At 32.9% G+C, this 131,910-nt stretch overlaps 15 protein-coding genes and 1 non-coding gene across 27 annotated transcripts; 6 read left to right on the top strand and 10 right to left on the bottom strand.

The window, feature by feature from the left end:
• Nucleotides 1-1,053: 1,053 nt before the first annotated feature.
• Nucleotides 1,054-11,295, bottom strand: LOC133688689 (cycloartenol synthase-like). The gene is made up of 19 exons (XM_062108264.1): nt 11,137-11,295; nt 10,648-10,877; nt 10,282-10,467; nt 7,881-7,970; nt 7,241-7,435; nt 7,058-7,142; nt 6,407-6,573; nt 6,136-6,324; nt 5,745-5,858; nt 3,744-3,866; nt 3,514-3,640; nt 3,132-3,226; nt 2,687-2,743; nt 2,548-2,594; nt 2,242-2,385; nt 1,910-2,087; nt 1,596-1,676; nt 1,400-1,483; nt 1,054-1,317 (listed from the first exon to the last, which is right to left on the bottom strand). The coding sequence occupies exons 2-19, from the start codon at nt 10,843-10,845 to the stop codon at nt 1,207-1,209; spliced, it is 2,271 nt and encodes a 756-aa protein (XP_061964248.1). The 5' UTR covers nt 10,846-10,877; nt 11,137-11,295; the 3' UTR covers nt 1,054-1,206.
• Nucleotides 11,296-13,542: 2,247 nt separating this feature from the next.
• LOC133688695 (cycloartenol synthase-like) lies at nt 13,543-23,792 on the bottom strand. The gene is made up of 19 exons (XM_062108270.1): nt 23,642-23,792; nt 23,142-23,371; nt 22,776-22,961; nt 20,380-20,469; nt 19,740-19,934; nt 19,557-19,641; nt 18,906-19,072; nt 18,635-18,823; nt 18,244-18,357; nt 16,243-16,365; nt 16,013-16,139; nt 15,631-15,725; nt 15,186-15,242; nt 15,047-15,093; nt 14,731-14,874; nt 14,399-14,576; nt 14,085-14,165; nt 13,889-13,972; nt 13,543-13,806 (listed from the first exon to the last, which is right to left on the bottom strand). The coding sequence occupies exons 2-19, from the start codon at nt 23,337-23,339 to the stop codon at nt 13,696-13,698; spliced, it is 2,271 nt and encodes a 756-aa protein (XP_061964254.1). The 5' UTR covers nt 23,340-23,371; nt 23,642-23,792; the 3' UTR covers nt 13,543-13,695.
• A 2,255-nt stretch (nt 23,793-26,047) lies between these two features.
• On the bottom strand, nt 26,048-36,271 carry LOC133688438 (cycloartenol synthase-like). The gene is made up of 19 exons (XM_062107921.1): nt 36,104-36,271; nt 35,615-35,844; nt 35,249-35,434; nt 32,851-32,940; nt 32,211-32,405; nt 32,028-32,112; nt 31,376-31,542; nt 31,105-31,293; nt 30,718-30,831; nt 28,720-28,842; nt 28,490-28,616; nt 28,108-28,202; nt 27,663-27,719; nt 27,524-27,570; nt 27,236-27,379; nt 26,904-27,081; nt 26,590-26,670; nt 26,394-26,477; nt 26,048-26,311 (listed from the first exon to the last, which is right to left on the bottom strand). Exons 2-19 carry the CDS (start codon nt 35,810-35,812, stop codon nt 26,201-26,203), a joined length of 2,271 nt encoding a protein of 756 aa, XP_061963905.1. The 5' UTR covers nt 35,813-35,844; nt 36,104-36,271; the 3' UTR covers nt 26,048-26,200.
• Nucleotides 36,272-37,886: 1,615 nt separating this feature from the next.
• Nucleotides 37,887-46,888, top strand: LOC133688803 (cycloartenol synthase). 2 transcript variants are annotated; one of them, XM_062108417.1, is made up of 19 exons: nt 37,887-38,024; nt 38,207-38,416; nt 38,505-38,690; nt 38,797-38,886; nt 38,981-39,175; nt 39,271-39,355; nt 39,494-39,660; nt 40,155-40,343; nt 40,756-40,869; nt 43,079-43,201; nt 43,312-43,434; nt 43,507-43,605; nt 44,397-44,453; nt 45,060-45,106; nt 45,199-45,342; nt 45,547-45,724; nt 45,893-45,973; nt 46,303-46,386; nt 46,563-46,888. In XM_062108417.1, exons 2-19 carry the CDS (start codon nt 38,216-38,218, stop codon nt 46,680-46,682), a joined length of 2,283 nt encoding a protein of 760 aa, XP_061964401.1. In that variant the 5' UTR covers nt 37,887-38,024; nt 38,207-38,215; the 3' UTR covers nt 46,683-46,888. The 2 variants fall into 2 exon arrangements, with proteins under 2 accessions (XP_061964401.1, XP_061964402.1); XM_062108418.1 differs by lacking the exon at nt 43,079-43,201.
• Nucleotides 46,889-58,411: 11,523 nt separating this feature from the next.
• Nucleotides 58,412-63,954, top strand: LOC133688090 (TORTIFOLIA1-like protein 2). Its single transcript, XM_062107480.1, has 7 exons — nt 58,412-59,679; nt 59,793-59,987; nt 60,073-60,175; nt 61,213-61,871; nt 62,233-62,937; nt 63,049-63,214; nt 63,740-63,954. Exons 1-7 carry the CDS (start codon nt 59,026-59,028, stop codon nt 63,751-63,753), a joined length of 2,496 nt encoding a protein of 831 aa, XP_061963464.1. The 5' UTR covers nt 58,412-59,025; the 3' UTR covers nt 63,754-63,954.
• A 2,239-nt stretch (nt 63,955-66,193) lies between these two features.
• On the bottom strand, nt 66,194-70,813 carry LOC133688221 (probable serine/threonine-protein kinase PBL17). Of its 4 annotated transcripts, none has more exons than XM_062107636.1 (7): nt 70,676-70,813; nt 70,413-70,541; nt 69,611-69,939; nt 68,898-69,033; nt 68,001-68,137; nt 67,538-67,661; nt 66,194-67,082 (listed from the first exon to the last, which is right to left on the bottom strand). In XM_062107636.1, exons 2-7 carry the CDS (start codon nt 70,528-70,530, stop codon nt 66,400-66,402), a joined length of 1,527 nt encoding a protein of 508 aa, XP_061963620.1. In that variant the 5' UTR covers nt 70,531-70,541; nt 70,676-70,813; the 3' UTR covers nt 66,194-66,399. The 4 variants fall into 4 exon arrangements, with proteins under 4 accessions (XP_061963620.1, XP_061963622.1, XP_061963619.1 ...); XM_062107638.1 differs by having other exon boundaries at nt 69,611-69,933; XM_062107635.1 differs by having other exon boundaries at nt 70,413-70,813.
• Nucleotides 70,814-76,656: 5,843 nt separating this feature from the next.
• LOC133688823 (prefoldin subunit 1) lies at nt 76,657-79,218 on the top strand. Its single transcript, XM_062108438.1, has 6 exons — nt 76,657-76,789; nt 76,964-77,017; nt 77,482-77,587; nt 77,797-77,803; nt 77,903-77,987; nt 78,878-79,218. The coding sequence occupies exons 1-6, from the start codon at nt 76,766-76,768 to the stop codon at nt 78,989-78,991; spliced, it is 390 nt and encodes a 129-aa protein (XP_061964422.1). The 5' UTR covers nt 76,657-76,765; the 3' UTR covers nt 78,992-79,218.
• Nucleotides 79,219-83,269: 4,051 nt separating this feature from the next.
• On the bottom strand, nt 83,270-88,110 carry LOC133689448 (uncharacterized). The gene is made up of 10 exons (XM_062109305.1): nt 87,952-88,110; nt 87,769-87,872; nt 87,332-87,428; nt 86,913-87,183; nt 85,765-86,441; nt 85,519-85,657; nt 84,350-84,402; nt 84,126-84,232; nt 83,943-84,030; nt 83,270-83,329 (listed from the first exon to the last, which is right to left on the bottom strand). The coding sequence occupies exons 1-10, from the start codon at nt 88,108-88,110 to the stop codon at nt 83,270-83,272; spliced, it is 1,755 nt and encodes a 584-aa protein (XP_061965289.1).
• Nucleotides 88,111-89,503: 1,393 nt separating this feature from the next.
• Nucleotides 89,504-95,143, bottom strand: LOC133689675 (YTH domain-containing protein ECT1-like). 4 transcript variants are annotated; one of them, XM_062109645.1, is made up of 9 exons: nt 95,051-95,075; nt 94,799-94,872; nt 94,422-94,462; nt 94,130-94,316; nt 93,923-93,999; nt 93,438-93,827; nt 92,524-93,060; nt 91,578-91,790; nt 89,504-90,605 (listed from the first exon to the last, which is right to left on the bottom strand). In XM_062109645.1, exons 2-9 carry the CDS (start codon nt 94,842-94,844, stop codon nt 90,180-90,182), a joined length of 1,917 nt encoding a protein of 638 aa, XP_061965629.1. In that variant the 5' UTR covers nt 94,845-94,872; nt 95,051-95,075; the 3' UTR covers nt 89,504-90,179. The 4 variants fall into 4 exon arrangements, with proteins under 4 accessions (XP_061965629.1, XP_061965631.1, XP_061965630.1 ...); XM_062109647.1 differs by lacking the exons at nt 94,799-94,872; nt 95,051-95,075 and adding an exon at nt 95,079-95,143; XM_062109646.1 differs by lacking the exon at nt 94,799-94,872 and having other exon boundaries at nt 95,051-95,137.
• Nucleotides 95,144-96,855: 1,712 nt separating this feature from the next.
• Nucleotides 96,856-96,929, bottom strand: TRNAI-UAU (transfer RNA isoleucine (anticodon UAU)). The gene has a single exon. It is a non-coding gene; the product is annotated as a tRNA-Ile (tRNA).
• Nucleotides 96,930-102,553: 5,624 nt separating this feature from the next.
• Nucleotides 102,554-107,742, bottom strand: LOC133689633 (chloroplast envelope membrane protein-like). Its single transcript, XM_062109579.1, has 7 exons — nt 106,740-107,742; nt 106,002-106,087; nt 105,653-105,826; nt 105,170-105,284; nt 104,580-104,677; nt 104,008-104,143; nt 102,554-102,956 (listed from the first exon to the last, which is right to left on the bottom strand). Exons 1-7 carry the CDS (start codon nt 107,391-107,393, stop codon nt 102,888-102,890), a joined length of 1,332 nt encoding a protein of 443 aa, XP_061965563.1. The 5' UTR covers nt 107,394-107,742; the 3' UTR covers nt 102,554-102,887.
• Nucleotides 107,743-111,570: 3,828 nt separating this feature from the next.
• Nucleotides 111,571-113,589, top strand: LOC133688471 (uncharacterized). Of its 3 annotated transcripts, none has more exons than XM_062107964.1 (3): nt 111,571-111,834; nt 112,013-112,174; nt 113,424-113,589. In XM_062107964.1, exons 1-2 carry the CDS (start codon nt 111,673-111,675, stop codon nt 112,166-112,168), a joined length of 318 nt encoding a protein of 105 aa, XP_061963948.1. In that variant the 5' UTR covers nt 111,571-111,672; the 3' UTR covers nt 112,169-112,174; nt 113,424-113,589. The 3 variants fall into 3 exon arrangements, with proteins under 3 accessions (XP_061963948.1, XP_061963946.1, XP_061963947.1); XM_062107962.1 differs by lacking the exon at nt 113,424-113,589 and adding an exon at nt 113,049-113,330; XM_062107963.1 differs by lacking the exon at nt 113,424-113,589 and adding an exon at nt 112,489-112,976.
• A 117-nt stretch (nt 113,590-113,706) lies between these two features.
• LOC133688470 (ethylene-responsive transcription factor ERF015) lies at nt 113,707-114,370 on the top strand. The gene has a single exon (XM_062107961.1). The coding sequence runs from the start codon at nt 113,713-113,715 to the stop codon at nt 114,244-114,246; it is 534 nt and encodes a 177-aa protein (XP_061963945.1). The 5' UTR covers nt 113,707-113,712; the 3' UTR covers nt 114,247-114,370.
• Nucleotides 114,371-116,328: 1,958 nt separating this feature from the next.
• On the top strand, nt 116,329-118,277 carry LOC133688068 (3-ketoacyl-CoA synthase 15). The gene is made up of 3 exons (XM_062107455.1): nt 116,329-116,793; nt 116,950-117,534; nt 117,700-118,277. Exons 1-3 carry the CDS (start codon nt 116,398-116,400, stop codon nt 118,246-118,248), a joined length of 1,530 nt encoding a protein of 509 aa, XP_061963439.1. The 5' UTR covers nt 116,329-116,397; the 3' UTR covers nt 118,249-118,277.
• Nucleotides 118,278-118,567: 290 nt separating this feature from the next.
• On the bottom strand, nt 118,568-120,164 carry LOC133690172 (serine/threonine-protein kinase Aurora-3). The gene is made up of 5 exons (XM_062110389.1): nt 119,701-120,164; nt 119,530-119,625; nt 119,111-119,325; nt 118,946-119,018; nt 118,568-118,838 (listed from the first exon to the last, which is right to left on the bottom strand). Exons 1-5 carry the CDS (start codon nt 120,064-120,066, stop codon nt 118,737-118,739), a joined length of 852 nt encoding a protein of 283 aa, XP_061966373.1. The 5' UTR covers nt 120,067-120,164; the 3' UTR covers nt 118,568-118,736.
• A 2,676-nt stretch (nt 120,165-122,840) lies between these two features.
• LOC133689681 (glucan endo-1,3-beta-glucosidase 6-like) lies at nt 122,841-127,836 on the bottom strand. Of its 3 annotated transcripts, none has more exons than XM_062109656.1 (3): nt 127,697-127,836; nt 126,426-127,598; nt 122,841-124,140 (listed from the first exon to the last, which is right to left on the bottom strand). In XM_062109656.1, the coding sequence occupies exons 2-3, from the start codon at nt 126,755-126,757 to the stop codon at nt 123,021-123,023; spliced, it is 1,452 nt and encodes a 483-aa protein (XP_061965640.1). In that variant the 5' UTR covers nt 126,758-127,598; nt 127,697-127,836; the 3' UTR covers nt 122,841-123,020. The 3 variants fall into 3 exon arrangements, with proteins under 3 accessions (XP_061965640.1, XP_061965641.1, XP_061965639.1); XM_062109657.1 differs by lacking the exon at nt 127,697-127,836 and having other exon boundaries at nt 126,426-126,794; nt 127,423-127,690; XM_062109655.1 differs by lacking the exon at nt 127,697-127,836 and having other exon boundaries at nt 126,426-127,690.
• Nucleotides 127,837-131,910: the final 4,074 nt, after the last annotated feature.

Here is a 131,910-nt window from a genome sequence, read left to right as displayed (position 1 = left end):
TATAAAAATATATTTTTCATAAAATATTTTATACAAAACAAATGTATTCTTAATTAATTGATTTAATGGTAAGTGTGCAACCATAGATTTTGTCATATATATTGTTCGGGTGCTATTAGTCTCACGCTCGCAGAATTTGTTTTTAACCTTTCTCAGCTCAAAGAAATTGACTTCTTAGTGTAGCGTTATTATTATTATAAACAATTATTTATTTTGTTACTATTTTTAAAGTTCATGAAATTCTCATGTTTTTTACCATGTACCAAAGTAGACGGTGAAAACCTCCAAATCCAAGTATCCTTAATTAAACCGTTTCTTGATTTAAAATTATGATAATTCTGATAGCTAAAGATTTAAAAATAAAAAATGAGTTTTCAAAAAACAAGCAAAATACAAATAATATAAACATTAAATAATCACAAAAATTAAATAATTTAACGATCAAAAATACAAAAACTATGCAAACAAGTTTAAAAATTAAATCAACGGCGTGACCTAGGTTACACTATTAACTTTAAAATAAATGTATCTAGCAACCTTAAAAATTTAGAACTCATAAAACTAGATATACAAATTAAATAAAAAATATATATTAAATTATTTAATTTGAAGGAATATATTACATACATGAATATATAAAATAATTTTTTCTCTTGACTAAAGTATTTTTTTTATAAAAACCGAACTTAAAATCTAAATTTAAAGAAAAAAAAAGCTTAAAATAGAGTTAAAATTAGAAGAGAAAACATTGAAAGTTGAGGTAAAGAGTTTCTTTTCCTAGGTGAGATAAATTTTTTTATAGGGTTTTTAGAGTTTTTGAAGATTAATTTTTTATTTATTTATAATTTATTTTAATTATATCAATATTTTACGTTAAAGAACTTTTATTAAAAAATAAGTTAAAAAGTTTTAATCCTGAATTCCATTTTTAATTTGACTTTCAAGCGTGTTTTAAAACAAATTTCCAACAAAAATTTTTATACAAGCTTGGACCTTACCATGCATGATACCAGAATTCGGTGAGCTTTCAACGTTGACTCATGGAAACCAAAATGGGAAAATGTGATTTTCAAATTAAGAACTTGTCATATATACTACAATCAGCTAATGCTATTTTACGAAATTTAGCACAGGATAGTTTCTTCTGCGGCAATTGACACATTCCATTATTGCTTGTTTTACAGGAGCATTTACACACACCAGTTTTTACTGCAGCAACACGCGATTGCGATACTCTCCGAGGGCCCAAATAGGGAAGATGTTTCTGTAGGCAGAGTAACTAATCATACAGTTCATGTTGAAGACTCCCATGATTTCCTACAAGACATAGCTAGAGTCAGCATATGCTAGTTCCATTAATGATAATGAAACAATGGGGCACTAAAACCAGAAGATTTACTTGCTGTGGGAACTCTCCAGTTTCCATTGCTGAATTAATCAACAACTTGGCTGCACGATGCAACGGGCTCGGATCTCTTTCGGCCTGGTACAGCACAAGGTAACAACAATGAATGTTAACATTAAACTTCACCATGATTTTCCTTCTATACGGTTATTTTCTGATTAAAGAGATGATCTCAAACCATGTTCTTCACCTGTCCAGCTTCAATAAGAGCCAGCATCGCCCATGCAGTGTTTACAAGATGTGATTTACCACCACCTAAATTTGTGTACACCTATGTATTCACACATAAAAGGGAAGTTATGACAGAAAATAAGTTAAGAAACCATTAGATCTTCATTGTTTAGTACCGAGGGATCGATGGATGGCAACTTAAGACCTTAATTTCAATTGTGCTTTATTTTACTTGGAATCAAATTCACTTCTTAACAAGAGAGAAGATAAAATAAAAATAGAGTGCTTGCACAATGGAAGAATTTTGAGCACATAATGTTAAAAAGGAGCTACCTTATCTTGACTTGAAAGATAGCTCTCACCCCAACCACCTGAAACAAGCTGTTTCGATAGCAAGAATTCACAGGCTATCCGAATACTGTTGCTTTTTTGATAGGTCCTTCCACCAGCTACAAGCCCCTTTATTCCAAACCATGTTCCATACGTGAAGCAGACTCCCCAAGATCCATACCTGTGTGAAGCACACTACTTTAGAATCATTGCCTGGACCCCTTTTTTCTATTTTGTTTTACAGAGTTTCAAAGTTTTTACAGCTTCCTGTGGTTCTAGGCCTCAGCCTGAAAACAAGTTATTTATGCAGAAGGAACTTTCAGCAGAAAACATACCATGAACCATCAGGTTGTTGTGTGCGCTCAATGAAGTCAATTGCCTTCTCCATACATGCTTCTATTTCTTTCTTTCGATGTCCTGGGTAAGATTTCTTGAAGGATTTGAGTCCTTGAATTACTGCAGAAGTGCATTCCACATACCTAAACATATATATATATATATATATATATATATATATATATATATATATATATATATAGCCGAGAGCCATAGTAAGGTCACCAAGACATTCACAGTCGTACCCTACTAACTGTAACAGAGAGAATATTCTAAGTAAGAACAACGAGAATCTATTATCTTACTGATAGTCAATCATGATGTTTCCAAATGTCTCAGCTGGATTGAGCATCTGCAATTTAAGAAAAGTGCGCTAAAACTTTTATAGAATATTCACAATTCAGCCATTGTAAACGAAATGGAAGAGAAAGATCAATGCTTTACCTCTAACCATGCGTATGATCTTGTCAGCTCGTACGATGCAAAACCTCCATTATTATTCTGAAATGTCAATGTACATTGATAAGGTTTATAATATGCAGATTTAATTGCTTAATAAAATAAGAGAACTATTCAGCAAATATCCCTGTCAAAAAAATCAAACACTCATCTTTTATTTAGCGTGTTTGGTGATAAAGCGCAGATATTTTTGTAAAAATGCGCTTAGATTTAGAAAGACATCAGTCCAAGAACACTATGAAATTCAGTTTCAGACGGATTAACAAACAGATATCCAAGATTTCCCCGCCTCTCTATATGTAAGGTGAGATCTCATTTGTGTTGGTAAGAATCCCTGCAACCTAAGATAATTGTACGTGTATGGGTGGTTCATGCTTGGATATGTAAATGTATATATCTATATTATATATATTAAGCCTAAAAGTGATACCTGCAGAGATAAAATCACGTTAACAGCATCATAGAACCCATCTGCTGGTATCGCTTCTCCCACCATATCTGGTGGCAACCGAGATAATAAGATTCCTGCCTGCAAACCATTTTGTTCATAAATATTAGCATTCTAGGTAGGTAAAGATCATATATATAATGTTGGATCACCAATTGTTAGAAGAAAAAAAGTGCAGAGACTTGTTCTGGACAGTAATGCTGAATTGCAAAACTAAAGAATAAGAAGAGATTAATTATACTCTTGAAATTAATTTTTGATGATTTCTAATTTGTGTTCTTAGGTCCTATTTCTTTTTCTTAAGTTGTTCTAGGATTTTAACAGGAAATGTAATCTTGCTTTATGGATCAACTCAAAATATTACTTGCCTTTAAGCCCTCTGCAGTACAATCGGATACTGGCCAACCGTTGTCGGGGGTGGAGAACGGCCATGCTCCCTTAGAAATGTGCCGATACCAATCGTTAAAATCATCAGAGCTGTTTGTCCTCACCTTCACACCAAGATGGATTTAAATTAAAGAAATCCAATGTTAAGCAGCAACTGCGATTTGCTTGGTTATACATATTGACACAAGAATCTTGGATCGGTGGTACCTGTGTGTTTTTCATGAAATTGTGTGCTTTCTTAAGCATTGGAGCAAATTCATCAGCAAAACTGGTAGCAAGGATTGCTTGAACAGCAAATGAAACATCCCACAATTGAGAACCATTATAGCCCTGTTAACAAGATTTGACACCCAAGTTAGTATCTCATATTTCTCAAGAATGACAAGGTTTCGTGAATACAGTGAAGCAGAGAACATAGCATATCCAGTCAACTTGGCCTTGTAAAATATCAAAATATTATCAATATCATTTATAAAATGATAGAATTATTATAGTAAAATCAACCCTCAACGGGAAAATTGAACGAAGAATTTGACAAAAAAGTGTTAATCAAAAATTCAAAACATGCACAGTTGTTTTTCAAAGTGCTTTTTATTTAGAAATGTATTAAAATAATATTTTTTTTATTTTTAAAAATTATTTTTAAGTATCAAAATAATTTAAAAACACCAAGAAATATTAATTTAAAAAAAATAAAAAAAAATTTAATTTTTTTTCAAAAACACTTTTGAAACAAAAAAATAAACAGGACAGACTATATAGCACACCTTGAAACTAGAACATGTTCGGGCCCAAAATGAGCTCAATCATGAGAACTAAAATTGTAAAAAAAGAAAGCAAGTGATCTTTATCGTTTGAGTTCACATAAAAAGCTGAACAATTCAAAACATTATGTTCACTAGTTAGCTGTGTGAATCTAATAGTTTTTACTAGGAAAAGTTCAAAGTTAAAAGCTACCTTGTTTAATACAAAGATTTTTTATTGCTACTCTTTTTTTTTATTCTACTTTATATTTTATTTTGATCGTATAATTTTTATTCATGCAGGAGATTATTGAAAAAATAGAAAGTTGTCTTTTAAAAAACAGTTGTGATGGTGTTTCTTTTACATATTAATTTATAGGGCAGAGCATTTTCGGTTCAATTCGGTTTTGGATCAAAATAAATAATCAAATCAAATTTATTTTTTTTTTTTAACCGAACCAAAAATCGGTTCAAACCGATCAGTTTCAGTTCAATTCAATTTTTTTCCCTTCTATACAGGTCGATTCGGTTCGCTAGCTTGGAAATCTAGGAAATGATGCAGTTTCTTCATAAGCAACTCCTAGGTTTCAAAACAGGGGTTTGCTTTTAACAACTCAATCCTTATCAAGAAGACCTGTTTCGGTGCTTGTGAGCGTCTTTTCATGGGAAACAGATACAATGCTATAAATTGAGTTCCTTAACACATCAGCTAGCCATGGCACAAGCTTTTACATGTAAAGGATTGCCTCGTTTTTTTTTGTTGTCGCACCATCTCTTCTTGTTGTGCTTGGAGTATTCCATTTAATAACTAACTAACCCCATCAACTTTTGAGGTTACAAGCTTGTCTTCTTCCTCATAAAAGTTTCAATAGCAACTGAAAAAGCTTCCTATAAGTGAGTCATAACTCGTTCGAGTTGAAAATTTAGCGTGTTCGAGTTCGACGAAAAAAAAGAAAAAGTTGAGGAGGAGTCTGCGAGATTCATCAAGTAGGTGTTTGTGTATGCATACTAGTTTAGATCCAGAGAAGAAGAGATGCAGAGAGCAAAGGGAGAGGCAGCGGCTGTTTTTGTTTTTAGAGAATGCTACTTTAGGTTTAGGGTTAGAAAAAACATCCTATTTATACTTGTTTTTTTAAAGTATTGGTCTGGTTGAACCGGTTCGGTTCGGTTCGGTTCAATCGGTTTCAGACTTTGAAAATCAAAACCGAACCGGAATTTTTTTGTGATTTTTTAATCAGTTAATTCAAATTTTTTTTCGATTTGGTTTTTTTGATTATTTGTTTTTGTTTTCTCAATTTAATTGATTTTTTTCTCACCCCTCTTAATTTATATGTGAGGTATGTTCTATATAAACAAGATCATTAGAGCAAAGTTCAGTAACAACACGTATCGTTTAGCCACATTCTAAATATTAACCTAAAACATTATATTTATATATTCAAATTGAACGTTGATATTAAGGTACCTGCATTTTCATGCCATCCTCTGCTACCCACAAATAATCTTTAATTCTGGCAAGGTGGCACTTGTATGCTTCTGAATTTGGATCCTCCACCCAACAGCAAAGCATGTTTAATACCTGCTCTCCATTGACAGCAAGTTGTGCGAACAGTCTCAAACTTTTAAAATCTCAAACATTAGCATCAAAAGTCATGTTTCTTCTTTCTTTTTCTATCAGTCATGCTAAATTGAGATTGCACAAGAATAACAAATGCATTAGCTTGCATGTCACTGCTTACTCATGAATCCACCTGTATCTGCACCTTCCTGCGGGTCTTAAATTGCTTATAACACGACGAGAATGATGAGAAATTACTGGTTCTTTCTATCAAAAACAAGAAGCACCATTAGCATACCTTGTTTACAGGTCCAAGGCAAACATATTGAGTCGTTTCATCCTCATAATGGACACGTTGCATTACAGAGTCTAGAGCCCTTTGTCTAAGCTTAGAGAATGGCCATCTTGTAAGAAGAGGCTCCACAGCCTTGTGAATGCAAGCCCATACAATGTCTTGCAACAGGGGATGGGGGTAGTACAAGTCTTCCTACGAGACAGTGCTGTGATGTTAGCGAATATGAAAACAAAACAGTGCAAAATCGATTTTCTTGATGCTTCAAAGATTATACCTTGGCACAGAGATTCCTGGTCTGGTCCCAATCAATCTGGTGATAGGGAATGGTATAAATCTCTCTTCTAATCGATAGAACAAGGGAGGTAGTCGAACACACGAACTTCTTTCCATATAAATATGACATGGGGAGATATACCATCCGAGAGTGACACCATAACCTTCCTGCAATTTCATTTCTATCATCTTATTTCATGCATAAATAGGTTTTTCTCAAAGTTATTAAATTGAAGCAGGAAAAACCAGCTCAAGGCGCAAGCCATGAGTCGGGTAAATAACATGAGTTAACGTGATCATTTAAAATGATATTTTTTAAAAAAAATTTAAATAAAATAAAATGATATTATTTTAAAAAAAGTTAAATTGAGTTTTTCAGCGGTGAGGTCATATTATCGTTTACTTTTTAATGAAAAAATAAAATAAAATAAAATATAATGACATATTTATTTTTTTATTTTTTACTGAAAAATAAATTTATCCAATCCGATCAAATAGGTAGCATGAAGAATTAATGAGTGAATGTGTTATATATGGACGCAATATGCCATGGTGGGTGTTTAGAATAGCCTATTTAATTAGCTCGTATTTTAATAATTAAAAGAAATCTTATATTGGTGATAATTTTTGTACATAAAGCATAAAAAGGGACCTGGGTGTGCCGGAAAAAGGTAAGGAAGAAGCCATAACTCCGGCAGTAATGGATTGTTCCCACTCCATTCATATACTCCAAGCACCTGCAGATTTTATTTATTCAGGCATGTTAACACACGACAAGGTGATAAATATATATAATCCTTGCTAATCAAGGAGAAGAACTGCATGGAATTCTTACTGAAAGCCACATCTTTCCCCATGATGGAATGTGAGTAGCTCCGCCATGGTCAAGAACCCATTTCCTAGCTTTCTCCATGCTACCATCCCCGCCATCCATTTCCTCCCCCAGCAATCTGAGGGTGACATAAGAGAGAACTGTGCAAAACATTGTGCTTGAACCTTCTATATGCAATCCCCACCCTCCATCCACGTTCTGTCCTCAATTATCAACGAATTAAGATCAAATACAACTACTATTTATTAAATTATCTATATTTAATATGTATTGATATTTTAAAATTCATAAAAATACGAAACATATACTTAATTTCAAGAAACCATATGATCAGACATGTCCATCTTTCAACAGAAAAAAATACACTAATATTACTACGTATTTATACCTAGTTCTATACTTAACAATATTTTCATTTAATTCTTCATAATTGATGGACCAATTCACATGCTTAATAACAATAAGAATGAAATCAAGTTCATTAATTATTTATTAAATTATCAATCATTGTATTGTATCAGTTAGCTAGAAGTGAATAATAATAGTCATTGTTTTATTATATATAAATACTATATATGATACTAATTAAAGCAGAATAATAATAATAATAAGAAGAAGAAGACGAAGAGATAGCGATGCATACCTGATGGTTATAGAGATAACGACACATCTCTTGTCGATGCTGATTATGCAGAATTGTATTCAAGGCACCCGTCACGTATAAACATATCACCTGTACACATACATACATGGGTTTTAATATATATATATATATATATATACACGGATGTTATAGCGAGTTTCAATAAATTATTACTAGTTAATTATTAATTAGGTCTTGTTATTATACTTGAAAGGAACATACTCAGTCAGTTTTTTATTTATTTATTATATATATGTTCAATTAACATCTTTCAGCCTAATAATGTTAATTTTGTTCTAATTAAAAAAAGTACTGTCGTTGTTGTTTAAGTTTACTTAATGATTTCCAAATATTAATTTAGTTTTCTCTTGTCCCTAAAAAATGTTTCAAGTTGCTAAGTGATTGTTTGTTTGTGTTGCAATATGCTTTTTGCTTTGAAAAGCATCAAATTGATATCTTTTTTAGTTTTTTAAAAAGATTTAAGTCAAATACAGAAAAAAATCTATATAAATCTTATTGTAATATATTTTTATTAAAAAAATACTTTTAAAAAGCACATTACATCACAATACCAAACACACATTCAAAATATTTCAAGTTGGCTCAGTGATTGTTTATTTGTGTTGCAATATGCTTTTCGCTTTGAAAAGCATCAAATTGATATCTTTTTTAGTTTTTTAAAAAGATTTAAGTCAAATACAGAAAAAAATCTATATAAATCTTATTGTAATATATTTTTATTAAAAAAATACTTTTAAAAAGCACATTACATCACAATACCAAACACACATTCAAAATGTTTCAAGTTGGCTCAGTGATTGTTTGTTTGTGTTGCAATATGCTTTTCGCTTGAAAAGCATCAAATTGATATCTTTTTTAGGTTTTTTAAAAAGATTTATGTCAAATATAGGAAAAAAAATCTATATAAGCTTTATTTTAATATATTTTTATTAAAAAATACTTTTAAAAAGCACATTACATCACAATACCAAACACACATTTAAAATATTTCAAGTTGGTTGAGTGGTTGTTTGTTTGTGTTGCAATATGCTTTTCACTTGAAAAGCATCAAATTAATATCTTTTTTAGATTTTTTAAAAAGATTTATGTCAAATACAGAAAAAAAAATCTATATAAATTTTATTTTAATATATTTTTATTAAAAAATACTTTTAAAATGCACATTACATCACAATACCAAACACACATTCAAAATGTTTCAAGTTGGCTTAGTGATTGTTTGTTTGTGTTGCAATATGCTTTTCATTTGAAAAGCATCAAATTGATATTTTTTAAAATTTTTAAAAAAAATTTATGCCAAATACAAAAAAAAATCTATATAAACTTTATTCTAATATATTTTTTTATTAAAAAAATACTTTTTAAAAATACATTACATCACAATATCAAACACACAATCTATTTATACCGCAATTCAAGACAAGATTGATAAAAAAAAGTTTTTTTTATATAAATAAGCCGGTAATATGAATTAAGCATGGCAAACATGAAAAAATACTAATTAATTTTTTTTTCAAAACGAAAAAGACAAATTTATAATTTTGTTTGTTAAACTAATTAGGATTTAAAAATTTTAAATCCCAAAGAGATCGCCCATGCAATAATATTTGTGAAGGGCTGGGGAGAGAGGAAAAAGTTTAATGTAACAACCAAGGAAATGAAGACAAGAACAGTGCAAGCTTTGTTTTATTCATAATAATTATTAGACGTTCACGGGTCGTCTCCCTTGCAAGACAAAGCCGGAACAAAAGCATAACATCATATCAACCATAAATTTTTTTTTAATATAATTATTCAACCAATTTATATACACTTTAACTAATCATAATAATTTTAAAATTAACTACTATATAATATAAAATTTGTGAAACTCAAATTAATAATTTCTAAAAAATAAATCTATAACTTAACCAAATAAATTATAATCCTTGAGATTAAACATAAAACACTATGTGTTAAAAGGATGTAGAGACATTAATATATTAATCAGTATTAAAATAGAAAATTATACTATTTCATATTTCAACTAGATGTTAATTATCTATGTTTGGTATTAATTAAGTCTCCATCAGCAGGGAGATTACAATGGAATTAAAGTTAAAAAAGTGATTTACTTTTGAGCATGCTAGCTGGTGCAATCAGCATTAAACACTCTAACCACCCACTAAGTTGATGAAATGAAATCGTAATTATTTATTGCAAAATCATTTATTTCAATTTACCTAATATGATAAATATCTTCTCTGTTAATTCATTAGCTGAACTAGGAAGAAAGATTAGTTAATATTGCTTATTCTATTTATGTTCGAGTTTATATTTTGCGAGAAAAGAAAAAAAAAACATTTTTACAGAGATGAGTGGATGTTGAAGAAGAACCTACCAAGCCTGGTAGAAGAAACATAGGGCCACCATAATCACCAGGCCAGAATCCATCCTCGGCCTGTAGAGTTGAATAGAATCTCAAGCTTCTTCTCAATGTGCTATCCACCACTTCCTTTGTGATTTCTTCTTCACTTCTTACTTTCGCCATAGGCAGCTTCATCTCACATGGATTTTCCCTCGCAAACTTTCACAAATGCATTTTGGTGTCCATACCAGGATTAATAAGAGTGAAACAAAAGAAATACTTCAACATGAGACCAGCTTGTGCGCGTAGCATTGTAAAAGAAGCTGAAAACAAGGTAATTGAGCATCCAGTGGATACAAAATCTAATCGTATTTAATTAATTAGCTGAATATATGTCACCTGAAATCTCATCAGAAGATCAGAACTGTGTTTCGTTAGGAAACGGTTTTTCGTAAACTCGTTTCGATAATTTTCAACTTGAGCTCGCTCTTCTGGAGTTCCAAGATGAGGATCAAACTCCCAAAATTGTCTACCAACATGATTATTCACACTTTTAAGCCATGGATCATTGCCTTCCGAAAGCTTGAGTTTCCACATTCTTCTTCGAGCTCAAAACCCCTCCAAACAACCTGCATGTGTACCGATACGAACCTTTAATAGATATTTTCCAGCTCTCTCTCTCAAATTGCGAGAGAATAAAAGAAAACAGTTATAGTTCTCTATATTTTTCAAGGGGAATGTAATGGAATGATTCAATTATGTATTTCTGATGCATAGTATGATAAATGAGGTTTTTCAAGAAAAGAAAACGAAGTTGAATGATTCAATCGTGGCCACAGGAGTGCATATGTGCGAATTGTGATGATGATATTGTGCAAATAACTGTACCTGTGCTCTGTGTTCTGAGTGATGAAAAACTATCGAGAGAACAGGATTGTAGCTGTAGCCGGCAGGAGAAAATTAAGAAATTGCAAGAGCTGTTCTTTGGAACGTACCGAAGGTAGCAGGTTCATCAAGTTCTTAAATAAACGTAAAGAAAGCAACTATTCAGAATCATGTCTTGCTGTCATTTAATATTATTGTGCTTATGAAATTAATACGGTTGTTCGTACCTTGTAAGATTCTCTTACTCTTACTTGGAAGGTTCCCTGCTGAAACATTTTGATGCTTGATTGCTATCGTGACTTGAAAATCACCATCAGTCGTTTGGTTCAATATTGGCGGCAACCTCATGCTCTAACATGCTTGCATGAACTGAGTTCATGTTCATCTTTTGAATCTAAATTAAGGAATTGTTTAACATGCATGCAATAGATGCTGCAAGATCGAAAATGTATTAAGAAAAAAAGAAGAAGATCACTGTCTTATCTAATTTGATTCCCTTCCTTTTACTTGGCAAGTTCCCTGATATTAAACTTACCAAAATGGATTTCACGTTCCTAACTTCTACAACCACATGTGATATTATATAAATACAGCCAGAATTTGAGAAAATGAATTACTGTAACACTGTAATATTCTGTAAAAAACCATTCTCATGCTAGGATGATTTTCAATCATTTTATGCTAGCGTGACTTCAATTACCTATACATAGACTTGCAAATAAATAAATAAATTGTTTCCGATATATAGCATTTTAATCTAGCCAGTGATTATAGCAACCTCTCATACATACATTATGGATGACTTAGGTCTGTTTGTTTAACGTAAAATACTTTATGAATGTTAAATATTTTACATATAAAATATTTTTTAATATTTTTCGGTTTGAAACATGTAAATATTTATCAATAATAATAATAATAAAGTAATGATGAGATAATGGTGATGTTAGCAAAGAAAGAGATGGTGGTGGTTAGATGACAGCAATGAGGTGACGGTGATGATAATAACAGCGATATGATAATGATAAAGAAAATGGTGTGGCTATATGATGATTATGAAAGAAATAGTGGTGAAGTGGTTATAATAATGGTGAAAAGAAAGATAATGAAAAGATGATGATAATGATAACGAGATGAAAGTGACGATAATTGAATTATATTGTAAATATATTATTATTTATAAAATATTGTATAGAATTTCATGAGTTAAAAATATTTTCCAGTAAATAAACAAAGTTTAAAGATTGATTGTAAAATATTTTGCATTGACCAATTTTTCTATAAAATATTTCATGGAAAACAAATATGAATTTTTTTAAAAAAAAAAATTATTTCTCAGAAAATAAACATAAAAAATATAAAAATATATTTTTCATAAAATATTTTATACAAAACAAATGTATTCTTAATTAATTGATTTAATGGTAAGTGTGCAACCATAGATTTTGTCATATATATTGTTCGGGTGCTATTAGTCTCACGCTCGCAGAATTTGTTTTTAACCTTTCTCAGCTCAAAGAAATTGACTTCTTAGTGTAGCGTTATTATTATTATAAACAATTATTTATTTTGTTACTATTTTTAAAGTTCATGAAATTCTCATGTTTTTTACCATGTACCAAAGTAGACGGTGAAAACCTCCAAATCCAAGTATCCTTAATTAAACCGTTTCTTGATTTAAAATTATGATAATTCTGATAGCTAAAGATTTAAAAATAAAAAATGAGTTTTCAAAAAACAAGCAAAATACAAATAATATAAACATTAAATAATCACAAAAATTAAATAATTTAACGATCAAAAATACAAAAACTATGCAAACAAGTTTAAAAATTAAATCAACGGCGTGACCTAGGTTACACTATTAACTTTAAAATAAATGTATCTAGCAACCTTAAAAATTTAGAACTCATAAAACTAGATATACAAATTAAATAAAAAATATATATTAAATTATTTAATTTGAAGGAATATATTACATACATGAATATATAAAATAATTTTTTCTCTTGACTAAAGTATTTTTTTTATAAAAACCGAACTTAAAATCTAAATTTAAAGAAAAAAAAAGCTTAAAATAGAGTTAAAATTAGAAGAGAAAACATTGAAAGTTGAGGTAAAGAGTTTCTTTTCCTAGGTGAGATAAATTTTTTTATAGGGTTTTTAGAGTTTTTGAAGATTAATTTTTTATTTATTTATAATTTATTTTAATTATATCAATATTTTACGTTAAAGAACTTTTATTAAAAAATAAGTTAAAAAGTTTTAATCCTGAATTCCATTTTTAATTTGACTTTCAAGCGTGTTTTAAAACAAATTTCCAACAAAAATTTTTATACAAGCTTGGACCTTACCATGCATGATACCAGAATTCGGTGAGCTTTCAACGTTGACTCATGGAAACCAAAATGGGAAAATGTGATTTTCAAATTAAGAACTTGTCATATATACTACAATCAGCTAATGCTATTTTACGAAATTTAGCACAGGATAGTTTCTTCTGCGGCAATTGACACATTCCATTATTGCTTGTTTTACAGGAGCATTTACACACACCAGTTTTTACTGCAGCAACACGCGATTGCGATACTCTCCGAGGGCCCAAATAGGGAAGATGTTTCTGTAGGCAGAGTAACTAATCATACAGTTCATGTTGAAGACTCCCATGATTTCCTACAAGACATAGCTAGAGTCAGCATATGCTAGTTCCATTAATGATAATGAAACAATGGGGCACTAAAACCAGAAGATTTACTTGCTGTGGGAACTCTCCAGTTTCCATTGCTGAATTAATCAACAACTTGGCTGCACGATGCAACGGGCTCGGATCTCTTTCGGCCTGGTACAGCACAAGGTAACAACAATGAATGTTAACATTAAACTTCACCATGATTTTCCTTCTATACGGTTATTTTCTGATTAAAGAGATGATCTCAAACCATGTTCTTCACCTGTCCAGCTTCAATAAGAGCCAGCATCGCCCATGCAGTGTTTACAAGATGTGATTTACCACCACCTAAATTTGTGTACACCTATGTATTCACACATAAAAGGGAAGTTATGACAGAAAATAAGTTAAGAAACCATTAGATCTTCATTGTTTAGTACCGAGGGATCGATGGATGGCAACTTAAGACCTTAATTTCAATTGTGCTTTATTTTACTTGGAATCAAATTCACTTCTTAACAAGAGAGAAGATAAAATAAAAATAGAGTGCTTGCACAATGGAAGAATTTTGAGCACATAATGTTAAAAAGGAGCTACCTTATCTTGACTTGAAAGATAGCTCTCACCCCAACCACCTGAAACAAGCTGTTTCGATAGCAAGAATTCACAGGCTATCCGAATACTGTTGCTTTTTTGATAGGTCCTTCCACCAGCTACAAGCCCCTTTATTCCAAACCATGTTCCATACGTGAAGCAGACTCCCCAAGATCCATACCTGTGTGAAGCACACTACTTTAGAATCATTGCCTGGACCCCTTTTTTCTATTTTGTTTTACAGAGTTTCAAAGTTTTTACAGCTTCCTGTGGTTCTAGGCCTCAGCCTGAAAACAAGTTATTTATGCAGAAGGAACTTTCAGCAGAAAACATACCATGAACCATCAGGTTGTTGTGTGCGCTCAATGAAGTCAATTGCCTTCTCCATACATGCTTCTATTTCTTTCTTTCGATGTCCTGGGTAAGATTTCTTGAAGGATTTGAGTCCTTGAATTACTGCAGAAGTGCATTCCACATACCTAAACATATATATATATATATATATATATATATATATATATATATATATATATATATATATATATATAGCCGAGAGCCATAGTAAGGTCACCAAGACATTCACAGTCGTACCCTACTAACTGTAACAGAGAGAATATTCTAAGTAAGAACAACGAGAATCTATTATCTTACTGATAGTCAATCATGATGTTTCCAAATGTCTCAGCTGGATTGAGCATCTGCAATTTAAGAAAAGTGCGCTAAAACTTTTATAGAATATTCACAATTCAGCCATTGTAAACGAAATGGAAGAGAAAGATCAATGCTTTACCTCTAACCATGCGTATGATCTTGTCAGCTCGTACGATGCAAAACCTCCATTATTATTCTGAAATGTCAATGTACATTGATAAGGTTTATAATATGCAGATTTAATTGCTTAATAAAATAAGAGAACTATTCAGCAAATATCCCTGTCAAAAAAATCAAACACTCATCTTTTATTTAGCGTGTTTGGTGATAAAGCGCAGATATTTTTGTAAAAATGCGCTTAGATTTAGAAAGACATCAGTCCAAGAACACTATGAAATTCAGTTTCAGACGGATTAACAAACAGATATCCAAGATTTCCCCGCCTCTCTATATGTAAGGTGAGATCTCATTTGTGTTGGTAAGAATCCCTGCAACCTAAGATAATTGTACGTGTATGGGTGGTTCATGCTTGGATATGTAAATGTATATATCTATATTATATATATTAAGCCTAAAAGTGATACCTGCAGAGATAAAATCACGTTAACAGCATCATAGAACCCATCTGCTGGTATCGCTTCTCCCACCATATCTGGTGGCAACCGAGATAATAAGATTCCTGCCTGCAAACCATTTTGTTCATAAATATTAGCATTCTAGGTAGGTAAAGATCATATATATAATGTTGGATCACCAATTGTTAGAAGAAAAAAAGTGCAGAGACTTGTTCTGGACAGTAATGCTGAATTGCAAAACTAAAGAATAAGAAGAGATTAATTATACTCTTGAAATTAATTTTTGATGATTTCTAATTTGTGTTCTTAGGTCCTATTTCTTTTTCTTAAGTTGTTCTAGGATTTTAACAGGAAATGTAATCTTGCTTTATGGATCAACTCAAAATATTACTTGCCTTTAAGCCCTCTGCAGTACAATCGGATACTGGCCAACCGTTGTCGGGGGTGGAGAACGGCCATGCTCCCTTAGAAATGTGCCGATACCAATCGTTAAAATCATCAGAGCTGTTTGTCCTCACCTTCACACCAAGATGGATTTAAATTAAAGAAATCCAATGTTAAGCAGCAACTGCGATTTGCTTGGTTATACATATTGACACAAGAATCTTGGATCGGTGGTACCTGTGTGTTTTTCATGAAATTGTGTGCTTTCTTAAGCATTGGAGCAAATTCATCAGCAAAACTGGTAGCAAGGATTGCTTGAACAGCAAATGAAACATCCCACAATTGAGAACCATTATAGCCCTGTTAACAAGATTTGACACCCAAGTTAGTATCTCATATTTCTCAAGAATGACAAGGTTTCGTGAATACAGTGAAGCAGAGAACATAGCATATCCAGTCAACTTGGCCTTGTAAAATATCAAAATATTATCAATATCATTTATAAAATGATAGAATTATTATAGTAAAATCAACCCTCAACGGGAAAATTGAACGAAGAATTTGACAAAAAAGTGTTAATCAAAAATTCAAAACATGCACAGTTGTTTTTCAAAGTGCTTTTTATTTAGAAATGTATTAAAATAATATTTTTTTTATTTTTAAAAATTATTTTTAAGTATCAAAATAATTTAAAAACACCAAGAAATATTAATTTAAAAAAAATAAAAAAAAATTTAATTTTTTTTCAAAAACACTTTTGAAACAAAAAAATAAACAGGACAGACTATATAGCACACCTTGAAACTAGAACATGTTCGGGCCCAAAATGAGCTCAATCATGAGAACTAAAATTGTAAAAAAAGAAAGCAAGTGATCTTTATCGTTTGAGTTCACATAAAAAGCTGAACAATTCAAAACATTATGTTCACTAGTTAGCTGTGTGAATCTAATAGTTTTTACTAGGAAAAGTTCAAAGTTAAAAGCTACCTTGTTTAATACAAAGATTTTTTATTGCTACTCTTTTTTTTTATTCTACTTTATATTTTATTTTGATCGTATAATTTTTATTCATGCAGGAGATTATTGAAAAAATAGAAAGTTGTCTTTTAAAAAACAGTTGTGATGGTGTTTCTTTTACATATTAATTTATAGGGCAGAGCATTTTCGGTTCAATTCGGTTTTGGATCAAAATAAATAATCAAATCAAATTTATTTTTTTTTTTTAACCGAACCAAAAATCGGTTCAAACCGATCAGTTTCAGTTCAATTCAATTTTTTTCCCTTCTATACAGGTCGATTCGGTTCGCTAGCTTGGAAATCTAGGAAATGATGCAGTTTCTTCATAAGCAACTCCTAGGTTTCAAAACAGGGGTTTGCTTTTAACAACTCAATCCTTATCAAGAAGACCTGTTTCGGTGCTTGTGAGCGTCTTTTCATGGGAAACAGATACAATGCTATAAATTGAGTTCCTTAACACATCAGCTAGCCATGGCACAAGCTTTTACATGTAAAGGATTGCCTCGTTTTTTTTTGTTGTCGCACCATCTCTTCTTGTTGTGCTTGGAGTATTCCATTTAATAACTAACTAACCCCATCAACTTTTGAGGTTACAAGCTTGTCTTCTTCCTCATAAAAGTTTCAATAGCAACTGAAAAAGCTTCCTATAAGTGAGTCATAACTCGTTCGAGTTGAAAATTTAGCGTGTTCGAGTTCGACGAAAAAAAAGAAAAAGTTGAGGAGGAGTCTGCGAGATTCATCAAGTAGGTGTTTGTGTATGCATACTAGTTTAGATCCAGAGAAGAAGAGATGCAGAGAGCAAAGGGAGAGGCAGCGGCTGTTTTTGTTTTTAGAGAATGCTACTTTAGGTTTAGGGTTAGAAAAAACATCCTATTTATACTTGTTTTTTTAAAGTATTGGTCTGGTTGAACCGGTTCGGTTCGGTTCGGTTCAATCGGTTTCAGACTTTGAAAATCAAAACCGAACCGGAATTTTTTTGTGATTTTTTAATCAGTTAATTCAAATTTTTTTTCGATTTGGTTTTTTTGATTATTTGTTTTTGTTTTCTCAATTTAATTGATTTTTTTCTCACCCCTCTTAATTTATATGTGAGGTATGTTCTATATAAACAAGATCATTAGAGCAAAGTTCAGTAACAACACGTATCGTTTAGCCACATTCTAAATATTAACCTAAAACATTATATTTATATATTCAAATTGAACGTTGATATTAAGGTACCTGCATTTTCATGCCATCCTCTGCTACCCACAAATAATCTTTAATTCTGGCAAGGTGGCACTTGTATGCTTCTGAATTTGGATCCTCCACCCAACAGCAAAGCATGTTTAATACCTGCTCTCCATTGACAGCAAGTTGTGCGAACAGTCTCAAACTTTTAAAATCTCAAACATTAGCATCAAAAGTCATGTTTCTTCTTTCTTTTTCTATCAGTCATGCTAAATTGAGATTGCACAAGAATAACAAATGCATTAGCTTGCATGTCACTGCTTACTCATGAATCCACCTGTATCTGCACCTTCCTGCGGGTCTTAAATTGCTTATAACACGACGAGAATGATGAGAAATTACTGGTTCTTTCTATCAAAAACAAGAAGCACCATTAGCATACCTTGTTTACAGGTCCAAGGCAAACATATTGAGTCGTTTCATCCTCATAATGGACACGTTGCATTACAGAGTCTAGAGCCCTTTGTCTAAGCTTAGAGAATGGCCATCTTGTAAGAAGAGGCTCCACAGCCTTGTGAATGCAAGCCCATACAATGTCTTGCAACAGGGGATGGGGGTAGTACAAGTCTTCCTACGAGACAGTGCTGTGATGTTAGCGAATATGAAAACAAAACAGTGCAAAATCGATTTTCTTGATGCTTCAAAGATTATACCTTGGCACAGAGATTCCTGGTCTGGTCCCAATCAATCTGGTGATAGGGAATGGTATAAATCTCTCTTCTAATCGATAGAACAAGGGAGGTAGTCGAACACACGAACTTCTTTCCATATAAATATGACATGGGGAGATATACCATCCGAGAGTGACACCATAACCTTCCTGCAATTTCATTTCTATCATCTTATTTCATGCATAAATAGGTTTTTCTCAAAGTTATTAAATTGAAGCAGGAAAAACCAGCTCAAGGCGCAAGCCATGAGTCGGGTAAATAACATGAGTTAACGTGATCATTTAAAATGATATTTTTTAAAAAAAATTTAAATAAAATAAAATGATATTATTTTAAAAAAAGTTAAATTGAGTTTTTCAGCGGTGAGGTCATATTATTGTTTACTTTTTAATGAAAAAATAAAATAAAATAAAATATAATGACATATTTATTTTTTTATTTTTTACTGAAAAATAAATTTATCCAATCCGATCAAATAGGTAGCATGAAGAATTAATGAGTGAATGTGTTATATATGGACGCAATATGCCATGGTGGGTGTTTAGAATAGCCTATTTAATTAGCTCGTATTTTAATAATTAAAAGAAATCTTATATTGGTGATAATTTTTGTACATAAAGCATAAAAAGGGACCTGGGTGTGCCGGAAAAAGGTAAGGAAGAAGCCATAACTCCGGCAGTAATGGATTGTTCCCACTCCATTCATATACTCCAAGCACCTGCAGATTTTATTTATTCAGGCATGTTAACACACGACAAGGTGATAAATATATATAATCCTTGCTAATCAAGGAGAAGAACTGCATGGAATTCTTACTGAAAGCCACATCTTTCCCCATGATGGAATGTGAGTAGCTCCGCCATGGTCAAGAACCCATTTCCTAGCTTTCTCCATGCTACCATCCCCGCCATCCATTTCCTCCCCCAGCAATCTGAGGGTGACATAAGAGAGAACTGTGCAAAACATTGTGCTTGAACCTTCTATATGCAATCCCCACCCTCCATCCACGTTCTGTCCTCAATTATCAACGAATTAAGATCAAATACAACTACTATTTATTAAATTATCTATATTTAATATGTATTGATATTTTAAAATTCATAAAAATACGAAACATATACTTAATTTCAAGAAACCATATGATCAGACATGTCCATCTTTCAACAGAAAAAAATACACTAATATTACTACGTATTTATACCTAGTTCTATACTTAACAATATTTTCATTTAATTCTTCATAATTGATGGACCAATTCACATGCTTAATAACAATAAGAATGAAATCAAGTTCATTAATTATTTATTAAATTATCAATCATTGTATTGTATCAGTTAGCTAGAAGTGAATAATAATAGTCATTGTTTTATTATATATAAATACTATATATGATACTAATTAAAGCAGAATAATAATAATAAGAAGAAGAAGAAGACGAAGAGATAGCGATGCATACCTGATGGTTATAGAGATAACGACACATCTCTTGTCGATGCTGATTATGCAGAATTGTATTCAAGGCACCCGTCACGTATAAACATATCACCTGTACACATACATACATGGGTTTTAATATATATATATATATATATATACACGGATGTTATAGCGAGTTTCAATAAATTATTACTAGTTAATTATTAATTAGGTCTTGTTATTATACTTGAAAGGAACATACTCAGTCAGTTTTTTATTTATTTATTATATATATGTTCAATTAACATCTTTCAGCCTAATAATGTTAATTTTGTTCTAATTAAAAAAAGTACCGTCGTTGTTGTTTAAGTTTACTTAATGATTTCCAAATATTAATTTAGTTTTCTCTTGTCCCTAAAAAATGTTTCAAGTTGCTAAGTGATTGTTTGTTTGTGTTGCAATATGCTTTTTGCTTTGAAAAGCATCAAATTGATATCTTTTTTAGTTTTTTAAAAAGATTTAAGTCAAATACAGAAAAAAATCTATATAAATCTTATTGTAATATATTTTTATTAAAAAAATACTTTTAAAAAGCACATTACATCACAATACCAAACACACATTCAAAATATTTCAAGTTGGCTCAGTGATTGTTTATTTGTGTTGCAATATGCTTTTCGCTTTGAAAAGCATCAAATTGATATCTTTTTTAGTTTTTTAAAAAGATTTAAGTCAAATACAGAAAAAAATCTATATAAATTGTAATATATTTTTATTAAAAAAATACTTTTAAAAAGCACATTACATCACAATACCAAACACACATTCAAAATGTTTCAAGTTGGCTCAGTGATTGTTTGTTTGTGTTGCAATATGCTTTTCGCTTGAAAAGCATCAAATTGATATCTTTTTTAGGTTTTTTAAAAAGATTTATGTCAAATATAGGAAAAAAAATCTATATAAGCTTTATTTTAATATATTTTTATTAAAAAATACTTTTAAAAAGCACATTACATCACAATACCAAACACACATTTAAAATATTTCAAGTTGGTTGAGTGGTTGTTTGTTTGTGTTGCAATATGCTTTTCACTTGAAAAGCATCAAATTAATATCTTTTTTAGATTTTTTAAAAAGATTTATGTCAAATACAGAAAAAAAAATCTATATAAATTTTATTTTAATATATTTTTATTAAAAAATACTTTTAAAATGCACATTACATCACAATACCAAACACACATTCAAAATGTTTCAAGTTGGCTTAGTGATTGTTTGTTTGTGTTGCAATATGCTTTTCATTTGAAAAGCATCAAATTGATATTTTTTAAAATTTTTAAAAAAAATTTATGCCAAATACAAAAAAAAATCTATATAAACTTTATTCTAATATATTTTTTTATTAAAAAAATACTTTTTAAAAATACATTACATCACAATATCAAACACACAATCTATTTATACCGCAATTCAAGACAAGATTGATAAAAAAAAGTTTTTTTTATATAAATAAGCCGGTAATATGAATTAAGCATGGCAAACATGAAAAAATACTAATTAATTTTTTTTTCAAAACGAAAAAGACAAATTTATAATTTTGTTTGTTAAACTAATTAGGATTTAAAAATTTTAAATCCCAAAGAGATCGCCCATGCAATAATATTTGTGAAGGGCTGGGGAGAGAGGAAAAAGTTTAATGTAACAACCAAGGAAATGAAGACAAGAACAGTGCAAGCTTTGTTTTATTCATAATAATTATTAGACGTTCACGGGTCGTCTCCCTTGCAAGACAAAGCCGGAACAAAAGCATAACATCATATCAACCATAAATTTTTTTTTAATATAATTATTCAACCAATTTATATACACTTTAACTAATCATAATAATTTTAAAATTAACTACTATATAATATAAAATTTGTGAAACTCAAATTAATAATTTCTAAAAAATAAATCTATAACTTAACCAAATAAATTATAATCCTTGAGATTAAACATAAAACACTATGTGTTAAAAGGATGTAGAGACATTAATATATTAATCAGTATTAAAATAGAAAATTATACTATTTCATATTTCAACTAGATGTTAATTATCTATGTTTGGTATTAATTAAGTCTCCATCAGCAGGGAGATTACAATGGAATTAAAGTTAAAAAAGTGATTTACTTTTGAGCATGCTAGCTGGTGCAATCAGCATTAAACACTCTAACCACCCACTAAGTTGATGAAATGAAATCGTAATTATTTATTGCAAAATCATTTATTTCAATTTACCTAATATGATAAATATCTTCTCTGTTAATTCATTAGCTGAACTAGGAAGAAAGATTAGTTAATATTGCTTATTCTATTTATGTTCGAGTTTATATTTTGCGAGAAAAGAAAAAAAAAACATTTTTACAGAGATGAGTGGATGTTGAAGAAGAACCTACCAAGCCTGGTAGAAGAAACATAGGGCCACCATAATCACCAGGCCAGAATCCATCCTCGGCCTGTAGAGTTGAATAGAATCTCAAGCTTCTTCTCAATGTGCTATCCACCACTTCCTTTGTGATTTCTTCTTCACTTCTTACTTTCGCCATAGGCAGCTTCATCTCACATGGATTTTCCCTCGCAAACTTTCACAAATGCATTTTGGTGTCCATACCAGGATTAATAAGAGTGAAACAAAAGAAATACTTCAACATGAGACCAGCTTGTGCGCGTAGCATTGTAAAAGAAGCTGAAAACAAGGTAATTGAGCATCCAGTGGATACAAAATCTAATCGTATTTAATTAATTAGCTGAATATATGTCACCTGAAATCTCATCAGAAGATCAGAACTGTGTTTCGTTAGGAAACGGTTTTTCGTAAACTCGTTTCGATAATTTTCAACTTGAGCTCGCTCTTCTGGAGTTCCAAGATGAGGATCAAACTCCCAAAATTGTCTACCAACATGATTATTCACACTTTTAAGCCATGGATCATTGCCTTCCGAAAGCTTGAGTTTCCACATTCTTCTTCGAGCTCAAAACCCCTCCAAACAACCTGCATGTGTACCGATACGAACCTTTAATAGATATTTTCCAGCTCTCTCTCTCAAATTGCGAGAGAATAAAAGAAAACAGTTATAGTTCTCTATATTTTTCAAGGGGAATGTAATGGAATGATTCAATTATGTATTTCTGATGCATAGTATGATAAATGAGGTTTTTCAAGAAAAGAAAACGAAGTTGAATGATTCAATCGTGGCCATGAATACATGACAGGAGTGCATATGTGCGAATTGTGATGATGATATTGTGCAAATAACTGTACCTGTGCTCTGTGTTCTGAGTGATGAAAAACTATCGAGAGAACAGGATTGTAGCTGTAGCCGGCAGGAGAAAATTAAGAAATTGCAAGAGCTATTCTTTGGTATGTACCGAAGGTAGCAGGTTCATCAAGTTCTTAAATAAACGTAAAGAAAGCAACTATTCAGAATCATGTCTTGCTGTCATTTAATATTATTGTGCTTATGAAATTAATACGGTTGTTCGTACCTTGTAAGATTCTCTTACTCTTACTTGGAAGGTTCCCTGCTGAAACATTTTGATGCTTGATTGCTATCGTGACTTGAAAATCACCATCAGTCGTTTGGTTCAATATTGGCGGCAACCTCATGCTCTAACATGCTTGCATGAACTGAGTTCATGTTCATCTTTTGAATCTAAATTAAGGAATTGTTTAACATGCATGCAATAGATGCTGCAAGATCGAAAATGTATTAAGAAAAAAAGAAGAAGATCACTGTCTTATCTAATTTGATTCCCTTCCTTTTACTTGGCAAGTTCCCTGATATTAAACTTACCAAAATGGATTTCACGTTCCTAACTTCTACAACCACATGTGATATTATATAAATACAGCCAGAATTTGAGAAAATGAATTACTGTAACACTGTAATATTCTGTAAAAAACCATTCTCATGCTAGGATGATTTTCAATCATTTTATGCTAGCGTGACTTCAATTACCTATACATAGACTTGCAAATAAATAAATAAATTGTTTCCGATATATAGCATTTTAATCTAGCCAGTGATTATAGCAACCTCTCATACATACATTATGGATGACTTAGGTCTGTTTGTTTAACGTAAAATACTTTATGAATGTTAAATATTTTACATATAAAATATTTTTTAATATTTTTCGGTTTGAAACATGTAAATATTTATCAATAATAATAATAATAAAGTAATGATGAGATAATGGTGATGTTAGCAAAGAAAGAGATGGTGGTGGTTAGATGACAGCAATGAGGTGACGGTGATGATAATAACAGCGATATGATAATGATAAAGAAAATGGTGTGGCTATATGATGATTATGAAAGAAATAGTGGTGAAGTGGTTATAATAATGGTGAAAAGAAAGATAATGAAAAGATGATGATAATGATAACGAGATGAAAGTGACGATAATTGAATTATATTGTAAATATATTATTATTTATAAAATATTGTATAGAATTTCATGAGTTAAAAATATTTTCCAGTAAATAAACAAAGTTTAAAGATTGATTGTAAAATATTTTGCATTGACCAATTTTTCTATAAAATATTTCATGGAAAACAAATATGAATTTTTTTAAAAAAAAAAATTATTTCTCAGAAAATAAACATAAAAAATATAAAAATATATTTTTCATAAAATATTTTATACAAAACAAATGTATTCTTAATTAATTGATTTAATGGTAAGTGTGCAACCATAGATTTTGTCATATATATTGTTCGGGTGCTATTAGTCTCACGCTCGCAGAATTTGTTTTTAACCTTTCTCAGCTCAAAGAAATTGACTTCTTAGTGTAGCGTTATTATTATTATAAACAATTATTTATTTTGTTACTATTTTTAAAGTTCATGAAATTCTCATGTTTTTTACCATGTACCAAAGTAGACGGTGAAAACCTCCAAATCCAAGTATCCTTAATTAAACCGTTTCTTGATTTAAAATTATGATAATTCTGATAGCTAAAGATTTAAAAATAAAAAATGAGTTTTCAAAAAACAAGCAAAATACAAATAATATAAACATTAAATAATCACAAAAATTAAATAATTTAACGATCAAAAATACAAAAACTATGCAAACAAGTTTAAAAATTAAATCAACGGCGTGACCTAGGTTACACTATTAACTTTAAAATAAATGTATCTAGCAACCTTAAAAATTTAGAACTCATAAAACTAGATATACAAATTAAATAAAAAATATATATTAAATTATTTAATTTGAAGGAATATATTACATACATGAATATATAAAATAATTTTTTCTCTTGACTAAAGTATTTTTTTTATAAAAACCGAACTTAAAATCTAAATTTAAAGAAAAAAAAAGCTTAAAATAGAGTTAAAATTAGAAGAGAAAACATTGAAAGTTGAGGTAAAGAGTTTCTTTTCCTAGGTGAGATAAATTTTTTTATAGGGTTTTTAGAGTTTTTGAAGATTAATTTTTTATTTATTTATAATTTATTTTAATTATATCAATATTTTACGTTAAAGAACTTTTATTAAAAAATAAGTTAAAAAGTTTTAATCCTGAATTCCATTTTTAATTTGACTTTCAAGCGTGTTTTAAAACAAATTTCCAACAAAAATTTTTATACAAGCTTGGACCTTACCATGCATGATACCAGAATTCGGTGAGCTTTCAACGTTGACTCATGGAAACCAAAATGGGAAAATGTGATTTTCAAATTAAGAACTTGTCATATATACTACAATCAGCTAATGCTATTTTACGAAATTTAGCACAGGATAGTTTCTTCTGCGGCAATTGACACATTCCATTATTGCTTGTTTTACAGGAGCATTTACACACACCAGTTTTTACTGCAGCAACACGCGATTGCGATACTCTCCGAGGGCCCAAATAGGGAAGATGTTTCTGTAGGCAGAGTAACTAATCATACAGTTCATGTTGAAGACTCCCATGATTTCCTACAAGACATAGCTAGAGTCAGCATATGCTAGTTCCATTAATGATAATGAAACAATGGGGCACTAAAACCAGAAGATTTACTTGCTGTGGGAACTCTCCAGTTTCCATTGCTGAATTAATCAACAACTTGGCTGCACGATGCAACGGGCTCGGATCTCTTTCGGCCTGGTACAGCACAAGGTAACAACAATGAATGTTAACATTAAACTTCACCATGATTTTCCTTCTATACGGTTATTTTCTGATTAAAGAGATGATCTCAAACCATGTTCTTCACCTGTCCAGCTTCAATAAGAGCCAGCATCGCCCATGCAGTGTTTACAAGATGTGATTTACCACCACCTAAATTTGTGTACACCTATGTATTCACACATAAAAGGGAAGTTATGACAGAAAATAAGTTAAGAAACCATTAGATCTTCATTGTTTAGTACCGAGGGATCGATGGATGGCAACTTAAGACCTTAATTTCAATTGTGCTTTATTTTACTTGGAATCAAATTCACTTCTTAACAAGAGAGAAGATAAAATAAAAATAGAGTGCTTGCACAATGGAAGAATTTTGAGCACATAATGTTAAAAAGGAGCTACCTTATCTTGACTTGAAAGATAGCTCTCACCCCAACCACCTGAAACAAGCTGTTTCGATAGCAAGAATTCACAGGCTATCCGAATACTGTTGCTGTTTTGATAGGTCCTTCCACCAGCTACAAGCCCCTTTATTCCAAACCATGTTCCATACGTGAAGCAGACTCCCCAAGATCCATACCTGTGTGAAGCACACTACTTTAGAATCATTGCCTGGACCCCTTTTTTCTATTTTGTTTTACAGAGTTTCAAAGTTTTTACAGCTTCCTGTGGTTCTAGGCCTCAGCCTGAAAACAAGTTATTTATGCAGAAGGAACTTTCAGCAGAAAACATACCATGAACCATCAGGTTGTTGTGTGCGCTCAATGAAGTCAATTGCCTTCTCCATACATGCTTCTATTTCTTTCTTTCGATGTCCTGGGTAAGATTTCTTGAAGGATTTGAGTCCTTGAATTACTGCAGAAGTGCATTCCACATACCTAAACATATATATATATATATATATATATATATATATATAGCCGAGAGCCATAGTAAGGTCACCAAGACATTCACAGTCGTACCCTACTAACTGTAACAGAGAGAATATTCTAAGTAAGAACAACGAGAATCTATTATCTTACTGATAGTCAATCATGATGTTTCCAAATGTCTCAGCTGGATTGAGCATCTGCAATTTAAGAAAAGTGCGCTAAAACTTTTATAGAATATTCACAATTCAGCCATTGTAAACGAAATGGAAGAGAAAGATCAATGCTTTACCTCTAACCATGCGTATGATCTTGTCAGCTCGTACGATGCAAAACCTCCATTATTATTCTGAAATGTCAATGTACATTGATAAGGTTTATAATATGCAGATTTAATTGCTTGATAAAATAAGAGAACTCTTCAGCAAATATCCCTGTCAAAAAAATCAAACACTCATCTTTTATTTAGCGTGTTTGGTGATAAAGCGCAGATATTTTTGTAAAAATGCGCTTAGATTTAGAAAGACATCAGTCCAAGAACACTATGAAATTCAGTTTCAGACGGATTAACAAACAGATATCCAAGATTTCCCCGCCTCTCTATATGTGGGGTGAGATCTCATTTGTGTTGGTAAGAATCCCTGCAACCTAAGATAATTGTACGTGTATGGGTGGTTCATGCTTGGATATGTAAATGTATATATCTATATTATATATATTAAGCCTAAAAGTGATACCTGCAGAGATAAAATCACGTTAACAGCATCATAGAACCCATCTGCTGGTATCGCTTCTCCCACCATATCTGGTGGCAACCGAGATAATAAGATTCCTGCCTGCAAACCATTTTGTTCATAAATATTAGCATTCTAGGTAGGTAAAGATCATATATATAATGTTGGATCACCAATTGTTAGAAGAAAAAAAGTGCAGAGACTTGTTCTGGACAGTAATGCTGAATTGCAAAACTAAAGAATAAGAAGAGATTAATTATACTCTTGAAATTAATTTTTGATGATTTCTAATTTGTGTTCTTAGGTCCTATTTCTTTTTCTTAAGTTGTTTTAGGATTTTAACAGGAAATGTAATCTTGCTTTATGGATCAACTCAAAATATTACTTGCCTTTAAGCCCTCTGCAGTACAATCGGATACTGGCCAACCGTTGTCGGGGGTGGAGAACGGCCATGCTCCCTTAGAAATGTGCCGATACCAATCGTTAAAATCATCAGAGCTGTTTGTCCTCACCTTCACACCAAGATGGATTTAAATTAAAGAAATCCAATGTTAAGCAGCAACTGCGATTTGCTTGGTTATACATATTGACACAAGAATCTTGGATCGGTGGTACCTGTGTGTTTTTCATGAAATTGTGTGCTTTCTTAAGCATTGGAGCAAATTCATCAGCAAAACTGGTAGCAAGGATTGCTTGAACAGCAAATGAAACATCCCACAATTGAGAACCATTATAGCCCTGTTAACAAGATTTGACACCCAAGTTAGTATCTCATATTTCTCAAGAATGACAAGGTTTCGTGAATACAGTGAAGCAGAGAACATAGCATATCCAGTCAACTCGGCCTTGTAAAATATCAAAATATTATCAATATCATTTATAAAATGATAGAATTATTATAGTGAAATCAACCCTCAACGGGAAAATTGAACGAAGAATTTGACAAAAAAGTGTTAATCAAAAATTCAAAACATGCACAGTTGTTTTTCAAAGTGCTTTTTATTTAGAAATGTATTAAACAATATTTTTTTTTATTTTTAAAAATTATTTTTAAATATCAAAATAATTTAAAAACACCAAGAAATATTAATTTAAAAAAAATAAAAAAAATTTAATTTTTTTTCAAAAACACTTTTGAAACAAAAAAATAAACAGGACAGACTATATAGCACACCTTGAAACTAGAACATGTTCGGGCCCAAAATGAGCTCAATCATGAGAACTAAAATTGTAAAAAAAGAAAGCAAGTGATCTTTATCGTTTGAGTTCACATAAAAAGCTGAACAATTCAAAACATTATGTTCACTAGTTAGCTGTGTGAATCTAATAGTTTTTACTAGGAAAAGTTCAAAGTTAAAAGCTACCTTGTTTAATACAAAGATTTTTTATTGCTACTCTTTTTTTTTATTCTACTTTATATTTTATTTTGATCGTATAATTTTTATTCATGCAGGAGATTATTGAAAAAATAGAAAGTTGTCTTTTAAAAAACAGTTGTGATGGTGTTTCTTTTACATATTAATTTATAGGGCAGAGCATTTTCGGTTCAATTCGGTTTTGGATCAAAATAAATAATCAAATCAAATTTATTTTTTTTTTAACCGAACCAAAAATCGGTTCAAATCGATCAGTTTCAGTTCAATTCAATTTTTTTCCCTTCTATACAGGTCGATTCGGTTCGCTAGCTTGGAAATCTAGGAAATGATGCAGTTTCTTCATAAGCAACTCCTAGGTTTCAAAACAGGGGTTTGCTTTTAACAACTCAATCCTTATCAAGAAGACCTGTTTCGGTGCTTGTGAGCGTCTTTTCATGGGAAACAGATACAATGCTATAAATTGAGTTCCTTAACACATCAGCTAGCCATGGCACAAGCTTTTACATGTAAAGGATTGCCTCGTTTTTTTTTGTTGTCGCACCATCTCTTCTTGTTGTGCTTGGAGTATTCCATTTAATAACTAACTAACCCCATCAACTTTTGAGGTTACAAGCTTGTCTTCTTCCTCATAAAAGTTTCAATAGCAACTGAAAAAGCTTCCTATAAGTGAGTCATAACTCGTTCGAGTTGAAAATTTAGCGTGTTCGAGTTCGACGAAAAAAAAGAAAAAGTTGAGGAGGAGTCTGCGAGATTCATCAAGTAGGTGTTTGTGTATGCATACTAGTTTAGATCCAGAGAAGAAGAGATGCAGAGAGCAAAGGGAGAGGCAGCGGCTGTTTTTGTTTTTAGAGAATGCTACTTTAGGTTTAGGGTTAGAAAAAACATCCTATTTATACTTGTTTTTTTAAAGTATTGGTCTGGTTGAACCGGTTCGGTTCGGTTCGGTTCAATCGGTTTCAGACTTTGAAAATCAAAACCGAACCGGAATTTTTTTGTGATTTTTTAATCAGTTAATTCAAATTTTTTTTCGATTTGGTTTTTTTGATTATTTGTTTTTGTTTTCTCAATTTAATTGATTTTTTTCTCACCCCTCTTAATTTATATGTGAGGTATGTTCTATATAAACAAGATCATTAGAGCAAAGTTCAGTAACAACACGTATCGTTTAGCCACATTCTAAATATTAACCTAAAACATTATATTTATATATTCAAATTGAACGTTGATATTAAGGTACCTGCATTTTCATGCCATCCTCTGCTACCCACAAATAATCTTTAATTCTGGCAAGGTGGCACTTGTATGCTTCTGAATTTGGATCCTCCACCCAACAGCAAAGCATGTTTAATACCTGCTCTCCATTGACAACAAGTTGTGCGAACAGTCTCAAACTTTTAAAATCTCAACATTAGCATCAAAAGTCATGTTTCTTCTTTCTTTCTCTATCAGTCATGCTAAATTGAGATTACACAAGAATAACAAATGCATTAGCGTGCATGTCACTGCTTACTGAATCCATCTGTATCTGCACCTTCTTGCGGGTCTTAAATTGCTTATAACACGACGAGAATGATGAGAAATTACTGGTTCTTTCTATCAAAAACAAGAAGCACCATTAGCATACCTTGTTTACAGGTCCAAGGCAAACATATTGAGTCGTTTCATCCTCATAATGGACACGTTGCATTACAGAGTCTAGAGCCCTTTGTCTAAGCTTAGAGAATGGCCATCTTGTAAGCAGAGGCTCCACAGCCTTGTGAATGCAAGCCCATACAATGTCTTGCAATAGGGGATGGGGGTAGTACAAGTCTTCCTACGAGACAGTGCTGTGATGTTAGCGAATATGAAAACAAAACAGTGCAAAATCGATTTTCTTGATGCTTCAAAGATTATACCTTGGCACAGAGATTCCTGGTCTGGTCCCAATCAATCTGGTGATAGGGAATGGTATAAATCTCTCTTCTAATCGATAGAACAAGGGAGGTAGTCGAACACACGAACTTCTTTCCATATAAATATGACATGGGGAGATATACCATCCGAGAGTGACACCATAACCTTCCTGCAATTTCATTTCTATCATCTTATTTCATGCATAAATAGGTTTTTCTCAAAGTTATTAAATTGAAGCAGGAAAAACCAGCTCAAGGCGCAAGCCATGAGTTGGGTAAATAACATGAGTTAAGGTGATCATTTAAAATGATATCTTTTAAAAAAAATTTAAATAAAATAAAATGATATTATTTTAAAAAAAGTTAAATTGGGTTTTTCAGTGGTGAGGTCGTATTATCATTTACTTTTTAATGAAAAAATAAAATAAAATAAAATAAAATGGCATATTTATTTTTTTATTTTTTACTGAAAAATAAATTTATCCAATCCGATCAAATAGGTAGCATGAAGAATTAATGAGTGAATGTGTTATATATGGACGCAATATGCCATGGTGGGTGTTTAGAATAGCCTATTTAATTAGCTCGTATTTTAATAATTAAAAGAAATCTTATATTGGTGATAATTTTTGTACACAAAGCATAAAAAGGGAACCTGGGTGTGCCGGAAAAAGGTAAGGAAGAAGCCATAACTCCGGCAGTAATGGATTGTTCCCACTCCATTCATATACTCCAAGCACCTGCAGATTTTATTTATTCAGGCATGTTAACACACGACAAGGTGATAAATATATATAATCCTTGCTAATCAAAGAGAAGAACTGCATGGAATTCTTACTGAAAGCCACATCTTTCCCCATGATGGAATGTGAGTAGCTCCGCCATGGTCAAGAACCCATTTCCTAGCTTTCTCCATACTACCATCCCCGCCATCCATTTCCTCCCCAAGCAATCTGAGGGTGACATAAGAGAGAACTGTGCAAAACATTGTGCTTGAACCTTCTATATGCAATCCCCACCCTCCATCCACGTTCTGTCCTCAATTATCAACGAATTAAGATCAAATACAACTACTATTTATTAAATTATCTATATTTAATATGTATTGATATTTTAAAATTCATAAAAATACGAAACATATACTTAATTTCAAGAAACCATATGATCAGACATGTCCATCTTTCAACAGAAAAAAATACACTAATATTACTACGTATTTATACCTAGTTCTATACTTAACAATATTTTCATTTAATTCTTCATAATTGATGGACCAATTCACATGCTTAATAACAATAAGAATGAAATCAAGTTCATTAATTATTTATTAAATTATCAATCATTGTATTGTATCAGTTAGCTAGAAGTGAATAATAATAGTCATTGTTTTATTATATATAAATACTATATATGATACTAATTAAAGCAGAATAATAATAATAAGAAGAAGAAGAAGACGAAGAGATAGCGATGCATACCTGATGGTTATAGAGATAACGACACATCTCTTGTCGATGCTGATTATGCAGAATTGTATTCAAGGCACCCGTCACGTATAAACATATCACCTGTACACATACATACATGGGTTTTAATATATATATATATATATATATATACACGGATGTTATAGCGAGTTTCAATAAATTATTACTAGTTAATTATTAATTAGGTCTTGTTATTATACTTGAAAGGAACATACTCAGTCAGTTTTTTATTTATTTATTATATATATGTTCAATTAACATCTTTCAGCCTAATAATGTTAATTTTGTTCTAATTAAAAAAAGTACCGTCGTTGTTGTTTAAGTTTACTTAATGATTTCCAAATATTAATTTAGTTTTCTCTTGTCCCTAAAAAATGTTTCAAGTTGCTAAGTGATTGTTTGTTTGTGTTGCAATATGCTTTTTGCTTTGAAAAGCATCAAATTGATATCTTTTTTAGTTTTTTAAAAAGATTTAAGTCAAATACAGAAAAAAATCTATATAAATCTTATTGTAATATATTTTTATTAAAAAAATACTTTTAAAAAGCACATTACATCACAATACCAAACACACATTCAAAATATTTCAAGTTGGCTCAGTGATTGTTTATTTGTGTTGCAATATGCTTTTCGCTTTGAAAAGCATCAAATTGATATCTTTTTTAGTTTTTTAAAAAGATTTAAGTCAAATACAGAAAAAAATCTATATAAATTGTAATATATTTTTATTAAAAAAATACTTTTAAAAAGCACATTACATCACAATACCAAACACACATTCAAAATGTTTCAAGTTGGCTCAGTGATTGTTTGTTTGTGTTGCAATATGCTTTTCGCTTGAAAAGCATCAAATTGATATCTTTTTTAGGTTTTTTAAAAAGATTTATGTCAAATATAGGAAAAAAAATCTATATAAGCTTTATTTTAATATATTTTTATTAAAAAATACTTTTAAAAAGCACATTACATCACAATACCAAACACACATTTAAAATATTTCAAGTTGGTTGAGTGGTTGTTTGTTTGTGTTGCAATATGCTTTTCACTTGAAAAGCATCAAATTAATATCTTTTTTAGATTTTTTAAAAAGATTTATGTCAAATACAGAAAAAAAAATCTATATAAATTTTATTTTAATATATTTTTATTAAAAAATACTTTTAAAATGCACATTACATCACAATACCAAACACACATTCAAAATGTTTCAAGTTGGCTTAGTGATTGTTTGTTTGTGTTGCAATATGCTTTTCATTTGAAAAGCATCAAATTGATATTTTTTAAAATTTTTAAAAAAAATTTATGCCAAATACAAAAAAAAATCTATATAAACTTTATTCTAATATATTTTTTTATTAAAAAAATACTTTTTAAAAATACATTACATCACAATATCAAACACACAATCTATTTATACCGCAATTCAAGACAAGATTGATAAAAAAAAGTTTTTTTTATATAAATAAGCCGGTAATATGAATTAAGCATGGCAAACATGAAAAAATACTAATTAATTTTTTTTTCAAAACGAAAAAGACAAATTTATAATTTTGTTTGTTAAACTAATTAGGATTTAAAAATTTTAAATCCCAAAGAGATCGCCCATGCAATAATATTTGTGAAGGGCTGGGGAGAGAGGAAAAAGTTTAATGTAACAACCAAGGAAATGAAGACAAGAACAGTGCAAGCTTTGTTTTATTCATAATAATTATTAGACGTTCACGGGTCGTCTCCCTTGCAAGACAAAGCCGGAACAAAAGCATAACATCATATCAACCATAAATTTTTTTTTAATATAATTATTCAACCAATTTATATACACTTTAACTAATCATAATAATTTTAAAATTAACTACTATATAATATAAAATTTGTGAAACTCAAATTAATAATTTCTAAAAAATAAATCTATAACTTAACCAAATAAATTATAATCCTTGAGATTAAACATAAAACACTATGTGTTAAAAGGATGTAGAGACATTAATATATTAATCAGTATTAAAATAGAAAATTATACTATTTCATATTTCAACTAGATGTTAATTATCTATGTTTGGTATTAATTAAGTCTCCATCAGCAGGGAGATTACAATGGAATTAAAGTTAAAAAAGTGATTTACTTTTGAGCATGCTAGCTGGTGCAATCAGCATTAAACACTCTAACCACCCACTAAGTTGATGAAATGAAATCGTAATTATTTATTGCAAAATCATTTATTTCAATTTACCTAATATGATAAATATCTTCTCTGTTAATTCATTAGCTGAACTAGGAAGAAAGATTAGTTAATATTGCTTATTCTATTTATGTTCGAGTTTATATTTTGCGAGAAAAGAAAAAAAAAACATTTTTACAGAGATGAGTGGATGTTGAAGAAGAACCTACCAAGCCTGGTAGAAGAAACATAGGGCCACCATAATCACCAGGCCAGAATCCATCCTCGGCCTGTAGAGTTGAATAGAATCTCAAGCTTCTTCTCAATGTGCTATCCACCACTTCCTTTGTGATTTCTTCTTCACTTCTTACTTTCGCCATAGGCAGCTTCATCTCACATGGATTTTCCCTCGCAAACTTTCACAAATGCATTTTGGTGTCCATACCAGGATTAATAAGAGTGAAACAAAAGAAATACTTCAACATGAGACCAGCTTGTGCGCGTAGCATTGTAAAAGAAGCTGAAAACAAGGTAATTGAGCATCCAGTGGATACAAAATCTAATCGTATTTAATTAATTAGCTGAATATATGTCACCTGAAATCTCATCAGAAGATCAGAACTGTGTTTCGTTAGGAAACGGTTTTTCGTAAACTCGTTTCGATAATTTTCAACTTGAGCTCGCTCTTCTGGAGTTCCAAGATGAGGATCAAACTCCCAAAATTGTCTACCAACATGATTATTCACACTTTTAAGCCATGGATCATTGCCTTCCGAAAGCTTGAGTTTCCACATTCTTCTTCGAGCTCAAAACCCCTCCAAACAACCTGCATGTGTACCGATACGAACCTTTAATAGATATTTTCCAGCTCTCTCTCTCAAATTGCGAGAGAATAAAAGAAAACAGTTATAGTTCTCTATATTTTTCAAGGGGAATGTAATGGAATGATTCAATTATGTATTTCTGATGCATAGTATGATAAATGAGGTTTTTCAAGAAAAGAAAACGAAGTTGAATGATTCAATCGTGGCCACAGGAGTGCATATGTGCGAATTGTGATGATGATATTGTGCAAATAACTGTACCTGTGCTCTGTGTTCTGAGTGATGAAAAACTATCGAGAGAACAGGATTGTAGCTGTAGCCGGCAGGAGAAAATTAAGAAATTGCAAGAGCTATTCTTTGGTATGTACCGAAGGTAGCAGGTTCATCGAGTTCTTAAATAAATGTAAAGAAAGCAGCACATTACGAAAGTGTCCATGCAATTATTCAGACTCATTTCTTGCTATCAGAATTTAGAGGAGTATTTGGGCCCAGGTTAGTGGAGAAATCAAGTACCAAAGACAAGGCTTTAACCAGAAAAACCAAATCATCGGAGGAATGTAATGGATCATACGGGCCCAAGTGGTTTGCCAAGTGCAAGCAAGGATATCGAAAATGGGCGTAGGCCCAATAATAAATTTCAGCACAGTCCACCTGGCAAGCCCGTTTCCATATTCCAGCCCGTCTCCCGCATCCGGAAGAGTAGTTTCTCATCTGACCCAGCAGCTAATAATTCTCCGGCGTGTATGGAAGCTCGGGAAAGTACTATGATGGATGCTATAGGAGCTGATTTGGGAGATGGAAAACGTCTAATGGAGCTCAAGTAGATCAGTAACAATCTCCAGCTAGCCCGCCCTCCAGATATCGGTATGGCCAGTGACCGGTTGGAAGTAGAAACAGCAGATATTGGCGGTGAGTGAAAAAGCCGGGTATACCAGTGGAGCAGATGGTGACGCCAGTATGGGTGATGTGGAAAAGAGGGCGAGCTAGTGGATTGCTGCCTGTTATTTTTCTTTATTTCTCACGATGACTGGAATTGTAGAGGAGCCAATAGCAATGAATTTTTCTCAGCCATGCATAATTTTAGAAGAATTGTATAGGTTTAACATCTTGACTATTGTTGAGCCTAGGGTCTCAAGTAAAGGATCAGATACAGTTATATAACAGCTGAAGTTTGATTCTAGTTTTAGAGTCGAAGCTCAGGGTAGATACCGTTGATATAAAGACCTTACTGGGAAGGCAATTGCCAGTGATGGGAGTGGGGAGCCCTGGCTCTGTACGGTGGGGTTTATGTCCATCCTAGTAAGAGAGAATGCTTTGAGCAACTCAGAACCCTACCCCATTCAGTCTCCTCTCCTCGGAGTGTCATGGGAGATTTCATTGAGATCCTCGATCTCAAAGTCTGAGAAAATTGATATTGGTGTTCCTGTGGATATTAGACGATGCATTCGGTTTGGAAGATGGGTTCAGTATTGTGGTTGATGGATTTATGCAGGAGCTTGGGGTCGAAATTCACATGGAAAGGTCGGATCGAGAGAGGATATGGAAGAGAGTTGAATTTGGGTTTCTGAGCTGGTTTTTGAGTTATTTGCATAGTGCTGTATATTGTATTTTTTTAGTGCTTTGAATTCGAGTTGAAAATAAAATGTTTTGGCAAAAAAAACCATGACTTTTAATGAACTTCTGATCACTTAAACTATGTCGGCAAATGTTATATTTTTAAAAAAATAATGGATGGATGACGTGTTTCTTATCTTTTAATATAAAATAATAAGCTTCTTTTGTTTTCTTTGCTTGTTTTTGTTTTTTTATGTTTCCATACATCTTACACGATTGAAAAATAATGTTATTTATTAATGACTTTCTTTTTCACTCCTTTGTTTTTATTCATTATTATTAGAATGATAATTTTTAATTTGATTTGATTTTTATTAAAAAAATAATTAAATTAAATTTTTTATAAAAATCAAAATTAATTTAAACCGATCTATTTCAATTCAGTTTAATTTTTAAAATAAAAACTAATTTAAACTAATTTAATTCTAAATCTTTTTTAATTTAATTTGAATTCTATAATTTAGCTCAATTTTTTTTTTAATTTGGCTTAGTTTTCTTATAATCAAATGCTTAACATGCAACCACCCGTTTTCTCTCTCCTCCGGCGTCCTTCCAGCACACAAAAAAGGTATATACTTTTTCTCTCATTTTCTTATGAACTTTTTCCCGAGAATCGAACAGAATCTCCAGCACTCTCACTTCCGTGTCTCACTTGCTTAGCTTATTATACAATCGTATCGCATTTTCTCTTCCGCTTCTGATTTCTGGAAGTAGAAATCAAACACTAATAATTGTTTGCGTCTTTGATAGAGATTGAAAATGTGGAGGTTAAAGATAGCAGCAGGAGGAAATCCATGGCTAAGAACAAATAATGATCATATTGGAAGACAGATTTGGGAATTCGATCCGAAACTAACTCCATCTCCCGAAGAGATCTCAGAGATCGAAAATGCGCGTCAGAACTTTACTAAAAATCGGTTTCAATTCAAGCATAGTGCAGATCTAATCATGCGCATGCAGGTAAATTAAATTTAAATAAACAATAAATAATAATAATTATTATTATTATTATAACGAGTGGCATTGTGGTAATATTGTTGTTGTGAAGTTTGAGAAGGAGAATCCGGTGTCGGAAGTGTTGCCGCAGGTGAAATTGAAGGAGAGTGAGAAAGTTACGGAGGAGGCGGTTACTACTACGTTGAAGAGAGGTTTGGATTATTATTCGAGTGTTCAAGCTCATGATGGACACTGGCCTGGTGATTATGGTGGTCCTATGTTTCTTATGCCAGGACTGGTAATCCATAATTTAATTTAATTTAATTTAACTTTTCTTAAAGAGTTTTGAGTTATTTATTTGTTTAATTGGTTTTATTTTTGTTTGTTAATTGACGGGTTATTAGGTGATTACTTTGTCAATTACTGGAGCACTACATGCAGTGTTATCAGATGAACATAAAAAGGAGATAATTCGGTACCTTTACAATCATCAGGCATGTGATTGTTTTTTAAAAAAACAAATTAGCATTATTAGAATTTAGTAAGATTTTTCAAAATTTTGAATGTGGAGATGTGTGGAATTTGCAGAACAGAGATGGGGGATGGGGTTTGCATATTGAGGGACCGAGTACGATGTTTGGTTCGGTCTTGAATTATGTTACTTTAAGGTTGCTTGGAGAAGGACCGAATGATGGAGAAGGTGCGATGGAGAAAGGCCGTGATTGGATTTTGAATCATGGTGGTGCGACTATGATAACATCATGGGGGAAAATGTGGCTTTCAGTTCAGTAATAAAACCCTGTTTCTAGTTGGTTTTGAGTTTTAGTTTTGTTTAGGGGTCTTCGTTTGATGTTTTAAGTATTGATTGATGGCAATAGGTACTTGGAGTGTTTGAGTGGTCTGGAAATAATCCAATGCCCCCTGAGATGTGGCTTCTTCCTTATTTGCTCCCAGTTCATCCAGGTTCTTGCCAGTTTACATGTCCTTTTTGTATTGATTTTCTATGTATTTCACAATATATAGATCTGAGTATCATGAAAGTGTGCTTTTATGCATGTTCATATGAGTGGAAATTGAAACAATAGTATTTCCCCTCTGCAGGAAGGATGTGGTGTCACTGCCGGATGGTCTATCTGCCTATGTCCTACTTATATGGGAAGAGGTTTGTTGGCCCAATCACACCAACAATTTTATCTTTGCGAAAGGAGCTGTTCACTGTCCCATATCATGAAATAGAATGGAATAAAGCGCGCACCCTATGTGCAAAGGTTGGTAAAATTGGTTTCTTAAAGTTTTAAAGTACTTAATTTACATTTTGATTTCTTACACCATTAACATCATCTGAAGATTTTTAGTGAATCTTTAGGACATGCCTCTGAGATGAGCAAACATCTTAATTGGTGTTTCTGTTTGACATATGGTAAAGCCTGTCATAAATATGCATAAGATGTGTGGTACAGGATACTGTGATTTATTAGTCAAATGAGATGAAAAATTTTACTAGTATACAAATATTATATGCAAATAATCCTTCCATCCATGACATGCTAAATCCCATGATGCTTTATCCTGGAAAAAATGCAACAAAAAGTGATTAATTTTGGTAGATGATGACATTATCAATACCAACTTTTTGTTCTGCTATGGTGCGACTCCAGGACTTGTAATGATTAATATAAGAGCTGTTATGCTCCTTATTTCTCCTGGATTTTTTTGGGGTGGAATTTCACCTTGTGTTGCTTAACATAGTTATCTTTTGCAGGAGGACTTATATTACCCTCACCCTCTGGTGCAAGATGTGCTTTGGGCATTGCTTGACAAGGCTGCTGAACCTGTTCTAATGCATTGGCCTGGAAAGAAGTTGAGAGAAAAGGCACTTTGTACTGCAATGGAACACATACACTATGAAGATGAAAATACTCGTTATCTTTGCATAGGACCTGTAAATAAGGTATACATTTCAATTCTGTTAATGCTTTCAAAAGTTGATACTTAATTTGAAATTGTGGAGGGACCTGTAAATACAGTATACATTTCAATTCTGTTTTTGTTTTCAAAAGTTGATGCTTCATATGAAATTGTGAAGGGAAAATGATCATTTAAAGTTAATATGTTCTATTCTTTTCAAGATCCACAACAAAATTGATCCATTTAGTGCTTGTTTAGATGTCTCTTTGAGCTGATTTTATTCACTTTTCTGTGATTCCTTTCATTTACTTAATTTGAAATTGTGGAGTGACCTGTATATGGCTTGTTTTGCTAGTATTTAGCAGTAGCTCCATGCGCATAGGGCAATGCCATCAGTAGGGGACAGTGGGTGTCTTTCTTTGCTTTTCTAACCTGTTTGTTTTTTTGATATACAGGTGTTAAATATGCTTTGTTGTTGGGTGGAAGACCCTAACTCAGAAGCATTCAAGTTGCATATTCCTAGAATACAAGATTACCTCTGGCTTGCTGAAGATGGAATGAAAATGCAGGTCATAATCCTAATTTCCACATTCTTTGTCTCAAGTTCTTTTTTTCTAGTCGGTGCTTTTGCAACCTGTGGGTGGGAGTTCAAAACGGGGAAAAGTCACCCACACAAGTTGTAGCTTGCAAAAATTTGCAATATAATGAGTTGGCTTTTTGACACGGACATAAACAACACAAGAAAGACAACAAGCACAAAGAAAGACAATTTTGCCTAAAACAGTCTCAACCACAAGAAACCTAATTCAAAATTTTATTACTCAATATTTTCTCTAATCAAAACTGAATATTACAGCTCTTCTAGGCTGCTTTCTTAGTTAAATAAGAAAAGAATCCTAAATTAACTGGAAAAATATAACAAATCTTGAATAGTAACTTCTAGGCTAAATTGGTGGGTCTTAACGACCTCAAATGGCTGCCAAAACCAAACCTAATAGGGAATATGGCCCCTAGAATCTCCTAGCAAAATTTCATATTGATCCAACTGTTGGATCGGGATTTAAGCTTGTTATCATAAGGTTGCGTGTTTGACCAACATCTCCTGTATTAGTCTTCTCATGTTGGAAAGATTTATCCTCGAGTTCGAGTTCAAAATATTTCTGCCTTGATCTTGTGTATGTCCAATTAAAGCTCTTCAACTCCTATTCTTTCTACGCTCAAGGTGTACAACAATTCTAGATATCAACTTCAATCTTTCATCAATAAGTATTGTATCAATATAATCTTTGAACAAATCTATCATATAATAGTAAATATGTAATCAAAGGGATTAACATACCCTAAATCAATAAAAAAAATTGTTGAGTACATTCCATGTTCTCTGTGCACTTAATCTCTAACTTATTAACAAGGATATCATCGATGACATTATCGCTTCCATTACTATAATTGTCTATGCTATTATTATCATTATAATCATTATTAAAATAACTATTATAAATTGAGGGAGAGTAACTATTCACATTTATCTCGACATAAATGGAATCACCAGAAGCCCTCCATTTTTTAAATCATTCAATCAATCGATAAACTCCTCTGCCTACACAAACTCGAAGAGTTTTTTTTTTTGAAACCTTATTTCTTCGTGATATTCATTCAAATCAAGAGACTGCCTTATCTGCCCTTGCCTCTAAAAGAGGACGGAGAGCAGGACGTTCTCATGTAGGAGTTGAGGAGGTTTCCCATCAAGAAAAAGACATTTAGGAACTGGTGATAGAAGAAATGCAGAAACAAATTACATAATGTACCCATTAGTTAGTGAAGGTGAGGAACCTAAGAAATCACGAAGAGAGTGATCACATATCCATGACCAACTTTTAAAACCCATTTAAAGTTATGGTTGTTCTAGCACATAGCACTAACCAAATCGTTGGGCTTTGATATCAATTAACGCTGATAGAAATAACACAAGAATGACAACAAGCACAAAAATATAAAATTTTGCCGAAAAGAATCTCAACCATGAAAACCCTAATTTGAATTTTTATTACTTAATATTTATCTTATCAAAATTGAATATTAAAGCTCTTTTAGGTTGCTTATATACTAGGAAAAACGTTTTAAACAATGCTGGAAAAATAATAAAAGAGTTCTAAACTAAATAAGAAAAAGAATCCTAAATCAATTGGGAAAATATAGCAAATTCCAAATGGTAACTTCTAGGCCAAATTTGGGAGTTTTAATGACCTTAAATGACTATAAAAATCAGACCCTATAAAAAAAAGTTATTAAACTCGGCCTAGCACATGACTCGACCCAGGCTAGGGTTACGAGTTGGGTGGGTTGACCCAGGTCAATCAAAACGACATTTCAATTTTTTTTCTTTTAAAAAAGTTAAAGTGGCGTCGTTTTGGATCAACTTCGTGTTGACCTTTTTTTGCAACCTAGCTTGGGCCAGTGGTTGGGACGACCGGGTCCCAGGCTGGGTTTAATATGCAATAGGAAACATAGCCTCCGGAACCTTCCAGTAAAATGTCATCCCAATTCAACCATCGGATCAAAATTTATGTTTGTTACCAAAAGGATGTGTGTTTGACCAAAATATCTGGCATCACTTTTTAACACATTTTGTTTGCTGTCCTTGCAATGTGTGGGTGCTATGTCATCAAAAACTCGTGAGGTTCCATGGGCAATAGCTTTGGGTTCTTATGTTTTGTTATATTGTGTGTTATGAGGCTGAAATTACCAGCTACAGTAGACATGATAATTTTGTTCCAGGGTTACAATGGAAGTCAATTGTGGGACACTGCTTTTGCTGTTCAAGCAATTATTTCAACTAATCTTGTTGAGGAATACAGTCCAACTTTAAAAAAAGCACATGCATTCGTTAAAAATTCACAGGTGTGGTTTTTTCTTAATTTATTGGTGTTTCTTGTGGGAGAGCTTTTATTATGTTGTCTCTTAACTAATCTAACTCCATCCTTGTTAATCCATCTTTCTTTGCTTTGAAGGTTTTGGAAGATTGCCCTGGAGATCTTCATTTCTGGTATCGCCATATTTCCAAAGGTGCATGGCCTTTCTCAACTGCAGATCATGGATGGCCCATCTCAGATTGCACAGCAGAGGGACTAAAAGTAATGGCTTGATCAAATTAAAAGTGCTCATTATGCTTGTTTTATTTTTGTAATATATCCAATCTTTCACAGGCTGCTCTCTTATTATCAAAAATTCCATCTGAGATTGTTGGGGAACCGTTAGTTGCAAACCGATTTTATGATGCAGTAAATGTCATCCTCTCATTACAGGTAATTGATGACTTTATGATCTTGGGAGTGAATGTATCTCGAAGTCTGCATTAATGGGACAACAGAGTTATTCATACTTTGTAACAAATATGCTGTGTGTGTGTTTAAACATGCCAAAAGATATAAAATTCCAATATTACAACTATACCAAGGGCCATCACATTGACTTTATGATCTGGAAGGAAGAATTTGGAAAGAGCCCTATCTTTTAGGATATTTATATGAAAGGATTGCCCTTTAGACTCAAACCAGCAACCGCAAGTTTTCTTGGCCAAGACTTTTAACCATTATTTTCTCTGTTTTTTTTTTTTTTTTTGTCCAATCCTTTTTTTATTATTAACATGGAATGTATTCAAAATATAATTTTTCTCAATGTTACATGATTATTACTAGTATTCTTCAGAAAGGGACTGGGAAAATTATTGAAGGAGATGTATCTCCTTTAATGAACTTTTGCTGATTTGAGGACTTAAAAAGTCTCCTGATTGATTAGCATGTGTTCTTTTTTTTTTAGGGTGGTGGCATACTGTCATAAATTGTTATGGAATTTCTTTTTTCTTTTTACTTGAATTTTGATACTATGCAGAAGAAAGTGGTTCTTGGATATGCAATTGCTATGACTGACTGTTGGGCACTTTGCAGGAGTAGGGATTAGGGAAACATCTACTGTTATGAAACAAAGTGACAGGCATTTGGAATTATTATTTTTTCAGAGATAGCTCTTAACAGCACTCTATTCAAGGGACAACTTTTTTTTATGCAACTGAATGCTCTTTTCCCGCTTTCTGTAGAATGGGGATGGTGGTTTTGCAACATATGAGCTCACGAGATCTTACAGCTGGTTAGAGGTAGTCACCTTGACAATTGCATTTATTGCTATTTCACAACTCTGTATTTAATGAAGATAATTTTGGCATGGGATTAGTACAAAGTATGTTCTTTTATAATCTCTACCCTCATGTCATGCTAAATGTTTTAATATACATACCATGATCACTAGGCCGTGTTTTCAAGCTTCTTATGCAGGTAGAGGTTGTTTTGATGCCTTTGTTATCCAAAGAGAAAATCTCCTGCCCATAAATTGGTTCATTTGAATTTGCTTACTATGTTTTCTCTATCATTTGTGGCTGATAATGAAAACCACGTTCATATGGGCGCATAATGTGAGCCCTTGCTAAACTAAATCCTAACAGAAATTTTTGGTGTTTCACCTCTGGCATAAAGCTCTCTGAATTTATGTTTGATGTCAATGATTACAAGTGAGCATGGGCAGTATTTGAGTCATCAGTTTGTAGATTCGCTGGAAGAAATCATCTGTTGCACAGTGCATGCTATACAGTGAATCACAACGCGGCCATTTTTTTTTCTTTGAACTAGAAATGAACTTCTTAACTCTAATCTATTGGATTATATATCTAATCGCTTCTCTTTTTTTTTCACATTGCCATTGTCAGTTGATCAACCCAGCTGAAACTTTTGGTGACATTGTTATTGATTACCCGTAAGATATCAGGAAGTTGAGTTAAATTGGCTGCGATATTTTTTGGTCCATTTCACGACTTCATTTAAATGCTAACTATGGAATTTCTATAGATATGTTGAATGTACTTCAGCTGCAATTCAAGCTTTGACATCGTTTAAGAAATTATATCCTGGACACCGGTCAGAAGAAATAGAAAGTTGTATCAGAAAGGCGACTATGTTCATTGAAAGTATCCAGGAGAAGGATGGCTCATGGTTTGTCCTCTTCCATTAAAAACCTGTCTTTGGAGGACTAATTGATTATGGAGTCATTAATATGCATCACTGCTTTCTTATTTTCTATCAATCACTTGTAAAGATAGCCCATTCAACAATTTCTTCAAGTGCCTAAGATACATAGTTTCATTAAATTCAACTGAAGAAATAAGTAGTCCTTTAATATCTATAATTGCTCAACAGGTATGGCTCATGGGGTGTTTGCTTCACCTATGGCATATGGTTTGGCATAAAGGGGCTGGTGGCTGCTGGAAAAAACTTCAATAATAGCTCTAGCATTCGTAAAGCCTGTGATTTTCTGCTGTCCAAACAGTGTTCTTCTGGTGGTTGGGGAGAGAGTTATCTTTCATGTCAAAACAAGGTTAGATGTTTTTACTGTCAAGTATTTGTTTCTTTTTCTCCCACCCCTGATGCACGTCATTTGTTATCATTAATGCTTCTCACGTTCTTATGTTATAATCATATTATTTTGTTCAATTCAAGATTTTTATTGCACATAGCTCTTGTTTCAATATTTTCTTTTGTACAGATATATTCAAATATTGAAGGGAACAGAGCTCATGTGGTAAATACAGCATGGGCTATGTTGTCTCTCATTGAAGCTGGGCAGGTATAGTGAATCTCACTGCTTTGACATTGAATAATAGCGAATCTTATTACCACTTCATTGATACATGGAGTGAAATATTACCTGAAGTTTTTAAAATTGACTGGTATCAAGCTAGAAGCCGTCAGGATTTGGAAGGGAAAAAAAAAAGGAATGCCATCTCTATTGTAATAATGTTGAAACACAATGACTTCATTCATAATCTAACTATACATGATCAATTATGTGGGGTATTTGATATCATAATAGCATACCATGGTATTCATTTGCTAGAAACTTCTATTTTTTCTTGCGCGCATGCAATTTTATTGGATATCCTATTAAATATGCAGGCTGAGAGAGAGCCAGAACCATTGCACCGTGCAGCAAGATATTTGATAAATTCCCAGATGGAAAATGGAGACTTTCCGCAGCAGGTTATTCTATACCTGCTATTTAAACACTTCTTTATCCTAATCATCATTGTGGCGGAGTTTGATTATTTACTTCATATGGTCATGTGCTTTTGCTCGTATCCCCTATCGTTGAAGGTCCTTGTTCTCCAATGCTATCCATATACTTGAAACTTTTTCTTTTCTTTTCCTCGTCGCAGGAAATCATGGGAGTTTTCAATAGGAATTGTATGATAACATATGCTGCCTACAGGGACATTTTCCCCATTTGGGCATTGGGAGAATACCGGTGTCGGGTGTTGCAGGCCAAGGCTTCATAGGAGTACCTTGCCCATTTCCTTCTATTGAAATCACGGTTCATCTTTGTTTTTGTTCGAAACAATACCATTTTCAATGTTTTGTAGCTCCTTGTTTGTTCTTTCAGGCTGTTTGCATCTTTCAGATATTATGAGGAACGAGCAATCAACCAAAACTTCTTCCAAAAACTGGGATGAAGAAAATAAAATCCATAAACTTCAAAAACCCATCTCATCCATCTCGTGTCTAATTCATGCATTTTGTCCTTTGTAATGCAATCCATCCATTCCGATTACATCCTCAGTAAAATATACTGCTGCTCTGATCTAAACTTCGCTGGTAAATAATGGTATGTCTTGTTGATTAAACTGTTGAATAGCTGATGGCTAGTTTGCTTTTCAATTGAAATTAAACTTCTCTCTGGACGATTTTAAGAGTGCCCTTTTCATATCAACCCGGTGACATGTAAAAACTCGAGACTTGACCCGGATTAGCTCAATGAAGAAACCTAGTTTTTTCTTACTTGTTTGAGGGCTTTTTTTTATTAAAAAAAGAAAAAAAAAAAGAGAGTTAAAATGTTTGGATCTGATCTGACCGGGACCTTGGACTGGGTGTGCCCTCGGTCAGGTCTCGTATTTATGCTTCACATCGATTTGGAGCGTTAAGACTGATAGCTTTTATGTTTTATCATGGTTTCAAGTTTCAACTCTCTAGCGTGTAGGTATTGCGGTGCACACCACATTCAGTTTTACCATCGGTAGCCGGTCACGGCCACCGAACCGTAACTAAAGTATCGGCGCTATGTGCGCGTTGCATCCAATTGATGTCAAAGAAAGAAAATGCATCAATTTGCAAATAATCAATTACATAATGAACACTTGAAACTAAATTCGTCTTCAAGTAGTTCGACACAGAAAGATTCATTAAAAATACTCCCTCCAGTCAAGGCATCATGTGCTTCAGACACGAAAGTCCAGGCTCAAGACCTTGCCAGGAAATCAAACCCCTCAATGTCGTGGGGTCAAGTGGAAGATTGATCTTGTCTTCCTAGTTTCCTTCATTTTGTTTATCATGCCAACCATCCATCGGCCCCGGAGATTGGCTGCCCCAAGACGACAGAAAATTTAAAAAAAAAACAATTTTCATATCCAATGGTACATACAATAACACAACAATGGCTGGTGAGAAGCCCTACTCATCACTATCATTACAGCCTTACGGTAGTAAATACCAAGTTAATTAATCTACCAACTTAAAAAGGCTGGCCCAATAAACGCCCATTGACTTCTAAATTGTTTCTTAAAAAATGAAACGTAAGCACTAAGCATCGAACATTCAAATGGTTTGTCTAGGTGAAGAGACTTTAAGGTGCTTCCTGCGATTATCAATATTTATGACATTAAAAAAAGACCATATCTAGTACGATCTGTAAGTGTTGGTAATGATAACTTCATCATCGTCAAATTTTTCGGTTTAGGGACAACCACCTCAATATGGTAGTATTATATGTGTGGTTAATATCACTTGTGAAGGCGTTTTCTGTGAAAGAATTTATTGAATTTAATAGGGTATAATTTATATTATTTTTTGATATATTATTTTAAGTAAAAAAGTTTTGAGCTTAAAATTTGTACAGAGTTATATTATTTTATGTTTATTTTTTATCAAATAAATAAAAATAGTAAAATTTAAATCCATCATCGCTTGGTTATCAAGGTTTTCATATCATATCAAAGAATTAATTTAATTTAATAGCTTAAATTATTAGATAAAGTTTCAAAATATTATTTATATTATTTTTTAATATTTTTAAATTTATTGTGAATATTATAGATTATGATATTTCTTAATTTATTGGTAGAACTACTTTTACATCTAATTTTTTACTCGAGAAATGTGAATGAAAAAGAGAGTAAATTATAAATTGGTGTTTTAAGTTTTGCAAAATGAATTAAATAGTTTCTTTAGTTTACTTATTACTATTTACTTATCATTTTCTCTTCAATCTTTCCTTGCTATTCACTTCTTTTTTTTATTTCTAAAAGTTGAAAAAGAAAATAAAATGGATGAAGGAGACTAACTAATTAGTTTTTGTAATTAAAATATATATTATTTATTTTATTTTATAAAATTAAAGTAACTAATTTATCCATTTTAGGGCTTGCATGATGAAAGAATCCGTATATTGGGTTGTATTTCTCTCTTTCTTGTTTCTTTTTTTAGGGCTTGCATGATGATAATGTAACAAGATTTGCAAATGTTAATTAATGTGAAAAAATAATGAATTAACAGTGATAGCATTTGGAAATTCACTAGAAAAAAGAAAAAAAATGTTAATTATATTCTGTTAATTTAATATTATTGTTGTTCCATTCTTTTTTCCAATTTCGACAGCCTGTTCAATGCAATATATATTATTATATAGAAGATGATAGTCTGGAGAGGCGCACTCTCTTTTAAACAATTTTTGCAGTTACCAATTAAAAAAACAAGAAATAATTAAGGCCAAAGTCAAAACTTGATTATTCCACCAAGTAATTGCATTTTTAATCCATATCATATATAATTGATATTTAAGCCAATTTGATATCATGCTAACGATAGTTATATATTATCAATTTAAGTTGAGTATTTTTTATTTTTTTTCTTGTATTAATTTGGTTAGTTTATGAAGATAAAAAAACAAATGCAGAAGAGACAAAAATATATTTAATTGAAAAGAAAATAAATATATATATATATATATATATATATATATCTCAAAATAGTGTTAGATTGAATTTTTATACTTAAAAAATAAATGCATCTTTTCTATTCCAAAATAATTACCGAACACTACCTGGACTCTAGCATCATGCACTGTTTTCCTCAACATGCATGCATATATATATATATATAGACTAGACATTTGTGGTTGTATATTGACCTGGGATTTACTTAATATCCAATATTCTTTTAAATATGATTTTTATATAAAAAAAATACGAGAGACTATCAATTTCAATAGTGAGGTAAGCCATTTGGAGGCCTATAAAAGGGTTCATTTTTGTATCCATCTAGCAGGGATACATACCAGTTCAAATTACATACAGTGCTAGCTAGCAATTCATTCCTTGTGCCACCATGAAGGTACGTATCACAACCACAAGCAAACTTCAGCTGTAATATTTATACATTCGAGCTAGCATGCAATATTTGCAGCTCTTGATCTCTTAATAATATTGCCACCTCAACCATATGTTTTTTTATATATTACATCTTTTGCAGAAAACAGTGTTGAAGGTTAATATCAACTGCATGAGGTGCAAGAAGGAGTTGATGAAAACAGTTGGCAAAATCGAAGGTCTTAATTTATAACAATATTATTGATCAAAAGCCATATATATACATGTCGCTAGCTATAAGAGATCACCGCCCGTTTTTTGACCGCATATGCGAGCGTCTTCTTCATGGATTCTGCAACCGCGCATATGCTGTCGCAAATTAATCGTGTCTCTGTGTGTGTGTGTGTGATTGCAATGCCAACAATTTTCTATAAAAGATATATTTTGCCGGGGGATTTTCCAAAGGCATTCCATCCGCATGTATGAAAAGTGTTAGTAAACACTAATATTAATTACAGGTTTATTTTGGAATTTGATTGCAGGAATTGACCAGATTGCCATAAATAGTGTAAAGGGAACACTGACAGTGGTTGGAATCGTAGACCCAGTGGTGCTGGCTAATAGACTCAGAAAAGCTGGAAAGGTGGCAGAGTTCATTAGCGTTGGCCCGTATAAGAAAGAAGACTTGGAAACTGAAAAACTAAAACTTCATCCTAATTTCCCCAGTTGCTGTAAGCAGTGTGAGGTAGTTGCCATTGGGTTCCCATCCTATTATAAGGGCCATCATGACCCGTGCTCCATTCTATGAGGATATTCAACACCTTATGTTGCTGTCAATTTAATGATGGAATTTTTGGTGTATTTTCATGAAATAACTATGCGATTATTCTTTTCTTTTTTCCTTTTTCATTCGGCGTTCTTGTATTCAAACTAGATGCATGGTGGGAATTTTCATAATTGCACAAATACTACGTGCCTTCGCTGTGAAAATATTTCAATGCAATATATTGTTAGTTCTAGCTAGGATGTTTTCATTTGCTTATAACATGATATGTTCTTATAATACTTTGACCAATAAAAGATGCACATGTGTCTAATTAAGTGAATCTCTGGATAAATTAAAACCCTATATATCATGTTCAACAATTCAGCCTGTGAACCGAATAGTTATCACACTGAAACACCATCTTTATGTTGGCTTAAGGCCTAAAATGCTCGGCACCCTTTACATTAAGAGGGACAAATTTGAGCTGTGAAATGTTTATCTCAGTTCAAGATTTCTATTGATTCAGAGATACGAAAAAAAAAATTCTGAAAACCGATTAAATCAAGAAAATTAAAAATACTTGTCCAAAAAAACAACTAAATTAATCAATTTAGTAATTTTAATTTGATTTGGTAATTCAGTTTCAATTTTAAAAGTGTAAAGCCAAATGAATTGTATCCAACAAAACCAGTTCAATATTAAGCAAAGCAGTTTCCAAAGAGAAACCAGTTTCCCAAGAATTAATCGCACTTTCTGTACGTATTCTGAATTGGCAAACAGTAATATTTTCCTTTTCGTTGGAAAATTTTCAATAAGCAAAGCATGCCCTAGCTAGCTATGATTTCTCCATACTCGATCCATTTTATCTTCCAATTAAGTTCCTCGGCATGAGTTGCAATTTGTTTAAAACAGTATTTTTCTTAATCTTAATCACATTTCATCAGGGAAATTAATTAGCTAGTTAATTCGGTTCTCTACTTTTCTTATCTGTCCGCCAGTGCGACCGATGTGCTGTTGCATCTAAAAACCTTCGTCTTCTTTTCCTTGTCACAGGAAATCATGGAAGTTTTCAACATATATAGGAATTAATTGTGTGATGATAACTTGTATGTGCTGCCTACGCCAGCTTGTGCTGTCTTGGATGAGCTACATATGATATATGCCCTAGCTCGATCGATCTTGCATGTAATAGCAAGGTTAGGTGAGGTACTAGAATGTATCCTTAAATGGTAATTAGTGATGAGGTGTCATCTTAATTATAATTAAATATATATTCAGGATCAACAATTTATTTATAAGAAGTCGGTGGTCAAAACCTATTTCCTTTTTCTTTTTCTTTTTCTTTTTCTTTTTCTTTTTCTGACAAGAAGCTTTTCTTTTCTTCTGTTTCCATGTTGCCTGCGTTCCCAGCTCTCTTGCTGTCTTGAGCTTGCAAAAAATGACTTTCCTAGCTTAATGGTAAAATAAATGTTATTTATATTTTATTTATTTCACCCAATTACAAGATTTATAGAATATCAGAGAATATATATATATATATATATATATATATATATATATATATCTTTCAAAAAGTCAAGAGCACCTCATTTTCACAAGTCATGAATTTATAAGTGAGGGCAAATCCCTAGCTAGGAAGCTACCAAGAATATCATGATCCTTGATCAAATGTTGAAAGGGTCCATATGGACCGCTGCTACCGATGTTATCCTTTCTAATTAATTAATTATTTAATTAACTGTTAATTATGTCACATGTATATTTATTGACTTGGAGCAGTTAGTTCAATGTTCTTCTCTTTTTTAAAAAAAAATGAAGGTGACGCAGCTAGAAACTGCAGATATCAATAATCAAACAACTTTTTATAAGCGAAAAGAATTATGGATTTTAACTTTAAATTTACAAGTTTATTTTTTAAAAAATAATAATGACTTATTATTATAAAACTCTTAAATAGGCCGGAAATTTTATCTTAACTATTACAAAAAAAAAACATAAAATCTAAAAATAATAAAGGAAATCATAAAAAATGTTAAAAGTGGGATGTCAATAAGATTTTTGATATTTAAAAATTAACCTAACCTTGAAAAATCCTATAAAAATTCAAGGATGATTCAACAACGAAATTGAAAATTATAATTTTTTTTTTAATTGTTATTATAGGTTGACCCAGCTAGATGTTTTCTTTAGCTTCGGCCAATCTTATTTGTTCATAAATAAATTTATTAAATTATCTATATAATTTAACTAGAACAAATTATCTTTTAGTTGTAACATATCTACACTTAAGAAGAGGGAAAGGGCAAGGGAATTATAGTCGCGGCGACTAGGGATTTTCTGGTCCCCTTCTGTACACTGGCCAACTGGGATTTAATGTCCATTCTTTTTAAGCCGACAAGAGGGAAGCCCGAAGTCAAGTGTTGTTATCTTTTTAAATTGACCAATTTGTGGTGTCTCTATATATATATCAATGATAATTTCAATATATATATATATAAACACAAATATATATATATATATATATATATATCAATGATAATTTCAATATATATATATACACAGTAACATGGTTTCTTGTGCCACGATGAAGGTATAAACCATATATGTCATAACAGCAATGACTCTTGCATGCCTAATGATGCCTCTACATATGATATGATCTGCTAAACTTACGTAGAAATTAAACATTCACATTTGCTGCATCTTCCCACTTCATCGTTTTCTTTTTTGTGCAGGAAACTGTGCTTAAAGTAAAATATTGACTGCATCAAGTGCAAGACGGACGGACGGACGGACGGACGGACGGACGGACGGGGGTGCTGAAAACTGTCAGCAAGCTTGAAGGACGTGACTTACCATGCTAACAAATAAACTAGAAGGAAGGGTGTGTTTAATGCCATGATCTTGTTCATTGATTAGGGTTTTCTGCACTGTAAATGAGCATCTCGATTTTCTTCTTTACCTTCTCTTTGTTACAGTGCATTTTAATGGGCCGACGTTATAGGTCGTTATCCAATTGGAACCAGATTGGACCAATAACCGTACAAGCCCACATCGGTTATTTTCAGCCCACTCCGAGCGTCGGCATTCCATATCGCTACTGAACCGTACAAGCCCAAATCGGTTATATTCAGCCCACTCCGAGCTTCGGCATTCCATATGGCTATTGGACCAATAACCGTAAAAGCCCACATCGGTTATATTAAGCCCACTCCGAGCTTCGGCATTCCATATCGCTATTGGACCAATAACCGTACAAGCCCACATCGGTTATTTTCAGCCCACTCCGAGCGTCGGCATTCCATATCGCCATGGGACCAAAATTCAGCAAAAACCCATTTACCAGGATCTCAGCTTACGTCATCTTGCTTTAAATTTAATTTAATTTAGTATGTTGTTCCTCACAAAAAGGGTGCTCTGTCATTTTCCCTTCGATTCCCTTCGCCAAGGTCTGGTCTCCTTTACTACAATGTTGAAGCTGATAAAAGGTCTCATAATTCAATTTTTATCTCTTTTTTCAAAAAAAAATATGAAAGAAAATATTTTTTATATATTTTCACTTTCAACATCTTTTTTAAAAAATTAAAATTCAAAAATGTACTTTCAATCCGTCCAACTAATAATATATTTATTTCAAAAATTTAAATTAATTTTCTCATTAATTTAATATTGATGTTGTCTTATTAAAAAAAATATAGAAAAATTAAAAAATAGACCCAGAGGCATAAAAAAAAATTAGGAACCAAAATAAATTTAAATTGCTTGGGAGTTAACATTGAGACAGCAACATCTCCATGGCTCGAACTGAACAAAGAAAGAAGAAGGGAACCGTGAGAGGAGATTGATAGTTCTAAAGAAGAGAGAGAGATAGAAGGAATTAAAACTGCAGAGAAGAAGAGACTGCAAGAATGCAGCAGACAAGGGATGATTCACGACTTTCTTTGATTACCATCTTTACAATTAAATAGCTAAAAAAGAAATTAAAATGCTAATTAATAGCCAAGATTCATGCTATGATCTGCTGTAAGTTCTTGACAGGCACGATTTTATTTACTGGAAACGTAGAATCTGAAGCTAATAAGATAATAATATCACGTGGATTCATGGCATTCATGAAACAATCTCTTAACGCTTCTCCTTGCTTAAGGAGCTGTAAATTCCAATTCTCTCTCTTAAAAGCTCGAACTTGCTTGCTGGTGTTCATGTTTGCGGTAAACTAATGTTACTTCTCCTTCAGTAAAGCTTGACGTTAAAAAGCTTAGTCTTCCCATGGAATACTGAACTGTGAGAGATTGCGATTGATGCCTGATTGTCAACAAGAATTTTTGTGTTATCCTTCTGCTCCATACGTAGATCACAAAAAAATAAAAAATTCAACCATAAGATATGGTTTACAGCTGGTATTGTTGCTGCAATGAATTTCTACTCTGCAATAGATTGCGCTCCATTCTCCTGTTTCTTTACCATGAAAAAACTCATGAACCTAAACTGAATCAGTGTCCTGAAGTGTTCTTCATGTTATTAAAGAATCTCTTTTCTTCTTGTGACTTCCGCTCTCCTCTCAAATTCCAATAACGGAAATGTAAAATATAATTGAGGTTTTAGGACTAAAATGTAAAACCCTTAAAACACGAGGATTAAAATTAAAAATTTAAAAATTTAGGGACCAAACTATATTTTCCCACCGTGAACAATAAAAAAGAAATAAAACTTCTTTTAGTGTCAAATATATTCCTTATTGTTTCAATTACTTAATTAATAAAATTAAACCCGACTATATGACACCAGCCATCAATTTAATGTAGGGATATTTTTGACATCAAATCTATATCATACATCATATCATATAAATCAAAATAAATATTAAGTCCTAAATCCATTTTAATATATTGTGTGAGGATAAAATTTTAAAAAATATTAAGGATTGTAACTATGTAATTATTCAGGGGCTAAAAAAAAGGAATTAACTTAAGTATAGTATCATAATCTATGATGCAATTGTATTTGCCTCCACAATCAAAGAAAGAGTAAATTCTTTTCAGTTTATCTCTAATAATAACTAGATAACTAGTTTAGGATACGTTGTGGGTCGGATCAAAATATCTTTTAACATAAAAAAAATAATATTTATGTTACGAGAAACTCTTAATTTAACATTATTTTAAACCCGACCTGGTAAATTAAACTTAAAATCTTCTAATTTGACTATTTACTTAATTCAAGTCTCAAATTAAATAGTGATAAAGTTGTAACAACCTAGTTGACTTGATAGATTTAAAGACAAACTAAATCACTAGTAAGAACACGATTTGAATTTAAAATATTTCAATATGATATTTAAAAAAAAATTGAAATGATAATATATTAAATTAACCCAAGTTTTGTAGCTTAACTCACCAACCTCACAACCCAGATCAAAGACTCTACTAAGTTTAGTAACTTTGTTTTTTAAAACTATTTTTTACTTAATTATATGATGAAAAAGATGCTCATAAAATTAAACATTAACTCAATACCGAGATGTTTATTTAAAAACACGATATAACTCATACAAAATAAACTGAAAACAGTTTATAAAGTTCAATTCTCAATATACTTAAGTTAATCTCAAACTCATGAATTAAGTTATGAATTCATCTAGGTTTAATAACTTTTTTTTTAAAAAGTATTTTTTATTTAATTATTAGACAAAAAAAATCTATGCTCGCAAAATTAAGTACCTGCATGAAGTCAGAATGTTTGTTTGAGACCATTATAACTTTATATAAATAAAATCTAAATAAATTATGAAGTTTAATTTAAAATCAACTTGAAAGGTGATGTTAAAATAAAAATAATAATTATAATTATAATAAATTATTGTTTGAGACCATGATGACAAAATATAATTTTTTTATAACAAGTTCAAAATTGGCCATGAGATTTCTTCTTATTTTACACCTTGGTCCTCCTTTGTTAAATTTGTTCATTCTCTGGTAAATTATAATAAATTGATCAATAATTTAGTTTCAGAAAGCTGCAATTAAAAAAAAATGTAAGGATGTTGATGGAAAAACTGTTAAGTTGCGGTGATTGCTAAAGTGTTTTAGCTAAGGTAATTGTAATTATTTATTGTAACAATGTGATAGAGAAAAAAAGATCAATCCTATTTCTTCCATTTAGTCAATGAAATATTAAAAGATATATTAAAATAATTGAATTGTTTCTAGGTTTATATTAAATTTGTACATATGTTATCCTCTTAAAAAAAATCTTTTAATTATATATATATATATATATATATATATATATATATATTCAACGGATGTAGGCACCGTTTGGGAACGCGGCTGCGGCCGCGTTCCCAAAAAAATTGAAAATTTTTTGTTTTTTTTTTGTTAAAATTTAATATGGTTTGTACGTTTTGGATCGTTTTGATGTGCTGATGTCAAAAATGATTTTTAAAAAATGAAAAAACATCGTTGGCATGCATTTTGGCACGAAAAGTTATTTGAAAAGCACCCGCAACCACACTGCCAAACACGCTCGTAATACAAATTCAAATTCAAAGATAAATTAATTTTAAATTATACTATTTATGTTTTAAATACAAAGTCAAGTATTTAAATATAATTTTAAAATTTCAACATTTCTATTTAGTAACTACTTGATTGTTAGTTTATACTACGTTGAAGACCGGATTACTTTTTTAACGAAAAAAATTATCTAGGTATACATAATATTTTTCTAGTAGAAAAAAAAACTGTATGGGAATTAACTTGATGTAACCTGTTCGACTTAACAAGTCTTAAAAACAACTTGGATAGCTGGTAAAAATATAGTTTAGCTAAAAAAATTTAAGACAACATTCTATTTTTTAAAAATATTAAGACAATAACATATTGGATCGACTCAGGTCAACCGGAAATAACTTTTCAAATTCAGAACCCGGGGTCACAAAATCATGGTAACCCCATGTAAAGAGAAATCTATTATTAAATAATGAAAATGAAATCATGGTAACGCCATGCAAATCGAAACATATTACGAATTTCATATCTCAAAAATTTATTATTAAATAATAAAATTGAGAAAAATTCAATTTAAATAAAGTACACAAAAAAACAACCTATGTCTACTTGGCTTAATTCACAAAACTCATGACCAGGTCATGAGACTATGATAACTTCATAAAAAAAATCAAAATAAATGACAAAACTTAATTCATAATCAACTAAATATAAAAGACGTTGAACGACAAAATTAGAAAAAAAATATCAATTGAAAAGGTAGATAATAAAAACCTCGAGTCAACCGGGTTAACCTCATAAAATGGGTCATAAGACTAAGATAATCACAAAAAAAAACAAATCACAATAAATTATTAAATTTAATCTCCAATAAATCAAGTGTTGCGTGATAAAATTAGAAAAAACAAACATAGATTAAAAAAAAACAAAAAAAAAGAAGACAATATTCATGAAATGAAAAGGACAAAATAAAATTAGAATATTTCTATTAAAATTTAGCTGAGAAATTTGAAAAAAATCGAGATTCAAGACAAGATAAAATTTATTTTCATTTGTTTTATTTTTTAAAATGATACATAGATTAGTAATTTTAGACGTAACATAATCCATAATCTTGAAATTAAAAGTACTTTTATTTTATTTTGAATTATGAAATAAATTTAAAAAATAGATTCACTTAATTAATAAACAATAATATATCTACAATCTCTCTCGTTTCTTATTATAATATATCTACGTCCATTAATGTAATGAATTCAAATTTTGAAAGTTGTTCTTGAAAGAAGGGGAGGAGGAGAGACTGCCTTGCATGTGACGACGAAAAGAGATAAAGCAAACTAAACGACTGCTCATTATCAAGTAGTAGACTAGTACGTAAGACTGCACAGTCCAAACGCTCCCTCGACCCAAAATTCGAAATACACAGTGCTAAGCGCGAAATTTGAAGACCTCTCTTTCTCTCTCCCCCAAACTCCAAAGAAAATAAATACTTAATTAATCCTAACATCATCTCTTCCTGTCTCTCCATCAATCAATCTCTGTGAAAACTCTCAGAGAGAGGAAAAAAAAAGGGGGAGCGTTGATTCTTAGAGACATTTACTTGAGAGATTTGCTCCTCCTCCTCCTTCTTCTTCACCTTTTTTTTTTTTATGGGTAATAGTAATTTATTATTATTTTCAAATTTCTCTCTATTTTTCTTTTGGCTTTGATTTGAATGAAACGCTCTGCTCTCTTTCTGTACTTTTCAACTTCCAAGAAAAGGTTAGGGTTTCAAACATTTTTCTGAGTAGAAGTTTTTGAATTTTTTTTTTCTGTCATAAAGTTCAAGCTTCAATTTTAAATTTCTTGCTTATAGATAGATCGATAGATAATGAGCGATAGATTTTATTACTTTCTTTTTATTAAAAAAAAAACAGCTGACAATGTGACCTGAGGAGGAGAGGAGGGCGTGGATTTTGTGTAGTTAGGGATTTAGGAGGATTTCAAGATGAAGGAGGCACATTCCCAATTGAAAACTAGAGGGTCCTCTAGGGTTAATGCACAGCAAGTGGTTTTTGAGCTTAAGCAAAAGGTGGTTGTTGCATTGAAAAAGCTAGCTGATCGAGATACTTGTCAAATTGGTGTTGATGAGCTTGAGAAAATGGCTGAGTGTTTAACCCCAGATGGGGTTTCGCCGTTCCTTTCGTGTATTTTGGATACGGATAAGGAGCAGAAGAGTGCGGTTAGGAAGGAGTGTGTTAGGTTGATAGGTACATTGGTGAATTTTCATGAGGGTTTAATGGGACCCCATTTGAGTAAGATGGTAGCTAGTGTTGTTAAGAGGCTTAAGGATCCGGATTCGGTTGTTAGGGATGCTTGTGTTGAGACGATGGGTATTTTGGCTGCTAAGTTGAGTAACCATGGGGATGAGAGTGATGGAGTTTTTGTAATGTTGGTCAAGCCGCTTTTTGAAGCTTTGGGTGAGCAGAATAAGCAGGTGCAGTCGGGTTCTGCGTTGTGCTTGGCAAGGGTCATTGATAATTCTCATGATCCTCCAGTTTCTATTCTGCAGCGGATGTTGGCTCGGACAATAAAGTTGCTCAAGAATCCACATTTCATGGCAAAACCAGCAGCAATTGAGTTGAACAGAAGCATCATTCTGGTTGTTTTCTCAAATATTTGTCAATGATTAGAAATAATCAGTTGTGTGCACTATTATGCTAGTTACATGTACTCATACTATGCAAAATGGTATTTTTCTATTCTCTATTTCAGGCGGGAGGTGCTCCATCACAAAATATTCTATCCGCCGCAATGACTAGCATCCAAGAAGCTCTCAAAAACAGTGACTGGACAACACGCAAAGCAGCTTCTGCGGCATTGGGAGAAATTGCTTCAAGTGGTGGATCCTGCTTGGGACCTTTTAGGGCTTCCTGCATCCGATATCTCGAATCATGCCGATTTGACAAGGTTGATGTCATTTAAGATTTTATTTGAAGAATTCACATCTGTTGAATTATGTGCATTACTCAAATGCCTTTTGTGTTTCTTATAGGTGAAACCAGTTAGGGACGCAGTACAGCATGCCCTTCAGTACTGGAAAAGTCTTCCAGGGTCTGATACCCCTGAACCTTCTGAAACTGGTTCTTCTATAAAAGGTTTTGTGCCCATGCTCATTAACTTAAAAGCGTTAATAGAGCCTTGTGTTAAAATGGATGTTTTGAAATTTATGCAAGGTTAAGTTTGTTTATAAACTGTTCTATTGTGTTTGCCTTTGCAAATCTAAATGCATTGTCATATGTTTTTCATGATGTACTAATGTTTTAGCAGTAGACTTGAGGTCTACTTGCCAGATATGCAAGTCTATCTAGAAAGAAATCAGAGATGAGAGAAGTATCAAGGACACATCAGGATACTAGAAAACTGCTGTTTAGACTTCAAATAGCTGCGGAATTAGTTTTGCCATATGAAGTGGAAAATAACTCTACTTAAAAGCTGTAGCATTTATGCTGTCTGGAAGTTTCCGTTGGACTAATCAGTGCTTGATTATTCAAAGCTATGTAATATGATGAGATCATAATTAATAAGGACTGCTCTGCGCTACAGCAAACCATTGTAAACTGTGGATTCACCAATTTGCTCAATTTGCATGGTGGGTGACCTAAAGCAAAATATTATTCCTCTGTCCTTTTGAATAATCCATGATTAACTATTGCTCTTGGTATCGTATGCAAGAAAATCACAACCCATATGTTTAAACGTTTGCAAAGCCTGTTATAGATGGTGCTGTCTCTCTTCCTCTTTACATTCTATGAATTAATTTTCTATATATTCGCTTCTATAAAATCCATTACTCTGAATATGCAACACTTTACCATGGGTATGTGCTCCTAGTTTCACATGGGTGGGAAGATTTGCTTGTATTTGACCGGAGTAACTGTTTTGAAGCCTGTAGAAATTTGCTTTTTGGTATAAAGAGCTAGAGAGAGTATCATTCTATACTGATTATTATTCTTCACTGTGAGCTGTGGTGGAGTCTTTTACCTAATTTGTTAAAGAACAATCCAGTAGTTTCTTGAAAATCCCATGTGATGTGGTTGTATTTACTTACAATTGTCCCTTGGATGCTTCCTCTAGCATGTCTTTCTGCTCTTGCTTAAATTCTTTCGGTGATTTTATCTTCCACTTTATACAGAAAACTTCTATGGAGGTGACTACAGTGATGTCACAAGTGCAAGTGATGTTGTGCGGAAGGAGGCCACACTAAAAAATGTAGTTTCAGACTCGACTAAAAGAAGGGCTCCTTTATCAGCTACGAAAGCATGTCAAAATTACGTGGACTCTCATCATCCCAAAACAGATAATTGGCATATTGAAATTTCTGTCCCAAAAAAGCATAACATTTCTTTGGCAGATCTTCAAAATGAGGAATCAGAGGGTAGTTCCATTACCAAAACATTAGAAAGGATGAGTGCTGATGTAATGAGTCCTCCAGATATTGGATGTGAATATGTGCCAATGGATGACAAGCAAGACTCTTCATCTGTGTCCAACCTAGTTACTAACAACTTTGAGACCAAGTTTGTCACAGTTTCTCACGGCTTGCTTGAGGAGGGCAGTTCATTCAAGCCGAGGGGTCGGAATCAGCAGTTTTCATCTGAAGGGATAAACAGTGAGGTGCAAATATACTCTGCACAGATGCAAGATCGTAGGAGTATCGACTCTGCAGTTACAGAGAACAGTTTCCAAACATTGCATGGATGTTGTTCACAGGTTGCCAGTGAAATAGCTTGCATACGGAAACAACTTTTGGAGATGGAAAACAAGCAGTCGAATTTAATGGAACTACTACAGGTAAATAAATTTAGAATTTCTTGATATCTTTACTGGTATAGAGTTTTATATCTACTTTAGAACTATGAAACATAATGTGTCCAGTATGCATGTTCTTGCTAACCATAATTATACCACTACTGGCCTCTTGCTACAAGCTTCACAGTCTCTCATTATATCAAGGCATGTAGCTGTAGATGTTGTCAATATTGAGTGCTTGTTATGATTGCCTACTTTTTTGAGTTTCTCTTTGCTTCCTCATTTTCTGATGTTTTCTATTGAGGGATTGCTAAAATATTTTCTGTCTAATCAAGAAAGGGCTTAAATATTTGCCTACTGTGAAGTCTTTTCGCTATTTTTAATCATTCAATTAAATTTACAGGTGTTTTCAACAGGCGTAATGGATAACTTGTCTATATTACAGTCTAAAGTGTCTGGTTTAGAACATGAAGTAGATAGAATAGGTCAAGTTCTCATGCAAGATGGGAGACGTTCTGATTCAGCTATCTCTAGACTTATGAAGCAGAATCAAAGTGTTTCTTCTCCCAGACCTTCAATGTACACTCCTCGGCCATCTGTAGATATTCGCAATAGACAACCTTCACTGCTTTCTGCAAAGAATTCTGATATATGGGAGGGGAAAAATTTCAGCAGGAGCAGACCAATCAACCCTGCTAAAAATGGCACAGAGATGTGGGCTAATCCTACTGTAAAGACTAGTAGGAATGCTATAGGAAAGGACATGCAAAAACGCTCTGGGCAGGGGGCACAGAGCATGGGTCAGGTGAGAAAAGTTGATTCTGTCTTTGCTCCACTCTCGAGTGCCAATTCTAGACAAAGTGGTCCAGAGAGCAAAAATTGTGTGTGGCAATGTGTGAAAGACTTTTTATGTGAAGGTGACCTAGAGTCTGCCTATGAGGAAGCTCTCTGTTCCATTGATGAACTTGTTCTGATTGAGCTTATTGATAGAACTGGTCCTGTTCTAGAAAGTTTGTCCTCGAAGACTGCTGGTGATGTTCTTAGCATTTTGGCATCGTACTTCTTAGAGCAGAGGTTTACAAACTCAATAATCCCTTGGTTGCAGCAGGCAAGTACTTTACTTTCTTTCCTTTTTTTTTTACTCCCTGTTACTACGTTTCAATTACTTTCAGTGGCTGGAAGTTTATTATAAAAACCCTCTGAAATTTTCTCCCTTTAGGTGGTGGACTTGAGCACAATCAATGGACCTGATTATATTATTCTCTCTGCAAAAACAAAAAGAGAATTCTTTTGTGCGATCCAGGAGGCTGTAAATATGGAATTTTCCAATCCAGCCGAGAGAAGATCCATCTCTCAACTTGCCATGAAGTTGCGTCAACTATGGGGTATGATAAATTCTTTATTCAGGAGTCTTCGATTTATTTGCACATTTCACCATACAAGTATTTTTTTTTTTTTTTTGTCTTTTGGTTTTGAACGCTAAACGTGTGTTTGGAGCAATAGTAGTTTCCAAGAGTCATGGCAAGCAAGTAAACGTCCAAATTATGGAAATACAATCAAAACTTAAACATAATATATGTGATTCCTTGTTACTGTATCCAAATCTTAAAAGCCTCAAGTGTCATATAGTTTGGTAATTTGGTGCTTGACACATGCATCTATTCGTGCCTAAAGTTTATCTGTCAATCAATGTTTAACAATCAACACTGTGAACACCTACCATGTACAGAATCAATTAATGGTCTTCTGTTATGGCACGGGTAAACTGTAAATTTGGACATCTCGTTTGAGGTGACCAAAATGGTATAGCTCCTGTAAAATGATAAGCTTTCATTTATTTATGTTTCTATGTTATGGAATTTTATTGGTGATAAGAATTAGATGTCACATTTATTTTATTTTATTTGCAGGGAAGAGCTCCTGATAATTTCAGCCCCGTGTGAAGCATGCTTTCCAATCCACTCGGGGATTCATGCGAGCAGTGTTGATCCTTCCACATAAAAACTTTTCATTTCCCCAATGTGTGTTAACTCAAGAAGCCAAGTGTTTGTTGTGAAGTCAGATTTGATGCTGGTTGTTGGCATTGGGATGTTCTCTCTTATGAGCAGTTTGCTAGTTGTTAATATCTTGACTGTTGTTCTGAAGTATGCCATTACTAGATGTCGGCCTCATATATGACTTGCAAATCAAATGCGAGGCTAGCGACTTCAAACGAATTATAACCACAAACCTAATTTGTTCGTTTTTGTTTCCGCGTTTATTCCCCTTCTCCTCCACTCCCCACATCCACCACCGCTGCCCACAACCTTAACCCTCTCCTTTACCACGAAACACCCTCTCAGCCATCACATGAGCCCTCCTCTCTCCACTATGATAGGCTTTTCTCTCTCTCCACCCGATACTTTCTCACCAAGTTTTGGCCGCCACCCCTGCCAACCATCATCGTCACTACTCACATTCAACATCTAGAGTTATATTACACACTTTTTTTCTATCAATTTATTATAATTTATGTTAATTGTTAGATTTTGAAAATGTTAGGGTTTGGATGAGGAATTTAAAAAACATGTATACAACTTTTGTGAGTTGGGTTAATTAGTTATAAAATATATTGATTTGAATTGTTAGATTTATTAGTTTTAAGAAAAATTAATAATTTTGGTTGTTGATGATTGTCAATTAGAGTTAGGGTTTTTAGGTTAAATAAGAGATTTGGTTTTTAGGTTAAATAAGAGATTTTACCTAATTAGATATAAAATATGATAATAAATTTAGGTTTTTGTTGATTATATTATTATTAAAGTTTTGTTAATAAATTATTTACCTTGATTAACCCTATAATATTGATAAATTAGGCTAGAGTTTTGTTGTATTATTTTAACAAATGTCTTGTATTATTGGAATGTTATGTTGTTATGGTGATATTATTGTTAGAAAGGAATGAGTTCCTAACTACTATATTAGATACATTTCTTAATGAGTTATTTGAAATGTTATTTAATCGACTTGGTCGAAATATGTTTGAAATTAAAATTGAAATTACTTGAAAAATAAGGTTAGTTCAACTCGTTATGTCGATGTATCTATATACCGAAAGGAGAGTGATTTGTAGGTGGCACATGTCCTGCGATATTGCTTTAACATAGTTAAGATGCATTACCCTGATAAGATAATGCAGAAATTTAACTTATCCCAACACATCCTGGATTATATATAATATCAATCATCAAGGTAAGCGTGAAAAGAATTAGCTGGCGATTCATGTAATTTACTTAGATCCTTGCGATGTAAGGAAAGATTAGCTATTAAAGTGACATTCAACAATTGATCTAGTTATTTACATGAGTTGATATTTGCCCATAACACATCGGTTTATTGCACCTATATAGTAAAGTTTCTCAAGGCATTAATTTAATCCGATGCAATTTTGAGCTCTAATATCCAAGATAGAATTAATTGGTATGTAATATTTTTTATATATAACATTTATTAAATGATGTTTACTTTTCTTACAGATGATGAGTGTTAATTATTATTTTTTATTTATTAGATTCATTTTTTATTATGGGAGGTTTATACAGCAACATTCCCTATCAATGAAGGCATTAATGAGATGAAGGCATTAATGAGATGACATATGTTTGATTGTGTTGATTTTTTAATTGTTTTGAGAGATGAATTGTTTTCAAACTATGATTATTGTTAATTTGGTTATTTTTGGTAGGGAGTTGGAAGGCAGAAAAAACTTTCCGGATCACTTTTTTGGTGAGTTATGTGCCCACATGCAACTCGCGAGTAGCAGATTAATTTTATAACTCATTAGCAGATTAATTTTATAACTCATTAAACTGTATTATTTTTCTAAATATTTTATAAACAATATTATTTAACCATTTTTTTCTGTCATGCTAACGTAAAAAACAAATAACAAAAACCCGTAAATTTGATTGTTAACTCTAAAAAGTCAAAAGTGTCCTAAAATTGAAATTACAGGCCTAAGAAGTTACCCGAATGGAGGTCCTTCTCTCTCTTTTTTCACCCTTACAGATCAAATGATTATGATCAAGCACCGAAACTGTGCTTGAAAGGGTGAATTTATATGAAAATGATGAAGTATATTCATGTGATAACTTAAGTTAATTTGATAGACTATGAATGGAGCTAATGGCTTCTGTTCCATCTTCCAAATCATCAATAAAGAATCAAAACACCATTAAAGCATCCTGAATCCTGCCTTTAAGAACCTGAACCAAGCTAGATGAGGGTGTTGCCTTCTTTTTAATGCAAAAATTATAATGATTATACATGTCTGAAAGTAAAATATGCAGCTAATAGTTACATCTGCGACATGCTAACTTCAGCCATAAACATAAACCTGAATCTCCTGTAAGTGAAAATTGACACATGATTGTAACTTGTGTAAGAAGAGGAGACGGAGATGCTTCAGCAGCATATTTGTTTAGAAAATCTAAAATACCATGAAATGGAGAATAATTGCTATTTCAAAACACCAAAATGGATAGACATTTCTTACAGTTTCAACTTCCATCCATATTGGTACAAGTTCAACTCAATGTAGATGCGTTTCAGTCATAGGATTCAACAATCCAACATGAGCGCTAATCAGATCACTCTCAGCTGGGGGCTCACTTCTGCTCCCTACATTTGCAGGTTTGCTCCTCCTTCGAGGTTCCCCTTCTCTATGATCATGACTTCTAGTTTTGTTTCTTTCTTTCTCTGAAGGAGTGTGAGGAGTTTCCCCTTCTCTATGCTCATGACTTTTAGTCCGGTTCCCTTCTTCATCCGGAGTGTTAGGAGAAGGTTCCCCTTCTCTATGATCATGACTTCTAGTTTGATTTCTTCCTTTCTCTGGAGTGTATGGAGAGCGCCTTGGGACTTCATGTAGGGTTACACCTCTCCCACTAGTTTCCAACACGGCAGCTTCATCCTTTGACTGGATACTCTCAAGTAATTCAACCACCTGATTCATGAGGGGTCTCCCTTTTGGATTTTGGCTAAGGCATTGGGATGCCAAATTGGCTACTTTCATTGCAATTCTAGATGAGTACTGCCCTTCCATTCTGAGATCTAAGATTCTCAGAACCTTCTTGTTGTGGTTCAAGAGAGGGCGGGCCCACTCAACAAGGTTGTGTTCTTGGCTAGGCCTGCTCTTGTCCATTGCTCTCCTTCCAAGAAGCAACTCAAGTAGCACTACCCCAAACCCATAAACATCACTTCGAGCCGTTAAATGCCCTGCTCAGAAAATTATTATATAAGCTTAGTGGAACCATGAATTCTTATCAACGATCCCAGTTGAACATTAAATAGATTGACAATGTTTAATTTCCTATTGCAAATTGCTTCATGTTTTCAGTACCAAATACAAACATCTTTCCTAAAAAAAGCACCAAGTCGAGTCCTGGACTATGAGAAACTTTAAAAATAGAAAATATCCATGCCTATCAATCCATCTGCAATCCGTCACTGTTTATGCACCGGAGAGAATTTGATCCATTCGAACAAAATCCAATTCAAATTGGTTTTCTAATGCAATAAAATGAAAAGCTTCAACATTTATCCAATACCAAGACAACATTTATAACTATGCTTTATCTCTTTGCTTTGGAACAGAGAATAGGAATTCTTTAGAATTTCAAAATTATCACCACAAATGGAATGATTACTGCAATATGTCACCAGACACTCACCGGTCATTACATATTCTGGAGCAGCATATCCATATGTCCCCATGACACGTGTTGACACATGAGTATGATCTCCCATCGGCCCGTCTTTTGCAAGTCCAAAATCTGAAAGTTTTGCATTAAAATCCTGCACATTGTTATTACACTATCAGCAACAGAACTAGGAAAACTTCCTCAAGCATGAACACTAACTTCGGGAAGACGTAACTTATGCATCTCATTTCGTATATGAATACTTCCCAAGCAAAAATTTACAACTTCATCATGCATGAAACATGGGTCATTTTTATTCTTTTCAGCAGCTTTCAAGGAAGCCACAATGTCTATGTATCACTAGAGGTAGACAAATTTTCAGCAAGATAAGGTCCAGTTGGCCAGTTATTTGAACTTCATAGGGAGGAAACGGCACCAAAAGGAAGATGAATTTGTTTGATAAGTAACAACTACCGAAGCAAAGATAACTAACCGAATCCAGCAAGATGTTTGATGTCTTGAAATCACGGTATATGACAGATCTTTCTGCACCATGAAGAAAAGCAAGTCCTTTTGCAGCATCTAAAGCAATCCTCATTCTTTTTGACCATGTCAAAGTACAACCCACTCCTAACAAATAAGAAGGAAAAATAAAAACAATTGTCTTCTTCCAAAGGAGGAGGATTATTTCTCTGCTTAAAAATCATCAAGAGTATCATAGAATAGACAACATTGTGAGATAGCATAATCCAATACTAATACAAGAAATATCCACCTGAATAAAAATGGTCCTCTGTTTTTCTTTTCACTTTGGTGGCTAAAGACACCTTGACTATCTAATTATTATAGACAACTTGAACCATGAGATCAAACAAATCAGGCCTCCGTTGCTTAAAAAGTTGTGTCCATTTGCTAATCCATTCACATTATCTGTTGAGCCTCCATTTCTGTTCTACGTTGTAATGCTCCATCCCATGGAGGTTTGCTTAGACTCATCATTGATGTTTTTTAAATGAAAAAAGGCATCAAGCGGTTAAGTTATAGGAAACTAAATGGAAACATGTACCATTTGCAAAGCCCCCATAAATCATAATGATTCTAAACTCTACTAAGTTTATGAGATTTTAAGTGGCTATAAAGTATGTGACCTTACATATTTCCAACTGGAAAACATAAAAGCATCCGTGATCATATCATCAACAGTGCAAGCTACGGAATACCCTAATAGGTTTTATGTAGTTATTTAAAGATAGTCATGTTAAAATTTAGATCAGTCATATGCTTCTGAATTGATTAATTCTTTGCTAATGTATAAGATTCCTCACTACACTGTACACAAAACTTCACTCCCTATAGGCACCATAAATTCAAAATTTCAACAGCCACTTACTGCGAAAAAGATGCTTTTCCAGGCTCCCACTTGCCATGTATTCATAGACCAACAGCCTGTGTTCATCTTCACAGCAATACCCAATGAGCTTCACAAGATTTTGGTGACTGAGTTGACCTAAATAGTTGACTTCTGCCTGCAAAGCAAACAGGATACAATGAATACAAGCAACTAGATGCCATCTTTGACAGAATGGTTTACACAAGAAAAACAAGTTTACTTTTCGCCCAATGGCAAACAACTATGGTTTAACTATGTTGTACGTAACCAACAATACCAAATTGTAATGACTATCCAATTTCCTTCCCTCAAACAATAATGAGCATTCTCAAGAGATAGATATATACATATTGTTCTTTGATATCCCCATCTCCATTCTAACTAATAGAAGATTTCTCGCATCCAATTAGGTAAATTCATTTCTTGAGCACAGTGAAATATGAAATAAGATTTCAGTCTCTTTTCATTTCACTCTCGATTCTCAAATACATCCATATGAATTATTATCCTACTGACACAAATCAAAAGATACATAACTATGTCTCCCAAATAAGCCTACTAAAACATTCCTAATCCAAATTAAAAGAAAGTTGAGTCCATCAACTACCAGCCATTTATGGAGGAAACGGTAAATAAGAAACCAGAGTTGATAATTAGTAACACCATAACTTAGAAAAGATAAATATTCTGAGAAAGTATGAAAAGATGAATACCAGCCATTCTCTGTCACCTTGTAACCCATCAGGATTAAGCTCCTTAATGGCAACATATGTGGTCTTGTAACCAGGCCTCACACTCTTGTCCAAGACTCCTTTATAAACAGCTCCGAATCCACCCTCACCAAGAATATAATCTGGTCGGAAATGCTTAGTGGCCAATGTCATTTCCTCGTATGTAAAGATATCAACATTACCATAACCAGGACTATTACGAAGATCTGTGACATTCTTGTGAATTGAAGGGATGCTACTTGTTCTTTTGATCTCAACCACCTCCGGCGCATTTGATATAGTCGGAGAGTGATCGTAGTCGTGCCCTGCTTCTTCACAAGAACAGTTATAAATAAAATATTACACATTCACTTAACACGCACACAAATCAACAAACCCTAAACCTTTTGGTAAAGGACAATTGAAGTAGTATTTAACAAGTTAGAAACTTTTTATGAATTGTAAAGCTATTAAATATCGCAAATTAACAGAATACATCAACAAGCTACATCTCTTAATTTCCTAAATTGCCAAAGTCACGTTAATTCAAGTCAACATTAAACTGCATACAAACACTTTCAAGTTTACAATCAATGAATCCACTTCACTAAGATGCTCCATTTTGTTGCTCAAAAAACCACTGGCATAACAACAAGACCAACAAAAAACCAAATGAAACCCATTTCCTCAACTATGCCTAGAAAAAACAAATCAATGCACAAAGAAATCAAAAGGCAATAAACACAAAACGCAACAAAAATAACATAGACAAAAACTAAAAAAATGTGGACTTTAAAAGTACTACCTTGGTTTCCCTTAGAAGATAACCGCTGTCGTTCTTGTAGGATTTTGTCATTATCAGTACTGAAACAAATCCCCATTAATCTTGACCTTAGACCAAATCTTGATTTATTGCCTTTCATCTTCCCATTCACTACATACCAACGCCACCCACATTAGTCTCTTTCCCAAAAAAATAAAAATGTATATTTAAAAAAAAAAACTCTCTTATTGGTTGCTGTAACAAAAAAGCAAAACCAGTGAAATGAAAAAAAAGAGGAAATGTACGAATTTTCTCAGGGGACAAACAGGAACAGAACCAATAAGTTGTCAAGTTTCAAAGGACAACAGGATAAAGGGAAAGGGAGAGAAAGAGAATGAAAAGGAAGTTTTTTTTGTGTCTTTTAAGAGAGAGAGAAAGAGCATGGCTGGTAATGAAATAATGAGTTTTGGTGATTTCTTGTAAGAATAGCCGCCAAAAACGCCAAAGCAAGCGGGCCCCATTTTGTAGGACCCAGCTTTTTAAGCCCTTAATTACTTATTATTTTTACGCAACAAGCACTCCTCCTCCTCCCAATATTAATTAATTATACACTAATTTTGCCATTAAATTTCCATATTTAAGGAGCATTTTTTTCACTTCAGAAATTTTGCTGCCAACGCCATACATATGGCGTTGGCATGGTGGGTGAGTCCACCTATGCAGTTCGACCTGAGCTTTCAATGCAAAATTTCTAAAGTGTTCATCAATGGTGAGGTTTCACATTGTATGGTATGACCATGCAGGAGATGTTGAAATTTTGTTTTTTTTTTTTTTATATAGAATGAAACCTGAAGACTTCTATTTTGGAATTTGGACTTTGGAGTACTAACTCATTTCTTTTGGTTATTTTATTACAAACAAAAGAAAAGAACATCATATATCACTGTCAAAATGCTGGTTTTGATTTAAATTATTATAAGTTTTTTTAAAAAAATAAGTTGCAGAATCAGAATGTATAAATTGTAATGTTTGTTAAATTCTTATAAGAATATGGCACAAGACCCTTTACTATAAAATAACCTTTCATTCCCAATTTTTTTTATTTTTAATTGAGTTTTATTTTATTTTATTATTTAAGATTACATTGAATCAAAATTGAATTTCATAATTTATTTCAATTTGTTTTTTATAAGATTATTGTGGTTAATGACCTAAATTGTAAATTTAACAGATTAACGCATTAGATCAATCCAATATGTCATCGTTTTAATATTAAAAAAAATATTTGTCTAATATGTTATCGTTTCAATAATCAAAAACAATATTATCTAATATGCATCAAATTTTAAGCTCATAATTTTTATTTTTCATGATACTACATATTAGCAACGCTTAATGTAAGCTAATTTTTTTACCTTAAAAAAATATTTGATTCGAATTATAGTTTGATGCGGGCCAATGATCTAGTATTTATCTAAATCTCAAAACAAAATTATTGTTAACCCATTTGAATGTTTTTTATATGAAAGATTTTAATTTGAGATTTTACAAAAACAAAAGTATTTTGATAGATTTTTTTGAGATTTGTTTTATACAAGGAGATATAGTAATTGTCCCAAAAAAAAATGGATTAAGTAGTCAAAATATACTAAAAGATGTTAAGATAAAGATTTTGAAAAATGAGTTCCAGGAGGTAATTTATTTGTGCAAAACATATAATTTAATTGATGCATACAATATCTAACTAGTCTTCGTGCATATGTTACACTGTGTGGCTGAATTATTTTTTTATGCAAGAAAAGATTTTCAATTGCCAAAATGGGTAAAAAACAACAAAAAAAAAATTCAATCATGATGACTATGAGTTGGTTTGACAAAGTTGTTACCAGTGTTTTGAAATCCGGACCGGCTGGCGGGTCGATCCGGGACCCGGCTGACCAGGCTTGAAACCGGTCTGGGTCTAAGTAAAAACATGTCAGGGAGTTGGCCCGGCGAAACCTGGTTGACCCGGCAGGTCAACCCGACTGAGACCCGGCTACCTTCTTTTTTTTTGTTTTTTTAGAGATTCAAGCGGTTGTGTTGTTTTTTGCTTTATAACTCAGTAGCCGTGCTGTCTGTTTTCTTCATTTACTTTATAACTCAGTTACAATTCTCTCCGACCTTTATAAGAATAGATCAGAGGGGAGGGGAGCAAGAGACTGTTGAGGATATAGCTATAGAATATTCTATTTCCTCTACTTTGACTTTGAATAGCTAGAATCAAACTCGTTGCTCATTCATTCAGAGCTCTTGTTGGTAAAGTAGATCGAGAGAGAGAATTGACTTTTTGAGAATCTGTTGGAGTCAGATCAATAAGGGAGTTCACACCGGGACTTTATTAATAGAGAAAGAACACATACCCTGAATCAGGGTGTGTAAAAAAGCTGAGAGGTGGAGGAGAAGGGCTATGGTGGAGAGACTATTAGTTTAAAGTGGTGGCTGGTCGCTTGGGTTTTTTTGTGGATTGTTAGTAAATGCTATTATAGGGAGAGGATTTGGGTGGCGTGAGAAGGGCAATAGATATTGTGATTTGGTGATAAAAGGACTGTAATCAGTAGAGAATGTAGAGTGGTGGTGGTGGAGCTGCTACGTGGTTGTTGTGGGAGCTGCTGCTGCTATTGACCAGGTTTGCAGTTGTTGTGGTGAGGGAATGGTGGATTGTTGAATTCCAGCTAGGAAAGGGGTTCTGCTAGATTTATTTGGGAGAGTGACATATAGAGATAAGACTATGCAAGAGTGGACGATGGATTTTAGCTTTAGGTCTTTTCGTGTAAGACATGATAGTGACCAAACACGAACGTTGTAATTTTTTTGGTTTGACCCAGGTCAACCCATCTGACCCGTGACCCGCTCATTAGACCGGGTCAGGTTTCAAAACTATGCTTGTAACCATAATAATTAGGGTGGAGCAAACCTGAAATATCTTGTCAAACTCGAGGTTCAGATCATGAAATTCAATTAACTTGATAAAAAAATAAAGAGGATTATAAAGCCTTTGTTTAAAAAAAATTGTGTTAAATTTTCAAACTTGTGACTCAAGTCATTAGATCCAAAAACATCAAATCTGGAAAAACCATGAAATCTAATTCTCAATCAATCAAATATTGAAGGATAAGATTGAAAAAAGAATTTCAATTATATAAAAGGATTAAAAAAAATAGCAATTAAAGAAATGATGATCAAATTTGTAAAGCAAGAATAATTTTATATTTGATTGAAGGGTAAAATTGAAAAGAAAAATCAATTTAGTAAAAGGACCAAAAACACTCAAAAGAATATGGATCAAAATTAAAATAAAAAATAAAAATAATGTTTTTATTGAAGGGTAATATTGAAAAGAATAGTAACTTTTACAAAGAGCCAATAAAAAAAATCATAATCAAATCAATTAGGATCAAATTGGAAAACATAATACCATAAATTTGAATTAAAGGATGAAATTGAAAACCAATAAATCTTTTATGAAAGAGCCAAGAAAAAAAAGTAGAAATAAAAAAAATGAGGACCAAATTGGAGAATATAATATATGATAAATTGAGATTGAAAGATAAAATTGAAAACAAATAAAACTTCTACAAAGGAGCCAAAACCAAAAATTAAAAATCAAAAGAATAATAACTAAAGTTAAAATACTGACAACAATAAGGGTCAAACTGTATTTCTTACGAGGACAAGAGAGAAAAGAAAAAAATAGCCTACCAAAAACAAATCAGACCACCATTAGAGACGCGTGTTGTAAAAAAAAAGAGATAACATGATGTTGTTTCCAATGACAATACAGAAAGTGCATTTTGGACACTAGAAGATATCACATGTGCTCCTCAAAGTGTGTTGACGTCTCCTACTTGTCTGGGTGTTGTATACTCACTTGTTTTTTTTTTTTCAATTAGATACCAAATTATCTTTCATATGAAATATAAAATGTTAATATAAAAAAAAACCTTTCGAGAAAGATGAAAAGACACTTTAAAGCTAAGTTTGGTTTTTTGACTTCCAATAATATTTTTGTCATTTTAATTATGCTTTTGATTATTTTTTTAAATTTTTATAATTGTTCAAATACAAAATTAACCTTCATTTTACGTTATAATAATGAAAAATATCATTTTGAAAGTACCAAATTTCCTCTTGATACTACTATTGAAATTTATATTTTTAAAAGCATTTGGGTTTTTTCAATGTGCTTTTTAAATGAAATATGACACCATTGCCCATAATAAATTTGGAAAAGACTAATGCTTCCCATAAAAAATCTTAATATCCTAAATAGTTGGTTATATTTTGTTTTGGTGGGAGGGGCAAATATGTCATTATATTGTTCTAATAAATAGTGCCAATGAGTCTACAACTCCCATATTTTCCCAACTAGTTTAACTTTTGTTAATATTTAATATTATTTTTAAAATAAATTATAAATCACTAATATTTTTTTAATCAAGTAACTAACTAACTATTCCTACATAAAAATAACTATAAAAACATACGATGCATCATGTTTTGTAAGAATATAATTAACATTTACTATAAGATCTTGACATTTCTTTGTAATAATGAATAATGAAAAGCCAAGATTTTTTACACTCTTGTTCTAAAAAAGAACTTTCACATTTTATTCCTCAAACTTTTATGGATTTTTTTTATATTTTAAACTTAGTTTTTTTTTTAAAAAAAACAAATTATCCTTTAACATTAGGTTTATTGGGTATTAGACTTCTACAGTGAAATGTCAAGGTCTTTTACACTTTAGTCCTAAAAAAAGACTTTTACATTTTGGCCCTCAAATTTTCTTAAGAATTTTTTTTTTAATTTTAAACTTAGTTTTTTTTTAAATTTTATCATCTGATATTGGGTTTATTGGATATTAGACTTCATAATTTATTTTAATTTGTTTTCTATGGAATTATTTCGATCTTATGACCTAAGTCGCGAGTTTTGCAAATTAGCTGTGTTGACTCAAATCTTTTTTTATTTTTTTTCTCAACTTAATAATTCAACACTGGATTTGTTGCGAATTGAATTTTATAATTTTTTCTGAGTTTACTTTTTATGGGATCATTATGGTCTCACGACCCGAGTCGCGAGTCTTACGGGTTAGTCAAGTTGAGTTAAGTTTTTTTTATCATTTTTTAATTGAATATATTTTTTTTCTCAACTTTATCATTTAAAAATGTCTTGATTGAGAATTATAATTTATATATTTTTTTAATTTGCTTTCTATGGAGCTATCCCAATCTCTTGACCCGAGTTTGACTGGTTAATTCGGGTTGATCTATGGTTTTTTTTATCAAATTTAATTATTCAACATTAGGTTAATTGAGAATTGAACTTTATATTTTTTCTTATTTACTTTTTATGAGGTTATCATGGTTTTATGACTTAGGTACTCGAGTTTTTTTAAAAACCTTTTCAATTTCTTCTTTTAATATTGGGTTTTTTGCTTTAAAGTTATCTTGATTTTATGACTCGGGTCACGAGTTTTGTTGACCGATTAAAATGATTTGTTTTAATTGATTTTTTTTTAATTTTATCATTCAACATTGAGTTGATTAAGAATTAAACTTTATAATTTATTTCAATTTACTTTCGAAAGAGTTATCTTAATTTCATGAATTAAGTTTAACCCAAGTTGATTCATCTTATTTTTTTAGTTGAAGTTTATTTTTAATTTTATTCGTCAACATCGGATTGATCGATAATTGAGTTTAATAATAAAAAATTATTTGTTTTACATAGAGTTATTAGGGTTTCATAACATAGGTAGTGAGTTTGATAAGTTAATCCAAGTTGATTTGAGTTGATCTAATATGTTGTCGTTTTAATATTTTAAAAAAGATGTCTTGATTTTTTTTAGTCAAATTATATTTTTATCGGTCATCTGTGTTATCTTTAAAATTGTAAAGTTCATCGAGTCACATCCTGTCAATATTCATATAGTTTAATTTTTTTGATACATGCTATATTAACAATACACGGATATGTTTTTATACATATACAAAAAATAATCTAACTTGCAACATACTGCGGAAAATTATCTAATAATATACCTCAATGAAAAACTTATCACCTTCCACCTGTTTTGTTAATTTGGTCTCTTGCTGTTCGGAGAGATTTGATTTTATAATTAGTTTAAAATATTTAAAACCAATTAAAGTTTTTTTTAATTATAGTAATAACTAAAAATTCATGATAAAAAATATATAAATAAAATAAAATAACAACTGATAACAAGGCATTTAAAAACTTTTTATGGGCCAAGAGCGTCAGAATCTCATTTGATCCATAAAAACCCTAACATGGATCCTCCTTATTCTTATTTGCTCCACTCTTGAAAACCCGAAACTTTACACTCTTCTCCAATGGCAGACGAAGCCAACAGAACTGTAAGTCTCATCTCCATCTCTATCTATCAAAGTTTCAGTATTTTGGCATCTGGGTTTCTTCTGTACATGATAAATAGACTGATAAAAACTCATTATAGGATCAAATTGTCAACTTCTTTTTTAAGTATACAACTTGATCTGATTGTTGTTTTCTGTTTGGAACAAACTAAACAGGCTTTCTTAGAGCTTCAAGGTCGCATGATTGAGACCACTTCTAAATTCAAGCAGGTAATTTGGATTTTTTTGCTCCCCCCCCGCGGTGCTTGGTTGAATTTATTGTAGGATAGTTTTGATGCAATTATATGACATTCTCTTGCTGGATTTGAAAGGGCTTTTCTTTCAACTGCAACTTTACAGTTTAAAAAAGATAACTTGTTACAGTGGATCAGAACTTTAAATTATGACTGGTAGAAAATTTAGCTCGGGATAACATCTCCATGTCCGAACAATGTATTCCTAGCTTAGGTGGATGTAGCGCATCAAGTTGCATCGCTCGCACCTGAACTAAATTTAGTATGCAGGTCTATATGTACTATTGCTTGTTGTTCTGTTGTTTCCTTTGGTGTTTACAGTACATTAGTGATGTTTATATCATCTTGCTTGGTTTAATAGCGAATTCCTGTGTCATTCATATGTATTTGTTGAAAGATTAGTTTACACCGGAATAGAGTGAGTTATCTCTTGGATTTCAGGTCCAGAACCAGATACGAACCAAGGAGGGAGAAAAGAAGCGTGCTTTCTTAACCTTGGAAGAGCTGCGGCAAGTTCCTGATGATACAAATACATACAAATCTATAGGTAAGTTGGCAGACACTTTACTATAGGCATGCATTAGTACATTATGGTCGGGTTTGCTTCTTTAATTACGACTGCAAACCTCTTTGTGTGATGTCCTGTGATGCCTTATTTCTATATCAATCATGGGCTGGTTTCTTTGGATTATATGTTCTTTTCTGTATCTGCGGATGAGTTGCTGATTTGATATTTATCTCTTTGTTCTTTTGCAGGGAGAACGTGAGTAATGCATAATCAGGCTGAATCATGATTTATTGGCTGTTTGTATAGATGGCCGGTTGTTATAAACTCATACTTTGTTTGTCATATGGTGGTCAGGTTTGTTTTGGAGCCAAAGTCAGTATTGATGAGTGAACAGGAGCAGAAACTCAAGGATAGCGAGACTGCAATATCCTCACTACAGGTAAATCTGCCTGCCCCCCTCGTCTCTGTCTCTCTCACGCAGACACACTTTTGTGTTAAAATCATCCATTTCTATATGCAGAACAACTCCATTTCCACCCTACCCTGGACTCTGTTCTGTTCCTTCTTTTCATCCATTGTATTTACTAAATCTATTTTAGAGTTACTGTTTGTTAAAACTGTTATGTGAATTCTCTTTTTTCTTATTGGCTCATTGCGTATTCAATATCAGATGTGCTGCTATAATATTTTTTTCCCTCTTGAGTTACAATCAGTAGGGCCATGAATTAAAGTCTAGATTCTTATACCCAATGGCAAATACCTATGAATATCTGCTGGTGATCTGCAACTGGAACTATAATGAGTTATTCCCAGTTATGCTGGAGTTTTATTCTTGATCTACCTTGTATTGTCTTCTTTTCAAATGTGTTTTTGTATTGAATTTAGTTAACTAGCTGGAAAATTGCAAAAATTATTTCCCTTCAAGTATGAAACCCTTGTGCATAGCTTTAAATAAAATCAAAAGAAAATTAAGATATGCAGTTGCTATGTAAAGTTGAAGTCTCAATCTACACGTGACAACGGAAAATTACCTAGTGTATGCATGAGAAGGCCAGGTTGCACAATTTGAACAAGTTATTCAGCTGGCCATGTTAGATTATTAGTACTCATGGAAATTGCAATTTAAGTTGTGGATGAGTGAGGTACCAATATTTCCGCTGCTTAGTTTGGTCTGCATTCACACTGTCCTTTGCTGTAATCTTCTAAAACTTTTGTAAGCAACCTTTGAAGCAGTACCCTTTTGATTAATTTAGTCTTACTTTAAACATAATTGTTTTTCCTTCCTTGAGAACTTAGTGGTAATGATCCTATTTGTTATGCTTTGGACAGACATCAAAGGAATACCTGGAAAAGCATATGTCAGAGGTTGAGAACAACCTGAGGGAACTTTTGCAGCAAGATCCAGCTCTTGCTCGTCAGATAATGTCCATGAGTGTAATGTAAATCTTGCTGTGACTGAAAGTGCATGTTAGTCATGTTCAATTTCTCATTTCAAAGGATCATAAAAAAAACTTTTGCGCAATTTCTAGCTTTCTTTGTCATGTAATTTCATCTAACAAGACTTGCCCAGTTGCGTTGTTGTATGTTTGCATAGTTTTATTGGTTTGATAAGAATACTGCTCCATCTATCATTTCTACTTTATACCAGAACTTTGCAGCGATTCACTAAATTGTGACCAGCCTTAATTATTTTGTTAATTTCCCTTGCCTTCCTGCTTCTGATATTAAATAAAGTTAGTTGCCCATTCACTTCACAATCACCCAAAATTTTCACGAATCCTGAATTGCCAGATAACTTGCTGATACCATGTGTTGAAGAAACTGACTTGTGTAAGATGAAAGCCTTATTGGGGTGCAGGTCTCAGCCTCCATGAATGGAGCGGGCTTTGAAGATTATTCTCCATCCTTCAAATTTGCTCAGTATTGATGGTGGTCTTTACTGGTATTGTTGATGTCGCAGTTAGGAATTAGGATTGGTCGACGGCCAGTTCGGTGTGTTGGTGGGGATATGAGCTATATTTTACGACACTAAGCACCGAGTGATACACTGGTACAAAGGAGGAGAGAAATGGCTGACTTTCCATCCAAGTCCTGCTCTTTTCTACTTCGTAAGCCAAAGAAAAAGAACATACAAATTAGATGCCTGGTGTATTGAGAGAAATGGGGATGGAAGTCTAGTTTGCCTTGTTTTGGATCTAACAAAGCTAGGCTTAGACAAGATCCGAAAGGAAACCTAATGCAACAAACATGCTTGTAAATTTGCACAAGGCCTAGTTAAGGTCTCAGTAGGTTTGATCATCTAAACAAGAAACACAATATTGCCAATATCCACACTTTACAAGAACACCAAACCCTAAAATATTCTAAACCCCAAATTAACCCTAAACAAAACTCCTAAACAAAAAGCACGATATTGACAGGATTCTTTCATATTCGATGTTAACTTTCATCTAATTAGTAAACCTTCCCTGCTTTAATTTTCACCCATAGTTGAGGGTAAGGAGTTGTGTAAATACAATGTACAGAGGGGCCTCGATTTGGCTGCTAGAAACATTACCATTGGTAATCATATGGTAGATAGAACAATTAAGCTCCCCTTGGTAGTCTGCATTCTGCATTTGATTACTCATGTACTCAAGCTTGTTGAAGAACTGGTATGGCTCCCTCCTTAGTTAAACATAGATTAACTATATTTTTGGAGTCAAAGAAGGGCAGGCATATGATTGTTCTTGAAAAATATTCCACTGGTCAAGTTAAAGGCAAAGCCAAACACCTTGCAGATTTGGTAATGACCGTGAGGTTTTTCTATAACTTATGATCCAAAACATGGTTTGTAGCTTTCTTCGTAGCACAGTGAGGAGCTGATGCAAGATAAAAGAGAGACGTAAGAGGGGACAAGTAAAAAGCCAAGAATTATAAGAAAATGAGCTGAAGAAAAGAAAGAAAAATGTTTAAGAACAGAGGAAAATTAAGGGTTGAAAAATAAAAGTCTGAAACTCTTTTATTAATTCATCGTGAACTCATTATAATATTAAAAAAAATTATATATAACTAATAAAACCCTAATCAAAATGAACTTAAAACCTTCAAAGCAGTAAAAATCTAAGAAAAAAACATAAATTAAAATTCAATAAAAAAAATTCAATAACTTAGACTTGGATGTACTCAATCTCTTAACCAAAAGAATAATGGGTTGGATTATTCTTTATCATTATAGATCATTTGGATGTTTAAATCATATCTTAGGTTTAGCATCTGCACACTTTTCTAGTGTTGTTGGAGAAATTCAACTTCATCAAGTATAGTTCAAAGTGTCTCTAATAATACCTATAAATATTATAAGCTATAATTCCTCTTAAATAAACTTAAAAGTATCATAATAATCGGGTCTATTGTACGTGTAAACTCAAGATTAGACATTATATCATCATAACACAAATACATATAATACTAGCTTAGGGATGAAATTAAGATCATAAATAGTTTATTGTTGGTGAAATCACAATAAAAAAATAAAACTAAACCTATTTTCTCTCTCTTAATGTGGAGACTATTCAAGATCAAAATACACCAAGAAAATCACAAACATACAATGCTAAGCCTCAAAGTGTAAGAAATTAATCAAATAATAGTCATAGTTTTTCCAATTCTCTTGCAAGTTTTGAGATGAATAAAGAGAGCTAAATGATGAAAGAGGTTGAAAAACAAAAACAACAAATATATATATATATATATATATATATATATATATATATATATATATATATATATATATATATATATATATATATATATTGCTACCTTGCAACATCTTCTCTGTGGATCATTGTTTATATATACATGCATTAATATACTTTTATTGGAGGGATATACAAACGAGCATGAACATAGCAGCGAAGGTCTCAATTGAATCACATTAATGGTTTTTTCAGGTTCCAGTAGTGAGAAAGACTGGAGGCCTTGCAGGCACTGTCCTCGACATGGATGACCTGTCAAGCCATGAGATAGCTAATTAATGGGTAGCTTGATTCCTATTCGTGGATGTTGATTCTGTGTTCAAAACCCCTTATCGAAGAAATTTTCTATATTTTCTCCTGACTTCAGCTTTTGAACTGTTCCCACATCATTTGGCGAAGAGATATTGTCTAGTACTGGTTTAACTTAATGCTGCTCTCTTTATTTGAATTATATATCTACGTGTTTGGCATTTCTGCCAAACCATCATTTTATGAAATTTTAAATTTTTTTATGTTTAAATTTTTTTGGGTGTTTCTAAATTTTATGATGTGTTAATATAAAAAATAAAATAAAATATTACTATTTTACAATAAATCTCCAAACGATAAATACTTTAAATTATAATTACAACCACGCTTTCAAATAATATTTAAACTAGGTTCTAAAACGTTTATTTACCTCCTACAAAAAGATAGTAAGTTCTGCCTAATTTAGTTCTTGCATTTTTACTTTCTCATGGATCATAATTTTTTTTACCATATAGAATTTGTATTTTAAAAGTATTTTTTAAAAAATACTTTTAAAATTAATTTTTAAGTGTTTCTGATCGTTTTAAAATGCTAATATCCAAAATAATTTTTTAAAAATAAAAAAATATTATTTTAATATATTTTTAAACAAAAAATATTTAAGAAAACAATAAAAATACATCTTTGGTGAAAGATGCATGGCGACCGACACTTGATTTATAAAATGGTACTACTACTGATGGTACTGCTATTTCATAAATCAGGAAAAATATTCCTGAACTATTGGTGAAAGATTGCCGGTTTTTAGATTTTCCTGTTCTAAGAATACATTAATTAGCAGAAACTCTACAATGCGTGAGAAAATACTGTTTCCCCGCGCAGTCTAGACACACTCATGGGTACTGTGGATTTATCCACGCATGAGTTTTTTTTTATATATAATTTTGTCTTTAAGAACCTAATTGGAGGCCAATTTAATTAAAATTATCAAGGAATGAAAAAATTAAAAAAAATAAAAGATCAAAGTGAAACACATAGAAGAGATGAATGATGTTTTGAACTTTTTGGTGAAATATTCAACTTAGTTATTATATTTTCTTAATTATAAAAATTGCATATCTCTATAATTTTCAAAATTTAAAATAATTAATTTTAATTTTTTTATTTTTTATTCTATAATTTGAGAAAAAAATTTCTAGGATTTCAGCTATATATAAAAAATATATATTATTATCAACTACATCTATTCTAGTCACTAAAATGATAGATTTTATATCAACGAGTATCATTTAATTCTACTTATATGTTTTTTTATCTTAAAATTATCTAATATATATATATATATATATATATATATATATATATATATATATATATATATATATATATAAACTGAGAAGATTTTTACTTGGATTAGAGGAGCCTCAGTGTACGAAAGACGATTATGCAATTCAAGTAAAAATGTCCCTTGGGGGCTTCACCTGTACAAGTTCCGTTGGGTGCATCCAAAGCACATTGGCAGTCAAATTGCATATTGTTTGTCCGCACGACTGCCAACTTGAATTTTTTGCCCTTTCTTCGGATTAGCAAAATTGCTTGAAACTTCCACAAAGACGTATTTCTTTACTGGCATGATTTGAACTACTATATCCGAAGTTGGGAACAAAAACTACTGCAGTAAACGTACAGATTGGCATTAGGCCATCCTCTTGTCAATACTCAATACCCTCTAAGTCTAAAGACGATTACTTTCTAACAATCCGTACACCTGAAGACTGAAGTTGCTTATTGCAACCTGAAGAACGCAGGAAAATATGCAGTTTGTTAAGTGGATAATTGCATTTCCAGAGCTCTAGGTTTCTCATATGCAGTTATTGTCACTAAAGCGTATACTTAATTTGTAGGCCTTCTGCTGCTGCTGCCACTGTAGACGGGAGCAGTAGTGGTGGAACAGTCTCCCCTTCCAATATGCGGGGTGCATCTGGACTTCTCTAATAGCTTTTCCCCGTCCTTCTGACCTGAATAATGTAGTGACAGAACGAAGACTCAAAGACAGCGTGACAGAGAAAGAGACAGAGACTGTACAGGGAACAAATAGTAATCAAAGCTAGCAATAACTCAATGCATGTCTTTCATGCAGCCATAAAATTTTCCATGTCAAAATTAAAGGGCGCAGATGTTCGAGCATTGACTCTGGATGCAGTTCATTTTGAAATTTCTCCACTTTCATGATATACAAGAATAGAACATCACGATGCATCGGATTTTTTTTCAATTAGAATAAGAATAGTAACTCCCAAATGGTTTCCTTAAAGATGGTTTGTTAAAGTGATAAATGACTGGAAGCTTAAGTCAAATATCCTCTGGAAATAGATTGTTGTTCTCACAAAGAAATAATGGCTACTAACCCATATGATCTGGGAAAAGAAAGATTCCCCACTCAATGCCAGTGCTTTGTCTGCCGAGTGCTTGCTAGTAAAAGTAACATAGGCATACCTGAGAAACAAAGATAACCTATTATTATTTTAACTAATTGGGATAGATAATTATGAAAGCAACAAGTGCAACAAAGTCGCTTAGTCGATTTGTACGCTTTTTGTTTAATGCCAACTGTGTCAGTCAGTTTAATAACTCTATCGACAGCTCCACACTTAGCAAAGTAGGATATTAGGGCTTCTCTAGTTGCTGCAATATGCACCTGGTAAGTTAACAGGAAAAGACAGTATGGTTACTTTGAATTAATCGAAATTCGGGAGAAGTGAAGAGAGGATGTGGAAACAAAATCTACAAAGGAAACTCTTTTATCATTTATTACATTTTTCACGACTACAGTTCTTGATTCATCCCCCTCAAGATGATAAATGGAACCTGCAAATAGCAAAAGTGACGTCCTGTTTAAAATCATATCTTGCATATAGGGATCCTTTAAAAATCAGCAACTTTTATGCCTTTCGAAAAGGATGTTGTGAGGTTGTATAGATACTAGGTTTGATTCTAAAGTCCCCGACAGAATTCTAATTGAAGTAATTATAAACAAACAATCAACTCAATTGAATGAAGCCTTCGGCTACCATCAATTTAAAAAAGAATTCAGTAGACAATAATTTACACGTTGACTCTAGCAAAAAAGAAGCAAATTTTGGCCAAGTTTAAATCACGATAGGTTCCAGTCTATTTGCTTGCACAGACAGCTTTAACATTTAGAAGTATCTAATTAATATATCTAGTCAATATGAACATTGGAGAGCCAAATAGCCTTTTACCATGGGATGCTGGAAGATGTTCAAATCAAAACTATCAAGACAAGTTTCTCACAGCCAAATCTGTGAAAAGCCATCTTAAAAAGCACTAAAGAATAAAGTCCTTTCCCTTTTCTTTTTCTAGCATGGCCCTTTTACAACCAACAATCTTCACGCTATTAATATAAGTTCGTCTAGATATCTTGTGTCAACCCCAAATTTTAATCGATTCACCCATTCAAGACTTCAAATACTCTTACCAGAATATTTTCATTTCTAACCTCGTGTGCAAGTCTTCCACATATTGATTTCAGCATCCCCAATTTCTTAGCAATGAAGCTATAAGTTTGTTCTTCACAAACTGCTTAACCAACAAAATAATAATAACAGATGAAAGTCTTCATGCAGCGTGTCATAACATAAAAGCTGCTCTTAATGGATTCCACAAGCTCTTAATTTAGGGTACTTTCAAAGGATCTTGAACATGCAAAGGATGACAAGTAACAGATGACTCATATTTCTAAAGCTTTTGTTTCCTATTCAACTCATAATATATAGAAACTACTCCGATCAATCAGTCATAAGAATTTAACCTAGAAAAATGATTATGACCTAAGATCATATGGTATCTAAACATAACTTCATTTTCCACTTCTGGACAAAGAAAATAAGAGAAGTTACACATCACAATATATCCAGAAGGAACACCCAATTCACCAAAAACGCAACAATCATTGCAACTTACTGATTGATATAGGTTGCTTGCATAAAGTTCTCTTACCAGATTTAGATGAACTTTGTTCTTTTTTCTCTACGTTCTTCGATTGGAGCTTAACAATTTCCGTTTCAAGATGCTCCAGTCTTAGTTTCATATCCATCAGTTGCTACATAAGAAAATAAAAAATCAGAAGCACATTTCAGCTTCATAGAGGAACTCTTATTCTACCAGAAACTAGCTGATGATTTTCTTAGAATGAACTCTTTTTCTTACATTGTGCACGGGCTTGAGATTGGCAGTTGCATTGCTATTGTCCTTACAAGAAGGTTTTTCAGTCACAGGAGTACTATATGAAACTGCAGTCACAGGAGACTCCAAAATCTCCCCAGTCAATCTTTCTTTGGGCATTTTCTTTAACTTTGAACTAGTCGAAGCATTAGAGCTAGATGCATTACCCATTTTTTGGCTTTTCGGTGTTTCAGCTCCTGAAGAAACACTATTCTCACCCAGCACACCATTATCTTCTTCAGGCAACAATCTTCTCACCTTTTTAATAAATGCTTCTTCCCCATCCATAGAATAGGAAACACCAGATTGATGAGAATTTATATCACTGAATTGTCTCTTGTGACCATCTTTACTCGCTCCAGTCTTGATGTCAAAATTAATTTCTGACAATCTTCCACAGAATTTACGACCATGAAGAGAACGTGTTGAATGATTTCGTTCGGTACTTTCTCCATAACATTTAAATACTTCCTCTTTGATCTTTTCAACGCCTTTCATGTCAGCATTTGCACAATTTCCACCTTCAGGTAGCTTTCCCAGTCTGTCCCACACGTTACCATGCACCCTTGCACGCTGATGAAGTATTGCATCAGCTGCTGCCCTAGTGAAAAGCCTCCTCCCAGCAACATTAGCCACATCAAGTTTCTTACACCGAAGGCTTCCTACATGAAAACAAAAATAACACCTAAGTTTGGATCAGATGATGATGATGATGATGATGTTTGCATCTAACTGCGTTAGAGAGATTCCTACAGATTAACTGCAAATCATGTGCAGCCTTTGCATGCATGTTTGCCATGCATACGTAATATATGGACAATCATGAAGGATGTTGGTCCATCATGTCAATGGAAGGGAAAAGTAACAAGTAACAAGTAACAAGCATACCATAGATATCATACACACACAAAAACAACAAGCACGCCTTAGATATTTTCCAAATGCTGCACAACATAATGATCAGCACTATATAATTAACTGCAAAATCCTAGAAAAGGCGCCTTTCCCTTTTGTCAAACCAAGAGCTTAAGAGACAAGCTATTGTGTTTGTTTCTGATGACAGGCGCGTGCTACATATAATTAGAAAGCCTGAATAATGTATCAACTATGAGAAATTAAGAAAGAAGGCTCACTTGTATAAACCTTCTTGTGCGGGGTGCTTTCTTCACCACCAACAACCAAATCTCCACTACATGCCTCCACTCTAGAAGATGTGCACTTTAAGGACTCCCCATAACCAATTTCCGACTCTTCAAACTCTTTGATAGATTCATGGTGAGTTCTTGGCAGCTCTCCCTCCTCCAAAGACTCCGAAGATAAGTCGTCGTCATCCGGGCAGTACTCGACACCTTCGGAAAGTTGCTTAGAATCATCTGAAGGCTTTATAAGACTACTCTTGCTTGCCTGAAGAAACAAAATCAAGGACACATAATTGACTCTACCATTACACAAATTTAAATACAGCTAATGAAAAATTACATAAATTAAGAAAACAATCATTATTATTAGTAGTAGTATTTATTAGTTGTGGGTTATCCATATTATTTTTTACCTGCTTCTTGCCAGTAGCATTACCATCACCAGTAGCATTTTCAAGATCTGATGATGCATTCGGATTCATATAATTTTTGGAAAGAAATTCCCAGAGCCTTGACAAACAAAAATCAAATAAATTAACAGATATTTTAGTAAAATCTAGCAAAATAATATCAAATATCTTAAGCTAGAAAAAAAAAAAACAGAGGAAAAGAAGAGAAAAGAAATCTTAAGCTGCAAGAAAAATAAAAAATAAATAATAAATAATAAATCAACACTGTATGTTTACTGTAGCAATTAAATTGGATCCTGATGATTTGGCCAACATCTCCTCTAACTACATGCTCGACTAATAAAACATTAATCGCCTTTTTTTTTTATTTGATACAATTATTCTACTATTAATTAAAAAAATCTGAACCAAGATAATTATTAACAAATGAAGCTACCAACCAAGAAACAAAAAGGGCAGTATTGGCATCACCAAGAAATGGCTCCAACTGAATTTTTGCTTGATTTTGTGTCTTCCCATTAGCAATAAGCAGAGTTACATACTCCTACAAAACAATAATTTTATTTTTTTTCAAAATGAAAAAAAAAACCATTTCAGATTTAAGAGAAAAGGGGTATAGGTACAGATAGGTCTTGGATGACATCATTATTATCTTCTTCTTCATTTAGTTCTGGGATTTCTCCAAGTAAGTCCTTAAGCTTTTCCGAAACCGAAGCTCTCAGTATTTTAGAGAGCAGCTGCTGCTTTCCGGATTCTGATTTTGGGTTTTTGCTGCTCAACATTTTCAAGAATTACTCCTCCTTTTTCTCGCTTTGTTTTCCTCTCTTTGTAGCTCGTGAGAGAGCGAGCGAGGGACTGCGAGTAAATAGTGCAGTACAGTATGTGTGTGTCAGTGCTGGACAGAGCAGGAATAGTACTGCAGGAGGAAAATACCTGGTGCCACCTGTTAAGCCTTGTTTGGCTATGCTCCATATCGTTATTTCCTTTCCTTCTTTTTTATAATTGAGAGGCCCAATGGGCCTGAATAAAGGTTAGATTATCACACAATAAAATATTATAACATACGGAACGAGGGAAAACGAACAAGAATCACAATTGTTGTTTTTTTTTTTGCTTCTCAATTATTATTTTTACAATTTTACCTTTCTTTTATAAAGTTAAAATTCGCTATTGATTTCTTATAATTTGTTATAGTAAAGCACAATTAAAAAAAAATATACAACCAAAGAATAAAATGTAGCAAAATATATTCACCAATCTAATATTGACCAATCTAAAATTAGCATGACAAAAAAATTTTATCCTTCTATTTTTATTTTTTATTTGATTCAATCTCTTTGATATTTAAAATTTTTATTTTAATTATAAATTTTTTTTTCTAATTTCTAATAAGAGGAAGCAGATAGAAGTCTTTGAATTACAGTTTAGAGATAAAAAGTTATTGATTTGTCATGATTTAATGATGGAGTAATCGTTCTTTATATAAATTTATTTTATTTATTTAGAAAAGTTTGATAATAATAAATTTTTTTATATAAACATATTTAAAAATTTAGATTGGGTTTCATTTAGATTTTTTAATTCATTTTTTTTAGATGATTTTGTAGGGTTAGTGAGTATTTTATGTATGTTTCTGTGGTATTTATAGATAACATGTCGATTACTTTAGTAAACAATATGATATTTTTTTTTAGATAGAAAGGAATAATTTAGCCAAGATGCACCTGAGCTTCAGTTTCTTACTGGAAGCAATTTTTTGTTTGCATTATTTTTTCTTTTAAATTTTGATTAGGACTCTCCCTTGTATTTTTTTAAATACATTTCAAAAAACTAAGTTGTTTAATTCATCGAGAGCTATGATTCAGGTCGCACTTGATGCAGGAACCTCAATCAAGATCTTGCAATTTGCCAACGTAAAGTCCTTCCAGCACCTTCTTTTTTTTTTTAATTAATTAAGATATCCGGACCAACACCTCAAATAATTTTATAGATCTGAAAAATTAACATTTATATAAACATTTAATAGCCCTGAAACTTGATCCGATAACCTATAGAAAATAAACTTAATCTAACCAATTAAATCATTCCCCTCAGGGTTATCCTACCAGCACCAGCACCTTCAACCTGAGTTGAGGCCATTACAGATCATTATTTCTCAATAAATGGGCAGCTGGATAACAAAGCTCAATAATCCTTCCGATGATATTTTCTACCATAACAAAGATTAAAATTCTTCCACTACAAAGAAAAATTAGAACAAAGAAAGTGAAACATCTCTACTTGCACCGACAACGGTAAGCATACAACAAGATAAGAGCGGCAATTCCTCATCATTTTGTATAAGGGCAATTGTTGAATTTTCTTTCTATTTTTACTTGTCCTATCACTATTTTCCCTTCAAAATGGTAACTTTACAAACCTTCCAATAGCCAAATGCTCTCTGGAAAATCAGTAGAAACAGAACCCAGGATTACATTCAATTTGGGCACCAGCTGCATAGTATACAAAATCTACTCCCACTTTACGAAACCATCCCATTCTTCAAACTCACTGCACCAATCAGCATCTTTTGCCATTCTAAATAACCCAGACAAAAAATCGACCACATTCACTTCTCCCTGAACAGTCCATAACAAAAGCAAAGCAAAAACAAAAACCAGCTTGTTAGTATGCCGTCAGGCTACTCAGATACCCTATATGCCATCCCACATGTCAGCAAGCAAAGAATCTATCAAATCTTAAGAGAACAAGGAGTTTGTGCCGTTATGAACCAGCATCCCAGAGATCCTGGCACAACTACAACTAAAAGCTCCTATCTGTCAACATAACTGTGGTCATCTTATCAACAGAATTAATCCTGGTACTCGCCACTACCCTCTTTTGACTTTAAGGCAGGAGACAAGTTATGGTTGTTGGAATCTTCAGCTTTTGAAACCACGATGCTGGAATTGTTAGCAAGTTCCACGGCAGTATTGCAATTATTAGCCGGTAAGACCTCCATACCAGGTCCTAAGCTAGCAACCTCTTCTCTGGCTGCTGGTTCTTTATTAACATCATCCAACTTGAGAGATTGCGCAAGAAAATCAGACATTTGATTTATGGTATCATCAGCGAGCAAACCTGCACCACCTACTTTCAAACTAGGTTGCTGTTTGGCCTTCCTTTCCTTCAAAGCTCTCTCACATTGATCATAAAAGTCAAAATCATCCAGGATAGATGTAGGTGCATCATGATCCTTGAAGATTTTCAACATCTCAATACCCTGTTCTAGTTTCACCTGAGTATTCAGCACCAGAGAGAGAGAGACGAAAAACCCATCAGGCAAAAAGAACTAATCAGTAAGAGGGTTGGATCCATGTAATGACAGAAAAGAAAATCAGCAAAAAATCTTGACCAGACAAAACTTCCATCTTGATTGAATGGTGTATGCACATAAGGTTAAACACAGATTTGAAAGGGATATTGAAGTTAGAGAAAGATTAAGTGATTTCTGATTCATGAAAAAATATCTCGGCAGCCAGAATATGGTACAAATTAGGACCAAGAAGAATGCAATGAGGTTATAAACACCCAAAATTATACTTTTAGATCAAAAGCTACTAGGCATGACACTCTAGCCTTTTTTATGAAAAGAAACAGCACAGATAGCCCGGGACAGCTGAGGACCAAAAAAAGAAACAGACCACGGTGCTTTTTGGACCCCCATATCACTCAAACTCAACATAAAAATTCCTTTTGCGATCAATGTAATTGTCTTATGTTACATTATTAAACTAATACCCAATGATACTGAACAAATTCTAGCATATTTCATGCAGATAATTGAGATCTGGTTAAAACATAATCCCCTATAGGCCTTTGAATAAAACAAAGCATGAAGCGAGCATGAAGTCCAAAATAAAAAGGACGACATGTTTGCATGGCCAACCTAGCTAACAAATGGAGAATTCAGATATAATATGGAGTTGATAAATGCACAATATCAAGCAGCATTTTTCTCTATGAAGGAAAGACATTTGGCAATCCACTAAGAACAACAATTCTGGTACTCATGTGTCTCTAGAACAGCACTTAGTTACCCATTTCTGTAACATAATCAAAGTAAACTCATGCTCAGAAAAACATCTAGGAATTTATAAATACTTGAGTCACGAGAATGATCCCTGCATTCTAAACACTATAAATCTAAATAAAATAGTACAAATACTAATAAAAAAGTAGGAATATTAGTAAAATTTTATAGCTTTACCTCTTGAGAATCTCGACTATGAGTAGCAGGCTTATTATCATTGTTTTCAAGAAGTATGTGCCGGAAACGACTATTGGGAACATCTTTAACGATATGCCACTGGACTGGGAACTGGCCATTCCATCTATCTTGCTGCCAATATTCAGCATCCTTCTCAAAGTCTACAGGTCCAACCATTTCCGCTACTCCACAAAACTGTCCACTAGCATTGACCTGCACAAAAAAATGTAAACAAATCCAAGACCATTAATGAACCAAAACAGACTTTTTCAGAGCAGCGGTGAATTTTAAACAATGCAGCAAGTATGCAGGTTTCAGAAACAGGTTAGTCATTAAAATGCTTTTGACGTTGGAATTCAGCTTCAAAATGTATAAGACAAATAAAAAAAAACTTGTTCCACAAATAAAATCAGCAACCACCTGCTTATTCCACTAACTTTACCAAACAGTAACAAAAAAAAAACCCATTGTTTTACAACATAGGTCTGTGGTCTTCTGCTGGCTTCTAAAACAAATACAAACTCATAAACCCAAAGGCAAAAACCAGGAAAAAAAACAGCAGAAAACGATGCCCTTCCATATCTATAGACAAAGAAATCCAAGCTACCATGTTCAACCATTCATTACAATTCAGATATCTTTGTGTGTTTGAGAGTGTAGTAGCGGTTTCTTTTCAAAGTGTTTTTCATTCCAAAACACATCAAAATAATGTTTTTTTTTATTTTTTAAAAATCATTTTTGATATCAGCACATCAAAATAATCTGAAAACATCAAAAAAATATTAATTTGAAGCAATGAAAAAAATTTTAATTTTTTTTTTTCCAAAAGTGCTTCCAAAACACAATACCAAACACACATGCATTAGCTTCAACCTGGTTCCCAGCAGTCACAATGCCACTAGCATAAATCAATGCATTAAAATAACATCAAGTTACACTGACATACCGAAAACAAAAGAAAGACTGGACAGTTTCCTTCTTTCTCCTTTGCTTCACGATAAGCAGCATCAATTTTTTTGTTCCCGTGTGGAGTGCTTGCCCAAACACTATATTTAATACTTTTATGAACATTATCTTCACTGAAAGACTTGATTATAAAGAACTTGGCATCCTTGTAATCAGTGACAAAATCTAGCTGGTTATACAAATCAAGCTGAATCCCAGAGCCAGCTGAATTGCCTTTGCCATTACCAGAGGAGGAAAGCTGTTCAGTGGCATTCTTTCCCTTAAGCTTTGAAGCCCTTGGTCCTCGATTACGGTCAAAACCAAATGGATCATTAGAAGAATAAATGGAGCCCTGGTCTCTGTCTCTCCTCCTGCCTCTATCAAGTCCAACTCGTGTCCGGTCATTAGCCCCTGCATAAGAAATTGAACCACCAGCAAAACTAGAGCTCTGAAAAGAGCCACCATGCTGGTAATGTCCAACAGGGGAAGATGATGTATATCCATATCCATATCCATGCAATGATCTTTGCTGAGAACCCTGAAACCATGTCCAAACAAAATTTGACAAGCTCCTTATTGAAGGGTCAGACGAGGAACTGCTAGTAAAAAACACAGATAAGTATGCAAGATGCCTCGCTACAATTAATCTTTGCTCTAAACAGGTAAATTAACAACTTCTAGCAATCATGTGTCAAGATCCAGAACAAAATTTACATCACAACTTTTAATAAAAGTTAAGATGATAAACTCAAAAGGGGATTTTTTGGATTTAGAAACTTGTGCACCAATTCAGAAGAAACTGAAAAAGCAGTGGTGATGAGCAAGGAAAACAGGCAGTAGATGTGAATGAGAAAAGGGAATTGAAACTTTTGGAAATTCTAGATTTCATAATAGTTGGAACAAGATAAAACAAACCTGTGCAACTTGGTGCTCATATGGCCCGAGTATGCCCATTGGTTGAGGATAAGCAGATGGAGATGTTAAGGAATCAGAGCCATGAGCCCCGGACATGTTTCCCCCACCAAATGATCCATAATGTACCATGTAACCTGATCCTGGTCCAAAAAAGGAGTTGCCACTATTGCTTTCAAATGACATTAGCTCAGATGAGCCGAGAGGACCTGATGAGGGCACATCTGGATGGTAAACTGGGGAGAATGGGATCTGTTGTGGAGAGTATAACTGGCCGTCTAACATTATAGGAGTTAGAGGCGTAGCCATAGGAGAATATTGGCCGTGTCCCATATCAGGATTAAAGCCATATCCGGAATGATACATAAGAGATTGATTATCATTGTATATAATCTGATCACCGTCAGGACAAAAAGATAAAAGAAATTATTCAGTTAGAACTATAGAAAACGAATTTGAGAGTACAATAGTAAAGGAATCATCCTCACCGGAGATAAATGCATTCCATCAGCCGCATTAAGATGTTGAGAATACCCATCCCAAATACCAGTGTTATTGCCATAACCTGAAGATGCAAAGATCACCGAGTTGAGACGCACAATCCCACTAATCAATGTTCCACATGTACGGTTACTAATAACTCATTCTTAACTGTGAACAAAATGAACATACGATGGAGAAGGAAACTAACTAACCAGCATAAGCTGCCATTGCTTGGTCATGTGAGGAATAATCATAAACATTGAGTTGCGGTGGTGGAGGAGGTGGTGGAACAATGGTAAGATCTGGAGCAACAGTAGCAGATAATTGTGGGCGTTTTATGACGGCTGCTTCCGGGGAAGGATTCACCGAAACAATCCTTTCATCTTCGGGCGAAAGTGGCTTTCATAATTTATATATATATATGAATTAGAAAACTAAGGCATAAAAAAAAACACAATTCCCCTGATTATTAATTAAAAATCTTTTAAAAAAACAATAAATTACCTGCTCCATCAAAGAATTATCGCGATTAGTGAGTGATTCTCCTGCAAAACGGCATTAACATACTCAGCAACTAAACCAAGCACACGCTATTTTCAAGAAGAAGAAAAAAGAAAATATATTTATTAAAAAAAACGCATTTACGAAGTCTACTAATGACTCGATTATTAATTGACACTGAGAAATTGAAAAACATAAAATTCAAAAAAGAAAGGGCAAGAAAAGAGATTAAAAAGAAAGGGCAACAGAGCTTCAGATTGGAAAAATCGAGAGATTAGGTTAGGGTTCTAAACGAAAAGAAATGGTTAGAAAAGAGAGCAAGAAAGGAGAAAAGAGAAAAAACGCATGAAAAATTTATGGAGAGAGAGGAAGAGAGATACCAGGGGGAGGGGAAAGATAATCCGGAGAGGATGGGTGGTCGTCCATTGAATTGAATCAGAATTTTAGAGGAGATCTGGAGATTTTAATTAGGAAAGTTGGTAGGGTTACGATTATAATAATAATAAGAAGAAGAAGAAACCTAATTAAATAAATAAATAACAGAAGAGTAATCTTGTGTTGTATGGAATGAATTGAATTGGAGAAGGGAATTAAATTTTTGAGTTTGAGAGGGAAAGGGAAACACCACTCACTCTCCTCTCCCACGAAGAATCAAAATACCTTCTAGTTCTTTTTCTTTTTCTTTTTCTTTTTCTTTTTTCGGGGTTTTGGACAAGAAATATTTATTAAAAAAAAAAAAAAGAGGACGAGGAGGACTCAGGAGGAGGGTTTTGGGCCTTTTTATTTATTTATTTATTTATTATGACTTCTTTTTCTTATTGTTTTTTTAATGTTATGCCGCTCTCTCTTTTCTTCTCCCGTGGACTAAACTTTAACACATTCAGACACAAGGCAAGCAAATGTAGGGTAACTGTAAATTCTTTTCTTTTCTTTTTTAATTTTTTCCACTCCAATAGGGCCGGTATACCGGATTTTACAACAACAACAATAATAATAACAATAACAATAACGTTTATTATATGAATTTAATATATTTTAAAAGTTAAGAAATATAACAAATCTTTTAATCATTATCCTTGTTAAACATCAGGTCTATTGGAACATTCAGAATACAAGATTTAAAATGAGAATTCAAGAATAAAACATCAATATTTATTCAATAAAAAAAAGATAAGTATAAAAAAAAGACTTCAAATATATATTTTCGTGCCTAAATATATTTTTATTAATTTTAGTAAATTAGAATGTGATTTTCTCATTTATCTTTGTATTTATTTTATATTTATTGGTATTTAGTCATTGGTTACTTTGAAATTTCTCAAAAATCATAGTAACATTTTAACTCCTATTTTTATATGGAATGATAATGATTTTGATTCTGAAAACTAATTAAAATTTTAAAATTAATATTACAAATAATAAAAATTTTACTCATTGCTTTATTGGAAAAGTCTATTTTTAGTGTTGTATAATTAGATGAAATATAGGTTCTAAAAAAACTATTAAACCCAAGCAAGTTTATAACTTAAGTTATGAGTTTCGCAGGTTAACTAATCTCACCTGTTTTGATCCAAAACGTATTTATCTCAATACTTTTAATAACAAGGTGAAGCGATATCACTTTGAAATATTGTTTTAAAGTCAAATTAGTTCTTAAATTTTTTAATTAGAATTTATTGAAAGTAATTTATTGAAAATATATTTGGGATATTATTTAATAAAGTATGATTTTAATTTTAATTTGTTTTTTAAATAAGATTGTAACCTATATTGTTAACAAATTCTCTTTTTGTATAGTCCTTTGTGATTTTTTTTTTATTTTTTCTTAAATCTTATTCAATCACTTTTCTTTATATGTCTATTTTTTTGTAATTAAATAAAAAAATTAATTTTATAAAATAAAATTATTAAAACCAACCTAGTTCATAATTCTTGTGATGAGTTTTGTGAGTTAATTCAAGTCAATTAAAAACATTATTGTCTCAGTTCTTTTAAAAAACAAAATAACATGACTTGGATTCTATTTAGAAAAATAAAGTTTTGAAAACTAATCGAGTTATATGTGAATATAATGAGTTAAATGAATCATTTTAAACCATCTTTAATAGATTTTAATTTGAAATCCAAACCTTAACCAAGTCAAATTAATCCGAAGAAGAGAAATTATGTTGGCAAATTAGATTATTTGGATTGAATTTTTATTTTTACAAAATAATATTGGTATATAATTAATAAAGAAATTAAATAGCATAATAGGAGATAATGATTTTTTTTTTGTTTTTATCTTTCAATTTTAGTTATTATTAATAAATTCTTTTCATATTTATTAACGCGAACACAGACACTAGCGTTTCCTGGAAAAAGACATGTTTGCAAGAAACGGCTGTTTTAATGAGCCATCGGCGAAATGATCGAAGTGGCATAGTATCAGAAACATTGGTCCCGGCGGGGCTCGAACCCGCGACCTTCGGCTCATAAGACCAACGCTCTAACCAACTGAGCTACGGGACCACGATGCTCTTTAGAGATGACCTTAAACATCATAACCTAAATGATGTATTACTCGGCCTGGTCTGGCGACTCCACCTTTGTATCCCTAATTGGTTCCGGTCACATGGGAGGAGGCAGCAGTCAGGGCTCTGGTTGGACTTGGGTCGATACCGACGCAATCGGCCAATTTCAAAAGGGCGAAGTAGGAGTCCAGCCAAGTCCCCAAAAGGCCCCCCCCCCCCCCCCCCCGGAGGCTGCTCAAGAGGCGCTTCCGCAAGCGCTAGCACCCGCTGAAGTTGCTCATCCCATTCCTAACAAGAGGAGGTTGCGGCACTAAGAAGGGAACTCCATGGATTAATCAAATCCGAAAGGAGGTAGTGTTGTCTTGAAAGGGAGAGTGAAACGGGTTCAAGCTAGAAGAAATTACTTTCTATAAAGAAGGTAAAGGAAGGTTCGATGGAATTCAAGCTCATGACATGTCTCGTTTGATCGATCATAGACTATTTCAAAAGAGAGGAGTCCTCGAATAGATTGCTACCTAACTGCAATTTCCTAATAAATCATGATGGAAATTATTTTGGGTAGGTTCCTCTCTTGCTTCTTTCTTCTAGTCATCATATATCGTGCGTGGATAAAGAAGTTCTTGAAGATTGAAAGAGATGTGGGGCGTCGAGGAGGAAGTTCTTGAAGTCCAATCTAAATTTGGATAAAAAAGAGGTTGCTGTTGTCTTTGAGATAAAAAATTTGGAAAAATTAATGAAGAACCAACATTTCACCAATTCCATGTCACATCAATGAACAAATGAAAGCAACCTCAAATTCAAGTATGGCTGACCAGCGCGATTCAGCTTCATGCAACGAGCTCCACCCTGCAATCGAAACAAGCTATGTATAATTATGCAATGGATTAATTGTTTGATTAATTTAATACATAGCTAATTAATGATACTGATACGAATCTTTTTAGTCTTTTTTTCTTAATTTTCTATTGCATGTATGATGATGATGATTATGAACATGGTGAGGTTTTGAAGCCAACGGTTGCCTTGCAATATAATTTACGAATAGTATGTTGCTTCATTGCAAGTTTTAGAAATTCTCCCAACTCCATGCCTCCTCAACCCTTATTCGCTGAAGCAGATTTCTAGGAGGTGGTACTGTTTCTTGTTGCTGCGTATAAACCCACCCCATGATACTGCAATTGCAGGTAATTAATTGGTAATGATGCTCCGGACCCGTATGATTTTGATTTCTCTGATGATATTGTTGATGATGCTGATTATGCTTAGAGGAGGATTCTTATCTGGAGGGTTTGGATGCTTTTCAGTTGAGCTTTTCCCACCTGGAAGAAGAACAGGCCAAAAATGCTAGCGTGATTCTTGACTGAGTATTGCCTGCTGTTTTAGATTATCAGTACTGGCAAACAAGTTTGATTTCTCATCTCCGGTTCTTGAAACTTGAAACGATTATTTCTCACTAAATTTAATGGGTTAAAAACCCCTCAGCCCAAAAGAACTCCTTAAAAATTCAAAAAAAAAAACATTTTTTTCGGGTTCAGGAGATTCATGGGCTCAAGCATGGTAATCTAAGCTCATTTAAAAGAGAAACAAAACTCAAGGATGAGTGGATGAGTTCTCTCGAATCCAGAGATAATAATGTAGCCGAGCTGAAACAATAGATAATTATGAGCAATCAGGGATATATCTATCATAATTAAATGATAATCTTTCTCATTATATAAATAGCCTAGCATATGTATTTATGAACCAATAAAATATATCTAGGATCAATAGAAATAGAAAAATTAATCGCAGCTTAAAAAAACCATAACTCTTGATCAAATAATTGGCCGAAGATCTAGTTCTACCTCCATGTTAGAAGTTAATGCAGAGCCCTCGAAACCTGTTCAATTTTTTTTCCACAAACGATGCTGGATACACTGCAAGAGAAAGCAACGTTGGAAGGCGTACATGTAAAGAAAGTGAGAAACGAGGGGAAAAGAAAATAAAATTCATGTTACGCACAACCGAATTTTTTCCAACAATCATGCTATTTATGAGTAAAACAAACCTTGACTAAAGGCCCGGGGTGTAATGCTCTCAAAAGACAGAAATCTACTTGAGACTGTATTGTTGAAGTTGCATCTGGCACTTCATTGGAGGGACAGCTAAGCTGCCTACGCACCACCCCTGCTTTTGCAGGCCTAATAAAAAAATCTCCAGAGTGAGTAACCTTAAAGCTGCAATTGCTTTGCCAGGTTGAGTTTGCTTCCAGGAAAGGCACCCTATTCAATACAGCATTCATCTGCTGTCTACCATCTGTAAGGGTACAGAAAATGGCAGCAAACAAGACTATGATCACAAGAAATATAATGTAGGAGAAAATACCTTCTGTCAGCACTCATGGAGACTTAGATATAATAATTACCTATCATTCAATGTTCACCAGGGTTCCAAATTATAGCTATTTGATTAAAGAACTAAAAAGTGAGTCAGCCAGAAGGGAAGCAACCAGGGAAGCTAACCGACATTTTACCAGATATAATAACAAGTGCGACATCAGATGCACTTAAGGATTCTTACAAGATTTAATCAATTATTTTTGGAACATGACTGCTAAAACCTTTGAAATTGAAGCAAGCACCATAAAATGAATTATAAAATCTGAACTATTATGTAAGTTTGCTTAGCAGCTCAAATCAATAAGGGCAGACTCGACAGAAGTTTAACTGAATACAGTAAAAAGAAGCATTTATCTGAACTTTACACCAAGTACCATTAATTAAAAATCTCAGCCATCTACCAGGTAGGTTTCCAAGAAAGCAGTCACTTTACATTAAAAATAACCTTTTTGTTAATGTAAAGTCGATTCAATGTCGAAAGAAATCTGCTCCTATGTAACTGTCTATCATTACTAAAATGATAATTCAATCCTGCGGCAGAGTTTACTACCCCGGATAATTACTACCCTTCGCAGTAGCTGAATGCATCCAAGTCCAAAGTGTTCATTCATTGCCAACAGGTCACTTCACTCTCTCCAATTAGCTTGACAGATTGGTATTCCTAAGATTCACATGTTCCTGAGAGCTTCCCAGTTCACTCTAGTCTTATTGAAACATAACTGTTTCGTTAAACAAGAGACCATGTACCATTGTACCTCCTCCTATTAAGCTTCCATTTCTAAAGCAAGCCATCAGTTTCTATTTTAACCAAACAAAAAGCACCCTTATTCTGCAACCGAAGTAGATCTTCATCAATTATTCTTCAGCAAAACCATGAACCTCTTACGAAAAGAGAAAAAAAAAACAAAAAATAAAACAGGCACACACCAATCAATCAGTAGTCTATGCCCAACAATAAACCACACAAGTGACAAATGACAAATTTTGTCATCCTAAGACTTGTATTTCTTTTCTTGAGAATTTCTCAAGTCAACAATTATTCACCATCTCATCTGTTTATACAGCTCCCAGAGCAAATATAGAAAGACTTGCAAAATCTTTCCCTTTCGTTTTCCTGCAAGTATTAATTTATTTCCAACAAGTCCCATTTTAATTACCACTTTGCCTCCTTCCATACAAGAATTCAATCATATCATCACATGCATACATAGCTACACACACACGCATACATGTACTCATTCATATGCTGTCAATCATTCATTGATTCACCTAAAAAAGAAGTTCCTTTCTTACTTCAACTTCCTTCTTAGGAAACTGAGCTCACCAAAACCAAAACCACAACCACACACATTCCATTCACCTAAAAATCTACTACAATCATAAAAAAAAAAAAAAACTTTAGAGAGCGCTGTACTTGTTATATAGAGAGAATTTTGATAAAGTTGCAGACTTTACTGGTCAAACTGAGAGCCTGAGAACTGATGCAGCTTGACAGGAGGGGGTGCATGAGGGATGAGTTGAACCGAGTACGGAGGCCGGGTTGGCTCTGTGAGTTAGTTGTGTACTAAAAAGTGGCAAGAGAGAGTAAGGAAGAAAGAACAAGCAGGAAAGCCATAGATTTGTTACAATTTATAGTATTATATATATGTGTGTAATAATTTTACTACGATGAGACGAGAGTGATGATCGGAGGGGTAATAATTGTTTTTTAAAGAATTTTTTTATTATAAAATATATTAAAATAATATTTTTTTATTTTTAAAAATTATTTTTAATATAATACATTAAAATATCTAAAAATAAAAAATAATTTTTAATTTAAAAAGTTCTTAAAATTTTAAAATTTTTAAAATCACTTTCAAAACTCATTAAAGGCACTTACTTTGCGGCTTTCACGACGTTAGAACACGCCATGTTTTGAAAAGCTTAAGCTTGGCCTCAGATTGAAAAAATAAAAATGAAACCAATAATTGTTCAATTTCATCATAGGAGAGTTAAAATTTCTTCGGATCCATCGTAATTGCATCGATAAAAGATTTTAAAATTTATTGTGCAATTTATATAATTTTTGGTCAAATATTATTTACAACACATACACAACATTTATTTAAAGCCCTTTAATTATTGTATTAGAAATTATTTTTTAAAGTTTTTTTATTAAAATATTTTTTTATGTTTTAAAATTTATTTTTTTGATATCAGTATATCAATTAATTTAAAATAAAAAAATAAAAAAAATATTTTTTACTAAAATAAACTAGACTTTAATAGTTAACCAAGCAAAGGAGACAAAATTAAGGTTGTTAGACATTATATGAAATTAAATTTTAAAAATATATTTGATTTGAAAAGATATTAAATTAATTCTTTTTGATAGTTTTATATATAAAAAAAATTAAAAAAAAATAATATATTTTAAAATAATTTTTTTAAAAAAAAATTATTTTCAGCAGCCAAGAGATTTTGAAATTATACGAGAAAGCGGGATGAATTTTCATTAGCATCCATGAAAAATCTCAGTTGAAAATATTAAAATATGAATTTTTAAAAGGAGTTTTTAATCAATATAAATCGTTAAATCAAACAGAGGGACAATATATGCTCAAGACATGAAGAATAAAAACGACCAAATTAATAATGTAGACCTCAATAAACCACAACCTCAACAGATACTGAGGAAAAGATCGCCATTAAACCAATTGTCAACTGAATAAAATTTACCGGTGCTGTTTTTTCCCCCACCAAGGCACCAATGTGGTGGCTGGTGTCAGCCGAAACATTGTAATTTCGGACGCCCAGGAAACTTATTTATGGTGGGGGACCTTGAGTTTGTTGCCTTGCCATGCCATGCCATGCCATGGATCATCCTTTTCGGGTCCCTGCTGCTAATGTAGCTTAGCTAGTTTCTCTCCAAGCATGGAGCGACTGCCTGCCTTGAAACTCTGTAGCTGTACTTCTGTTTATGAAGGAAACACGACAAGCTAGTACCAATGTTGCTATTGGTCAGTTGGGGATCTAAACTCTTAACCCTCATCCATTTTACTCTCCTCCACCCCCTCAACTCAGGTGTATGAGCCATGGCAACATCCAGGCACAAATGTCGTATACCTGATGTAATCTGGGAGAATAAATGATGTCCCATGCTGGTGATAAACCAGGAGCAGATATGCCAAATAAGCACACCATATTCAAAGTTCGGGAACAAAATAGTTTCAGGATTAGGCCTATAACTAAGGTACATGTATAAGGAAATTGATCCATTGGAGTGGATGAAACGAATGAAAACATCTCTGTATTGTTTAAACATGTAGTAGTGAGGGCCAGCAGATTCTGGGAAAGAAATGATGGCCTCTTATTGTCACTGAGTCATATGAAAATCAAATAAACAGAAGGAAGGTATTTGAACAAGGCATAAGACTCCTCTCCATACAGAATAATGGCCTGGTTTGGGAGTTCATTGTGTCCATGTACTTGCAAAACTGGACAGGCCTCTATCAAGGAAGATATATAGAGGGGGGAAATGTGTGGAGGTAGGAAAAAAAATGTAAGGATTCATGGACCAAACCAAAAAATTTCAGCTAGTGACGCTTCATTTCACGGAATATGTTTGCCACCCTCGGGGATAATCTTGGTAGGTACTTGAACAACTGTAACACAAACACCAGCAATCAACAACGATTAGTAACCATAATTAATAGAATGAAACACTAGTTTCAAAATACAAAACCCAGAGAAAAGGTTAATCAAGAAACCATGAGCAATTTTTTCTAGTGAACTTGTTTGACAATAAACAAGAGAAAATTATTCTGATGATGTCCCATCACATAATGAAGAAGTTCTTTTAGGAGAATACTTCATTTATGAGTAATATATAGCTGGTTAGATGCATAATTGGTACGTACAAGGTGCATGCGCATGTGATTTTAAACCACAGGTGCATCACCCAGTTACATCTCTGTGGAAACTGCTGAACCTTTTGTCTTTTTTGTTGTAATTTTGTCCGAATAAAACTAAGAAAAGAAAGACCACCGTATCATTTCTGAAAATGACCTCTCTTTTTTTCTCCAGAACAATATACAAAGGAAACACTTGAAAAAAATGTGCAGCTAAGGACCTGTGGCAATGCAGTGATTGAGAAATAGTGAGTCTATAAGGACATGATCATCATGTTACTCGAATGAAATTGTGAACAAGCCATGGGCACTGCAAGACAAACTAACTTTCCTATCATTCAATGAGAATAGGTAAATGGCCAAGTTGTCAAATAGCTAAAAGAGGTGCATAAAATCCATCTCATTTGAATCTTAAAATGGCTGAGACTTCAGCTATCTTTCCAGTTTACCACCATGAACACAGTATCATCCAATGGAAATTTGCTTTTCTTTACATATACGACACTTTTCCCCACGTTTTTGTCTTATAAATTCATAGCTAAGCACAGGGAGGGGCAGCATAGCAGCTGGGGCTGGGGGTGGAACTAGCACAGCCACCCTATTCATTTAAATTTCAAGTAAACTATAATCACTTCATTCGCTCACATTCCTGTGTGGAAATTAATCATGTTTGGAAAGGAACTGATTACCTTTTACCTTTCATAAAGGTAATCACTTCCAGTTTAACCACAGACAGGCTTTTCTAAATAAAGGTTTTTATTGGATTTTGTTCAACGAAACACTTATTTGAGTCAAAATAACATACCCAAAGCTTTACACATGCATCAATAACAACAGGAACGAGGCAGATGAAAATGGTGATAGCAGATTGGTCAACTTCAAGTCCATAGTGCTCAACAATTACATCCAGCAAGGTCTGCCAACCAGATTCGGAGTGATACCTACAGTATTCAATTTCATAAAGGATAATGTTCATTATGCAAACAAGAGTGAAAGTGAAATTCTTAGAAGAATAATGAGAATTTTTTAAGAAAAATCCAGCAAGAAACAATATGGTGCCAGCCTGCCCACTCTTTATTACGCGCGCGCGCAGCGTCTGTGTGTGTGTGTGTGTGAGAGAGAGAGAGAGAGAGAGAGAGTTTATATACGGAATCTCAACATCTTCACTAACTGAAAGATAGATATTACTTGCACGAATTCATTCAAAGCCAATTACAGATTCCACATTCACTGCGGTGACTGACACCAAGCTATTCTACATTTGGTATCACTTGCAGAATTTGTTCAAAGCCAACTTCTGAACTAGCATACAAAATAAAATACCAGTGGAAAACATATACTAACGATAGTATTTTAGTAAAGAGAAAAAAATATTACCCCAAAAAAATATCTGTGATAAGTATGATTAGAAATGCCTTCCCAATATCTGTAACATTGTTTAGTATTTTATAACCTGTAAATTTCAGCAAAGCTACCTGCAATATAGATAAATAGAAGAAATAGAAAAGAAAATTATAAAAACATGATGCAAGGGTATGATAGAACGAATCATTTCCAAACGCAATTTAAGCAGAACAAATGCAAAACGGTGAAAACTATTCACCAGGTATTTCTGCAACAACTCCTGGGATGTTCTATAACAATTTAGAAGAGTAAAGAACTTCAAAAGTGAATAATGCTCGTAGACAAGCAAAGCAAGAGTGGTTCAATGTTTTCTTGAAAAAAGCTAAACAATTTCTCGCAGCAATGAATATAGACTAGGTGAAAATTGATATAAACATGAAAAATCGCAACTTTTACCATAAATAAGCTGACATGCTACTTATTGTTGCTTATACAATACCACAGTTTTTGCTTGATAGATGATGGCTATTACAATGACAATGATCAAAGTTTTTACAATGATGCAAAATATATCAATTCTATACATAAAAGGCATTGTGCAAAGAGAAAAACTAATGACTCACTTTACTCTGATTGAAGTACAAAAGAATGAAGATTGAGATCCCAAATACCATGTCTGACCATATGTTGGCAAATGATCTACGGTTTTCTAACCTCCAATCATCCCGTAGCTCTAACCTGTTTGAGCAACAAACCAGAAGTTGAAAAACATAGAATTCACTATATTTACTTTCGTCGGCAAAGAGTATGGAAAACTTTCCTTAGTATTGCATTTATAGGGAATCAAATCCAGTATAACATGCCAGATTGTAGTTTTCAATCAGAAATTGACTACAATTTGATGGACACTTTTTTTTTCCGGGGAGTGGGGGGTCTGTTCAAAGTTATTTAATGTTATGAAGAAAATAACCCTAAAATTTAATGTTAAAGAATACCATCTAAATGAAACTTCTACTCATGAGAAGTGTTCTGAGAAAATTCACGGAGGAATCAGATAAATAGTAAACATTAGCTAGCAAAGCAAGCAAAAAAAATGTTATCCCTACGCTTTATGTCGTAGCTCCCACCATTCCTCCTCATCAGAAAGAGGTGGAGATTTACCAATCTCTACCTCAAGCAGCAATCTTGCTTTCTCGACTTTTAGTTCCTTAATCATCTCAAGTTTTTGACTTTTTCTCACATCAAGCATCTGTGCTGCAAGTGGTACAGTCTTGACATATCTGTTCATGACATAGACTGAGATACTTAATCAGAAAGTCAGCTTTAAGTGCAGCATAAGCATTAGTATTTTAAAACTTTTCAGGTAGAGAAGAAAGCAGCTTGTAAATATCAAGTATTTCTTCTTATTAAGATTAGGAGAAATCGCTTAAGCAACCATTTTGTCCTAATTATTACCTGTCTAAGAAGGGCATGAGAACATAATCATGAACTGCAAAGTCCAAGGCCCAGGGTATGATTATCAATACTGCCAAAAACTTAGCCTGCAACGAGATGAATATGGATATGGATATGATGTCAAGCTGTGTATTGAGTACAAGCATGCCAGCTTGAATAAGCAAATTTTTAAAATAACGGGAGCATAAACAAAATATATATTTACAACATCTTATGTAACTCAGCATGAAGCAGTCAAGTTCAACAAAGATCAAACGTAAAATGTCCATTGTGAACTGTTTTAATAACCAAAAACTTAGATCGTATACTTTCAAAAATCCGTCAAAAGTCAGTGATGCTCTGTCTAATTCTTCTTTACATCTAACTTAACCCCAAAAGTATAGATACTTTTATCCTCTTATATATTGATGTGCAAAATGGAAATAGGATTGCTCATCCCTCTTCACGTGGATGTCCATTATTTTGCATCACTACAGTTTACGTGCTGCAAAGCTAAAGCTAAGTGGTTGGAAGATAGCTTGATTGATTAACTAAAGATCACCGATTTCATAAAATTAGCACCACATTTTTCGATAGTCACATAGAATAGAGCACAATCTCAATTGGCACAGAGACATATGACCAAGTAATGAATTCAATGGATACCCCATAAAAAACCAGATCAACATGGGAAAGAATTGCATAAGGCAGGGCTTACTTCAGTCTGAAACAAAGTGCACTGAAATGAAATTCACTTACCGAATTCAATGAGGCATACCGGAACACACGGTCTTCATAAAGCAAATCCTCCTCTTCCCTGCCAAGAACCAAATCTCTAACAGACTCAACAAATCCTTTCTCAGGTACAAGGTCAGTAGGATCCGACCGCGCATCCTCCACTGAGCCCCCATTTCCAATTCCACCATTTCCATCAAACTCTTGACTCCACCAAGAACCATTACTAGCATCATCATGACCATTATCACCGTAATCCACAATCCAATCCTCCCACCTCCTACTATCCTCATTCAACATATCTTCTTGTGCTTCTCTCAGCTCCACAATTGCCTCAGCTCTCCTCTTCCAAGCCTCAAACTTCTCTTCCTCGGACAACTCCTCATCACTTGAATTCTCAGAAAAATCCGCCTCAGCATCAAGCAAATCTTCATCCTTTAATCCAAACCAGTTTCCATCTTCATCAAAAAAGAACCTCCGCCACCAACTTCTCTTTCTTTTAGAATGATTTTTCCCATTCTTCTTTGCTTTTGGAAAAACCCCACAAAATCTCCTCCTATTACTCAATTGGGGTGAGAAACTGGATGATTTGGCAAATAAGTTCCTGTTCCTAAGTGGGGTTTGGTTATGGTTAGTGTTAAAGCTTAGGTTGTTGCATAACACAATTGAAGTGGTCATCAAGAACCCAACATTTTTTAGCCTTTTCAAACCAAAGACAAGAAACCACTGCTCCAAATCGCTGTAATCATGAAACAATCAAACCTCTTCTTATCAAACAAAAAACATAGGCATTCTCTTAAAAAATTCAATATCTTGACTACTAAATTGGCTTTTAAAAAAACAAAATTCAGAAACTCATATCCTGAGCTGAAGAGCTAAAAAACAAAGAAAAAGAAGAATCAAGAAGAACTTTACAACAAAAGAAAGAGTTTTTTGTAATTGTGATGAAGCTAAGCTAAACAGCTAGAGAGGGAAGAGCAAAAGGAAAGAGGATAGCGGTCTTTGGGCTCTCACTCTCACTACTGGATAATTAAAAATAAAATAAATGTTTTTTTTTTGGATAAGATAAAGAAATCCTTTATATTAAATTACGATATTACTCTTCTTGTGAAATATAAGAGGAAAAAATTCAATTTAGCCTCTAAGGAATTAGGAGGCTGAGTCTTTAATCTTTTGATTCTATCATTTTATCCAAAAAGTAAACAACATTAAACAATGTTAACCTTATTTGCATGTGCTAATTAACTATTTCCATCCAAGACATCAATTTTTTCCCCTTAAATCACCATTTTAGCATTAAATCATAGTAATTTTTTTTCATTTTAATAGTTTATATAAAATAAATCTTTTCTATATATATTATAACACTAAGTTATTGTTTAGGACATTTTAGACCATTACTACAGTGCATTGGTGGTCGGATCAATTTTTTTTATTTGTAAAAAAATATCCAGGTGTTTTTAATGTATATTTTAGCTAAAAAAATAAAGATAATAATTTTTTAAATATTAAAATGATAAAAAATTGAATCTACTTTGATCAATTTGAATTAAGTTATCAAATACATTTTTCAGGTCATGATCTTGATAATCCTGTAGAAAGCAAATAAAAAAAAATTTAATTTGATTTTCAATCAAATTAATATTGAAAGATAAAATTGAAAACAAAATTCAACTAAAAAAAATGAGTTGAGCCAACTCGGGTTAACTTATCAAACTTGGGTTATGAAACCGAGATAATTTTATAGAAAAAAAATCAAAACAAACTATGGAGCTTAATTATTTATCAACTAATATTAAATGATAAAATTAAAAAAAAAATCAACTAAAAAATAGACAAAATCTGAGTCAATCATCCTAACTCACGATCCTAATCATAATATCATGATAACCCCTGTATAAAGCAAATAAAAAAAATTATAAAGCTCAACTCCCAATCAACTCAATGTTAAAGGATTAAATTGAAAAATAAATTAAAAAAATGACACGAATCAATCAGGGTTTACCTACTAAACTCAAATTAGGAGACCGAGATAACTTCATAGAAAACAAATTAAAAAAAATTATAAAGCCTAATTCTCAGTCAAACCACTATTGAAGGATAAAACTGAAAAAAAAATTAATTAAAAAAGAAAAAAAAACTCAAGTCAACTTGACTAGCCCGTAAAACTTGTGACCCGAGTCATGAAACCATGATAATCCGATAAAAATCAGATCAAAAAATAATTATAAATCTCAATTCTCAATCAACCTAATTTTGAATTGTGAGGTTGAGAAAAAAAATATTAACTAGAAGAGAACACAAAAATGACTCGAGTCAACATGACTAACCACAAAACTCGTGATCTAGATAATGAGAAATCATTTTTTTCTTCTTAAATCACCATTTTAGCATTAAATCATAGTAAATTATTTTAATTTTTTGCTTTCATTTTAATAGTTTACATTAAAGAAAATATTTTTATATTTTAGCACTAAGTTATTGTTTATGACATTCTAAATTATTGTCTGCATTACGTTGCAGTCAGATTAAAAAAATTTTGTAGGTAAAAAAATATCCAGGTGTTGTTAATGTGTTTTTTAGCAGAAAAAAAATCAAGATGATATTTTTTAAAATATTGCAATGATAACATATTGGATCGATGCAAATCAACTCGAGTTAACTTATCAAATCCATTACTTGGGTCATGAGATCTTGATAATCCTACAGAAAGCAAATAAAAAAATTTATTAAATCTAATCAATCAACCCAATGTCGAAGATGAAATTGAAAAAAAAATTAATTAAAAAATAAGTTTATTAAACTTGAGTTAATTTGTTAAACTTGGGTCATGAGATCGGGATAATCCTATAGAAAGCAAATAAAAAAGACATAGAAACCCACCTGAGTCAATCGACTAAACTCATGACCTAGATCATGAGATCAAAATAACTTCATAGAAAATAAACCAAAACAAATTATAAAACTTAATTCTCAATTAACTCATTTTCAATCAACCTAACATTGAAAGATGAATTTTTTAAAAAAAATTTAACTAAAATGATAAAAGACTCGAGTCAACCATCCTAAATTGCAACCCAGGTCATACAAATAAAAAAATTATGAAGCTCTATCCTGAACTAATCAGACATCGAAAGATAAAACTGAAAAAAATTAATCACACAAAAAATTGTAATTAAAAGAATTAGGGTGGAAATTGAAATAAAAAAAATAAATTAAAGGTCATAAAAAAATTAAATTGGAGGGTTAAATTGAAAAAAAAAACTTTAACAAAAGAAAAAAAAATAAAAATAACAAGGGCTAAGTTGGAAAATAAAATTAAAAAAAAACATAAACTTTAATTGAATGATGAGCTTGAAAACCAATAAAACTTAAACAAAAAAACTAAGGAAAAAAAAATCAAAAATAAAAAAAATAAGGAGTAGATTAGAAAAAATAATATATGACAAATTATAATTTAAGGGCTAAATTGAAAGATATAAAAAACCTTTTTTCTAAAAAGGCTAATGATGAAAATAATCAATAAAAACATAAGGACTGAAATTCAAAAGTGAAAAGAAAATAGGACAAACATGCATTTTCCCTGGAATAGAGAGAAAATAAGGAAGAAAAAAAACATTTGCAGGCGACAAATCGCCCCTGATCCTCCGTCAAGTGCCACACCATGAAAAAGAGGATTTAGTGGCACTTCCAAGGACACGACGAAAGACCGGGTTTGATCATCGGGTGGCGTCGCATGTGTCGTTCAAAGATCATAGGCGCCACTCACATGTTGGTGCATAATGAGTATAAGCAATAACTTTTCAGAATAAAAAATTAAAAATTCAACATAGAAAGACCAAAACACCCCTTATAACCCTAGCGGTTACAAATAAACCTATATGAAATAACAAAAACACTCTTAAATGCATTTTTTTATATATCTTTTTTAATGGCAAATACATATTTTTACTATAGCCTAAGAACAAAAAAACTCTCAGGCAACAACTCTAGTTTTTTTTACCTTGAGGATAAAAAAATATTTTTAACGTTTCAAAGTTTGTGAAAAGATAAAAAAAACCTTTGATTAATAGTTCTATGTTTTGTTGATTTTAGGGGTAAAAATATAATTTTATTATGCAAAAATTCAAAAAATAATCATATACCTTCGAATAATCTTTTAATGGTCAATGAACCATTAGAAAAGACTAAATTACTCCCATGACAAAAACTCTAAATTTTTTACACTCAAGATCAAAATAGTAATTATATTATAGTAATTTAAAGTGATTTGTGTCTATTGTTATACTGAAATGACCACACCATATAGAATTCTATTAATTGGAACATAAAGAAGGTGTTTTTTTTTCCATTCTTTTTGTTTCTTCCAATTTTGTCTTCATATTTCTTTTAATGGTTTTCTTGATTATTTTTTGACCGATCAAATTAACTGAGTCACACAAATCAACTCGTACAAAATTTAATTTTAAACTTGGAATAGATAAGAACATGAGTTGGTAAGTTTTTTTTCCTATTAATTTTATTCTCAAACTTCTTTTATTGGTCAATCAGGTTGCTTTTTAATTGATCAAGTCGATTGGATTATGCTAATACAATTTTTACACAATTTAATTTTAAATTCAGGTTAAACGATAAATTAAGTCTGAAAGATTTTTTTATCAATCTTATCCTCGTAATTTTTTACTGATGAATCAAATTATCTTTAAATTAAATAAATTGACTAAATCATATTAATACAATTTTTATATAATTTAATTTTAAATCTAAATATATTAAAAAATTAATTAATTTAACTGTAGTGAGATCATGTAAGAATAAATTAAGTTTTCTTAAAAAAACAAAGGGACAGGTAAGGGCGAAGGTTTCATTTAGGAAACGGTACGTCGTTGGTGTCTGAAGTTCAGAAGTAAAAAGAGAAAATAGGGTTTAAGGATTTGACTGGAGAGAGAGGGAGAGGATGAAGTCTGTGGTGGGGATGGTGGTGTCGAACAAGATGCAGAAGTCAGTGGTGGTGGCGGTGGACAGGCTGTTCCATCACAAACTCTACAATCGATACGCCAAGCGGACCTCCAAGTTCATGGCTCACGACGAAAACAACCGCTGCAATATCGGCGATCGAGTGAGTACCCTCTAACTCTCCTTCTTACTCTTCTTTTTTCCTTCTTCTTCTTATTATTACTATTATGATGATGAGTAACTGATTGATTACTCAAACAAATAAAGAACATAAATTCAACGAAATGAAAAAAAAAAACTTTTTAAAGTTTTCGAATCTGTGGAATTGGGTGGGCTTTCAGGTTAGATTGGATCCTTCGAGGCCGCTAAGTAAACGGAAAAATTGGGTTGTTGCTGAAATTCTCAAGAAAGCAAGGATATATGTGCCACCATCAGCAGCAGATAATGCTGCTTCGAAAACTAAAGGGGCGGAAGCACCAACTTCTTCGACCTCCTAAGGAAAGGTTTGTGTGAACAATTCAATCTTCATTCTGTATTGTGTTTCTGTAAAAACAAAAAGTGAAGTGGACTGAGCGAGGAGTATCGTATATGTCATGTTATGTACATTTAACTTTATACTTAACCCACAAGGTCAATAGTTTCATGTTCTTGAATTAAGTTGGATCTTCATCGTATTGTGAGAATTCCTGCATGTTTAAGATTTCGATCATAGGTTGCTGACTGGGGCTTAACATTTTGTTCTGCTAGCATTATTGTGATTCTAATCGTGGTGGATATACTTCTCTGATCAATGCTGTTTTTATTCTAATTCTCACAGATTATGGGATGGCTTTTGAAAACAAAAATTATGAAGGAATGATTAGTGAGCTAACAACTTTGTGTTGCAATTGAGATGTTGTCAGTCTGACTCTTATTGACTAGTATGGCTGGTTAGTAGTGGCAAGCGAGAGCAGATTGGGTGGTTCCTTTTACATTTTCTTCTCTTTTCTCCCCCCCCCCCCCCCTCTTTTAAGAAAAATAAAGTGGTTTCAGAGTTCAGAAACATGATAATGGTACAGAAGAGAATGACAACGTGTCTTTGGTAGTGTTGTGTTTTGCTAGATGCTAGTTTAGTATGGACAAAACATGTAACTTCTACTCTAGTCTTTAATGCTCTCTTAAATAACTTCCTGGGTAGTGATTGTTGGAACTCAGAGTTACAGTGTGCCATGTAAACATGTTTTGAGGCTTGTTAGTACCGGAATATAATTTTGAACAGTTTTATGTTAGCATAGTGCTGGAATTGTGGGAGCACATAAAGGAAAATTAATATTAACCAAAACGGAGTTATCCTGGTTCACCAGGTGTAAGCTTGATGTTGCCTTTTCTCTATGACAGGTGATAGTTTGCTCTAGACATTGTGACAGTTTACTCAAGGCATCTGAAAGACTGAGAAGTCTTGGATTGGGATAAGAAACTCCAACAATTGCTTAGAATGAAGGCTGATAGCTGAAATTAAAGTTTTCTGTCTGTGTTTGAATTTTGAATTCTGGATGCGTTATAGACAGATGAACCCTTATGGTTACTGAAACATAACAAGAGGAGGCATTTATGTCCTGTTTTGTATTTTGTTTCATCTTGATTTTTTTGGTAAATCATATCTTCTTTCATTAACAGAAATTCCATATTGGTGAGCTTGATATTCTATCTAATGAATGATAATCTTTACTCATAGAAAGTTGTCTGTTTTTTCTCCTTAATGGGAAGGTTCAGGTTGTTTATTTAAGAATGTCCACGTGACAACTGCATTACATTCGTGTCTTGCCAATTGCTGTTCTTTGCAAATGGAAACTCCAAGTCTATGGCAAGCTGACAACGTGACAGTATCTCCACTGCCACGTGCAGTTTGTAACATCGCGTGCCATTATCATGTTAGCTCCACCTGCTCCCTTAGGCTTGAGCTGCATCACTTATCTTGTTCACATCTAAGTTGCATGATTCACAGTTACCTGCATTTACCCTTAAACATCTTAAACATTCAATTGTTGAACACCTCCTCCTCATGGATCCCTGTCAGTCCTCTGCTCCTCCTAAGAAAGTTCGACGAGGGAGAAATTCGGGAACTTACAGGGGTGTCAGAATGAGGACATGGGGCAAATGGGTTTCTGAAATAAGGGTTCCGAAGACTGGACAAAGGATATGGCTGGGTTCTTATGATGCTCCAGAGAAAGCAGCTCGAGCATATGATGCTGCCCAGTATTGTATTCGTGGTGAATGTGGGCAATTCAATTTTCCTGCTGAAAGAAGGCCCCAACTTCCTAGTGGTCCAGTAGATGCCTTGTCCAAGAAGGAAATAAAGGCTATTGCCTTTAACTTTGCTTCGTCAATTGCATCAGTGTCTGCCTCTGTGATAACTCCGGTGGAAATGGTTGAACCATCCTTGCCCAATTTGCAGGTTTCAAGTGCAACTGGAAATGCAGGTAATGTGGAGGGTTATGTTCCAGCTAGTGCGTCAGTACCAGATTTATGTTCAATAGACAATTTACAATTGGATGATTTACTCATGCTGGACATAGAATGGATAGACTCCCTCTAGGTACAAGGTATTTCAGGGTTTTGTTGCAGTAATAGACATGAACTGTTATTTATTCAGTGTGAACATCTTTGTTGGAAACTGTTGCCTGGTAATGAGATCCCCGTTGAGGGGGAAGTACTTAGAATGTGTGTGAACAACAAATTTTCATCTTTGGTAATCGCATTTAGTATTTGAAGTGCATGCATGCACATATGGAAGGACAGCACAAATTGATCGGCACAATATTTAGTTTCACACGATGCCGTTGACCCGTGCCTTCTTGTGGGTTGTATCATTTTTTTTTTCAACCCAAGAAAATGAATGTACAGGTGTTGTCAATATATCATCAAGGAAATAATTTAATTGTTAATCGAGAATCATAATATCATATATGTTAATAAATATTAAAAAAAGTTGATAGAATTTCTTATAAGAACAAATGATTTTATTTATATCAAATATAAAAGAAAAGATTTAAAGATAAATTATAATAATTTCTTTGAGACATTGAAAAATTATAAAATAATTATAAAAATAGTTGTTATTTAAAAAAGATGAACTAAACCATTTTAAAAAATCAAAGTGAGGGAAAGCAACTTGGCTCAATTTTTTAATTATCTCTTTAGTCACTGGAATCTAGTTCAGTAGATGATCTGTTGTATACCACTACAAGCAATGCGCTATCTACTTTCTTTCTTTCTTTTTTTTTTTTTTAAAAAAAGAAAGAGTAAACAACACATTCTTCCATTATTAAAAAGAAAAAGAAAAAGAAAAAGAAAAGGCTCAAATGTGTGGGTCGAATCTTATTTTTAATGGGTCAAGCATGCTCGCCACCTAGTCCCACCCATCTAGCCTATTTTCACCTTTTATTTTCTTTTTGTTTTTCCTTAAATTTATATTTAATTACTTGAAAATTAATTAATTTTTTTAATAATATATGTGAAATATTATTTCATTAAATACCATTCAATTTTTACTTTATTTTTTAATAATATTATAACATTTTTTTATAATATTAGCTACTTTTTTTTGCAACCCGTCATGATCTTTTTTTTTTTAATTTTCATTTGGTGTTTTCATACAAGTATGTATTTTTATTATCATATAATTAAATAAAAAATAATTAAAAAAAAAACAAAGTTATTAAACTTAGTTAGATCCTTGACCTAAGTTGCAGGTTTGAAAGCTTGACCTATATTGATTTAAGATATTATCGTCTCAATATTTTTTAAAAAAGATGACATCTAGAAATTCTTTTAAGTCAAAATAATCATTTAGATTGTTTTTAAACTTATAAAAAAATTATTATCATTTAATTAAATATAAATAATGTAATGGCCCTCACTTAATTTACATCTATTTTTCAGATTCACAACTTTATCTAATATTTAACAATGATATAATTTTCAATCAAACATATGCGTTAAAATTTAATTTTGTAATGGACAGAATTTTTTATACTTGATTTGATACATTCAAAAAAATAATCTACTCTGGAGTATGTTATAAGAAGCTTTATTGTTTCTTATATTTTCATTTTAATAATAAAATCAAAGATCTTCTTGTTGTTTTACGTGTACAAAATAATCTTAGATAGTAGAAGCACTGAGTTTTGTAGGAAAATTAAGTGCCTGAAATTTGATCAAGTATCTGAACTACACCTGTTGAATCATCTAAGCTCCTTCTGTCTGGTGTCTCTCTTTCCCTCTCTTCAAGGTAGCAAAGCAAAAACACCTACCTTACGACGAGAAGTTCTGTACGTGCTCTTCAAACATCATCAATTTAAATATTATAAATTTTAAAATTATTAAAAATTTATCTAATTATTAATTTTAGAATCTTAGAAAATTAATCAAAATAAATATAAGCTAGTCTAAACAACAAAGTTATTAAAAATAAATAAATAAAAATCTACCCCATGCACCGGTTTTCTGGGTGCTAGAAATCCGCTGTTCACTCGCTTTCATGCACAAAGAGCCTGCCTATTTCTGTTAGCTTGGTATTACCCCTCACGTAACTCCATGCTTTATTATATTATTTCGTCCTACACCTATATATCCTTTCTGTGGCAGCCCTCCTTCTTCACACCCCTTTCACCTCCCATGCTGTCTGGGCTTACGTTGTTTTTCCTTGGTCTCTCCAGCGTTACTCGGTTTCATAAAACTGCTTCCCATGGCAGGAGAGCAGGAGTTATTATCCACTGAAATTGTGAACCGGGGCATAGAGAATTCAGGCCCATATGCTGGATCTTTGAATTTCTCTGTCAGGGTTCGACGAGGATTGCCGGATTTCCTCAACTCGGTTAACTTGAAATATGTCAAGCTGGGATATTCCTATCTCCTTAGCCCTGTCTTTTATTTCCTAACAGCACCAGTTCTCATGGTGATCTTCGGTGCTCAGATTGGAAAGCTCTTCATCTGGCAAGACTTCTGTCCAAAATGTAAACCCATTGATGCACTTTTCATAGTGGGATTGTTGAGTTTAATTATATACATTTATCTTTATTTAAGCCCTCGGTCTACTTATTTAGTGGACTTCGCTTGTTATCGTCCACCAAATGAACTCAAGGTAATTAACTTGTGTTCTTCAAATCTTGTAAAAAAAAAACGTGTTCTAAATAGATCATTCTATCAATTGTTGTAAATCAGGTATCATAATCTTGCCACCAAAAACAATGTGGATTCGCACACAGAATAACAGTAATTCTTGTTATGTTGTGTACAGATTTCGAAGGACGAATTCATCGAGTTGGCGAAGAAATCTGGAAAATTTAATGGTGCTGCCATAGAGTTTCAGCGCCGAGCTCTCAAGAATTCTGGCATTGGAGATGAGACCTGCATGCCTAGAATAGTTTTTCAACCTGGGCACAAGATAACACTAAAGGATGGCCGTGAAGAGGCAGCAATGATCATGTTCGGAGCAGTAGATGACCTTCTTGCCGCCACAAAAATAAGGCCCAAGGACATAAAAATTCTTATTGTCAACTGTGGGATCCTAAATACTACCCCGTCACTCTCATCAATGGTAATAAATCACTACAAGCTTAGGCATGATATTCAAAACTTCAATCTCGGTGGCATGGGATGTGCTGCTGGCATTATAGCTATTGATCTAGCTAAAGACCTTCTGAATGCATATCCTGGATGCTATGCACTGGTGGTGAACACGGAAGCGGTGAGCTATACATGGTACAGTGGCAATGATATGGATATGCTCCTTCCTAATTGTTTCTTCAGACTTGGCGCAGCAGCCATGCTTCTATCCAGTTGCCGCCTTGACCGATGGCGATCTAAGTATGAACTGAAGCAGGTACTACCTCTATATTTTTCCTATTCCTTCAGATATTTCTTTTGACTAATCACAATCTCAAGTCCCTATACATGTGTTGTCCCTATAGTTTTGTGCTAGCAGTGAAATTATAGTATCATACTTGTCAAAGCAGAGCACTATTAACATTTCAAATTTGCTATGCAGCTAGTTCGAACTCACAAAGGCATGGACAACAGAAGCTTCAAAAGCATACATCTAAGGGAAGATGCAGAACGAAAGCAAGGTCTGTCAGTTAGCAAGGATCTGGTTGAGGTGGGAGGCCATGCACTCAAGGCCAACATCACCACTCTAGGCCCTTTAGTCCTTCCTGTGTCTGAACAAGTTCATTTTTTCACTAATTTGCTCTTCAAGAAGAAAAACAGACCATACATTCCAAACTACATGCTTGCTTTTGAGCATGTGTGCATCCTAGCAACTAGCAAAAAGGTGCTAGATGAAATACAGAAGAACTTGGAGCTTACAGAGGAATACATGGAGGCATCAAAGAAAACTTTGGAGCAATTTGGGAACACTTCGAGTAGCAGTGTCTGGTATGAACTCGCTTACTTGGAGACAAATACAAGGATCAAACGAGGTGATAGGATCTGGCAACTTGCTTTTGGTTCAGGGTTCAAGTGCAACAGTGTTGTTTGGAAGGCGCTTGGGAATGTTGGGAAGCCCAAGCGGAGTCCTTGGATTCAGGATTCTAACTGAAGGAAATAGTAGGAGAAGGTGGGAGTGAAAGAATATTATAGGTTTATATATGGAAATTGTTTAGGTTTTTTTATGTATTTTCAGGAACCGTGACTTAAAATGCCATTAGTACAATGTCAACAATTTATCTCAGGAAAATTTCCTGAAAATACATTGACTGCCACCGGTCTCCAAATCACTTATTAGATTAAGAGTGTGTTTGTTTAAGAGTTGCGCCGGGCAGCTCACCTCACATACAAACACACTCGATATCGAGTGGGTGGGAAAGCACTTCTAGAAATCTAGTCTATTATTAATTAGAGCATAGAACACAACTGACTGAATATAATTATGATGCATTCACCTTACAGGGTTAATATTCGAGTTCCAAGCAGTGATAGTCAAACATCTTTCTAGGTCAATACAACGTTTTAGAAGTAGCTTTGCGTTCTCAAAGACGAGAACATTAGATACAAAATTCAAAATAGAATACAAGTTGGAAAATGTTACTACTTATCACAGGTGCCCATTGGATTTGCATTCTTGATTATCCATGGGTGCTCCAAGATCTTCTGAAGAGACAGCCTCTTTGAAGAGTCCTTGACCAAAAGCTGCAAAAATGAAATTACCCAGATCACATATTGAACCCCACAGTTATGCAATTCCATGTTGAGACAATACTAGTAAGGCAATACCGTTACTCTCAAAAAAAACTTACCCGGGTGATGAGGTTCTTTGCTTCTGCAGAGACAGGAGGAGTGGAAGGAAAAGTAAGATCAACCTTCACAATCCTGCATCACAAAATTCACTTTCCACATAAATCCCAGTTCAATTCTCTACACAAATCAGACCAAATAACCCATTAAAACACAACCCTTCCCACCTTCTGAACGTATCACGCTGACTCTCAGCCTCAAAGGGAGGAGCCCCATAGAGGAACTCATAACAAAGAATTCCCAAAGTCCAGTTATCAACAGCGTAATCATGAGCCTTATTCTCCACCATTTCCGGTGCCAAGTAATCCAAAGTTCCACACATAGTGTGTCTTTTGCTCCTCGATTGCACAGACCACCCGAAATCCGCAATTTTCAGTCGACCCTTCAAGTGTTAGCATTCAAAAAAGTTCTCAAATCAACAACAACAAAAAAAAAAAGATATTTTCTGTTAATAGATAACCTCAAAATTGCTCATATTAATCTAAACTGTAATCGAAATATAAGCATACAAGGATTTAAACAAAATTAAGTACAATTATTTAATTAATCACAAATTCTGATTAAAAAACAAATAAAAGCAACACACCTCGTGATCAAGCAACAAATTTTCAGGCTTTATATCTCTGTGAATCACATCCTTCTCATGACAATACGCCAATGCATTCGCCAGACTGGCAACATACTGAAATTAATTAACAATAAAATGAATCATAATAATAATCAGTAAAAATAAATTGAGAGAGAGAGAGAGACGGACCGTGGCGGCTTTTTGCTCAGAGAGATAACCGCACTTTCTAAGCTCTTTAAAAAGTTCACCGCCATGAGCGTATTCAAGAATCATGAAGACGCGTTGGTCATCGTGAAACCAACCGTAGAGACGGAGAATGTTAGGGTGACTGAGACTGGTTTGAATCTCCATTTCCCTCTTCAATTGATGATGAATGTTGTACTTGTCGATTTGTTCCTTGAAAATCACCTTCAATGCCACTATGTACTTGCTCTTCACTTCCCTGGCTACATAGACCCGGCCGAATTTCCCTCTCCCTAAGGGTTTTCCGATCTCGAAGTCGGCTATCGACCATCCCCTTCGCCGCGGCTCTGACTTTTTGTTGTCTTCTGCCATTTTCGATGATCGATTCGATTCTAGAGCTAGTGTGAGAAGATAACTGCTTTTGAAATTTGGGAATTTTTTTTTTCGAATTTCCACCGTTCTGTTTTTTTATTTTCAAGTTTAGTCTTAGCCCGCCCATATTAAAACGCACCGTTTGGGCTTTGCATTTTTTTTTTTTCCGGTAAACCTCACATTTAAAGTATTTTTTTATATCATAATAAAAATTTTATTTCTCAATTATACCATTTCATTAAATATAATTAATAAAATCATTAAGTGTTCACGTACTCCTCATGTGATCCCAGTAGAGGAGGAGGAAATTGAAGAGTAATTTTTCTTTAATTTTTGAATAATACAGATCACATGAAGAATAAGCAGATAATTAATAAATTTGTTGATTTTATTTAACGAAATAATCCAATTTAAAAATAAAAGTCATTTGGTAGTACAATTGAAAATTCAAGATTGATGGTGAAATTATTAAAAAAATATATTGATATTACGAGGGCCAAAATGAAATACATCTTAAACTACAGTGACTAAAACATAACCTTTTCCATAAAATTTACGGCGGTGGAGGAGTACCGTGTGGATTTCAGAGTGCTGGAAAACAAACCAAATTCGCAAACAAAAGTAAAATCCGCAGGCATGGCAAAAAGACAGAAATTGCTGAAATTATTTGCACCTATCTTTTTTTTTTTCTGATTTCTTTGATTTTGATCCATGTATGGCAAGGTTTCTTGGAGGATTCTAGAATGTGAGTGACTGAAACAAGTGGAGAGAAATCCATTTCACTTCTATTTCACTTGCAAATGGATCTAACCTTGACTAAAATGAAGCACCATCATCTTCTTTTACCAACCTATGGCCTCCAATCACTTCACTTGCAAATTGACCAGAGTTTATGGTACCTTGTATGCTAAAAAAAAACTGAGTTTCTTTGTTGAGTTTCGCTATTCATATGATGAACCATGAAACTTTTTTTTTTCAATCCAACCCTTCTTTTTTTTCATTTCAATTTTGTAATATTTTTTAATCTCATCCTTATATTTTTTATAATAGTTGATTAGATTTTCTTTGTACCGACTAAGTCGATTGGATCAAGTTAGGGCAACTTTAACACATATTAACTTTAAATCAAGGCTAGGTAAGGAGTTGAATCAAGAGGTATGTTTTTCCTGTCAATTTTGTTCGTGTTTCTCAATTTTATTCTTAAGTTTTTTTTACTGATCGACTAAATTGCTTTTGGATCAGTTAAGTTAATTGGCTCATGTCAGGAAAAATCTGAGATGGTTTTAATTTTAAACTTGAGTTAGGCAAACAGTTAAGTTGGGAGGTTTTTTTTCCTGTTAATCTCATTCTTGGGTTTTTTAACAAATTCATTACTTTGTTTTTAAACTATCCAAGTCGATTGGTTATGTCAAGACAACTCTCATATGATTTAATTTTAAACTAGAAGATTTTGTTGAAGCTGGAATTTTTATGAAAAAAACCATGACTTTAATCCCTAATTGTAGGAGATTTCATCAAAGTTGAGTATTTTCATCAGTTATGTTAATCCTTAATTGTAAGAGATTTCATCAAAAAAAAAATTATTTATTTATTTATTTCGTAATGCTTGGCCAAGAAGCAAATTAAAACAAATTGATAAAGAAAATTTTATGATACCGCTTTTTATTTTTTTGTTTATCCTTTCGTGTTTAACTCATGCTGAAAGAAACGAATCACCCACATGCATAGTATTGCTTCACTAATTAAACCCACGATCATCCCACAGCTACACACATCAACACAGTCATCTCCATGAAGGTGAGTTGAAGTGTAGGCTCTTCTTTTGGTTGTTATGCACAGGTTTGATTCCGGTCTTTTTGGAGATCGATTGAGAGGTTCACCACACTCTAGTTGATTTCCTCAGATGTTAGACATTGTCTTGCACCATTGTACACGATAAGAAGTTTATGTTTGGGTTTTCTTAGATTGCTTGAATCAAATGTTTGGTTTTTGAGGTATGGGTAACTAGGTCTGGCTCATGGTTGTTCTGATATTCATGGTTGTTCAACCTCTGGAGCATACATTCAAGATTAGAATTCGACCTTAGAAAGATTATTCTATCAGTAATGTATCACCAGTTAAACATATAATAATTGATTTTGCTCTTACATAAAGCTTTGAATTCAAGTAGAAACATGTTAATTATATAATGGCACAAAGTATACATGTCTTAATCATTCCACTTCAAGGTTTGAAGGTGAATGCTAATTAGCATCGATATTCTCTTGATCCCGGATTATTGATTCTACTCCATTGGTAAGGGAGGTTGTGCCTGGGGTTTGTTACCGCATTACAAAACACTGTTCTTGTCTTGCTGTTTGCTGGTCTTGTGGGGACCCTAAAAAAGCGTGGAAGAATTTGAAGTAGAAAAAATGCAACCATGGAAGGTGGACTTCATTAGCATTAATTTGGAGTCTTTGAAAACCATCTCCATAACAATGTTTGAGAGATGTTAGGTAGTGTCCAATCAGATGATGTAGCGATCGAGCATTCTTATGGTGGTTCGGGAGCTGGAGCTATCTTCTAGTTGCTTGCCAAAACACATAATCTTCTCGGTTCCTAACTGATACCTAGATACAAGGTGTTCTAGTTCAACAGATGAAGCAACCACTCCCCCATGGCTGTTTAGCTACGACAACTTTCAGAACTGCAACACGTTTTCCAGCTGATCAGCTCGGTATGATATGGCCTCCATTCGCAAGCTTTATTTTCTAAATATGCATGCATATAGTAAATAGTTCAACAATTTATTTTCATACATTCGAACATTCGTTTCTAGAACACACAAAAATCAAGTTACAATCTATTCAATTCCAAAATCGCTCTTGGCTAGCTTCCTTTATATCCTACACACCAGATTAATGAGACTAGTTGATGAAAACTGCTACCACAAAAAGTTGGGAGAGCTTTGAGGTTTACACAATCTTTAGGAAAAATAGAATGAGACCTACAACCAAACCCAGTGCCTTCTTGGCATGCCCGGGTGCCTGTACCGCACCTCCATAGTATGGCTCAATCATTACCTCAAATTTGCAAGTTCCAGTAGATGGATCTGTCTTAGTGATTGTTGAAAGGTTAGGAAACTTGCATGCATCGTCAAGTTGATTTTGTATCTGGAAATAACTGTTAAATGCATATGAAATGTTCCCCCTAGAATCCAAACTTCCACATGATGTCCCATAACCAAGCCTGGTGCAGTCAGCTAGTCCACAGGCATAGCTTACACTTAGTGGCACTTGTGGGTCATCAAGCTTGGCCGATGGCTTCATCACACACCATTTACGCTCCAGGTAGTTGACTCTTCTTGCTGGAATTAAAGCTCCTGTATTTGTTGTGCCGAGGTTGAAAGCATATTTGGGCATTCCATCAAATGTAAATACCCCCCAGTGCCGTTCGAAGTTCCCAGGATCAACACTTTTGGCATCCTCATCAATCAGACTAAACAAATAGGCATTAATATCAGCATTAGGCTTTAATGGAGTCCCTTTCCCACTGGAAATATGTGACATGAAACCTTGGTTGAAACGCTGGGCATATTCTATGTTAGCATTCCTGTCCCCATCAGTTGGCCACCCAATCTCTCCAACAATGATAGGCAAATTCCCAAATCCATTCTTTTGTAGAGCATGCACAAGAGTATCATAGTTAGCATCAAACATGTTATAGTAGGATGTGCCGCCATCATTTACAGGATTTGCATTGCCATCGAAGAAGGCATAATCAACTGGGAAGTCAGCATCAGAGTACAGGCTTATGAAAGGATAGATATTCACAGTGAAGGGGGCAGTGGCATCATTCAAGAATTTGACAATGGCAAGCATGAGATCATGGATATCAGCTCGAAAGTCACCATCCGAAGGAAGTCCACTTGAGCTCTCATAGACATCAGCATTCAGAGGGACAGTGACCTTTACTGAATTGCCAAGCCCAGCTTTTATCAGAGCAGATTGGACATTCTGGAGAGCAGGGAATGTTGTTCTGAGAAAGCTTCCATTGTACGTTTGCAAGAAAGGTTCATTTCCAACTGCAACATATCTGTACAAGAATAATTTGATAAGTTAGACAAAAAGCAAAATAATTACAGTGTCGAGTCACGCCCATATTTCTGCACTTGATGTCAAGTTTTCACAAGACAACAAAATAGCAGAAGTCTATGGAACCCTTTTATCTTTCTTATAAACCTCCAAAGATTTCATCACCTCTATCTAGACAAAATAAAATTACACCAAAATCGTTTGAGTACACATTTCATGTCTAAGGGCATATAAGAACCTATAAATCCAAGATGTCCATGACAAATTCCAGGACATACAAGAGATGTATGCCCATCCAATCTGCTAAAGCCCATCATTTCCATACCATACATTTAGAAAGGATGAATGTTCGAACTTTTTTTTTCAGACAGATTATATCAGCCAAATACATAAAGATGCCAGTGCCATTATGTTAATGATGTCTCCCATAGTTAACACTACATGCACTTGCTTTCAAGAGCTTTTTTTTTTAGAGGTGAATTTCAGGACAATTTCACATTCAGGGTAACATAAAATTAGCAGAAAGCACAAGTGATTTTATTGACAAATAGAATCTATTCACTTCTGATGATATGAACACTGATCGAATGATGTGAACTGTATTTCTGGATGTTTAAAATATGAGATTTCTACAAGAAAGAAATTGAGCCACTAACATCTAGTGTAGCTGAAGATAGAAAAAAATGGGCCACAAAGTTCAGTTCAACTAATATGATCCCATACCATTAATATTCTGGAGGAAATTGTTAAGAGTTGCTGGCTCCAGATTGTAGTTTGATTGTTCTATTGCTTCTTTTTTTTTTTTGGAATTTTGCAGGCAAGGTTACCTGACTTCGCTTTGCACAGTTTGCAGCCTTTTTTACGCTTTGATAGTTCAATTCCTCTTCCGACATTACATTTTATAATCAAAATGTACAACGGGAAAACAAGAAACTTATGAAAACAGAAGGCCTTTTGGGAACCTAAATGGGGATTGCACCCAAACTATGAATGTTGGGGCGCAGAAGAGTCAGAAAGACATGATGCTTCCCTCAATCAACTTTATGTTTGTCCAATGCATCATAAATTATTCCAGTTCATTTCTTTCCCGTGAACCAAAGCCAAGACAAAAAGATAAGATTTCATATTCAACTCTTTCTAGACCAAGCACCACCATCCAATGGGCAAGATTAATTGAAGAATAGGGCATGGAATCACCCAAGACATGCAAGAAACCATGACTGAAGAATGGGGCTTAAAGTTCACTGGAAGAAGGGACCTGAGATTCGGCCAATACCTAAAAGGTGCCACTTGAACTCCATAACACATTTGCCGATAAATGAGCTAGACAGTAGAAAATCTTGAGATATTTTGGAGAGTATATTCGGAAATCTCTAAGCAGGAACCAAGGCAAGTGACTAACTTTCATGCAATAGAACTCATAAAATCACTTCTTGATGTAGCAATTTCAAGATAAACTAGGACTCCCCAACATAAATAACTTATAGAGAAAGATAGAGAAAACAAAAGGCTATAAGATAAATCATGGTAAGACAAATTCACAAAAGTGCCAAACATCAAACACAACCCCACAATTACGTAGCCAAGTTAAGTTACCTTCATCGGGTTGTCTCTTGGCTGTATCAGATAAAAACATATAGCCAGAGCAAGAATCAATTTGTTGGTGTTAACATGATGATAAAGCACATAGTCATTTAGTCAATCCAAATTCTAATTGAAACCTTTTGGAGTTATGACTCTGCTGTCCGCAATAAATCTAGAGGGACCACAGCAAAATATGCAGATAAAATATGTCACCAATAACAAAAAGGCTTTAGTTAATTCAAATTCTAATTGAAATCTTTTGCAGAACATGACATTGCTTAGTTAGTCTGCAATAAATCGAAAGGGACATCAGGATACTGTACAGATAAATCAGCCAACAATTAAAAGGGGGCTTTAGACATCATTACAGATCAGTTTGAATGAGGCAGACAGAGAAAAGGCTCTCAAACTGATGAAGGCAAGATATAATGACATCCCAGCATCTAACTTACTACATGTAATCTTGAAATTTCACGCCATTTGGAACTGGCATAACTGAACATAAGACCAGGCAACACCCTTACCTTCAGAGCAATATTTCTCTCAACAACCACAAACTAAAAGATAAATTATCAAAATAATGGCCAAGAGACAGTTCAAAGTAAGGACAACAAACAATTAATTTCAGCTAATAATCTCAATTTCTTGTAAACCAAGTCAGGAAACAATACGCACACACACAAAAGCAAGAGTAAATTTGACCTGATGTTGACATTATTTGAGGTGACATGTGCGGAGACATTTTTGGAAACCCATTTCTCAGCAGCCTTCATGCTACTAGCCAGAGTAGCAAGCATGTCATTTGGGATACCCACCATGACCTCAATCCCAGTCTTACCGAGAGCTTTTAGAGTATCATAATCTGCATCAAAAAGCTTAACCTTTTGGATCCCATTTTCCCTAAGCAGCCTCACCACAATTGCTGGATCCAAAGGGTGGGTAGCTTGCGTTCCCCAGTTGGCACCTATGGTCATTGCACCACTCACCGTTGAAAGCAATGAAACTAATCCAATAGCCACATGATACAACCGCATCTTTCCTTTTGTTCAAACAAATGAGCTAAGCTTCTTTCTGAAAGTGACGACGATAACAATAACAATACAGAACTGGAGTAGATAGTGATGAACAATACAAGATATGCTTAGGGATTAGTCTCTAGTTAAGAGACAAATCTTGCAAGCACTAAAAAAGGGAATTAATCTTTCAGAGGCAAACCAACTATAGAAACCCCAGATGCAAAAGTAGCTAGAAGAGTAGGAGGCCAATCAAATCTAGTTTTGAAAAAAAGGATAGGTATATAGGTGGTCTTGATTATTAGTAGTAGTAGTAGTAAGTATAACAATAAAGCAACAAGCTTTAAAGTAAAACTTTAACATCTGAAAACAGAAATATTGGAATCAGCAAGAGCATGTCTTCCATGAATCGCAAAAGAAAGAAAAGAAAAGGAGTTGTCAACTTAAGTTGAAATCATCAAACAAACTAAATTTGAAAGAGAGAAAGCTTAAGTGAAGAGACGGAGATTGAGCTAAAGCAAGAAAGATTTTGAACAAAGAAGCTGGTAGACAGAGAGAGTAACAACTTGCATTAGTGGTAACTAGGAACCAGATTCGTAAATAAGACAAGATTAAGCTAAACAAAGAAAGTAAGAAGGAAAGATTTTGAGCAAAGAAGCTGGAAGGCAGAGAGAGTAGCAACTTACATCAGCGATAACTAGGAACCAGATTCGTAAATAAGACAGCGCACTGAGTGCAAAAAACAAAACCAGAACAAACAAAGCGAAAAGTTGGGGTTTATTAAAGCGCGGAAGAAGAGAGGGAGAGAGGGAGGTGTAGCCAGGAGGAATGTGAGGTCATGAAGAAGTTAAGAATCCCGCTCCTGTTGAAGCAGGCAGTATTTTATTAGCTAAGCTAAAGATCGAACTTGTTAGAAGAGTTGTAATACTAAAGCATCAAAAAGGAAGGAAGGGTCCTTACTCCATACAAACACTACCACGCACTCACTGACTGGCACCTGGCCTGCAACTAAACAAAGGTAGAGAGAGAAAGAGAGAGTGATAGCCTTGGTGGGGACAAGGACCTCATTTAGGCAGAGAGAGAGAGAGAGAGAGAGAGAGGGAGATACGAGGTGTCGTCACATTAACATATGAAACTGAAAACAAAAAACGAAATTGTAAATTATAAATAAGTCCCTATATTTTATTGAAACTAGTTAATTAGTCCATGTAGTTTCGCGATCGACAACCCTCGGTTCAGTAACTTTTAGTTCCCAGAATGACTTCTTTCATAAGAAAACTTTCCCACATTACCTGTCTCTCCTTGAACCTTTCTATTTTTAAAAAATAAATAAATAAATAGTGTATGGGTTAGAAATATAGTTTATAAACAATAAGGACTAATTAATTAGTCTCATTAAACTAAGAGGACTAGATTATAATTAACTCGCAATAAATTGAAACAAATATCTTGAGTCGGGTGTCTGTCTGCAACATTGGCAAGACAGGATTTGGCAGGCATCTTTGTTACAGCAATGTAATAATAATTCGGTCATTCATCCATCCAACGGCTACTTTCGGTGGTCGCATGTCGGTCATTATCTACCGGGTTTGGACCAGATGTTCTTGTGAAGATACCAAATCTAATTATAATCCAATTTATTTTTGTATTTTAAAAATATTTTTAAAAAAAATTAATTTTTTATTTTTTTATTTATATCAAATTAATTTTTTTTATTTTATTATTTTAATGTACTAATATTAAAAATAAATTTTAAAAAATAAAAAAAATATTATTTTAATTTATTTTCAAATGAAAAACACATTAAAAAATCAGCATTACCACAATACTAAATGAGCTCGTAGCTGGTTTGCACTAGAGTCTAGTTAAAATTTTATTTAATGTAAAAAAAATAATTAGGTATTATTAATATTTTTCTAGTAGAATAATTTAAATTATGTTGTAGGTGACTTGATGTGACCTGATCGACTTGATAAGTTCAAAAACAACTTAGACAACTGATAAAATCATAGTTTGACTAAAGATTTAACACATATTTAAAAAAATATATTTATATTGTGACAGAAACATATTGGATTGACCCCGACCAAACTAGATTAACCAAATAAATCTATGGCCCGGGTTATAAAACCATAATAACCATGTATGAAGTAAAAAAAAAACATGAAATTCAATTCTCAAGAAACCGAATGTTGAAAGATAAAATAAAAAAAAATATTTTTAAAAAAATCACAAATCTACTACCTGGATAATGAGATCAAGATAATCTCATAAAAAGTAAATCAAAATAAATTATGAAACCTAATTTCTTATTAATCAAATATTAAATGATAAATTTGAAAAGTTAAATTAAAAAAATACTTAAATAAAACAACTTGAATCAATGTGGATTGACTCGTCAAACTTATAATATAAGTTATGAGACCAAGATAACCTCATAAAAAAATGAATTGAAAAAATAACCAAGTAAGCTGGGGCTAACCTGTTAAACTCACAGCCGAGTTCATGAAATTGAGATAATCTCATAGAAAGTAAATTGAAACAAAATATGAAGTTCAATTCTCAATTAACTCATTGTTGAATGATGATTTTTTTTAAAATCAATCTAAAAACACGACACAATAAAATAACCTGAGTCTACCTAGATTAACCGGTAAAACCTATGTCATGACACTAGAACAACCTTACAGAAATAAAACTAAAAAAAAGTCATAGAACTTACTTCATGATCAACTCAATATTAAAAGATGAAATTAAAAGAGATAAATTCAAAAAAAAATTGAGTCAACTGAGTTAATCTGTCAAACTCATAATATAGGTCATGAGATTGAAATGACCTTAAAAACAACAACTCATAACGAATCATAAAGTTCAATCCTTAATAAACCAAATATTGAATGATGAATTTAAAAAATAAAAAAATATAGATTGAAAAAAGACAAGAAAAAAAACATCATTGCAATTAACAATATTTTGTAAGATGGTGTACAATAAAAACACCATATCTTTTAGTTTTTGTTAATTAATGTATGCTTCCAGTAGGATATGAGTTAATTACACCTGATATCCCTCCACTGCTAGGATTTAATCAGTCGAATCCTTTTATTATGGAATCCCTTAACAATATATTTTGTTAATAATCAGAATCATTTGTTAGGAGTAATTTTTTTATATTTTTAAAATGTTTAAAATGTTGATTTTCATTTCTTGCTTCTAGAAATAATTATAAAATAATAAACAATGTAAATAAATCCAAATAAAGTCCTTTGCTAATAATTTAATTTATATTTATTTCTTGAGTATTATTTCATTTCAGTAAATTTAGTTTTTAATATTCTATTTTCTTTTTACTTTTTAAATTTTTAAAAAATAAGATTTTATTTTATCAATCTATTTTTTTCATTCAAATTTGAAAATCAAGTAAAACATGTCATTTTTTTTATTAGGCTAATTCACTTTAGCCTAATTTTATTTTCAAATTTGAAAAGATTTTAAAAATAACAATGTCACGTCTAGAATCATAACAAACCTATAAAAAACAAAATGTTTGGTTTTATATTTGTAAAATGAATAAAAAAAAAGAGTCATCATTTAGTGTTACAGTCATTAAAAAACTCTAACTAATCAAGATAGATCTATGGTAGGGGATTGGTTATGTTAAAGTGAAGATACTATGATCTTAAAACATTATACTTGAGGTAGACTATATTGCTTATGTTATATTCTATTCCTAATAGCTTGTTGTAGATAGTCTATCTACATTACTTATGGTAGATGATAATGAGTTAAACCCTAGTTGTTAGTTAAACCTAGTTATTTTATAGCTTGGTTCATTTATGTTATTCCTAGTTATTATATTTGGATAACACATGGTGAATTGATAGTTTCAAAGTTTGTCACTCATGATCATAACTTGTGACTAATTAATGATGAAATCATGGTAGTGAATGATCCATAAGCCTATGTTGTGCTCATTAAGCTCGACTTAAATTCTAGAAAAGGTTGATGAAAGGTTTCCAAAGAGGTTCACTAGCCTTATAACACTCAGGTTTCATTAGTAATACCTGTTAAATGAAGACTTAATACTGATGATTCGTACTGTGATGTAATTAATGAGTATTAAACTAAAAATAATACTTTTGATTCTTTTGGTGAATATTATATTGAAGATTCTTAATACTTTTCACTTTAATGTTAGTGAATATTAGACAAAAAATCTTTACTTGTTTGAGAATTAAGGGAATATGCAAAAATTATTTAATATTTAAAGTAATGACCTATATTGAGTCTTTATATCCTAGACATAAAAAATGAATATCAAAACATATTTTTTTGGATATGTTAGCCTAATAGGCCTTTTAATTTGGGTCAAGTTCCAATAAATTTATTAACTTGTTATGAAATCCAAAAATACATGATAAATATTTTTTTTATAAAATTTTAAAACAAACATTTATTTTTTGAATGATAAAATACTAAAGCAAGTAAAAATGCTTTCTTTTTCTTGTTTTCTTGTTTTTTTTTATGAGAAACTTAGCTATGCAAGATTTAAAAGAGAATGTTTAGAATTTTATTTTTTTTCCAATGACTACAATTAGGCAATAAGCAAGCAATAATCATACTAAGTTACACATACTATTATTCATGTAAGAAGCATAATAATATCAAATGACATAGCTCTTACTACCCTCCCGAAAACACAACCATATTCTCATATCATACATCTTTTTCATCACATAACTTTGTTCAAAAGACAAAAAGAACCCTCAATCAACTTATTAACCTTATACCTATGTATGTTAGCATAAATGAAAGTAAAAGTGTGTGGGCTACCATGCGTGTTTTACAAAAATGGACAAATCTTATGTTTTTACATAAAAATAAAATATGCACCTTAACTAACTTTATAACGGAAAGGACTACAACATGCATTATTAAAAATAAAAGAAGTTTTATTTCAAGAAGGAACTTATTTTTATTTCAAGAAGGAACTTATGTTAGTGTTAATACTAAAAAGGCTCCAAAACCTACCTTTTTTTGTCTATAGGTTCCCACCACACCTAAACATTTAGGACATGACCTTCATAGGTACTACAACTTTGTTGCCACCAAGAAAACCTGAAATCAACTCTTTATTTCCTTCATAAAACAAAAGGCCTGCACACCATACATTA

This window comes from Populus nigra, chromosome 3 (assembly GCF_951802175.1).
Source record: "Populus nigra chromosome 3, ddPopNigr1.1, whole genome shotgun sequence".
In the NCBI taxonomy this organism is placed as follows: Eukaryota; Viridiplantae; Streptophyta; class Magnoliopsida; order Malpighiales; family Salicaceae; genus Populus; species Populus nigra.
Note: the sequence above shows the minus strand (reverse complement) of the source record. Positions and strands in the feature narration are given on the sequence as shown.

Coding starts and splice junctions, on each gene's coding strand:
- LOC133690172 (XM_062110389.1), bottom strand. CDS start 120,066: ATGGCAGAAGACAACAAAAAGTCAGAGCCGCGGCGAAGGGGATGGTCG. Junction 119,326..119,529: donor ATTTGTTGCTTGATCACGAG/GTGTGTTGCTTT, acceptor TAACACTTGAAG/GGTCGACTGAAAATTGCGGA. Junction 119,019..119,110: donor CAGCGTGATACGTTCAGAAG/GTGGGAAGGGTT, acceptor TTTGTGATGCAG/GATTGTGAAGGTTGATCTTA.
- LOC133688471 (XM_062107964.1), top strand. CDS start 111,673: ATGAAGTCTGTGGTGGGGATGGTGGTGTCGAACAAGATGCAGAAGTCA. Junction 111,835..112,012: donor GCTGCAATATCGGCGATCGA/GTGAGTACCCTC, acceptor GTGGGCTTTCAG/GTTAGATTGGATCCTTCGAG.
- LOC133689675 (XM_062109645.1), bottom strand. CDS start 94,844: ATGGACGACCACCCATCCTCTCCGGATTATCTTTCCCCTCCCCCTG. Junction 94,463..94,798: donor TTATCTTTCCCCTCCCCCTG/GTATCTCTCTTC, acceptor GCCGTTTTGCAG/GAGAATCACTCACTAATCGC. Junction 93,828..93,922: donor ATGGAATGCATTTATCTCCG/GTGAGGATGATT, acceptor GACGGTGATCAG/ATTATATACAATGATAATCA.
- LOC133689633 (XM_062109579.1), bottom strand. CDS start 107,393: ATGACCACTTCAATTGTGTTATGCAACAACCTAAGCTTTAACACTAAC. Junction 104,144..104,579: donor ATCACAGATATTTTTTTGGG/GTAATATTTTTT, acceptor TGAATACTGTAG/GTATCACTCCGAATCTGGTT. Junction 102,957..104,007: donor ATGCATGTGTAAAGCTTTGG/GTATGTTATTTT, acceptor TTTGTGTTACAG/TTGTTCAAGTACCTACCAAG.
- LOC133688689 (XM_062108264.1), bottom strand. CDS start 10,845: ATGTGGAAACTCAAGCTTTCGGAAGGCAATGATCCATGGCTTAAAAGT. Junction 7,436..7,880: donor GTTATCTCTATAACCATCAG/GTATGCATCGCT, acceptor AATTGAGGACAG/AACGTGGATGGAGGGTGGGG. Junction 1,677..1,909: donor ATCTTTCAAGTCAAGATAAG/GTAGCTCCTTTT, acceptor GTGAATACATAG/GTGTACACAAATTTAGGTGG.
- LOC133688823 (XM_062108438.1), top strand. CDS start 76,766: ATGGCAGACGAAGCCAACAGAACT. Junction 76,790..76,963: donor CAGACGAAGCCAACAGAACT/GTAAGTCTCATC, acceptor CAAACTAAACAG/GCTTTCTTAGAGCTTCAAGG. Junction 77,988..78,877: donor CTGCAATATCCTCACTACAG/GTAAATCTGCCT, acceptor TGCTTTGGACAG/ACATCAAAGGAATACCTGGA.
- LOC133688090 (XM_062107480.1), top strand. CDS start 59,026: ATGAAGGAGGCACATTCCCAATTGAAAACTAGAGGGTCCTCTAGGGTT. Junction 60,176..61,212: donor AACTGGTTCTTCTATAAAAG/GTTTTGTGCCCA, acceptor CACTTTATACAG/AAAACTTCTATGGAGGTGAC. Junction 62,938..63,048: donor TAATCCCTTGGTTGCAGCAG/GCAAGTACTTTA, acceptor TTCTCCCTTTAG/GTGGTGGACTTGAGCACAAT.
- LOC133689448 (XM_062109305.1), bottom strand. CDS start 88,110: ATGTTGAGCAGCAAAAACCCAAAATCAGAATCCGGAAAGCAGCAGCTG. Junction 84,233..84,349: donor GAACTGTAGTCGTGAAAAAT/GTAATAAATGAT, acceptor TTAACTTACCAG/GTGCATATTGCAGCAACTAG. Junction 84,031..84,125: donor GTTGGCATTAAACAAAAAGC/GTACAAATCGAC, acceptor TTTGTTTCTCAG/GTATGCCTATGTTACTTTTA.
- LOC133688221 (XM_062107635.1), bottom strand. CDS start 70,530: ATGAAAGGCAATAAATCAAGATTTGGTCTAAGGTCAAGATTAATGGGG. Junction 69,940..70,412: donor ATCTTCTAAGGGAAACCAAG/GTAGTACTTTTA, acceptor GTTCTTGTGAAG/AAGCAGGGCACGACTACGAT. Junction 67,083..67,537: donor TCCAGAATATGTAATGACCG/GTGAGTGTCTGG, acceptor TTTTCTGAGCAG/GGCATTTAACGGCTCGAAGT.
- LOC133688068 (XM_062107455.1), top strand. CDS start 116,398: ATGGCAGGAGAGCAGGAGTTATTATCCACTGAAATTGTGAACCGGGGC. Junction 116,794..116,949: donor GTCCACCAAATGAACTCAAG/GTAATTAACTTG, acceptor TGTTGTGTACAG/ATTTCGAAGGACGAATTCAT. Junction 117,535..117,699: donor CTAAGTATGAACTGAAGCAG/GTACTACCTCTA, acceptor TTTGCTATGCAG/CTAGTTCGAACTCACAAAGG.
- LOC133688438 (XM_062107921.1), bottom strand. CDS start 35,812: ATGTGGAAACTCAAGCTTTCGGAAGGCAATGATCCATGGCTTAAAAGT. Junction 31,543..32,027: donor CCTTTTTCCGGCACACCCAG/GTTCCCTTTTTA, acceptor ATGAAATTGCAG/GAAGGTTATGGTGTCACTCT. Junction 28,617..28,719: donor ATTTCATGAAAAACACACAG/GTACCACCGATC, acceptor CTTGGTGTGAAG/GTGAGGACAAACAGCTCTGA.
- LOC133688470 (XM_062107961.1), top strand. CDS start 113,713: ATGGATCCCTGTCAGTCCTCTGCTCCTCCTAAGAAAGTTCGACGAGGG.
- LOC133688695 (XM_062108270.1), bottom strand. CDS start 23,339: ATGTGGAAACTCAAGCTTTCGGAAGGCAATGATCCATGGCTTAAAAGT. Junction 19,935..20,379: donor GTTATCTCTATAACCATCAG/GTATGCATCGCT, acceptor AATTGAGGACAG/AACGTGGATGGAGGGTGGGG. Junction 14,875..15,046: donor AACATCATGATTGACTATCA/GTAAGATAATAG, acceptor ATATATGTTTAG/GTATGTGGAATGCACTTCTG.
- LOC133689681 (XM_062109656.1), bottom strand. CDS start 126,757: ATGCGGTTGTATCATGTGGCTATTGGATTAGTTTCATTGCTTTCAACG. Junction 124,141..126,425: donor TCAAATAATGTCAACATCAG/GTCAAATTTACT, acceptor ATTCTTGTACAG/ATATGTTGCAGTTGGAAATG.
- LOC133688803 (XM_062108417.1), top strand. CDS start 38,216: ATGTGGAGGTTAAAGATAGCAGCAGGAGGAAATCCATGGCTAAGAACA. Junction 43,435..43,506: donor GCACAGCAGAGGGACTAAAA/GTAATGGCTTGA, acceptor AATCTTTCACAG/GCTGCTCTCTTATTATCAAA. Junction 45,725..45,892: donor ATCTTTCATGTCAAAACAAG/GTTAGATGTTTT, acceptor TCTTTTGTACAG/ATATATTCAAATATTGAAGG.